The sequence below is a fragment of the Plodia interpunctella genome, chromosome 23 (genome assembly GCF_027563975.2).
Source record: "Plodia interpunctella isolate USDA-ARS_2022_Savannah chromosome 23, ilPloInte3.2, whole genome shotgun sequence".
Lineage (NCBI taxonomy): Eukaryota > Metazoa > Arthropoda > Insecta > Lepidoptera > Pyralidae > Plodia > Plodia interpunctella.
Window position 1 is genome coordinate 3,274,921 of NC_071316.1, and position 121,896 is coordinate 3,396,816.

The 121,896-nt window shown below is 36.1% G+C and overlaps 3 protein-coding genes across 13 annotated transcripts; 1 reads left to right on the forward strand and 2 right to left on the reverse strand.

The window, feature by feature from the left end:
- Positions 1 to 20,062: 20,062 nt before the first annotated feature.
- LOC128680132 (peroxynitrite isomerase THAP4-like) lies at positions 20,063 to 21,281 on the reverse strand. Of its 2 annotated transcripts, none has more exons than XM_053762972.1 (3): positions 21,101 to 21,281; positions 20,736 to 20,876; positions 20,063 to 20,626 (listed from the first exon to the last, which is right to left on the reverse strand). In XM_053762972.1, the coding sequence occupies exons 2-3, from the start codon at positions 20,866 to 20,868 to the stop codon at positions 20,265 to 20,267; spliced, it is 495 nt and encodes a 164-aa protein (XP_053618947.1). In that variant the 5' UTR covers positions 20,869 to 20,876; positions 21,101 to 21,281; the 3' UTR covers positions 20,063 to 20,264. The 2 variants fall into 2 exon arrangements, with proteins under 2 accessions (XP_053618947.1, XP_053618946.1); XM_053762971.2 differs by having other exon boundaries at positions 21,091 to 21,281.
- Positions 21,282 to 60,355: 39,074 nt separating this feature from the next.
- Positions 60,356 to 100,609, reverse strand: LOC128680118 (catenin delta-2). Of its 2 annotated transcripts, XM_053762932.1 has the most exons (20): positions 100,201 to 100,609; positions 94,070 to 94,225; positions 76,184 to 76,304; positions 75,653 to 75,778; positions 75,230 to 75,376; positions 74,731 to 74,816; positions 74,088 to 74,229; positions 72,432 to 72,528; positions 71,824 to 72,042; positions 71,194 to 71,375; positions 70,622 to 70,781; positions 70,044 to 70,233; positions 69,602 to 69,693; positions 68,942 to 69,117; positions 68,703 to 68,844; positions 68,126 to 68,298; positions 67,331 to 67,496; positions 66,885 to 67,013; positions 65,495 to 65,628; positions 60,356 to 63,968 (listed from the first exon to the last, which is right to left on the reverse strand). In XM_053762932.1, the coding sequence occupies exons 2-20, from the start codon at positions 94,108 to 94,110 to the stop codon at positions 63,840 to 63,842; spliced, it is 2,652 nt and encodes an 883-aa protein (XP_053618907.1). In that variant the 5' UTR covers positions 94,111 to 94,225; positions 100,201 to 100,609; the 3' UTR covers positions 60,356 to 63,839. The 2 variants fall into 2 exon arrangements, with proteins under 2 accessions (XP_053618907.1, XP_053618908.1); XM_053762933.1 differs by lacking the exon at positions 65,495 to 65,628 and having other exon boundaries at positions 63,828 to 63,968.
- A 1,566-nt stretch (positions 100,610 to 102,175) lies between these two features.
- LOC128680157 (collagen alpha-1(I) chain-like) lies at positions 102,176 to 121,432 on the forward strand. Of its 9 annotated transcripts, none has more exons than XM_053763016.2 (21): positions 102,176 to 102,270; positions 104,616 to 104,711; positions 106,072 to 106,242; positions 106,657 to 106,787; positions 107,443 to 107,613; positions 108,224 to 108,352; positions 108,725 to 109,099; positions 109,364 to 109,493; positions 109,931 to 110,550; positions 110,967 to 111,075; positions 111,419 to 111,525; positions 112,285 to 112,426; positions 112,894 to 112,992; positions 113,652 to 113,771; positions 114,300 to 114,455; positions 115,036 to 115,150; positions 116,228 to 116,346; positions 116,843 to 117,063; positions 117,185 to 117,506; positions 117,834 to 118,277; positions 118,519 to 121,432. In XM_053763016.2, exons 2-21 carry the CDS (start codon positions 104,642 to 104,644, stop codon positions 118,857 to 118,859), a joined length of 4,092 nt encoding a protein of 1,363 aa, XP_053618991.1. In that variant the 5' UTR covers positions 102,176 to 102,270; positions 104,616 to 104,641; the 3' UTR covers positions 118,860 to 121,432. The 9 variants fall into 9 exon arrangements, with proteins under 9 accessions (XP_053618991.1, XP_053618990.1, XP_053618993.1 ...); XM_053763015.2 differs by having other exon boundaries at positions 102,181 to 102,363; XM_053763018.2 differs by lacking the exon at positions 102,176 to 102,270 and adding an exon at positions 102,394 to 102,768.
- Positions 121,433 to 121,896: the final 464 nt, after the last annotated feature.

Here is a 121,896-nt window from a genome sequence, read left to right on the forward strand (position 1 = left end):
CGTTTTCTTATCTGAGATTTCAGGATTTTTTCATCTGAGCGTTTTCCCGGCTTCTTCTTCTGCCGTTGAGCTTCGGAGCCCAGAGTCTGCTATAACAAAATCATAAAAGATCTGAGATTGCAGGTTAATGAGACGAAAAATCTTACACATTTCAAAACATATTTCAGGTTAACATAATCAATTATTCGTTTTATAATTCAAAAACAGAAACACAATCAATCAAATAGCGTCCTTCTGTCCCTGTCCGACAATAACAAATAATGAGCAAGGCATTTGAATATCGCGTAACAGTGCTTGTTAGACGAAACCAGGCCGCGGCCCTAGTCACAGTGAATTGTAGAACGCAGTGCGTCGCGCACGATAGCTGACTGTGGGAACGGCATTCACACACCCAGTGTCTTGGAGATAGGGTTGCCAAATAGGCTAAATTAATTTTTATTATGGTGATTATTCGAAGACCCATTTATTATTAAAAACACCGCTAAAAATACTGTGATAATGACAAAGCTTTAAAAATATGACAAAAATAAAATCACACATTTTTGGACTCGTCCAAACGCTCCATAGGTGCTAAATGATACTCTAACGACAAGAGATAAAATGTTACGCATCTTAGCGAAAAGAACTATGTTTGTCCGATAACTACCTTATTATATTACTGCGTTAATGATGATGATGAATTCTTAATAAAAGTTATTTCAAGATCTATCAAGTAAATATAATATAATGCGACACAAAACGAGCTGAAAAAATTAAACAGAAATCAGTTAATGCCAACCCTACAAACTATTGCATAAACACGGCGACAGAGGGCGCTTTTTGCTTACAAGACGGACATTGTGTAACTCCCATATCCGGAAGAAGGACCAATCATGTAATTCTTCAAGAAAGTTAATTTAAAGGGAATGTTCCCGAACATTTCGAAGTTTGACTAATTACAACTTCGAAATGATCGCTTTTTTGGGCCGTGATCATGTTGAAAAATTGGTAATTGTCGGTGTAGCACGAACGTGTATCAATGTTGAACACTTATGTTGTGGGTGGGATATTGATAAGCGGTGGTGGTGTAATGGTTAAGACGCCAGGTGAATCGAATGGTTCCAGGTTCGTTTCCTACTTGTGCCTGTTGTGCACCAATTTCAATGCTTGTGAGTTTATCAATCTGACATATGTATAGTACTTTAGTAAATTATTGTCTACACAATTTGGATGTCTGTATATACGGTACTCAATCACGCTAGAACGATTATTTTACAAGTCCTATAGGTATTACCCCTTTTATAGTACATAAATAAATGCACAACACTCAACGGTCCACACTAAGCTTGTATCGTGGGTCTGATGGACAGAAACAGACACAACACACCCAGAACCGCGAACGAATATCTGTAATCACAAGTACAAATCTTTACCCGAGCTGGGAATCTAACCCGGGCCATCAAATAGCAAAAGGGCGGTGGCCACCAGGCCACTAAGCCACGGAGGCCGTAAATTGTATTTTAACCAAATGCGATAATAATAAATCTATACAAAGAAAAATAATTCTTATTTCATTATGTGTACTTTCGTAAATTATATTTACAATCGTGTTATAGGTGTACATCTCTACATATAATAAAATTGTAAGTGGGCTATGTCTGTACATAGGAGAATAAACATAATTATGGGAGTCTTTATGGGACTAATAGAAGTCATTTTTTTAATGTCTATCTTTATGTTTGTTCGCGCATCACGCCTAAACTACTGGATGGAATTTACGGTTGTATATTGTATCATCTAACTTAAAATATGATTTCATCGCGACACATTGCTTATGTCCCGAGATAATAATGAGTTATAAGCGAACGCACGAAACAAACGCGGGCGAAGCCGCGGATAAAAGCTAGAATAAGATTAAGAATAAGATTTTGTATTATAGTTTTCAATTTGCAAAAACGTTCTTTTGCACAATTGAAATATTAGAGCTCGGAAACAAGCAAAAACATGCAAGAAGTCAATAAAAATCACGAAAAAGCAATGATCCAAAAAAATCCCTGAACCGAAATTGATAGTACTTTACAAAAAGTACCTTATTACTTAGTCCATAACATTTATTCTTCATTGTACACATGTAAATGGATATGTTAAACAACGTAAGTATGGAGCGTCAGCAAAAAAGTCTATACATATATTTATATAAATAACAATTATGTTATGAGGTCTGGTCATTATATGTATACGAGGCGTTATTGCGTGAGACAAAACCGTATGCATATTTTACTATATAAAATGATCTATTTAATAGTGAAAAATTAAAACATTAATATCAATTTAAATTATCATTAGTTGAATGCTCTTATACTCGTGTGATTTGTTGCATCTCATTTAACATTTTCACTTTCCTAATTATTCTAAAATAACTAAATTATAATTGAAGTTGTAATAAGTAGCATGATACGAGTTAAATAGGTATTAACCCTACGATCCTATATAAGAACATTTATAATCCTGTTATTGTTTCCTATGATAAAAACAATTGAACAAAAATAGGATCGCGTCCCGATCCGACGCGATCGCGATCGCGATATTGTTCAATTGTTTTCAAAATGCGCGTGAATAAGTGAATTAATAGGATCGCTAGCAAGCATTACTGTCCTTAAGTTCATTTTCGTCTGCAACGACCAAAATCCGCTTATATACAGCATCAATAAATATAATAATCGAATGGGTAATTTTTTATGACATTCATAAAAATTCGTGATTGGCGTGAGAATTTTACAGTTCTTTTTGAAAATTTATGTTACGGAAGTCAGTAACTTGTAGTCAGTCATAGTAAATATTAAAGGGGATGTGCCTACATAGATTAACATACAACTTAATGCCGGCTCCACGCCGTCGCTAAAGTGTTCGCCGAACTTTGGCCGATTCGGTATACATTGCTGATCTTTCATAACGATAAATAAAAGCGCTCATAGCAAACTACGCAATGTTCACGAATTTGCATCGGCATAATCTGAGTTCGGCGACAATTTGCAGCATTACACCACGTATTGCTGTATTATATATACATACATGTCAAATACATTGTATTTTTGAGTGTAATAAAATCATACTTACTATATTTAATAGAAGTATGGGGAAGTGCCGCCAAGACAGGAATAAAGGAATTACAAGGGGCTCAAAATAAAGTAATTAAAGCACTATTCTGTTACCCACACCTAACATCAACTCGTAAAATCTTCAAGGAGACAAATATAATGAGCATTCGACAACTTTATTTATACAGTACTTGCATTTTAATAAAGAAGATCATCAGTAAAACCATTCATAAAAAATATATCTTTTATTAAACGGTCACAAATTTCCAAGCGTAGTTTACGTCGTCCAAGTTTACTTGTCTTGCCGAGAGCACGCACCAAACTTAAACAAAAAAACATTACCTCTGAAGGAGCACTCTTCTACAACAAATTACTTCCACGTATAAAAAATACAGACTCCCTACAATCTTTTAAATCCGAGTTACGTGACTATGTTATTAAAAACTGCTCACTCTATGAGAATTAATTATTAGTATGACATATTCTTATATTTGTTTGTTCTTTGCTTTAATCTTTGTGCTTGTTATCGGCATCATTCAACTTAAGAAATGTTGAGTATACCCTAGATATTACCCTTAATTAAATACGGGGCTGCTGTCTAGTTTTAAGAACCTTTATCTTTTCTGTTCTCATGTAAGTGGATTTATTGTAATCTTTTATGAGAATAAATTCTTTAAACCTAATAAAAATGTAATAAAGCAATTATTTTGCCAACTGTACCTTCGTGCCTTTTCGTGTGAGCTGTCACAAATAAAGTTGCTTAGATAACGCAGATCGTAAATATTGGGCTGCATTTGCATTCCGAAATCATTTCCGATTGATTCTGCTGATTATTCGCCGAAACACATTAGCCGGTAATGTATATCGCTTTTAATTTGCTGATAAGTCGAGGTAAACGCACTTGGTTTATATGGCAACACTGAATTTAATGTCCATGCTACATTTTCATCCTCCCGTCAAAGTACACTGATTAGTTTTAATGTATGTAGTGGCGTAACTTCTCTTTTTAGCATTTTCTGATTAAATATGATATTGTTAATTTACTGCTAGTTGATTGGACATGACTGATGATCGTAGCCATTATGAAATGTAACACACATAATGATTTCCTCTGTCTGTCTGTTACGCTTTCACGCACTAAACTGCAGGCAGGACCGATTTTGATAATAGTATGCATATCGTTAAAGAATTGTTTTGTTCGTTGGCTTATGAATATTTAGGAAATGACAAGCCTCTAGACCTAGCAACCCTAGGTGTGGAGTGACAAATAGATCCGAAATTCTGAATAACATTTTATAGCTCGTGGCATCACTGCTACCGAGTATCACGGTAAGTATCACGTTCTCAGAACAGCGTACAAAAATATGCAAAATAATGGTAAACAAATATAATACGACACTTTAGCAGCTGTCGCCGGCCACTCATTTTATTCGATACCAGATACGTTCGAATTTCAAAAAATAAATATATTAGGACAAATCACACAGATTGAACTAGCTCCAAAGTTCGAAACTTGTGTTATGGGATACTAACTCAACGATACTATATTTTATAACAAATACATATATAGATAAACATCCAAGACCCGGATTAATTCGAAAAAGATCATTTTCCACCATGACCCAACCGGGGATCGAACCCAGGACCTCTCAGTTCAGCGGCAAGAACTTTACCACTGCGCCACCGAGGTCGTCAAAAATGTTTATCTTCATTTGACAATCGTTGAATATTTTTGGATTTATTTAATTTTGTGCCAGTATCGGGCTTGAGTAGTATAATGGGTTTATAAAAATACACAATTAGGATTTTTGTTTCATATAAAAATGACAAGTTTTATTGTCGTCAAATAGACCGTTTAATTAATGATGTAAGCATGGAAGTGGGTGAATTTCACGAGCGTTTGAACGCGTCGTGTAGCGTTTCATTAGTTTCCGTATTTTTTTTTAATAAAGAATTTTTTTTTTAATTAAACACACATATATAATATCTAACTTACTAGGAAGCACACGCCTCAAGAAATCAACCAAAAAAACAAAGCGATTACTTGTACAAAGTAGATAATTACGCTTGAGAAACATTTATTTGACAAGCTAACAACAAAAACAAAATTTTGTACTAAGTCCGGTAGCGCATTGCAAGGATTATTTTTTGATGTAAGTAGTTATAGAAGTATCAAATCAACGTCGATTGGAACCAAGTCATATAATAAAGATTTTAAACATATTTATTATATATAACAAGACATATTTATTATATATAACATATAAAAAAGACAATGATAAAACGATGTCCTTGGTGTGTGTATTAAAATTTACAATTTTTTTGTTCTGAATAAATTACATTAGGCGTCAATTACAACGTACGTACAATTGTGACGTCACTGGATATCATTGTCACACAAGCTCCATTTTCAAACGAAGGTATTTATACATCTACGTAATAAAGATTCTACGTCTATTTATCGTTAAAATGTAAATAAAAAAATAAGATTAATTTAACATATCTCATAAAATAAGTAGAAAATTGCTTATCCAGCCGCCGGTCTACAAAAACGTCGAAACATTTTTAATAAATCACATTTCGTAACACCACTTGTTAAAACGAAACATCTTTGTCTTTGACATGGCGCACTTGATGTCTTGTTGATTTGACATTTGCGGTTGTCTAAATACAACCTGTCGCATTTCAAACCTTAACACAGTGCATTAAGGTCTATTTTTGGTAAGCGTGTAATAATTTTGAGTGTTTAGTAATTTGCAATGTCAGTTTTTAGACAAAGGAAATCGAAAGCGGACATCACAGAACATGTCGATTGCTCATTAAATTTAGAAATCATTCACAGCGAATAATTTTAATGTACATCTGCACAATATGTAAGTATGTAATAGTTTAAAAAATAATAAAACATTATTATTTTACACAATCCATTAAAGATTTATTCGATTTAATTTTTTTTTTTAGATCAATGTTGGCACAAAACAGAAAACAATGGAAAGGTAGGATGTATTCTGAAGCTTAAGTGCCTCCTCAGTATAAAAAAAATGTTTTTTTTCCCACCTGACTACCAAATTATGAAATCATATGTGTAGTGTTATATATACACTCACTAAAACTAAATATAATATAATGAAGAAAACTTATATAATGCAAATTAATTGATGTACCAAATGTCATATCACGTACTAGCTGTCACAAATAGCAAAAAGTTTAATATCTATAGATGATCTATAGTAACAATATCAACGAATACATAATTAGTTGCAACTTATGTAATATTCTAATTAGGACGCAAATAACTCAATTCCGGATATAAAGAGTTGGTGCCAATAATAAGTGGCATTGACAAGTGATAGTTTTTTTTACTTGGTAGTAATTTCAGTGTCTACTCTTGTTACCTCATACATAATATTCCATCGTTTCTTTAGATCAAAATATCAATATCTAATATAATATTATTAGATAATGCCATAGATCCTTGCCATCCATGCCTTATACAAAATCACTGAATTAAAACTAAAAATATAATATACTTACTCAAAAATACTGATCTCTTTATTACACGACAAAACACAGAATTATACGCTTTTGGCGAAATAAAATGAAAACTAACAACTAACTCAATTATTTCATGTACCTTCAAATTCCATTGTTGTAAAGCATTTGATACAAAGCGCTTGCGGTCAAGTGGTCAGCAGGCCCCGGCGCGGTGGGACCGGTCGCGAATTCGTTCCAGGCGCGGGTCCAGCGTCGGGATTGGGTGCAAATAAATAAATATATATCGACAAAATACATATTATATATTAAATATAATCAATTAAAAATTATAGTCCACATCATGCTCCGTCTTTTAGACCAACATATTAGATATATCATATTTTTGTCCCTTTTCAGACTGCAAATCATATTTTCTATAAAATTACCTAATCCAAGAAAAAGTTTGTTGAGCATAGTCGACCGCATGTCTCCGCATGTGTAATAAGGATGTATTTGCAATGGATTTGGGTAGATTGATGTGTTGTTGACTATACTTTCCTCGTTAGCCAGAAATGATAATCTGGGCTAGCCTATTCACATAGGAAATTTAAACCAAATATATATGTACTAATAATTTTGAATTTTATTGATTTTCATCGACTGTGACCTCTGTAAACTATAGCCGGAAAACTATATTTGAACACTGTTTTTTATTTCTATTACTAGTATAATAGAAATAAAGTGTGGTAAACATGTTTGTAAGTGTTTATGGTATTTAAAAAAAAAACTAAAAAAAAACTTTCCAAACCTTAAACCTGGTTTGGAAAGTTTTTTTTTAGTTTTTTTTAACTGTACCAAATAACTGTTGTTGGCAACATCGTTCATCCAGCGCCATCTATCGTGCTGACGTAAGCGGTTGCCCCTACTCGGTGGTGAGGCGTGGCGAAACAAACGGCGCGGGCTCACTTTTGGTCTAACCGTGCAACGGACGACTTGCTCTTGACTCCCAATTATCAAAAATTGTTAAATCATTTAATTTAAATTAACGAATAATTATCTATTTTATTTTAAGTACGTTGTGTGATTTGATTAAAGGTTCGAATTAGATTATCGGTAAAAGGTTGTTCGCATTTTTGTTAATATATTTTGATTAGTTTGTATCGTGTAAAGTAATAACGTGGGAGTATATAGTAAATAAATAATATATATATTAATATACGTGTTGTTTTCATCAGAAGTGGGATTTTTTCTCCACGTCATGGGACGTCACGGACGTCGTCGTAAACGTGCCCGATCATCGTCGAGTAGCAACAGTACGGTGTGCTCGAGCTCTCGAACCCCGTCGCCTCCGCCTAGAAAGAAATCTAAGGTATCACGTCGAAAAGAAGCTAAAACTGTGAGTACCTTGAATAATATTATTCCCGAGTTTGACCCTTTAAACGACGACATTAATGCATGGCTTAGTATTATACAGACGTACGCTATGACTTTCGGTTGGTCCGATGAGACGATACGTTATCAAGCACTGAATAAGTTAAAAGGCTCGGGTAAAGTCTGGTACGACTCGTTGTACTGTGTGTCACTGACTATCCGTACGTAGGATAGTCAGTGGCCCACTTGGAAATGGAGCGAATGGCATCGCCGCTTAGCTGATAGTTTCAAAATTCGACGCAATATGTTCGAGCTATTAAAAGAAATTGTTAATAAAAAACCTTTAGAAAATCAGTCTTTGTACGAGTTCTATTTCGATATTAAATGTAAAATAGACAGACTGTCATTAAACTTTACGGAGCAGGATAAAATTTCTATTATTGTCGGGAGTATTGGAGATAACAATATAGGAGCGTCTATTGAAGCTAGTAATTTTAAATCTTGCCATGATTTAGCTAGTTATCTTCATGGCCGCACTTTCAAATCAAAAAATACGAAAACTAATTTTAATACTACTCGCGACACTCAACAAAAATCTACTGACCTATTGAACAATTCTTCTCAACCTTCGACGAGTATACCCTCAAATAGTACAAATAAGGATGTAAACTCAAACAGTACACCTGAAACTAGCCAAAACGGCCCGGCACAGACTCGGAAAATTATTAAATGTTACTCATGTGGCGGAAATCATAAAAGAAATCAGTGTGATGTTAATAAATGTAATTTTTGTGGAAAAAGGGGACACCTTGAATCTGTCTGCCTTCGTAAAAAAAGTATAGGATTGATTAAACCGGAAGTAGAAGAAACCAAAGTTATTTCGTCTGATAATTCGCGGAATAAATTTGTTAAAGTAATCCATATTGATAATTTCGCTCATGAGGCATTTATTGATACTGGAAGCAGCTGTTCTCTAGTTTCCGAATCTGTGGTGGAAAAATATTCCTTAAAAACGAACACCCTCCCTTCGCCGGTTTTGTTACAAGGATTTTCTAAAGATAATTCGAAATCTGTTAGCCAAAAGGTTACTGTCAGTTTGAAGGTAGACAATGTAATATTGTCAGATGTCGAACTTTATGTTATTGACGAACTCTTAAATTGTGATATCCTTATTGGCCGCAACATAACAGAGCGTAATGATTTAATATACTCCAGGGTCGGCACATCTTTTACATTTGACTATGCAAACACTTTTACTGAGTTTTGTAACACTATCGATGAAACTAAAATTGATACTGACACTAACTTAAGAGAATTAATTTGTTTATTTAAATTATACAGTAAGTGTGTTGCGTCAGATATCAAAGAGTTAGGAAAAGTTAACAACCATGAAATGGTTATTACCGTAACAGATTCTCGTCCAGTTCAATGCAGACCTTTTCGCTCCTCTCACGCAGACAGAAAAATTATTCGAGACATGGTATCAGATTTATTAGAAAATAAAATAATTCGCCAGAGTAATTCTCCTTACGCGAGCCCGGCTCTACTTGTGAACAAAAAGAATGGTGAGAAAAGACTCTGCATTGATTACCGAGCTCTAAATAAAATAACTATTAAGGATAAATACCCAATGCCTAGAATCGAGGATCTTGTTGACAGGTTACAGGGCTATAAATGTTTTACTAGTTTAGATTTAAAAAGTGGGTATTACCAAATACTTATGAGTTCACAGTCAATCGAGAAAACAGCATTTATTACAGAGGACGGTCATTACGAATTTTTGAGGCTTCCTTTTGGTTTGGCAAATGCACCATCCTGTTTTCAGCAGATGATGAACAAAGTGTTAGGTAATTTGAGGTTCGAAAATGTTATAGTCTACTTAGATGACGTTTATCTGCTTACGCAAACTGTCGAGGAAAACTTTATTTTATTGGAAAAAGTTTTAAAAATATTTATAAATAATGGGTTAACTTTGAACCTTAAAAAATGTCATTTCTTTAAGAGCGAGATAGAGTTCCTAGGTTACAAAATAAAGCTAAATTGCGTTATGCCAAATGAAGTCAAGGTGGAAGCAGTTAAGAATTTTCCGGTACCAAAAACGGTGCATCAGTTACGTCAATTCTTAGGACTTATTAATTACTTTCGCAAATTCATTAAAAATTGCGCCATCATTTCGGCACCTCTCACTAAGTTGCTAAAGAAAGATGTTCCCTGGTTATGGGATAGTGTACGCGATCAAGCATTTCAGTTTCTTAAAGCTAAATTAACTTCCAATAGTGTTTTATCGATCTTTGACCCCAACAAGGAAAGCATTTTGTATACAGACGCCAGTCGCGATGGCGTTGCGGGTATACTTGTTCAAGTTACTGACGAAGGAGAAAAACCCGTATATTACTATAGTCGTCAAACAACTGAGGATGAAAAGAAATATCACTCCTTTGAACTGGAGCTTCTAGCAATTGTAACTTCCCTTAAAAAATTTCGCCTTTATTTGTTAGGATCTCCATTTACCATTGTAACCGATTGTAACGCAGTCAGATACGCGTTGACTAAAAAGGATATTATTCCCCGTGTTGCACGGTGGGTCCTCTCGACCCAAGAGTTTGTGTACGAAATCAAACATAGAGAAGGTACACGTATGCAGCATGTTGATGCCTTAAGTCGGAACCCGGTTCCTTCTGGTGAGAGATCGGAAAAAGAAATAATACTATCGATTACGGAAGGAGATTGGTTACTTTCGGTACAAGTACAAGACCTTGATATAGTAAATATAAAAACAATTTTAGAGACAGGTGAAATAGATGATAATAAAAACATTTTTGACTCGTATGAACTTTTGGGCGGTAAAGTGTACAAAAGAACAGAACAGGGTCGTCGCTGGGTTGTACCAAAGAAGTGCATATGGCAAATAATAAAGTGCAACCACGATGATATTGGCCACTTCTCTGTCGATAAAACTCTAGAAAGGATAGGATCAAAGTATTGGTTTTCCCGTATGCGTCACATAGTAAAAATAATACATTAAAAACTGTTTGAACTGTATTTACTATAAAAACAAGGGTGGTCCTAAAGAAGGAGAATTGTACCCGTTGCCAAAATACGCTCAACCTTTTCATACCCTTCATGCGGACCATCTAGGCCCATTTGTTGAGACAGTAAACGGAAATAAATATTTGTTGGTGCAACGCATCAATCGCGGTGGTAACGCATCTACTTGTAGTAGATGCGTTCACAAAATTTGTATTTATCGAGGCAGTAAAGTCTACCAGAACATCTGACCTTTTAGAGCAGCTTGATAATATTACTAAAACGTTCGGTAATCCGAAAAGAATTATTTCGGATTCGGGTACGTGTTTCACTTCCAACGAATATAGGCAATATTGTGCAAATAAGAATATTCGAGCGCATATTGTGGCAACGGGTATGCCTCGTTCAAATGGACAGGTCGAGAGATTTAACAAGACAGTATTAGAATCATTAAAAACTATTGGAGCAAATACAACAGATAATAGATGGGATCAATACGTCAAAATCGTACAGCAGGGCCTAAATAGTACAATCCATAAGACAATAAACGCAATTCCTAGTGAGGTTCTATTAGGCTACCGTCTACGTACAGACAGCGATAGTTTAGAGCCTGAGCTTGATAACGGGTCTTTGGTGGACGTTACTAAGTTACGCGCATGTGTCGATAGTAATATTAAGGCCAGTGCAGTGTCCCAAAAACAAAGGTTTGATAAAACTCGGACAAAGGCAAAAGTATATGAGGAAGGAGATCTGGTTTTAGTCAAAATACAGAGTTTGACCAACGATGGTCAAAGTAGAAAACTTTTGCCAGTTTTTAAGGGTCCATTCAAGGTCAAGAGGGTCCTGGGAAACGATAGATACGAGGTGATGGATTTAAGGGGTTCAGAAAGAAGTTTTAAACCATATAATGGCGTCGCAGCTGCCGAAAACATGAAACGATGGATTCAAATTGATGATTGGAATTTGGAATAAATTAGAAAAGTCCGTGTTGGCAAGTCAAAGGTTGAAGGTATGTGATAATATTACTTTTTCATTATGTTCGGCTAAAATCCTGATAATTTTGTCACACGCAGCATTATTTTGTCAAACGAAGCATTTTACTAACAACTTTTCTGCGAGACTAGGCAAAGCCCTAATATTTTGTCATGTCTACTATGAATTGTAAACATAGTTTCGTGAACGCAACAGTATGTGCAATATGCGAATTCAGGAGACATCTTGGTATATTTAAGTGTAGCGAAATGCTCTTTAAATGCAAGTGATCCTCAGTAGTAATCCTTGGAACATCCTGGTCTCCTAAGTGTGGCATAGTCCCTTTAGGTGCAGGTGACCCTGGTGATACAAGATGTTGCATATGCTGTTGACTAGAAGAACTGTGTCTATTGCACCTTACATTCTAATGTCATATACAAATCTTAATGTTGTCTGATGTTTTTCCTTTTCAGTGCTTTGCCTAGACTCGTGGGGCGCCCGGGACAGTCGCCTGGCAGAATGGCCGTGTTGGCAACATCGTTCATCCAGCGCCATCTATCGTGCTGACGTAAGCGGTTGCCCCTACTCGGTGGTGAGGCGTGGCGAAACAAACGGCGCGGGCTCACTTTTGGTCTAACCGTGCAACGGACGACTTGCTCTTGACTCCCAATTATCAAAAATTGTTAAATCATTTAATTTAAATTAACGAATAATTATCTATTTTATTTTAAGTACGTTGTGTGATTTGATTAAAGGTTCGAATTAGATTATCGGTAAAAGGTTGTTCGCATTTTTGTTAATATATTTTGATTAGTTTGTATCGTGTAAAGTAATAACGTGGGAGTATATAGTAAATAAATAATATATATATTAATATACGTGTTGTTTTCACTGTTACATTAATAATCCCGTAACAGATTTTACTTATACAATTAGATAGGTGGTTTGGGTTGCTATCTCAACCTTTTTTGTGCGCTGGATCTGCGCCCGATTCGTTCCGGAGTGAGCTAATTGCCATGAATCGGACCGCATTCCCCGTGTCCACCACTGGGTCGTCTGGGTCCGATCCGATAGCGAACAATTATCAGCAATCTTTGTTCTTGACGAGGTTCATTGATTAAAATATACTATCCGTAAAGACACCAGAAAAAAATATTAACTTTTACTGCTTTTTAACTACGAAAATGTGCATAGAAACCTTTTTATTCCCTACAAAAAAATAAAAAACGTAATGTTTAAAGAATCACTAGTTTTTTAATAAGATGGGGAAAAAATGTATTCAGTAAAAAAATAATAGTTTTAGCTGTTAATGTAAGAAATTTATAAAGAAGTAGCGCCAGTGGCCAAGTCTAAAGAAAATATTTTTCCATCTTATTTGTCTCAAAAAAATCGCGTCGTGAACACTGGCAAAGCCGTAGAAAACAGTTTAACGATAAATCCCTATGGAGCAAAATCTTTACAAACTTAAGCCGAACTTAAATCGTCTTAAAATTGAAAATGCAAACTAGTTTCTTGACTCCCTGCTTTTGCCGAATATCTTCTTTTGTTTCTTTAAAAGAATCCTCCATACATTTATCCGAACGTTAAGAGTTCGTCGACTTGGAAAGGAAACAATTTCTTTTATAGTCAGTGTTTCTTCAGTTCCTTTTTGCTGTTTATTATCACATAAATGCAGCAGTTTAGTCTAATTTATTTGTTTTTGTTGATGTTTATTTATTTGTAATTGCCTTATTGATTATTTCAAATTACTTAATAAAACAAAATAATTAGCCGATTGCTCTAGTAGTACCTACATTTCTACTTAAGTAGGTTCGACTTCGACATTAATAAAGTAAAAAAAAAAAACAACATAAATATAATTCAAAAAATGTGCTTCTGTCTATGACTCACTTCTTGGCTCTGAGCAAAAGAAAATATTTGAAAATCTTAACAAAATCGATCAAAGGGCACGGCAATTTAAAAATCGAACACGTACATGTTATTACAAGTCCTAAACGGCGTTAACCGTTTAAAAAACTAAACCTGTAAAGAGGTGCGAAAAAGTAAAAAACCAGGCTGGAATAACGCGTTCCCAAGTCGCATAAGAAAAAAAACTATAAGAGCGAGAGGTGTGATTTGTGTACTTTTTCGCACTGTTCGATAACTTGCAAGTTGTCGATCTGTCGAATCGATATCAGTTACGAGGTTTTATTCATGAGTATAAGAAATATGCTACATATCGATTACAATGTTTCAGAAGCTTGGGTCTCATTCGAGGCGACCGAGTGTAGTTGATATATTTTTAGTCGCACTGCATAAAGATATTGAATTAACATTGGATATTCTCCTCTATACCGAGCACCTATCAGACCTACAGTTGTGTTATTGTGTTGTGTGATATTATATTCAGACTTCATCAGACAGTTGTCAGTATATAGATTTGTCTGTGCAATCGTACATTATGTCAAGAAAGTAAATGAGGGCGCTGTCTCCTGTTGGCTGGCAACACTAGGTGTTTATCAACCAATCTTGACCATTCTGTATGGTATTGCAATGGCAAAAAAATGTATTAGTTTGTTAAAAATCTCTTTTCTTGCAATTATAATTGGGCACTATAATTCCATCAATTAAGATTCGCCATCAAATTAAAGTTACAGTTATACATACATTACTCAAATCTGATAAGGCAGGGAGTTATCAAGGCCCGTATTTCTCAATAAAATTACTCGTATCGACTCCACACCTCCGAATCGACAGATTATCTCGCCCAATATGTTTGAGTGAAATGGAATGCTCGATGTAATATCGATGAATTAAACTTTTAAGGCGCTGTACACATCACTAAATAATAAAAAATATGAATAGAAATGGAATTTATTCGTTTATTTTTACAACGTATCAAAAAACATTGATAAAAAAATCTAGAAAACGTCTCAAATTAGACGTAGCTACTTTGAGACGTTTTCTTTTACAATAAAAACCCTTTTTTCTAGCTATATAAGACTCATTGTTGGCTAAAACGCTTCCTAACTCCCACGCATTCTTGTCCTTGGTGTAAAGTTATTTTTAGGCATTTAGTTTTTAATATTAATTAGTATTTTATATCCGGTTAAGCCTGAAGACATCTCTCACTTTGGAATGCTAGATAGCCTTTCTCGTGAATTTGTATAGCTATCGAATACAAATCTGACAGAAATTAGGGGGCGTCCATTGTGATAATTAGCCCCCAGTCGTCTGGTGAGATTTGATTCAACCCCATCTCCTCCCAATCTCATGTAATATGGTAATCAATTTGTCATCGACCATATCAGTCAGTTGGATCTATGTAAGTTATAAATATACAATATTTATTGTATCGCATAGAATACATAGTGATCTTGTAATCTTTTGTCTATTTTTTTGCATGCACATCATTGTTAAAATAAAAGTTTGTATAGGTAACCTATTATTGTTTCTTTTTTTATTATTAGGTAATTTATGTTAATAAACCATATTGTTATGAAAGAGCGGAGCCTTCTGGCACAAGCATTATCTTGCTTAAAAGGAAGTGAACACCTGTATGTTTGTAAAAAATCATTTGCCTAATAAACTATTTATATAAGTATTTATTAAATTTATTTAATAAAATGATTACCAAGCATCAGCATCGGTTGTCTGGAAGAAATAACTGTTAGTTAAAAAATAACGATAATACGGCCAATTATCACTGTATTTAGTTACACAAGTACGTGTATTTTGTATCTCTTAATTATTATGATGTACTGTACAGTCAACAGCACATCAAGTTACCCAGCATGAACCTAAGTACGACACGATAATAGCGGCGAGTTTGCAATGAATTTGGGTAGGTTGATGTGCTGTGGACTGTACAATAAATAGTTCATTATTATTTGAGTGTAGTTACGTACTCAACCCAATGAGCCACAGTTTCACACAACGTTAAGACCAATAACTTTAAGACATACTGACAGAGGAATAATCAAAAATGATTTGTTAATGGAGCAATCAGAAAAAAGCAACACAATACAGCGACGGGCGAACACAAAATGATAAATTTGTACGTACGGGTTAACGGTAATTTTATGCATAAACGTAAAATTTAATTACGGCCCCCAATGACGTGCAATTTGTATCCTGCACTGTATGCAAGTTTTTTTTTTGTTGTTATGGCAGTTCAACAAAAACGTACATATAGTTTTGTATACTCGATTAGCTCTTTGGATCGACCACTCTATTTTTATACAACTGAACAAACAAAGTAAAGCAACACTACGAAAAAATAATGGTAAGCCCTTCTGGCATGATAGGGACCAACACTGTTCAAATGAGTTTCTTTCGGCATTTCTTCTCAGCAGTGGTCGTTCCAAAATGCCAGTAGTTTGTAGCTTGTGAGAAATAACTATAAATATAAAAATTGACGAGAAAAAGTGCCTGTGAAGGTCTAATTTCTGAATAAATGATTTGAATTTGAATTTTGAATTTGAAACGAACGTGCGACCCACCTCATAGAAAATGGTCACCAAGCCTATACGCCTACAACCCCAGGATAAATCTTATCACACCCTTTTTGAAGAGCTCGCTGTTGTAGTCTCTGGGTGAAACAATGACATGGGAGCTCATTGCGGGAAGAATTTCCTTCTAAAGCTCACTGTACGCGACTACTATATAGAAGCCGTGGTGGTGTAATGGATAGGACGCCCGCCTGTGGATCGAAAGGTTCACAAACTAGGTTCGAATCCCACTCGTGCCGAACGAGTTTGTGTACTCGTACCAATCTGACTCATATATAGTAGTTTTCATCAACCACGTCTTGCTTCCGGTGAAGGTAAACTGCACTGAGAATCGTGAGGAAACCTGTACACTGGTTAATTATTAAATGTGTGAAATGGAGAAGGCAATGCCAAACTACTCCATTACGAGTGCCAAGAAAGTTGTTATGTATATTTCATTCCACGTAATGTCCATGACCCTAAGTCATGGAATACGATTCTTTTGTGAAGAAGAAGTACGCGACAATCTCCTATAAAGGTGTAACGACGCCTTTATTGTGGAAGTAATTTTTTTTTATTTTCGCCTTAGCCCAGCAGTGGGACACTAAAGCAGGCTAAAATGTATAATTTAAATAGACAATAAGTGCTTTTTATTGTCTTTTTATATAAATAATATTTTTCAAGTATCTTTGTATATTCATTTATAACATACTCGGTTTATTGGCACGATTGAGTTCCTATTTCATTCCTTACTAGCTAAGTGTAGTAAATAAAGTATTTTAGTAATTTTTTTAAGAAATTCTTTAGTTAAGTACCTACCTACATAGAACAAAAACCCTCGCACAATTCTACAATGCAGTAGCGTAAAAAATTTCATAAGTAAGAGGAGATAATGTTTACTCAAAAAGAGGAATCGCTAAAATTACAAGCATTTTGTTGAGATTCATATCGGGATAATAAATTTGTTTACCATGTTTATGAAAACGCGCGGAGATAGCTCGGCGATGTCAAGTATTTGACGCAAAGTGGCCAAGCGCGAGTCGGACTCCAACGCGAAGGATTCCGTTGTAACAAATCGTTCTAGATTAGTAATATACTTACTTATTAAAAATTAGGTTTTTTATTTCGCATAGTGTTTGTGAGACAAAGTCATTTGCGGTTTTGGAAAATTATACAAACTTTGCTAATTAACCAAATATGTTATTCAAATGTTACCGACCAATAATATATCGTTCGAACCACTTTACGTAGAAAGTGTTCATTGAGATCTATATTATGTAAGTATCAATATGTTTACACTTTTAACTTTAGAATAGTTACGAATTCTTCATTCGGAGAACATACGAGAAATACAAGAAAAAAACTTAAATAATGACGATCAGTCTGTGTGTCGTGGAAGTGACGTCGCGGAGCACGGTTAGTGAGAAATATGTATAAGTACATACCTAGCTAATGAGTATTAGTCACCAATCATTCATGTTATGTGTTTGCAACACTGGTGTCAGATTTTATCCAAGTCGCCTGAAGGCATCTGACATGACTTACCATGCCATCTAGTGGCAATATATAATAGTGTTAATGTTGTTTAAGTACCCTTATACTTTTGCTTAATTAATAGTTAATTAACTAGTTATTCCATTAATGACTCATGGAAAAACAAATTAATTAGTACCTAATTGCCCGGAAAAATCTCCTAAAAATAGAAAATAAGAAGCTAAGTATAAAAATAATATACTTAGATTTGTCTAACTATCCCAAATCAATTCTCTAGTCGTTTTAGGTACCTCTCTCATCTCTGCATGTTGCCGATTGCGTTCAAGGCTGTAAAGCCGCGAAGCCCAGGGTCAGCGTAAAATACCTTATTTTTTAAAGATGCCGTGATTTTACAATCGGCCTGCCTGACGTCAACCAATATTGGGAATGCTATTGTTGCCTATCATCTGCCTAGGCTGCGTGGCCTTTAGTTCCGCCCTAGAATAAGACCACTCCATATTCTTCCGTGGATATCGTACGAGGCGACTAAGGGACACAGGCTTGGCCGGGATGTCATCCATGGATAGATGAGATGCCTAGGCCGTGTGTCCTTTAGTCACCTCGTACGATGTCCACGGTAGGATATGGAGTCGTCCTATTTTAGGGCGGAATCACTAGTAGTAATATTTACTCTCGTAGTTTTATATGTGGTTTTATAGCAAGTGCACGCACATAGTGATCGTAAATATCGATAATTATATGAAATGTCGATAATATCGATATCCTTTCGTAATATTCTGCTAATTGACTGCAGCCTTTAAATGATTTATAGTAATTTGATTTACCATTCCCAAAGCTGTAAATTTCAAAGTTTAGATTGTGTATAAACATTACGTATGGATATCACATTAAGTTATTTAATTAATGTCTTCTTATGAAAAAGTAATGACTTTAATCACATGACATATGAATGACACTGATTTGTGATACATTCATTTTTTTTAATTTAAAATCTGCCCGTCCCGGCTTTGCTCGAATAAAAACAAAAAAAATTATACGCCTAAACCACACTATATATATTACACACTATATGTATTGGTGAAAATTGCATTTTGCAGTTTTCAAAATCATTTATACCCTATATTTTGCTCAGGCTTAATAGCTATATAAAAAAAAAGTTTCATTCAAATCCGTCCAGTAGTTCCGAAGATTAGCGTGTACAGACAAGCAGATATACAGGGTTTTATTTTTTTCAAATTCTTTCTTTTTTTTTTCAAATTCTTTCTCTGTTACTAAAACTCTATCGCCTAATTTTGTTTTTATGTAAATATATTCAATGTACAGGAATTTCTTTTTCTACTGTTTTATTAATGTATATTGATGTTAAACTTTCTGCAACAATGTCCTAGTACTTCTTCGTCCTAAAAATCCTTCAACAATGCCAGCATCAGTATCAATATCACACATGTTTATCTCCCATTCAACTGGTAACATAACAAAGCTTCGCGCCACACACCAATAAAGCTAGAAATTGCATCTATATCGATAAATTCCCGGGCGAGTTCAGCTCGTCAAAGATTTATTGTCTTATCAGAAAGGACATCTTTTATTCATATTCATATTGCTAGTCGGGGAACGAACCTAATTGGCTGGTAGAAGCCAAAATATCATTAAAACGGAATCAGATGTATTAATTGTTAAGGAGAGGTATCGATGAATTATTAAAACACGCGTATGTTCTCATTGTTGTATGTTGATCAGCAATATTGTAGACAGTTTAGTGTAAGGTCACAGAATAATAGTTGCCTTTGGCTGTAAAGTTAGCAAATAAAGATGTTACTTACTTAACTTTTTACCACCCACTATACTGCATGCCTCATGATGAGACCTCGGACTTCCGGCGTGTCAGGCATGTGGTGCCACTCCATATCTTCCCGTGGACGTCGTACGAGGCGACTAAGGGATATATAACTTCACGACAGGCAACAGCATTCCCAATAGGGGGTGATGTTAAGTAGGTGGCCGGCTGTATAATCTTCAATATTTTATGCTTCCAGGTTGTGAATAAAAGATTGAGATTATAGAAAATATGTTCACATTTACAATATTATTATAGAAAAAAAATATCTCAAAGAAATAATATCTACTCAACTTAACTGCAAATGATTTCTTTTGCATTGTGATGGGAAGTAAACAGCATTTTAACATAACAATATTTTAATGTGATACAATAAAAAGCTTCTTTGTGCATTGAGAGATCCAACTTCACCACCTTTACATATTCTTGAGTACATAAGAATTGATAACCTCCATGATACATGCCATATCACCATTCCTAAAGAAACTCAAGTGATTCCCAGACAACCATACAAATTGGTTTAGATATTTTTTTCTTCAATTCTTATCCTTCAACTTTTTTATAAACAGCTTTCAGATGTTCAGACAATGGAGTGTTCTCTGTTTCCATAAACAAAGTCACTTCCAGTGTATCTGGCATCACTAGTTTCATGATTCTTTTGAATTTTTTCACCACTGGCGGTTTGGCGAATGACATTCTGTTGATGGTCACAGTTTCTAAGACTATCTCCTTCTTTTCTACGTCACATGTGCCTTCCTCGTGGGATGTGAGCCCAAAGTTATGGCTAACCATAAAAGCTAACTCGTTCGTGCCGGGCTTGATGCGAAGAAAGCCACGTTCCTGGTGCATTGGGGTCTGCTTCTCAGGGTGTTTCGATAGTGATGAGAAGTTATACATTGGTTGTCCTGAAAATTAAGTAACTTTTAAATTCTACTTGTTAAGTACATAAAAATTATGTTTTTTGTCAATGTTTATTCCACTTTAGAAGATTATAAATAAAAATATTTATCTTACCAATACAAATAAACTCAATGTCTTCATGATATTTAAAATCACTGATATTTGGGTAAGTCCCATGCCCATCCTTAGTGCTCCAACGCCCAGAAAGCCAAGAAATAGGTGTTAGAGCTTCATGTATTCCCTCCATCTTAGCACCTGGTGACATAGATTTGTTAGGACAACACATAAGAAAATTGTGAGGAAAAGCCTACACATGATGTTCATTGAGAGCATACAATATTGTTGTTATCACTAGATGGTGGTTATCATGGATTTGGTCATTACCACCAGTACCACCCAGCCATCTAAAGACATTTTGAATAGACAATATTATGAAATAATAGATAGTGTACAAACTAACAACACGTACTTGTACTAACCTGCTCCCTCTGTATTTCTTGTAGAGTTATTTACTTAGTTCAAAAATTATATTATGAAATAAATTACATACGCACTCAGCACAAGATATTGCTTATTTATTGAATTTATTAATAATTTTAATAAGTTTCGATCGACAAGCAAAAGACCAAATTTTTGCCTAGACGGATGCCGGTAGGTAGCAAAATATTTGCTTGACGTTGACAGCTGTCAAAATGTTGACGTTGACAGCTAATAGAAAAATGTTGTCTCGCCACCAAAGACAGCGAAAATCATAGATCTATAGTAGGTAGTCAATGAATCCATGGATTTAATAAGTACTTCGTACAACAGTACCTACTAATTCCATGAATTTCAATATCACTATCCGGCCCATAAATTTAGAAAGGGGGCGTGCGGGTCCAGTTCCAGCCTAACTTGCGACAACTTAGGCATTGTATAAAAAACCTGGCATATATACCATATGCATATAGTCTTTATCGCAAGTCGCAACTACTCAGTAGGTGAAGCCGAACAAGCCAAAGGTTAGCTACCTTTGGCTTGTTCCTACATGAGAAGAAAAGGAGTCGTAAATAATGTCGCTGTGTTTGGAAATGGCTTGGGACGACCGAGCGCCGATTACGGGGATAAATGGAGCTCTGTAAAACACTGTTCACTGTACCACATTTTATTATGTAATTAAAAATAATAAATTGCACTTAAGAAAATAGCTCCTAAAGCCTTCTACAAAATTCTCTAAGGCGATTTTGTTTTGTGTAGAATTATTCTATATTAGAAGAAATATTCTTAGTGAGATAGGTATATTATAATATCTCCCTTCATTTTAACTGGTTATTTTTATTTAAGCATAACCGCAGTAACCACTTAACAGGCATCAAAACTGCGCTTATGGCACTTGAACTGCTCTCACGTGCCGCGAATCCTGTGCGGTTTGTTTTAAATTAACATCAAACAATAACTAACGTCGAGATCTAGTGACTAGACGATAATCTACAGACAGACAGAGAGACATCTATAAAATAAATACCTACAAATACTTATATTAAGTACCTAATATTTCAACAAAAAAATAGATTATATCAATTATCATATCAGAGGTAAAAAACCTGCGAAAGTACATACCTACTGTAGACTGCAGTATCATATTGTTTATATGTATTGTAGATCTGTTAAATTTATTAGCTACCAGCTATATTAGCTGGTTTTGCATAAACTAGTTCTAATTCAATGGATCATGGATGTCAAATACTATTAAGTTGGTAATGTACCTTGACCTCGGCAAGGTACACTCAGAATTATAGCTAAAATGTGTTTAATTTTAATTAATATTATAGCTAATTAGTACCAATTACATTCATTATATTCTTCTACTAGCGACCTGGCCCGGCTTCGCACGGAGTCATTTATAGGTAGAGGTAGGTAGGTATAATATATGTATAGGTACGGGAATAAATTGTGTTTCAAAAGAGCGGATTTAGAAACACACAGACGTGGGGGACGACTTTGTTTTAAATTATGTAGTGATTAATACTTACCTATATTTATTGGTTACCTAAAGGTATCTAGAATTACAAGATTTATTTGGTAAAAAAAAAACAATTTTTGAAGATAAAACAAGCATTTTTTAAATTTTTTTTTATACAAAAATTCGTGCTTAGTTAGGATTGTGAATAAAATAAGTAGGTAGTTTTAAATATTTGTGTTAGGTATAGTCATACCCAACCTACATTGCCGTAAAACGTTCTTTGGTCTAAATAATATAATTAAGAAAACCGTTAAGCTATTCGTGTAGGCGACTGTACATGACCCAATGACATTGTGTGGAATTCTAATGAGACATCGGCGTCAGCACAGCCATAATACATGACAAATTGCAGAGTTTATGACGTGAGACATGACCCAAAGGCAGTAATACTTTCTCTAATTTGTTCATGTACACTACTTTAGATTTATCTCAGGTATCTGAATTCTATCGAAATTTGCGAAATCTTCTGTAACGCAGACAGATAACGACGTGAACATTACGTAGTTTGTATGAGAACTTTAATGAACCTTAATGAAAAACCAGCAATAAACAGGTATACCGAATCCGCCAAAGTTCGGCACTGTTTCGCGATAATATATAACCGTCTTAGAGTATAGTTATGTGTAGGGATACTACTTCCCAACTCAAATCGTTTCTGAGAAAACTAGGTAGAAACAGACAGAAGCACAAGTAATTTTATAAGGGTTCAGGCGTTTTTCCTTTTGAAGTAATCATGGAACTAGAAATTAAAGTAAACAATATAGGTATTGGGTACTAAATAAATAAATCCTCTTATGGTACAAGTATAAAAATAAAACAAACTCAACAATGCGACGTTCAAACCGACTAGAAACAAAATAAAGCTCAAACAAGGATTTAACTAATAAATTATTTAACTACGGGAGTTAAAACGGTGAAATCAAGCGGGTCGTGAGTTCGCAAAATGGAAAAAATACAGAACTGACTTCTTTAATTCTTCTCTCCCTCTCTCTCAACCTCGTGTTCTTTTTAGGGTTCCGTTGCCATATGGCAAAAATGAAACCCTTATAGTTTCCTCATGCCGTCTCTCCGTATGTCAGTTTTACTTTTATTCGGAGACTATGCACACTATAAGGTTGAAATTTGGCAGGCGTATTCAATGAACCGAAAAAAAATTGTATTGTATCATTTTGAAAATGAAAATTATTAAGAATAGCCTCTATACATATAACTGAGGGATGAAATTTTTTTAAACAACTAGGTCTATAAAAATGATATAGAGGTTCCAAAAACAGTTTTTTGATTATTCCCATATTTTAGGAAATATTTGCTTCTAAAGTTGTAAAAGTCTTCGTCAACTTTATGGCTTAGCCATAAATACTGACCTTTTTATATATTACTAGCTGCGCCCCGGACCTTCGCACCAGCGGGAATTTCGGGATAAAAAGTATCCTATGTGTTATTCCAGGTTATATTCTACTGGTGTACAAAATTTCATAATAATCGATCCAGTAGATTTTGAGTGAAAGAGTAACAAACAATCATACATATAGTAATACACATCCTTACGAACTTTCGCATTTAGAAGAAAGAAGTAGAATAGGACAACTATGATTTTGCACAGTATACTACGTAAATCATTTATGCAATAAAATGTTATTGTATTATGAGAGAGAAAGTGAGGTCCTTCTGTGATCTCTGCATTTGTTATTAAACAGAACTAATTAACTAACAGTGTAAAAACTCGGCTGTCCACTGCGATCCGAACACGGTACAATCCTGTGCATTTTTTATGGCAAACTAAAAACTTGTTTAAATCCATTTAGATAATTGTCATTGAAAATGTTTGTAAACCTGGCTGCTGACGAGGCCAGACGTGATAATGTGATAGAGTATAACCTGGAATAACACATAGGGTACTTTTTATCCCGAAATTTCCGCAGCTAGTATACATAAATACATATAAATAACTCTAAGTAACCCGTGGCTGGGCGAATACACGGCATATATCGTATAAGTCTTCCATATGAATTATATATCTATACTATTATCATAAAGAGTTAAGCGTTTGTGCGTTTGTATGTTTGAGGCGGGTAATCTCCGAAACTACTGAACCGATTTCAAAAATTATTTTACCATTAGATAGGTACATTATCCAAGATTGCTATAGACTATATTTTATCTCAAAATTTCCACGAGAGCGAAGCCCCGGGCAACATCTAGTACATGATAAAAATGTGTTACTCGTAGCAGATTAACAATTAAACTTCTTTTATGTCTCGTCGAGGTTTCAAAAAAGTGTTAAATATTTAATATCTACTTAAAAGTTATGAAAAGCAAAATTAATGGACATTTATTTTTTTACTGACTTTTGCTTACTAAATACGAATTTTCCTTAAAAATATGTAACCACCAAAAAAGGATCAGCAAATTCGTCCCCGTAGAACGGTATCGAGCACCTATCTCCAGATATTGTCAGCGAATTTGGGTATTAATCCTCGTATCTTGTGTGTCGGTTAAAATACGGCTTTCCTTTTGATAGCGACGTCAATTTATTACAGTGGTTTATTGAATTCCGTGACGTCATCGGGTGCCAACGTACTTATTCAGATTTTGGGTTGCGATCGTTGTCAGAAGCGATGGCGATCTTTGTCTGTTCGTTATTAAATTTAGATAAAGAAAATCCCCCATTTCTGGTCTCTGTGCTAATTAAGATTTGAATAAAATAGTCTATGTTTAAATGTTCGGTCTTTAACTAATGCATATTATAGATTTTGTTTTGACCAAAATGGCATTTTCAATAAAAATGTTTAAAAAATTTCTTGCATTTTCATTTAAAATATTAACATTTGAGATTTACTTATTTCCGTCAGGTAGCATAAAGTCATTTCAATTACACTTTAATGGAATTTATTTTTAACTGCAGCAATTAAACTGATCGTCTCGACGAAGAAGAGTGGAAGACTTATTTCAGGCAAAGATCCAATGGTTGTTGTACATAATAATATTTGGTTATAAATACAAATCGAGCATCATTCAATACAGATTAATAAATATTTACAAATACATAAATCAACATCAACTAATAATTTAACAGCGAAAATATGGCAAAATCGCTAGCGCTCCTGAACCAACAACCGGCTTTATAATATTTACGATAAATCAAGGCAAATATATTGTAATAAATACTTATTCAGGTATTCCACGTAAATATGTTGAAGTATTAAAAGTCGGCATAAGTTATTGCCGTTCACAGCTTTGCATAATAATTTATTGGATCTTATGTTCAAATTGAAGAATTCGTATAAATGTTTGCGCGTTTTCCCCTTGTTGTATTCAATATTGTAGTAGTGGAGGGTTGTCATTAGGTGGAACGAAACACACAGAAAAACTATCTTGGTATTTAATTTTCTGTGAGAATGATCATTTAGTGTTTAGGGTCACCAAGCCGGTCCGCATCTTAAGGTCCTGGATTCCCAGCGCGGACAAGTATGTGTTCACAGATATTTGTTTGCGGTTCTGGGTGTGATGTCACCGAACCCACGATACAAGCACATGTGATTGCGACTTTACACTATCGCGGACCAGTTCGCCAAAGTTGGTTTTTCATTGCGGTAAACAAAAACGCTCATACAAATATTCGCGTCCACATTTGTCTGTGTTCCGAACGTAGCCGAAAAAAGTTAATAGATAACTGTGATATTAGATATTTCAACATGGCTACCTGGCCGGATTAATAGTGATGGTAAAATTATGTCGATGAGATAATATTTGATAGATAGGTCAATTTGCATTTAGATCCCTTTACACAATCAATCTAAGTACCAATCTTGGAATGCGAGTGAGCGAGACTGCACTATGTAAACGAGACGCAAATATCACGTTTTGTACTTTATCGAGCGTCGATTTGGAATTATAGTAATGAATATGATATAAATAAGTATTGTAAATGTCTCACAGGACAGTGTTGCCAGACGTCCCGATTTTGGCGATTTTACTGCCCCGCGCGGGACAACTCTGAAAACACGACTTCGGCATACTTTTGCACAAATAGCAAATCTATAAAAGAGACATAATTTAAATTTTCAACAAAAAATTCCGAAACGAAATTGACTTTGGGGGTTTCTTAAACTTTTTAATTTTTATCTCTCAATTTTTTTTGGTATTTCTTGTGTATTTTTATATATTCTGCTTCGTTCACTGTCATGCATTTATGTCACATTTTAGTTACACTGTAATTTATACTTGTACGTATCGAAAGTGTTTTTTTTTTTCACAAATTTCAGAGAGTTTAGGTAGTAGATTTTGTATTGAATTTTGAATACCGATACTTGTGTCCACATCATGTGTATTTCTTGATAAAGACGTAAACGATAATAAGTAATTAGTTACTTATTATAATTGTAGAGTTACTTTTTGAGAGAGGCCTATTCCCAGCAGTGGGATTAAAGGGCGATGATGATGACTACAGAACATTTTGCCTCGAAATTTCCCACAAAGACTAGTTTCAATCTCTTCAGGATATTACTAAAAAATGTCGACTCCACGCCACCCCAATTTACAGCTTGCGCAGGCGCATGTCAGAGAATGCGGTGCGACTTGCGCTACAACTACATGCTCATTCACCTTTGAATCTAACACTAATTCAAAGCTACTTCAAGTACTTAATGTTTGATCGTATAAATCTATCCTTTCACTTTCCTGTTTCAATCTCGGGTGTGACGCCCCGAAACTCAGGTTTGGAGATTCGGCTGTTTTTACGACAGGCCCCTTGCCCTACCTAATGTCAACCGTCTAGGAACTAGGTTGTTGTGTATAATCTGTCAAAACTTTTCTTAAATCTTAAACCTACGACATCCGAAAGAGGATGTCGAATGATCTAATTCTAAGGCGGAAATTACTAAATCAATTACTCTACTAACTCTTCAAACCTATTTTATGGGCTAAAATTATTTGTCTACCATATTACCTATTATAGAAAGCTAAATGAGAATCTATAGTGCGAATATAAAAATTAATTGCCGCTGCAGGATAAATAAAAGGAAATTAAACTAGGCACTTAATTTATATTATTCGATTTCTCATAAAACCCGTCTGTTGGTGTGTTTGTTTAAGCGTTAGAACCTAAGTTCTGATATTAAGCGAATGAGTTTCGCAACCGGTATCGTAAAAGCGAGGAATTACGATTATATTTCGACGTTAAAATTTCAATTAAATGTTTTCTCAGTTATATGAATACTAATTAATACTTAAAGGAAACTGCTTGCTTTTAAATAAACAAGCAACTGCATAGTCTTGCCAGGATATAGATAAACGGAATTTTACTGTTTTGGAATAAGTTTTACGTATATTTACCTATCATATTGGCGTAAATATCTATTCTCTCTCTATTCTAAAATGCTTGCAGTTTATTTTTCTGTGAGTCGATGAAAACCGGTTGTTTTTTGCAATTAGAAAGAAGCCATTGTCGACTTATTTAATCGATTTGAAGTTTGTTACACGAATAATACTTATTACTTATGACCTAAATTCCCACAATGGGTTAATAGTATCCCGAAACTCCCACAGGAAGAAAATTCTGAGGCTCGGCTAGTATTCGTATAAAATGGACGCCCACAATGCTGGCCATGAACAAGTAACAAGTATGCAGGGGTGGATTAATCCTAGGCAGATTATGTAACTGCCCAGGGATCCCGCATCGCCTAGGAGCCCCGACGTGTACAAAAATTGATACACTTTGAGCAAACAGTTCATCAAACTTTGGCGGTTTCGACGTTGCTGGTTTTTCCTTGATGTAAAAAAAGATCTCGTGCACGCCACAAAAAGTAAGTTGATCTGCATCGGAATCTGTCTGAGTTCGCCGATAATCGACGCTGTGATTGACATTAAACATGTTATGTGGCTGTATATGAATCTATCAATAACAGACTGACATTAAAATCCAAATCCAGCGGGACTTCTTCGTTGCCCTGTTTTAAAACTTACAAAAAGTACCCAAATACAATGTTTTTGCTCTTCTTGAAGAGTTAGACTGATGATGACTGATGTTATAATAATCCTTGTATATACTTATATTATAAGGGCTCTGACTTTGAATACTTGAAAAGGGTCCTCGAAAATTGCATGACCCAGGGCTCTAACGTTGTAAACCGGCACTGTAACTATGATTGTTAGAAATTCCTTCTTTAACTAGACAAGGTTTATTCCCCATTGAACCAGGCCGTTACAACAGATTTGATTTATACGATACCATAAACGATGCTTCCATTAACCGCTATCTTCCTCTTAAAGTAACATCAAAATCTGCTTAGCCGCTATTCAGATCCGTTTGAATGTTAACGCGGTACAGTCATTAAAATAAATTTTATTTTAACAATTAAACAAAAAACGTTTCTCTTCAATTGCCTAGTTGGATGAAGTGAGACGCAGAGAACCAATCACATTGCGGTGTGGTTGTCGTTGCGTCAAAATATCGCACTGTAATTAGTTATCTGCGCCTCACTGCAAAGCGACTCAATATTGAGATGTAAATAGCAAAGACGCACTACACACACAGATCCTATGTACTTGACATAGACCGATCACATCCAATCACAACATGGTACTGGAAATTTATATTCTGTGACATGGATTAATTAATGAAATAAATATTTAAATTCCACATTCGAAACATCAGTACCATTCTTACACCCTGTAAATTGAACACTTTAGTGCCTTATTACCCTGCCCTTAAAGGCACAAACGGTAGATGGGTTCCAGATTACCCCCTTATTTGGTAGCTGATAGCTATTCCTACGCGCTGGCCTGCTGATAGCTGCAGACCTACGCGTTTGGGCCAACCAGAGACAATGTGGACACATAGTAAACAGTATGACTGTTACATGGAAAGACTAGCCTATCTAGTGTTCCATCTAGGCATGTAAATAACTAGATATTTGAATGGAAGTGACCGTTGCTTTCTATATAGGTAGAATTGGCTACTTGATTGGGGAAAAAATAAACACACAAAATGTATTTAAATTACCATACAGAATAGTTGAATGTCAGTTTAATTTATCAGTTTTATTAATTACATAGTTTACTATTTTTTGTTCTCATTAAATAATCAGGCATTTTATCTCATCTATGTCGTACGAGACGATTAAGGGACACATACCTACATAGCTGCAGCCGAATCATGGAAATCATTTTTGTAAGAGACCGTAGGGTTTCCCCACGTGACAGAACCACATTATATAAAGACTGCGATGAAGTTTGTTGCGCCGCTTTAGAAGCCGCCATTTGATCTAAAATTTTGACGTCAATAACGGATGTGCCGCCTATATCAATGAACTTTCGACAACACAACAACATCTATCTCAAACCTGTGATTGGTAGACTTCTAATTTAGTATCAAGGCAATATAGGTATACTAATAACATGCAATAGTCTCATCCGAAGTTAAAATTTTGATAAAAAATCTTTTGTTTTTTTTATTTCATTTTGAAATCTGATATTCTCTCGTCATAAACTTCAAACCAGTCCATCCTTAAAACCGGCTTGACAATCCCGATCCAGATAGCAGAGAAAACATTAACGCCTACGAACACTATATTATTGCACTCAATAAATATGTAGGTACTTCCATCTAATAGTGATGGTATTTCGTTAACGGCACCGAAATTACCGGATATCCGAAAATGTATGAATTTGTTTTAGTTTCGTATGAAACTAAATAGACGCAAACTATTGAAATTGTTTTTATTGAACTTAATTACTCTTATTCTTTGTCTATTTCAAGTGATAAGAGGATATTCTGAGATAGGTATAATCTATGTAATTCATACATTTGGGCCTGACCACAGTTATAACAATGTATTGTTGATTTCTAAATAACAAGTAAAAAGAACATTGTTTAGCCACATATTTTTTTAAAATTTAAGTAAAGAAATTATTTTGTATTAAGATATTAAAAGAAATTAAAAATGTTTGTATGACAGAGTTTATTTTTGAAGTGTCTTAGTATTCTTTTTCATTATTCAAAAGCTATACAACACTAAAAAGTTTTATAACATATTTCCCCTTTAATGAAAAAGAATCAAAACGTACAGAAAAAATCTGAAAAATGATACAAAATAACCGATATAGCTATATAAAGAATATAAAGAAATATAAATAGAAATTAAAATCTATTTATCAAACCCATATCCTTTATACACCTGACATGTGCTATTCGCCTCAAAGGCTTAGTCAGAATGTCGGCACTCATTTTATCCGAAGCTAGAAATTTTACATCTATTATTCCTTCAGAAATCTTTTCACGGATAAAATGATACTTTGTATCGATATGTTTTGTCCTGCTATGATGGACGGGATTGTGCACAATCTTTTGAGCGCTCTGACTATCGTTGTACAGTGTCAATGTATCAAACCTACCAGTTATGTCACACACTAACCTGCGTAAGAATACGCCTTCCTTTGCAGCACTACATAAAGCCATGTACTCTGCCTCTGTCGAAGAGAGAGCAACCGTTGGTTGTTTTTTGCATTCCCAACTAATTGGACCCCCTGCAAGTACAAAATAGTATCCAGTGTATGACTTCCGGTCACTTATGCAATTTGCCCAATCTGCATCCGTTAAACCTACCAAATATTTGCCAGTTTTTCTGTAAACAATACAGAAATCCGATGTATCTCTCAAGTACTGTAAAACCCTTTTAGCTGCCAACCAGTGCGATTTATCAAAACAGTTGTTGAACTGGCTAAGATAACTAATTGCATACGCAATATCAGGTCTAGTATTAACCGCGAGGTACATTAAACAACCAATTAAGTTTTGGTAAGGATAAGAAGAATCGCTATTACCTTTACTCTTCTCTAATTTGTTGTTATTCAAAGGTGTTGAAACTGCTTTGCATTGCGTCATGTTAAATCGACTCAACACATTTTCAATATACGTTTTCTGATTTAAATATATTTCCCCTTGAATGGATTTATTTATATTTAAACCTAAACAATAAGATAAAGGGCCTAAGTCTTTCAATGAAAAATACTTCATTAAGTCACTTTTGACTTTGTCTAATGATATATTTTCTTTATAAAAAATAATAATGTCATCAACGTAGACCGCAATAATTATGGTTTCATTACCAACCTTTTTCAAATAAATACAAGGTTCCGAAGAAGTTTGTGTAAAACCTACAGAAGATAAAGTTTGATGCAATTTTATGTTCCAAGCACGAGCCGCCTGCTTCAATCCGTAAATCGATTTTCTGAGCAGACATACTTTCCCTTCTGCCCCTTGTTCAGAAAATCCCTCAGGCTGCTGCATGTATACTTCTTCTTCCAAATCGCCATTTAGAAATGCAGTATCTACATCTAAATGATGCATCTTCAAGTCCATTTCTGCCGCCAATGCTATCAGCGTACGGAGAGATGAATTGCGTACTACTGGCGAAAAAGTTTCATTGTAGTCAATACCACAAACTTGACTGAAACCTTTTGCAACTAGTCTTGCTTTATATTTGACAATTGCTCCATCCGAATCTCTTTTGATCTTGAACACCCACTTGCAAGGCACAACCCTTTTATTTGGTCTTTCTACTAATGTCCAGGTTTTGTTTTTAATCAGTGAGTTGTACTCAGTCTCCATTGCTGATCGCCACTGAAAATTATCTCCAGACTCTATAGCCTCCTTGAAACTCTGGGGTTCATCAATGTCACCTGTATGGCTGACAATATGAGCATCATCACGTCTAGCCAAACGATTTCTGAGTGGATATCGTTCTTCAGGAGAAATTACTGTCTGATTTCCTGAATCATCTTCATCAGAAATATCATCAGCAGTAAAAAATTCTGAAGTATTTGGATCATTTACTTGATGAAGATCCACTTCAGGCTCCTGTCGCGAAGGTATAACACCCACAGAATTTTCTTCTGATGAAATTCGACTTCTTGTGTGACTACTCGGCGTATCTAAAAAAAATACATCAACTGATGTTGAAGGATGGGATTATGTCTCTTGAACTTCCAAGTCTGAGAACACATTTTCAAAGAAAACGATGTCTCTAGCTTTTATTAACTTTCTAGGACAACTTGGTTTCCGAAAATAATAACTTCGTGGATCTTCTGAATATCCAACAAAAATGCATTCCTGCGCCTTAGGATCCAATTTCTTTCTATGAAAATCTGGAACCTTCACCATTGCTCGGCAACCGAATATCTTCAAATGAGATAAATTAGGACTATTACCATACCAAGCCTCAAAAGGCGTTTTGCCGTCCAGCTTTGCATGCGGACAACGATTTTTCAAATAAACCGCAGCCTGTACAGCATCTTGCCAATAACTTTTAGGCAAAGAACTATCTGAAAGCATACAACGTGCCTTTTCTACTATACTTCTATTTGTTCTTTCAGAAACACCGTTTTGTTGTGGGCTGAATACAACCGTAGTTTGGTGTCTAATTCCCTCCTTTTCTAAATAGTCTGATAACTCTTTATTAACGTATTCAGTACCGTTATCAGTTCGTAAAGTTTTGACTTTCATCCCTGTCTCACGTTCTATCATGGCCTTAAAAGCGCAAAATTTATTTTTCACCTCACTTTTCGAAGAAATAAAATAAATAAAAACCATACGTGTAAAATCGTCAATAAAAGTTAGAGTATATTTATTACCCTGAAATGACTCTACCTGGGAAGGTCCCATGAGGTCGGAAAAAATTAATTCTAACTTAGATGTTGCTTTGCGGTATTTTATGGGTTTAAAAGGTTTCCTAGCCTGTTTACCTTGTATACACGCTATGCAGGGCTCTTTATCAACGTTTTTATACTCTACGCCAACATTACTACCTTTTAATGTATGTAATCCTATTCGGCATAAGTGACCAAGTCGTTTGTGCCATAAACGAAAATTTGATACATCACATTGTACTTCGAACGCTGATAACTGTTTGGGAAGACTTACAGTACAATCTAAGGAGTACAATCCACCATTACAGGACCCATGCAACATAGCATCACCTGTGTAAGAAAAAGTAAGAGCATCAAAAAATGTACAACCTTTTTGATTAAAAAGAACAGTAAATCCGTTTTCGACTGCTTTCTTAACGGAAATTAAATTAGTAGCTAAGTTAGGAACTAATACTACATTAGAAATGTTCTTTACTTCTTTAATACCACGTCTTGAGTTAGAATTAGTGGTAATAGGAACATTACCTACTCCGGCACTCAATAAAGTCTCTCCATTTGCAATGGTTATTTCACTTATTGGAAAATCTCTAATATTTTCCATCCAATCTGACCGACCGGACATATGCGCACTCGCTCCAGAATCTACATACCATTTATCTTTGTTGATTTCCCCTACTGTATGTCCATTCAAAGCACAAAGTAAATTCGAAGATCTGCCTTTTTCTTCTCTTTCCCGTTTCTCTTTCAAAATTGGACAGTCTGGTTTCTTATGACCTGGCTTCTTGCAGTTAAAGCAAATTATCTCCTTTTTCTTATTGCGCTTCTTACATTGAACACTCATAGCAGTATCAGGTTCTATCATTTCAGTTACAGATGTCCTTGAAAATTCTGTTAACAATTTCCCTCTGACATATTCGCTCGTAATCTGAATCGTAGTATTCTCGAGTGCCATTACTAGAGGGTCATATCTGGCTGTCAAACCTCCTAGTAGTATCGCTGCTAAAGATGTATCCTCAATCTCTTTGCCTATATCTGCTAAATCCTGACAAGTAGACATCACGGCATTTATGTACATTTCCATACAATCAAAATCACTTAAATTGTACCTGTACAACTTCCGCTCCAATGCTAACCTACGTCCCAAGGATTTATCCTCGTAAGCCGCTGCTAAAGCACTCCATGCTTCTTGAGCACTCTTACATTTCCTGACGTTTGTGATGGCTGGGCCATCCAAAGTCAAGCATATCTTGGCCAAAGTGATCTCATCATCTCTTTCTTTCACATTTATTGGAGTACTGTCACCTTCTGGATAACCCCTTATACAATTCCACAGATTTTCATGTTTTAAATACATGCTCATTCGGAATTTCCAAATCGCATATCCATCTCGCCCTTTTAGTGGAGTGATCCCCGCGAGAGAACGTAGACTTGATCCATTTAACTGATCTCCAGATGACATCTTCGAGTCCTTTTTGTTTAGTCTCGAACTCCGAGTTTATTCGAAAGAAAACCACAAAATCTTTACAAAATACACAGCGATAGTGACAACAAAAATATATCTGCTTAAATTCCTTTAAATTCTAGAGCTCTTCGTGCTGATAACGAATATTAAGATATTAAAAGAAATTAAAAATGTTTGTATGACAGAGTTTATTTTTGAAGTGTCTTAGTATTCTTTTTCATTATTCAAAAGCTATACAACACTAAAAAGTTTTATAACATTTTGACATATTATTCAATTTCTTCTATAGCTAACTGACATACAATAAAAATGCACACCCAAAACTACTGGGTGTCTAAATTTGCGTTGAATTTTGGTTCTTTCAGGAGTGAAGTAACCTAAAAAAATACGTTGCTTTTCGTGCACAAATCGCGAACAAAAGCCAGTACAGCATATTTTTCTTTATCTGGACCATAAATCTAGATTGAAACTAAAATTTCGTATTAAGGATCCGGATCCGAAATGTCATATTCATTATAACCGACAATAACACCACATCTAACGCCACCTTTGATCTCCAGATATTTACTGTAACATTACAATTCCGATCGACCGTTATCTAGCGAATATCTAAGATACATTAATTACTTGTAATGCTCGGTGAGGCAACTGTTAGATATATCATTGTGTGCCAGTGTACACTTCCTTACAGCGCGGTGGAGCATCTTCGTGCATTGCGTATGATACAGCATCCCATTTGAAAACGTGCAGAGATCAGGTTTATTTTCTGTTAATATATAAATCGGTGTCTATTTTGATGGAAGAGGCAACGTGAATCGTTTGATTTTGGCGCCAAGTGGTCTAGACAACTAGTCATTACGATATTTCGAAATAAGAACACATGCTGGCACATAGTTAGAATTCAAGTAATATTTTGATTTTCGAAGTTAGTTGCTCCAATCAACTTTGCGTTCTTAATTTTATGTAATATATATTTATTTTCAACGTACACGATATGTTTTATGTGAGTTTTTTGATTGAAGTTCTTTATTATGTGACATTTTTGAGTGAGCTTTCCTGCGAGGTTGCAAGTGTTATACAAAATGACCTTTACTGTATTTACTGTAAATAACCAACATATTTTGAGATTAATAAGTTAAAAAATGCAAGGCGTCAAATACAGCCAGAGTCAAGTACCTTCCGAAGCACGGAGGAGTTCGAGATTTTTGGTCACCCATACCACGAGCGGCCGTTGAAAAAAGTTGCTTAACAGCCACTGGCGCGCGAATCTCCTCAACGGCGAAAAAACGGCAACTACTTATTTATTTCCATCCGAAGTCGACACCATCTGCACCCTGGGTCACCGCCATTAAGTAACTATATTTATCGCCGCATTAGAAGATAAACCATCTAATAGTTGCGCTTACGCAAAACTGCGCAAACGGGAATCGAGCGTCGAATCTGCTAACGTTCTACCATAATCGTGTTTCAATAGTATTCCAATAGTATACTCGACTAGCTTATGCCCGCGGCTTCGCCCGCGTGGTTTCCCTACGGGAACAGCAGTTTTCCTGGGAAAAATATCCTTTGTCCTTCCCCGTAGTTCAAACTACATGTATGCAAAATTTCAAGAAGATTGGTTGAGCAGATAGTCGTGAAGAGGTAACAAACAAAATCATAAGCTGACTATTGAATAACCATTACGACATAATTCTGACTTCACTTTAGAATGGACACCTCGCGCCTTGGTTGGCAATTTAACATAGTATAAGTACGAGTATGGGATAAATAACGTCTAATTGAGGGATAATTTACGCAACACGTTCAGGTATATAGTTACCTACTTTGAAAATATGTAACAAAACTATGGTTTCCAATTACTTTGAGTCATGTCTTTTCAGTACAATGTCGCCATTACGTTGATCTACAATATGGCTCAGTGGCAATAGACACATGAATAATTATGTTGCTCAAAACATAAAAAAAATAAAATCATGGAGAGAGGTACTATGGCGGGAAATGGGCGGAATAGATACGTTCCACCAACTTCATGAAATTATTATCTGGCTGAAAATAAAAATCTATTCGAAATTCAAAAAACAGACGCTATTTTTTATTTTCTGTAACAAAATGACTACGTATCGTTGCTAGGAATTACTTATTAATTCTAATACATTGATATTTCCAACAATAATCTGTGCTATCGTAAGTACACTTCCTTAAACCCAAACTTATAACTATATATTATAAAGGCCAATGTTTGTATGTTTTTTCCCTTCACGTTCAAACGGCTGGGCCAATTATTATGAAATTTCGTATTTAAGTAGCTGATACCTTGGATTAACACATGCGGCTTTTTATCCCGATAGAACGCGATTCCCGGAATTTGGTCAAAAAGTCGTATTGTCAATGGCGCTTCATAAAGTAGATGACGCTACTGTACATTTACATTATATATTTTAATTTTTACTTCTTATGCAATTGTTATTCTAATAATTACGCACGTAACACCGCAGAGTACACTTGTCTACATATACGATTGAGTCGCGCATCACTGTCTAGCCGCTTATACTACATATTTTACGCTTAGCAGACATGCAAACACAGCCGTGGCACATTAATTAACCTTAGTCTGTTGCTTTACCTTAGTCAAACAACATAGATTACTTTCGTAATAAATATAATATATACGAGCTATAGAGCAAGTGGACCGACATATAACATTGTGCTAACACGACCACACAGATATATACAAGAATGAGATGGAAAATAACCTCATTATTCGGATTTAAATGGCCTCCTTAGCACGTCGCGTCGCTGTGGCAATAAATTGGATTAAAATATATCAGCTGGCCCTTCACTGTTTAGTTTCGATTCATTAAGATTTCTTACCATCTCTGAGTAGATACTATGTTCGGTTTCTTGGGCCACCAACAAATCAGTGTTGGCACAACCGAAAAATGTATTTTTATCACTTTCGCTCATAAGAGGTAGACAGAGGTAGCGAATTTACGGTGGAATTGAAATTAAGTAGGGACAGGTTAGTAGCCCATAGCGTATGAGAAGAATTTATTTGTATTGCGCCAGCACTTCTTGGGTTTGCCCCTTCTGCCAGAGCCAGGCTAGAGCAGCATAGCCAGACATTGGTTCCCTGCGTCATTTGCCGTCTACGCAAAACGTAATTCATCTGTGGTCACCGAGTCTTATTATTTAGATATTCAAGCTACAACTTGATATTGCCGCCAATCTATTTTCAATTAAGTCATATCTTAAAATTACAATGTAAATTATAAAATAACTGAAATTACACCAATATCTAACTAGTTTTAATAGCAACAGAATTTGAAAGTAGGGAAATACCAGTCGCCGTAAAATGAAACATAAATCAGTGTGTCCATTCATTATGTACAGAGACAATGTCTTAATTATTGCATTTCCATCTGTTCCTCGGTACAGTCAGCCATATTTAGTGAATGCAACGACTGGACAGATAAATAATGAAGCGGCAGATCTTGCAGAAATAGTTATACAGTTGTCTAAACTTATCATTATCATAGTCATTATTATAGATCTGTCGGAAAATCTCCATTACGCGCATTGGGTTTTAACACGAGTATATTCCCAAACATCCGATTTCAGGCCATTTCTTCCCAAAAATCTGATTTCAACGCTTTGGAGTTTTACTCATGAGAATATTGATTTGAGAAAAATCATGGAAAAACGAATATATGGTGATATTTAGAAACAGTAATTCGGCTATTTTCATCTAATTTATGATAAGATTTATTCAGTTTCCTTCAATTTATTTGACCATGATTGATCGTAAATTTGATTGATCCTCTAGAAATATTATATACTGAATACGCCTTAAAAATATTTTTTATGATATCACAGAGTAAAAACAAATAACAAAATCACCAAATGAAAACTACATACGTCAGTATGTAGTTTTCATTGGTGGCGCAGTGGTAAACCTTTAAACCGAGAGGTCCCGGGTTCGATCCCCGGTCGGGTCATGATGGAAAATTATCTTTTTCTGATTGGCCCGGGTCTTGGATGTCTATCTATATATGTATATGTTATAAAATATAGTATCTTTGAGTTAGTATCCCATAACACAAGTCTCGAACTTACTTTGGAGCCAGCTCAATCTGCGTGATTTGTCCTAAAATATATTGTCCTAATAATAATAATAATACACCAATAAACTACGATATACCTCTTATATCTTACACAGCGCAAGAAATACCCTATTTTCGTAGTTTATAAGTATACAAAAAATACCTAACTAGATATTAGGTAACAATCACGCCTACTTATGACATTTCCAATAAAATTAGACATAAAACGAAACAAGACAATTTAGAGTGAAGTGCGTGTAACGATACACTTAGGTATTACAGTAATCATAATTTATTCACGATATTACTTACTGTAATCATTAACCGCACCTAGCCTAGGGGTAATATGATATTGCAAATACATTTCACATCCAAATGTGGTTGGTTCAGACCCATTCTCGTATCCAATTACGAAAATCTATCAAAACTAGTGACCTTTGAGATATAAAATTAGTTATCAGCTGTATCCTTCCAGTTGTTTTGTTTCCTTTGTAGTTGCTGATTTGTTTTCTACCGGTTTAAAACTAAATTCATGTTTCAATAGATTGAGTATGAACTCAATCTATTGAAACTGATATCTTTAGGCAGTTGATTTTCAATTACCTCTCTCTTTCTGAACGTCTGTTGCCTTCTTCAGCCGTTAATCGTCGGAGCCAAGGGTCCGATTTCCAACTTAAGTGTGACGTGCGTGTCCTTTGATATTTAAAATTTAATTATCTATCTACATTTTCTTTGGGCACATTTTCTTCGCTGAATATATATTTTTTTTATTTTCACTTTAACACCAGGAGCTGCAGGACTCGGACTTGCTCACGAAGGGTTCCGTAGCATATATTTAGTTACCACAAACCTACCTTAGTGGCCACGCACATAATGCATGCAAAACAAGTTTTTGTTGCTACGGAACTCTTCGTGAGCGAATCCGACTTGCTCTTGTGGCCAGTTTTTTTTTGATAGATATTTAAAAACAGTTTCAAAAGAAGAAACCCTTACCCATGTTTTATCGAGAAACCAAACTAAATTTGATTTGACGCGTGGCGTGGTGACTCCCCAAACTGGCATCGGAGTTTCTATTTATAATTTAATCTGTGTCCATAAGGAACTTAGTTCATAATTATAAAACTTTAATTCAGAGTCAAACAAACTGTCCCAAACAGAATTGGCAGTATCGTGCGTTGACATTTGATAGAACAGAATAGATTTCGCAATATCGCTATCTCGTTCACGCTCAGCTCCCAAATGGATGCAGAATAAGATAATAACAATACATAGTAGGGCTGTCGTGACTTCGTGGTTTGCCATTTACATATTTAGATTAAATTCGACGGGTTATTGGAGTCGTTTATAAAGAAATTGCTTTATCTGGATGAAACTGCATTCTAACTTCATTCAGTAAACAAATAACTTAAGAAATAAACGCCATAAAATGGGATTGGTCATCATGATTATGAACGAAAATAAGATAACAGTAAACACGCGCAAATCTATGATTGATAAAGTGATGAAATGGAGTGGATGGAGGGAATAAGTCTGAAATTCCATCTGGTATCTGAAAACCAGCTCTCTTTGCCGAGCAGAATATGCACTGAGATACTGCCCTTTTATATCGCCGCGGCACATGATTGTATAGTTATGTAGAATGTTTCTTGTGTATTTGTCCTTTATTTTAATGGTTCACTGTATCATAAATGTATATTGTGTGTCCTCGATATAAATAAACAGTTTATCTATCTATCTAAATAAGTAGAAATAAGTGAAAGTCTGGGATAAGGAGCTTGGATTTTACACATCTATAATAAATGTTTTGTTAGAGCACATAGCGGCTTTATAGCTACCTATATCCATAACGCAGTCATTAAAGAATTGAAAACCCACTTCGTCCTCATTCACCCATAAGGAAGGCCGGTGCCCTAACAGTGAGAACATCACAATGATTGACCTATCTAAATAAAAGATTTTGTACAACCCTAGAGTAGAGCGAACGCTGTGTCTATCGCGCAGTTCATCTAAACAGTTGTAATACGAATTGTTTTGCGAATAAACCCGCCATTACTCATTGACAGCATTAATTAAATTGTATCGGCAAATGCTGGGCTATATCCATTTTAATGTGTCGACAAAATTTTGACATTAGTGAAAAATAAATACGGCTAATATCGATTCAACAGTTTAGTCACCATTATAAACAAAACTTAATTGTTTGCCAGCAGAAATGCCGAAATCAGAAAAAATCTTAGAGACAATCACTTCATCAAACAGTAACTAATGTAGAATATCTATTCCTTGATAACTAGATTTCGATTAATCTCTCCAAGACTATCCAACTTATAAATAAAAAGTATAATAAAAAAAATAATGATTCTCGTTACAAAATCAAACACTACGACACTGCCTATATTATGTTCATATATTTTCGAACTTCATTTGCGAACCATTAAAAAGCGTAGCAGTATTCAAAGTAATATCTCGATATATCTCGATGTTGCGAACAAAGAAATAACGTCATATATTTTCCTAAATGTTTATTTATTTAAGCCTGGCTGGAAATAAAATGCGGAATGAGCACGTCCCGAGGAAAATTCAAATTCCGAACAAGATGTGTTCGGATTCCACGGATGGCGGTGGAGAAAACTTCAAATTTGAATGAACGCTAAACTTTAGAACGGGACGACGACGACAGCGAAGACGTCCATTATTCTCGTTAATGTGGCCTATTTTTGAAACTTAATTTCATTTCAAAATAATTTATTCGAATACCAATACCTACCCACATATATAGTTTATAGGTTAATAAGACCTTTGAAAGCTAAATACCATTTACATATTTTACATTAGTATATAATAAGTATATATACTTATAATCAGTATAATATATCATAATTATATAATCACAGTGTTCTAGGTTTACTAACTTAAAGATAAAGAAACAGCATAGCAACATAATATTATTTGGCTTACATGAAGTTTACTGAAATCACAATTTCCATACGAACTCTTTATTAATAACAGCTAACGCTCAATGAAAATCGTAGTGTACAATTTCAGCTCGAACCTCAGCCGATATCGCGACACGAACGCGTTGCACGCCACATCGAAATTACGTAATTAGTATCCACGGGCCCTCGAATTTGCAGCATTTAGATATTTCGATATTCCGTGCATTATCAAGATTCATTGCGATGATGGCACGTTATTCCGCATATTGACAAAGCGTCGCGCTAACAGCAACAATTTAACAAAAGAGCTGGATTTATCGCCACTGACCGTTGCTGGCATCTATGCATAATTTAAAGTAGGCTCGAATGCGCCATCAATAACGGGAGTCGTGGCGGCAACAACAATTTAGCGGGAATTAGGGAACTGGGTCAGTGTTGTATGAATGTTGAAAATTCAGTGCTCAAAATGGTTCTTTTTGGCTGAATTGGGATAGGTAGGTGTTGTGTTACGTCTAATTTGTTACACTCTGAAGATGAACATAACAATTTAATGTGGATTCGAAATGAAAGTAGGTCAACGGCAATCTAATTAAATTTATCTATACTAAACTATCTAAATGTTCAGATTGCATCGATCGATACTCGTAGATATGCAATTACGAACTTTATTTCTAATATACATTTATTTTGAAGTGCTTTAGTTACTTTTAATTTTTCTTTTGAATTGCATTCCATTGACTGCATTATAAACACATTGAATATTGAAGATTATGCGAATTTTGGACTTAACATCTCCAGTTAACATAGACGTTTTAGTCATAAAAATATTTTTAAATACGAAATAACTTAAAAAAATAATGATATAATAATGAGATGAAAAAAATCTGGAATCAAGCTGGAATCGAACCCATGCTGGGTTCCAACTTGACTGACACAGACTCAGCTCTACCGTACCGCTTTGTAGTAGACAGACCAAGTTGTATGGGAAATGTTCGTTTTCTTTTTTCTTTTTTTTTTAATGCACACACACACATTTGAATTTCGTACTTTGCATTTTCTCAGATTTCCCGTTAATTCCCTGTCAACGACACTTGTTTTGGAGTCCGGGCCACAAAGGCAGTGACGTCACGCGTCCAAACCGGTTCGAGTCGGATGGGCCTTGTGCGTTTGATTGGCCTGCATGTTGCAATATCTGAAAATCAATTTTTCAGCTTGTCGAATAACGTCCGAATACCGAATATACAATAGCATATCGAAAATTCTCGAATCGTGTTGAAATACAGCAAAAATGTTCTGTGAATTTCTGCTTCAAATGTTTTCCTTTAAGATAGCTGAAAGGCTCATTAAATAATTGTAAATTTAGTTTTGTATTCGGTAAGTACAAATAAATCATACCTTTCTTCCCATAAGAGATCAAGACATGACTATTTGTCACAAAATCCCACTAAAACATAAATACTTAGCCACCACAAACAGGCGTCAAAAGCCAGCTGTTGCGTGGCCACACTACTGCACTCGGCGTATAATATTACTGGATTATCCTGCGTACTCCCGAAGTGTGCTCACCCTAGCGAACTTATATCGACTTTGTTGTTATATTGGCGGTTTAAAAGTTTGTTTATCTTGGAAGATTGCGCTGTTTATATTGTAATAAGGTGTCTTTAGAGTTATTCTTAACAACAGCTTTAGGTTGGAAGCGACAAAGTTGCTAACCAAATGGTATTCGACCTAAACGTAACTACTAGGTACTAGAATACGATACTTATAAGTATCTCAACTATAACCGCCTTGCTAGTATTATACATATTATTTATAGTTTCGACAGTCTGTCGAAATTCTGCACGAAATTTTGAATGAAATGAAAATGAAAATTTTGATGCAGTTTTCACCAATAAATAGCGTGATTGCTGAGAAAGGATTCGGTGTATAATTTATTGTGTTTATTTACGAACAAAGCCGGGCCGCTAGTAACTATATAAATAGGAAAGAATAGGTGTGTCTGTCTGTAATTAAATCACGCTAAAACGACTAAACTACGTATAATATACAGGTAAAGTAAAGCCTGAAAAAGATGTGCACCTATTTAAACGTCTGTTTGTGTTTGTATATTTTAAAAACCAAATCAGTTCAGACCTGATTTTGTGGAGATTTGGAGATCTAGTTGCATGAATTACAGTAAAACAATACTTAGCTTTTTCGGAAATCCACCATGATCGATGTGTTTGGACGAGGTGAAACACGTGGCCTATTCTGCAATTGCACGAGAAGTATACACACAAAATTTATTTATTTTCACAAAAATTAGCAATAGATTTATGTTTACCGTATCAAAATAGGTCCGTATTTAATATAAAACAGTGTATGATAATGCGTGGCATCGGATTTAAAATTTAAGGCATGCATGCCTTAAATTTTAAATTAGATGGGCAGAGTGGAGCTACACTATGAACCGAATAAAAATATATAAAACTTAAATATGTATTGTACATTTTATGAGTACTATTAACACTCATCATCATCTCTCGTCTTCCCTATTATAAACTGCCTATGATATGCTATATAATGCCTATTGTTTCATGAAACACTTAAAAAGAAAACTATAATTACAGCCTCATCTTGAAAATATTGTAATGTAATCTATTTAAAAAAATAAAGGCTTAATCCGGATTTCGGAGATTCACAGCAGAGTATGTAACCAACAACTCTAATAAAATATAGAATTATATCCATTATAACTGTATTTTTATCATATCGTATAATTAAAATAAACATAGTATATTAGCTTCACTTTTAAATATCTGGATTTAGTGAGTTTCGAATGGTTTTCAAGATAGAGTCCCGTGTATGATCGTCACGCGTCAGGACGTTCGAGATGATTTATACAATTTAGCGGCACCTGGATTACCGTGGGTACACTCCGGGATTTATACCGGATCAGGTCTGTTTTGAAACTACAATAAAGCTTTGGCGGGTTTTGGTTCCCGCCCTAGAAATACACCATATGCTCGCTCTCGTCGGTGTTGCAGGAGACGAATAACTGATACAAGGCCTTGTCTGGAAGTTTTATATATAATCTGTGAACATGTCAACGGCAACAGGCTACAGAATTCCCGTAGAAGATTGACATCAGGCGCGCGGCAGCTCTCATCATTGTGTAACATTTTGGTGCCGCGAAACCTTGTGTAATTGTTAAATTAAACACTAAAATTCTGAAAATTCGGCTGTGATTTTACAACCGTCCACCTACCTGATGTCTACCCACCTTGGGAATACTATTGTACACGGCCATGAAGAAGCCCTATTCTACTTCATATCTAGGCAGTAATCAGCTCCGCTGCTTCAATCAGATCAAATCTCAAAAAGAGTTTTTTGAGATTTTTTACATAGTTTAAATTCACAGTACTTAAAGTTGAGACATTAGCAATAGGAAGTCTTGCTGATTGACACTGCGACCTACCGCGCCTGGCGATACTAGCTGCTGATATCCTGGAGAAGGACGACGGAACACTTTCCTCTAAAAGTGCGACTATGTTTATCGTTAGTCGCTAGATCCAATCGCTAGATTTTGGTTTAGGCTTGTGGGAATCTGTCCCCTTTCAAACTTTACACGATCTTATTCTATATACGAATAGGTACTTTTTCTGTTTTAAGATGGCACCGATTTTTTATTTTTATTTAATTCATTTATTTTATTTGATTTATTCCGAAAACAAGGACATACAAGGCAATAAAAACAACGACTACTTTCCACTAGACGAGGCTTTGATTCTTTCTTTCGAGTATGTTCATTTGCTAGACCGATGTCAGATTTTATTCAAGTCGCCTAAAGGCATATGTGACTTTTCAATCACAGGCGGACGCTTCAAGAATGTTGATAACACAAATCAATGGACATTTTAAAGTGAACTTTTTAAGCGCACAAGTGCAGCCAGACTAAAAGATCAGCACAATGGTACTATCGGCTAAGCTAGACTGCGCAGATCTTACACAACCTAATCGACAATCTATCCAGCACATCTAGACTTATCTAGGCAGGCTGTGTGCCAGGGCTGGCAGGTGACTTGCACCAACCAGTGCATTCAAATGTCTGCACTCTTTCCTCTATTGTCATTGCTATAAATGATAAAGTTTGTGATTGTATTTGGATAAAAAACAAATTTAATAATTTCGACCTAGTTTTGAGAGCAGTCATTTCCTTGTTTAGGCTGTTTTTAGTTATCTGCTAATGTGGCTTATTTATCCTTTTAATTGAATACTACATGTACTCACTTCAGGAGAACATAACTTAGGGTATAATGTCATTTTTAGAAAGAAATTCGGTATTAAATAAATAATAAAAAAAAAATGTTTTTTCGGACAATGTGAATCCATATTTAACAGAAAGTAATAGGGACATTTTAGTTTGAAGTAATGTATTTGTTTTATTACTGACTTATGTACCGTACCGAAAAGTATCTCTTAAGAAACTACGGTCAAGCGAAGCGAAATGAACGCAATAAACTCTTAAATTACCAAAGGGATTGTTGTACGGTTTTCACCATCAGATAGTGTTATTCCTGGGGAAGGTTTTGGTGTATAAAAGTACAAGTAAGCACTCATGGTATGAACTATCTACAGTTTTAATAATTTTGCGTGGATTTCCGTCTCAAAATTAGGTAGCGCCTTATACCTTCTGGCGGGTCAAGCCCTGTACACGTTTCCATTAGAATGAATGTCTTGGCAGCCCTATTTAGGGCCGACCCGAGTGTAGGTCCTACGGGTTAAGATGTTTTAATAAAGACGTTTCATAATGTCGTGAAAGTTGTTTCAAGTTGGGAACCGAGCTTAGTGAAAACTTCTCTCGTGTACCCTTATCTGTTGTTGATGTGTCATCAACAACAGATAAGGTACATCTTTCGCTTTCACAAAACCTGTGGGAGTTATTTCTTATAAGGTAAGCAATTAACAGGAAAATCGAAAATATAAAGCACAAAATTAAAAAAAGAATGTAAAAATCTTAATCGCTCTCGCTTCGCAAGTGACATCGCGCACTACTTGTGTAATATGAACAAAACATTGAGAAATAAGAATATTTGTAAGGGAGAGGAAAGTAATATTTTTTTTCTATAGATTTCTTACCTACATAGTTTGAGAGGACAAGTCTGCAATAGACTTTATTCAATAGTTTATATATATTGTTTAATAACCTCATAATATCTCTAGTATTATGAGGTTATTAAATACAATGAATCACAAAGATTAATGGAATAAGTCGAAACAAATCATAACAATAGCGCCAAACTGTTGGTTAGCTAATTTCCTTTATAATTAGATAGCTGGTTATACTTAGCTATAAATTATTTGGATCTCGAGCAAAAAGGTCGTTGGTAAAACTGAAAATGCAATTTAATGCAACACAAAATTATCTTTGCCGGCACAAAACTGTACAATCACCCTGACGACCATAGAATTAAAAGACAAATTGGTATGTGAATTGATTTTGGAATGGTAAGAATAAGTTTGCGATTGGCTTACGCTTTGTCCCAATAAGTAGGCACATAATTCGTACAGAGATTAGCCATAAATTGGAGGCAATATATCGTTTAACATTCTAAGTACGGACCGCGGGCCGGAGGGCAGCCGCGCAGTTAGATTTTAGCTCGATTACGCACTACTAAGCGCTAGTGATGTGCATCGATCGATTATATCAATTTCGGTTATATGAGCGTAAATTTAAATATGTATATACACGTCATTATATTATAGTAGACAGAGCCAAGAGTCGCGAAACTCAAAGGCCAGTTTTAGTTATTGGTGGAACTGAGAAAGAAAGAAAGAAACACAGAAAGAAATGCTTTATTCGGCAAAAAAAATAAAGTAACAGTTTTTACATTTGTTATACATGGTCAAACTAGGGGTCTATGTCGAAAAGGATCCCAGCTCAGCTTTTCGATTTCCTGTGATGGTTAGTATCTACCTACATCCCTATAGGAAATTATATGACATGGTCATTAAAAGCAATTATATAAGGGCTTCCAGCCTTAGACTGCATACACGGAAATCCATCAGATTTTGTACTAGGCTTGCACGAATGGAATAAGGGTTATATTTCTTTGTGGTATAGTGTACACACTGTATAGTCATTGTTGCGATGTTTTATGGGGACGTTGATGTGCTGTTAGCTGTACAACCAAACTTTCATTTGCATACCTAACTACTAATATTATAAATGTGTAAGTCTGTCTTTCTGTCTGTCACGAGTGTCACGCTTTCATGGCTAATACTCTGGCCTATTATGATGAAATTTGGAATAGATATAGTTAATGACCCGAGGTAAAACATAGGCTACGAACATAGGCAGGCGGAGCAGCGTAACAGTTTTTGTCTTTTGTATTTGGTAGGTAATAAACTCAAAATCTAACAAAACAGTCGATTGAACATGCAACACTGAATAAAAAAGCCATTTCTAACGCCACAATTACGCCGTCCACACTAGGCTACTTTCAGGCAGCATGAGTAATTGTAATGAACCTCCACAAAACTACAGGTTTACGTAATTCATGCATTTCCTTACTTGCAGGGCTGCAATTGCAATAAAATCTTAAATCAAAATTAAATCAAATCATTAGTTCACAAACACTTACTACACGCTTACTACACGTCAAAATTTATATTAGATAGTAATTTTTCAAAAAGCCACAAGCTACTGACATTTCGGAACGACGAGATGAGACGAAATAACGAAAGAAACTCGAGGTGAGTTTCTTCCTGCTAATACAACTAGTAATTCGAAACTTGAGATGTGAAAATATGAATGACTACGAACGCAAAATCTTTTTTTCTCGTGAACATTTTCGGTGTCTTTCGCCGTTTTGTTCACACATCTATTATAGTTCAAGATTTATTCATCATATACACAGAAATATTTTTTCGAATTATATTGATAGGTAGTTCCAGAGATTAGCTTAGCTTAGCTTTCAAACTCTTCATAATTCACTAAATCGAGGAAACCGTGAAATATTATAATTATCTGCAGTTCAATTACCTCGTCGATGAAAATTTAATTTTATCTGTTTTATAATTGTCAAGATTTACATATCAAATAGCTTTAAACGTTGTCATCCTTTTTGCAGCAACATTAATATGCAACAGCTATTCCTGCTCGGATTAGGATGTCATTATAAGTAATCACCATATATTTAAAGCGGCTCCCTTGATCGGCATAACGTGCCTTTATAGCCAACGGTTACTTGCACCGGTATTGCTTGTGTGAACTTACTTGTTGTGAACAGGTTTATAGATAGTTCTAATACACTCAAGTGTATAAGGTCGACTGGAAAAGTAAGGCTGACTTGATGTCGTCAAGAGGATATGGGTGTCAATATTGCATATCGAAGACCATACGAACTGAAAAAGAGAAAGAAGGATAGCGGACCCTCGGCTCCGACTAGGATTTGGGTCTCGGTACGTCTCGTGTCTCGAAATTCCCAGGATTTTAAAATTTTCAGCAAATCCCAAATTCTGTGCCGACGGATTCTGGCTAAAATCGGAAATGCGCTTAAAAAAGAAATATATGTTTGTTCATTTGTTCACTGAGCTAAAAACTTGAGAGCTTGTTCACTGAGAAAAATTGCTTGTGACAGCCCTACTGTGATGAAATGCTGCGTGCAGATAATTAAGACGTCGCGCGGGCGCATAAAATGTCGATTATTCATTTTGTATTCGTTCAATCGCCCACATTGCTCGCAGGCCGTAAATTTATACGAGGCGATTTTCGTCGAATCGGTTTGATCGATTCGATAGGTGGCATGGCTAACTACCAATTTGTAATAATGACATAGTAATTACTAATTAGGTACTTGGATCAAAAATGTTTTTGTCAGAACAATATTTGACCGAGCGAGCGAAGTAAGCGAGTCAAACTCATTAAAATTTATTGTTTACGCGAGGTCTAAGTTTGCGGCTAACAACTAGTTAATTAATTTTCATAAATTAGCACATGTCTATCACTGTAGTGTCAATGTTTTATATTAAGTAGTTGGTGTTTATGCTCGTGTACCTGTATACGTACCTTAATTGAGATTTGTAACGATTACAAAAAGCTTAATTTCTCCGATAATAAACGCTATAAAACTCGTGATATTCTATTATTTAGATTTTGAAAAAAAAACATTATGGTTACATAGACAGATAGAGAAACACAAGGGCTGGCTATTTTTTAAAACTCATCACTCAAAAAACTTGAAAAATTTCACCTGTCAGAAACACCTTCATTGGGAAACCCTTTGCAGGATTTGACAAAGGGTTTCCCAAACCCTTTGTCAAATCCTGCAAAGTAAATCAAATAAATGTTAGCTCGTATCGTACCTTGTAATGTAACGCCACAACCACATGTTTAGCGAAATGAGGTGCAATTTATATGTGAAATTGGCGCCTTTTAATAGCATTTTCTGATTATATCCTAAACGCAAATAGACACTAGATTTATAGAGATATAAATGACGACTGTCGATAAAGTTTCCCACTTACGTATACGCCTTGAACAAACATGCCGAGTAACTTGGCGAGACAGTAAAAGCTACTCGGCCCAGACAGTGAAGCGAGTGAGTTCGCCCGCTATTTGAAACTGGCACAACAATACATTTAGATGTTTAATAACGAAATTAACACAACGATAAAAAAAGACGCTGTAATTCCAAATAAATTTCAGTGCTTGGCCGAGGACCTACTCGCCCGTTCACTCGACACGTGTGACAAAAGTAATAATTTTGCTAATTAGAATGCGTTATCGTCGCTTCATGATCATCTTGATCCGTCATGATCATGATCAGTATACCCAGGAATAAGTATTTATTTATTTATTACTTTCTACATTATTTCCCACCTGTTTTATTACATTTTATGTTAGGTACTCAGTTACAAATTATATACATTTTACGTGCATCAAAATTCACGTTTTATGCAGCCAAAGCTTGATAACTAGGTAATGTTTAATGATAAAACAAAGACCTCTACCGCGTCTGTCTATCGGTTCGCGATAAACTCAATAACTAATGCACGGATTTTCATGCAGTTTTCACCAATAGATAGAGTTATTCCTGAGGAAGGTAAAAACATAATAAATTATACCCCTAAAGGGTATAATTTATTATGTTTTTACCCGAGCAAAGCCGCGACGGACCGCTAGTCTAGTATAAAATTATTTTAAATAAATATTGAAATTAAAAATATCTGGAATCGAGCGGGAATTAAGCCGCCGCCTCTGTCTATACGTATTAATGAGAGGGCGTGAATTCCATTCCGTCCAAATTTTCATGTCATTATTATTTTCACAATGAGTTTCGATGCGATTTTTACTGAAATTGTGATATTTTCCACATAATTTGGAGGTAATACAGACCCATAAAAGCCGGGTCGCGTTGCTAGTATTAAAATGATTTAGAAACAAAACATGACAATAAATTAAGACAAATCGAACATGCTAAAACTGAACATATCATTACGTCATGATATATCACAGGTTATGTAAGTAATGAGGTGAAAGACAAAGAGATACGGAACCACAAAGGGACCTGCGTGAATGTATGCCAGTAGAATTGTATATACTTAGATACTTAGTACATAGAAAGACCTTTTGTACATTACGGCAACACCGAAGAATCTAGTAATCAGTAGACATTGTTAGACAATACAACCATACTCCATACTAGAAACAAAATTACAAATATTTTATCTTTTTAAGAAATGTTATAAATGAATGAGTTAACTCAAAAACTACTAGAACGATTTTGATGAAATTTTGCACAGAGGTAGACGAAACCTTCAGGAGTAACATAGGCTACTTTTTTATTAAGGTTTTACCCCAGCGAAACAGGGACGGGTCGCTGTAATACACATAATATGGTACCACCGTAGGATAGGACTTCATATCATTCCGCGATTGTCATAAAAGGCGACTAAGGTATGTACACAAAGCTTTGGCAGCTGATAGCGTTGTAAGTAATTCATCCAAATTCGAAAGTAATGAATTTAATCAATTTTCCCGTTATAGCTACCTTATACACTAATTAGTCTCCCCTGTACCACAGATGGTAAACTAATTAGTTTCATTTGCACCATCCATATTAATACAAAGTCATATTAAAAATTATCCAGTTTCTTATTAATACACAAATGCAAACTTAAAACATATTACGTAAACAATAATGGATGACGAAAAGCATGAAAGGGGTAGCCGGGGTTCCTGTAAATGTTAATTGCACCCTCTCTATTTCTTATGCAAGGGACTGAGCAGTGCAGCTTGCAGGCAATATTTTCAGGCCAACTGAAGCGGGATTACTGCCGTCTTGCCTCGTTTAAACTGTTTAAAACAGTGGCTCTCAAACTTCGGTGTCTTCCTCATAATTACCTTCTTATTCAGAGGTTTAAACGACCAAAATTGTTAAGTTGTTTGATTGGTCAATCAAACAAAAACGTACGGATTTCGATGGAATTGCAAATACATAAAAAGATGGAATGTTGGGCGTGCATGTACCTAAGAGGGACGACAAAACTTTTCAAAGCGAGACGAATAGCTTTACTTAACTATAGTATTTACCTCTATAGAATGAGTTATAGTAAAACTTAGTAAGGTTCATAAACTATATTTAATAGTTGGTTGCAACTAACTATACACTACAAATGTGGAGGGAATTTCGAAAAGAAGTCTTAATAAGAGGTAAAATTACAATCGACTAAATTCTTCCGATCAGGTAGGTATTTATGTGAAAACTTAACGGTTCTTTATGTTTATTCGTCACCTTCTATGGTTTATTATATCCATGGTTTATAACAAGAAATAAAACCATTACTGTGGCTGAGACATCCTATTATTTACAAGAAACGAATGTTGTGACTGAACGATCTTTACCACTTTTAAAGAAGTTGACGCGAAATGCAGTTTCGCATTGCTGATATCGCATAGATTTGCGTATTTTTTCTGTATTCTGAGGCATAATTACACAATGACAAGGAAGCTTGACCCGAACCAAATTTGATCCTTTCAAGTTGTTTTTTTTAAATGTTTTCTTATTGCCGATACTTTTCGACAGACGTTTTGCGCTAGTTTAATTTGACAACAACTGTTGTCAAATTAAACTGACAACTGTCAGACCGTATCGGATCATAGTGTTAATCATAACTTCTCCGTTATTTCATTTATTTTCATTGCATTACATAATTACGTTATAATAACGTTATAGTCAAATGGACCTTGTACCTAACAAGGGTCTAGGTAAGTAGTCAAATACACATTAACTTACTAGCCCGCCCCAGCTTCGCTCAGGTAAAAACTAAAGACATAATAAATTATACGTACACCTAAACCTTCCTCAGAAATAAACTAAATATTGGTGAAAACCGGATGAGAATCAGTCAGTCGTTTTCGAGTTTATCGCGAACAGACAGACATATGTTTTTAACCCCCGACGCAAAAAGAAGGGTGTTATAGATTAACGTCTGTGGCATCGTAGCTCCCAAACGGATGAACCGGTTTCGTTCAGTTTTTTTTGTGTCATAGATAATTTTATCCTGAGTGTTCTTAGCTATGTTTCATTAAAATCGGTTCAGCCGTTCAAAAGTTGTAGCGAAATGAATAGGTATTGAAAGTCGGCGGTTTTTTAATTTGTCTAACAAATAATTATATAATAAGTAAGGAAGAATTAGCATAAGGATGCAAGGTATTCTGCGACAGTAATTAGCACAACACAAATGAACGCAGGCTGGTATGAAGTTGAGAGGAAATATATTGAAAACAATTGTTTGAGAGCCACTGTCGGAAGAATATCCTTCCTCTACAATAAATTACATCGAACCACTGACGGTTGCTAAGCTGCTAAATTAATTATCCATCACGTCGGATAATTGCGCCATTATATGAAGCGATTCGACTAAATACTACTTGCAATTCAAGAAAAGAATAACTCCAAACTACATTACCTTTTTTATTTAATGTACTTTTTAAGTTAAAAAAAAGCAGAATAAAATTTAATATAGAACAGGCTCATTTACAAATGTTATTTTCGAAAAATGATGTCTGTGGAAGGGTGTACCATCAATATTCTTTTATCTATGGTCCATCAGATGATGCTTATAATAACGCATTGTCATGGAAACTGAAGGGACGTGGAAAATGTTAACATTGTAAGATAAGCGGAAGTAGGTACCTATTTACAAGTTTCAAGATTTAATTATAACCGACAAATATTGGAACATGTAAATAAAAACTTGTAAAAAGAAGTAATAAGGTTTATTTTATGTATTTACTCGTATTTTAGTACACAAAATTAAAGCCATTAGGTATCTATTACTTCCAGCACTAAATATTAAGTCACGGTAATGGAATAACTGTGTATGTTCGTGAATATAGCTCTTATCACTAGGAAAACCTGTCGCTAACCCCACAAAGTTAGTGTGGCTTTCTTAGTAGAAGCACGTAGAAGCTAGGTGTGAGGCTCAACCGCCAAACGCATAACCTGTTTCCGTATTCAATACAAACCCCGAAAAAACAAATAAATAAACGTAGGCAATTCTTGTTAGGTATATAACCAAATTTCTCAAATGATTGTCCAACAGCCACATGACAATATTCGTAATGTCAATGCAATGTGATAAATTAGATGGTTCAAATTATTTCGCCCGAAATAGTTGAAATTCAAAGTTCCCGGGCATTATTAATAACGTTATAATGGCCCATAACATGTATACTGTACACGTACATTACAATAAAAGTGGAAAAGAGACAGAAAATTGGTTAAACTTAAGAGCGGTTGGTATACCTACGCTAGTCAATTTTCTTTTTTTTTTTTCACAAGCACTTTTTCACGTCATAATCTAGGTCAATTTAATAATTATTTCTCAAAACTTATATCTTGCTATGATGTTGTGTTCTACTCATGAATTGTTACTCTAACCGGCCTATCTTGACATTTCTCCAGCTGCTTTTACACCTGATAGGTGCAACTAGTCACCTTTAGATGCGGTTCTAGATAACGAATGGAACTAAGAGTGATGAAACTTTCCCATACTAGGCTATCTATTCCATTTGTCAAATAGTTTGACACAAAAAGGAGACGCTGTTTATTTTCACAATAAATTATTTGTAATACTAAATATCTATTTATCCTGCATTAAAACCATAAAATAATTCATTATTTTACAAATTATTTACGAATTTATTTACTTACCTGATTCACTTTACTAGTTTGAAGCGGTGGTGGTGTAATCAAAATAATAAAGATCCCAGGTTCGAATCAAATCGTTTGAATTATTACTAACTAGCGGCCAGTCCCGGCTTCGCACGTGTAAAAATAAAAATAAATTATACACCTAAACCTTTGGTTTTTAGAGTTTATCGCTAACAGACAGACAGACGCGGCAGTGGACTTTGATTTATTGTAAGGAGCCTGATTTTATATAATATTCAAATCGCCATCTGACATGTCTTTTACTTACCTACCGCCATCTAGTTGTATAAACTATAAACGTCAACCATGATCGAAGCTAATGATGATTTCATGAAAAATATTAACAATACACATTAACAATTTTCACTAGACACTCAAGCGCCTACCAGATGACATGTGCTTATATATTTAATTATGTTTATGTTATTTTGTAAATATAATAATCGTTTATAATCCCTTTTATCCGTTCATTTGATGTCTGCAATCAATATTTAATTTACAATCACGGGGAGCGCCGTAAAGTATGCAATTTATGACAATACAACGCAGAATATTTAGTTATGTAGCAGCTCACTTCTGTTATCAGGCATTCTATATATTTACCTGCACATTTTTTATACAGAGACACTGATGACAGGTAAGCTAATATAAATTTATTATATTAGGTGATTTAGCGTAAATTTATAAAAATAAGATTTGTGGAGTCTTAAGAAAAGACCACGAATTCACAGGACACAGATCTACTTATATCTATAGGAAACAACCTCATTGTCAACAAATAATTACACAGTGTTTATTTATAGGCATTTAGTGAAATATAAGATATGGGTCCCTGCCTGTGACATCGGTCTACAGGGTAATTACAACTAGTTATCATTTTATTACGCTTAGTATTTCACAAGAACTGCGTTGCGTGGAGTAATTGTGGTGTTACTTGGCCAAACAGGACCGGAATCAGTGGGTTATCAAACTATTATATATATTTATTCTACTAAAACTTATTTATTGTTTATTTATCTGTTTGGTACTTATATACCTATAGTGCAATACCATCTCACTGACTAAAACATCGGCAGAGATTGATCCTTGTAGCGCAGAGCTATAACTCCACTTGACCGGAAAAGAAACCTGTGGTTACGAGGATAACGGCTGACGAGGGAACTCCTCAATGGTTTACTGGACGCAAATAATTATTTTATCACGCATTGAATGCAATAAGATCTCTCTAACAACAATAAAAGCTTGTGTAAAAATGTAATTTTTGTAAAAAAAATATTTCTAAACATAACTAGAATGCGGCGCTGACTGAAAATATATTTCAGGCCGTCATAATAGTGACACCATAAAATTATATAGTGGTCGTTCGCAGCAAGATATTGCTATAAAGCTGTCGCTTAAGTTATTTGCAGGCTTGTAAACTTAGCTTATAAACAATTGGAGATTAGAGACCAATGGTTCCGTTATGATTGGATAATAGCGCGCACGACTGTCTCAGCCTTTACGGGATCTGTTGTGTTGAATGTTTGTTTTATTTAACGAATTTACAGCCTAGGGGTGGGGTATGATTGGTTTATGAGATCGGAGAAGTACAGGACAAACGACGACGGTTAAAAAGGCTGGTAGAAGCGTTTATAAACTGCCGCACACTAGCAGCACAATAAAATTAATAGTAAAATCTCCTTTGTTTTTTTTTACTTTTCACTAAATGAAAAAAAAAATTAATAGTGGCGATTGCAGAAAGCGCCCTCTTCATCAACAAATGCTAATAACAGCCAATAAGTAACGTAGAAAAAAATTGACATTTCGTTGCAATTGCGATATTTTCACAGCATTCTTCCATCTCGAAACACTTTCGAGAATCAAGTCCTGCAATAATGACTTATCATCCTATTCAGAATTTGACTTTTGAAGCCTCCACATACAATTGGACCTAACTGTGATGTCGAAACGAAGCAGTTTAGTAATTTCCCGCGTTAGTGACTCCGCAGTTCACCGGCTGAATAGCTGGCATCAACATTTCGATACGGTCTTTACGGCACACCGAGGTGCGACCTTATTACGTGTCGCCGGCCTGCACGCAGTCAGATCAAAAGTCAATCAGATTCCTCTATATCTGCTTGCTTCGTAGGTATTACACTAGATGGCGGTAAGTAGTCGTGAAAGTCATTGTCAGATGCCTTTATGCGACCAGGTGCTAGCAATAACAAACTCGATGAATCCTGCATGGTAAATTGTTCAATGATCCAGCCTCTTTTTAGTTACGAATCAAATTTTGGAAAACAGAAAAATTACCACCTGCGCTCCGGAGAATCCTGGAAGTTTCGAACGCACACCATGTATATTAATACATGGTTTCCGCCCTAAAATAGGACCAGAACTATTCCATGTCTTCCCGTCTTGAGAGCTGATAGACAACAATATCATTCCTAAAGAGAGTTGTTGACGCCGAATCTTCAAAATTCAAAGGTTGATTTTTTTGCCTGTCTTCGACACGTATTTCCATACATGATGCCGACTGAACACAATCGAATTCGGACAGATTCCGACGCGAATGAACAGACATTGCGTTTTGCGTAGTTTGTTTGTATGAGAGTATTTATCTCATACAAACTAAAAAAAAAAACAAAGTTTATTTTATTTATCGCAACAAAAACCTCGCAATACCTATACCGAAGCCGCCGAAGATCGGCAAACTGTTCTGCGACAATGTACCTACAACCGGCATTAGAATGAGCAACATGTATAACTATTAATATGATTTCTAATTAATACACATTCTCGCAGATATACATATCAGACATACATATACAGTTCGTAATAAAGAGCTAACACATTTATCTTTCATTTAGGTAGATAAGATTGTTGCAACAGAATATCATTAGAATAATCTCCTAAGTCTAATATATACGGGAAGGTAGGTACCTATTAGGAATAAATCATTTTCATTATGTTTATTGCTAAACGGTTTATTCTAAATCCCCTAAAGATAGCTATAAATCTCTGATGTCTATCGTATTGATTGTATGCATACTAGCGTGGGCTATTGTACTTAAATACTATTGTGGCGTGTCTAGGTGCGGTGCGCTTACGCATTGATGCTATCAGACCAAAGGTCTTTGAAGGGAAGCCAGTTTGAGATTGATATTTGCAGTTCTAAAGGCCGGTTCACGGTTTCGGTCTAAGCGGTCTGTGAGTCTAAGCGACGCGCGGCGCGACGTTCAAACCAACTGGGCTTAGAGCACGCCACGTACTTTCAGAAGCGACTAGCGTAGCGGAGCGATCGAGGTGGACGTATTCAGAGTTGGAAATTATGTCGTTAACCAAATTATCTCATTATACTTTGTTTAGTAAGTAGCAATTTTTTTTTATTTAGAATAGAATTCTTGATATCTAGGAGTGCACGAATTAAATCAAGATAGATATAATCGCGCGGATAAATCAACAATTCTAGAAAACATTCTTTTATTTCTTTCCACAATATTTTTAAACACTTCTGTATTATGTTTCAACATCTACTATTGATCCCCTGACAATGCTCGCCGCAGCCATTCGCTCGGTGAAACCAGCGAGCGTTTTCGCTGTACGCGAAGTTCGAGACGGCGGCGCGACGGCGGCCAGGCAAATCGCGACACGATCCCGCTCGGAGCGGCAACATCGTAAACCGGTCGTAAGGCCGTGTGCTGCTATATGAGTATTTCATAAGTCGAAATTGCAAATTATGTACCTATTATTGTTGGTTTTAAATCGATATGAGCATTTCTTACGTCAAAATTGATATTAACCGATGTGAACATTGCTATTCTATTCTATTAATATGTTGACTTATATTAGTTAGGTTTTGTTTGGTTTATTTAGAGAAAATACATACTTCAAGGCTTAGCTTCCATTATATCAGGTCGCGTGGAGGCCAGATTTCGCCTCATTTTCGTCAAAAAGGAGATATTAGGACTAAAAAAGTGTGTTTAGGTGCAGAATGTCGAATTTTGTCATCGCTAGACATTTTGAGATTTGTATATTCTATGCACAAACGAAAAAAAATAAGGTGTATCTTATGTTATACGAGCGTACCTGCTCTAGAAAGTTAAAATAGCACTAATATTTGAAATAATCCTTAATTTAACCATGGAGCAAAATGAAACGCTTAATAAATGTAGTTAAGTGTATTTAGCAACGTTGGTACATGATATTACTGAATAATACTGTTGTGGATCGGGCCGCGCGAACGGCCCCGTACGATGTCGAGTAAAAAAAGGACCCCATAACACCACCGAAGAACCGTGCTCCTAACGTTACATATAACCCTCCTCCCTACAAAGTTTTAGATTTAAATTACACCTCTACAACTCAATATTCAAATATGGACCTTAAATCATAAGACCGTAAGTTAATTTTGCGAGGCAGCGATCGAGATGCTACGTCATTTATATCCTATCCATATTTTCAAAATATATTTGAAGTGGTGTGATTTAGATCTTCGACTTTATTACACCTATAAATTCAATAACTGATTAATTTAATATTAAGGACACTACAGATAAATATAAAACGTGAGCATTCATACAGATAGGAAATTTATCATTCGCTTAACAATATTCGAAGTCATCCCGTGAACTATTCCCGCGCGTTTTGTTATAAATAACTTACAAAATCTATTTTGGCAAGTATTCTGTAATGTGTTTAACTTTTTTGCAAATAAAAAAAAAAAGTTTTTCTACTTGCTAAAAAAGTTATATTACATATATAATCCATTCTTCGTTGGAAAATAAAATAAACTCGAATGTTATAGATAATACTTAATATTATATTAATTAAATATAACATTTTGTGTTATCTTAAATAGAACATCTTAGGATGAAATTTAATATATAGATGCATATGAAAAAGGCTATAAAAGGCTGTAATATATTGTTATCATTTACATTATTTAGTTCTTATTTGGATACAGCGCGAATATAGTTCACACTATTGACTTCACCAATACATTAAATTCCCGCCAAAACGCAAGTTCTCAATTCAACGTTGTCTTTTCGTTTCGTGGGCACAACAGATAAAAAAATCATACTTCTAATTAATAATACGTATTACTACAACATTTTTTCTCTAGTACCCAATTATCGTTAGTAAAAATACCATATTTTTGTCTCGCTAAAGAATGGGAAATAAAGCTGGAAGCCAACAACAACTAAACTAAGGTAACTACATAGTTATTGCATCGTGGTAAAAGCGTCAAAAACTCACTTCCGGTTTAAGTCTTTACAGTGTGTATAAATCCTTATATTAGACATGTTCGCCTAACTTATTTAAAAAAATACATCAAAATTACCATGCTCAAGTTCGTAAGAATAAAAAAATGAAAGAAAAGGAAATAAATAAAAAGAAACCAAATAAAAAAAATCATTCATTTAATTCTCTGTGATAATAATATAATAATTTGTTTAATCATAAGTATCTGTAAAAGCGAATAATGTTCTATTAAAATCTACGTACAACAAGACATAAGAGCTATATCATTATACTACGCGGCAACGACAAACGAAGATCCCACTTTGTTAAATAATTTTCAATATAAAATTTTAAATAAAATATAAATAACCGAGTATTACTGTTCCAACAATTCTATAAATCTATGGTTGACCATAGACATTTACTATATATTTTTATATCGTGGTGTAACACTAGATAGGTTCTCCCGGGTAATGTAAGTGACACTACAACTTACAAATAAAGTTTAAGTTCTAGAGATCTGTGAATGGAAGGTATCTTAATAGACAAACAATGTAATCGATTGCATAAATACAATTGCCTATAGAAGCTTTAGTGAGATAGATATAATTTACAGACAGATCGTATTAAAAGACATTATAAAACAACTTTATCTAATAATGCCTACATTTGTCTAAAATCCTCATCTACACGCGATAAATAAAATAAAATGGTGATTAAATAATTTCTTACAACTAACTTATACCAAGCTTAAGGAAAGGTTTGAAGTGAAATAATTATAATATCATTTAAAAAAACTCGCTTCATAGAAGCGACGTCGCCCTGGCAAGCTATTGTTGTCAAAAACTGTTGTACACTCGCTTACATTTTAATAAAATATCATACAAAAACTTACATACACGGGTACTTAAATAATTATAATGCACTGGATGAGATAGCTTGAACCAGTTGATCAGTCATTGGTCACCCCTGACGAGGACGTGTAGAAATGCTTTATTGTGCATAAAAATATCCAAAAAATGTCCTCACAAAACCCCTTAAGATATCGCCTACGAATAAAAATTTAACCTTACAATTTAATGTAAAATAAATAGTTACACTACAACTAAAACCATCGACGGAGGGAAAATAAATTGAAATAATCATTTTAAAGCTGTATTCACAATATTCATGTTCGCGGTTGCGATGCGCTCGCTAAGTCATCTGGCTGTTTTTTAAGCATTTACAAATAAAAACTGTATGATTAGAGTCTTAGAGTTCAATGTTCCATGGCGAATGAGTTCAATTAAATATACTCATTTATAATTGATAGGAAGTATCAATCAATAGGATTGGTTAGCAGCTTTCGTTTCGAGCCGCAGTGAGGGCATTTGTATGCCGCCGCCTAGACAGTGAATGGCTATTTAAAGGACATTAGGAATGTTGTAATACAGCTAACGAGTTTCATATTTAATTGGGGGAGTATTCGCGATCGTAGTAATCCGTTTCTAGTTACATTTTCTGCACAATTAGTATAAATGCAATATGTCCATTCTTTTTATTTTATTTGACAAAAAATGTACATATAGTAGATAAAATTTATTCAATAAAACACATGTTTTGTCGATCACGTATGCAGACTTCATGCCATAAACCTTTGGATTAAACAAAATGTCACACAGCCAAGATTCGCGGTTCACGGCGGCCAATTTTATACGTGTTTTACAGCCAGACGACGTAACAGCGTATGTATATAGAGATCAACGCTGTCTCAATATGAATAAGACATGGTTAGCTGCGCTTTAAGATTCAATCGAACTCAACACGTACTTTTGAAGTTAATAATGCAATCGACAAGTGTTCGACAAAGCTCATTTTCATGTAGAAATCTCAGAATAAAAATATAGGAAAAGTAAAAACTTTCGTTTATATAAAAAAAAAATGACAAGCGACAATATGTTCCCTTGACTTATTTATTTCGTTAATAACTGCATTTTAAACTTATCTACCGAAAATTAATCTCACAATTGGTCTTGTATTGCATTATTAAACTCAAAAATATATATGTAATACGAGAGCGAATGTCCCATAATAAATGCATCTTAACGCTAAATATAAGACGGATATTCCTTATGTATAACAAGAGGACATAGACACCTATATTACATTTACTCGTAAAGGGCCGTGGAATGGAATGGATACAAAATATTACAAAATTCTATATACCATAGGTTCTATTCCGCCGCGAGCTGCGAAATCGAACGAATCTCGAACGCAACTCGTCGGAAACATATGGTAATGCATAATTATTTCGATTTCACAGTGCGGCTTCGTGATTACTACGAAACTAATGTTATATATAAACAATAACAATAATATTCAAATACGAATATTACAATGTAAATATTAGTTACGCAACTTGTTTAGTTATTACATGGGTATATTTAGAGATAAGAATACATGGTGCAATTCAGTTTAATTATACATTGCCACTTGTGAAACCTGAAGTTATAATAACAATATAAATAGGCTCAGTATTACCACGTTTATATTACCTCTCGCGTTCTATCGACGTGAGCCTTGATTGAAAGTTTGATACCGATACACATTACATCTACAGAAAAAACCCTTTAATTATTAAAATACACAAAATACAAATGGCACGACTATATACATTGGGAATTGACATGATCTTTACACAAAATGGCGCTAGGTTATGAAATAAATTAGGCCTTAGGCAAATTAATTGGTCTACACTAGTGTAACTTTGTAATCAGCGTAATTATACTCGATCGTAAATAAACTATAATTTAGTTTTTACACCACCTCTAGCGGTGATGTCGTTGAACTAAAATTCTATAGTTTTATATTTACGATCGGTATTCATAGATTATTTATATTGTTTGTCCTTATCTACAGAACGAGACAATACATGAATAATTAAAATAACAAAACACCCTGAGTAGTATTATAGTACACTTATTTATGAAATTATTTGCGATTTCAACATCCAATCAGATGCCTGCACGAGCCCTAGGTTGACACGACAGCGACCAATCAGCGACACGTATGCGTTTGTTACAACGTAAAAATTGTGCATATTAATTCTTGTCTACATAACTTTACATGGCCATTGCTTTTTAGACTGCCGAATTGAACATAAACCTTAAATTAAGAAAGGAAATAGTATATATGCCCTTCATTATTAAGAAAACATTGATATATAAATAATTAAGGACCAAAACATCTCAATACCTTAATAACTACTTTTTTAATGTGGAAATAAGATGTCCTGTTTAATTTATTAAAACAAGTGAGATAGCATTATGCAAGTCAATTGTTAATGAGGTATTAATTAGTACGACTACATTACTTTGAACTTATTCAACAATCTGAGAGCAAATGCCCCCACCCTATTAAGGATTTTATAGCTACCTAAAGAGCAATACCCCCGCCCCTTTGAACCGAGAGTTAATTTGAACTTATTTAACAATCTACAGGGCAACGCCCCATCCCATTTATGCGAGGATTCGTTTGAACTTATTCGACAATCTGAAATGCAATACTCGCCTTGTATTCTTTAAAGAGCTGTGCTCTCGCCCCTTATTTTTGCTTTTATCACTACCTAAAGAGCAAAACCCCCACCCCATTTAGCCTTCTATCGATACTAACGACTGCTAGGAGGCATGGGCATCTGCGCCTGAACGCCCTGCAAGTTCATTGGCCTGCCGTTTGGGTTGCCCATCCCCAGCCCATCTTGGTAGTTGTTTAGGTCCATCGCTGGCATGTCATCGTTCTGAAAGGAAATTACTAATCAGTACATTTGTTAACAAGATGATTTAACTTTAATATATTGCTTTTATCTATAAAATATATTATAAAGAGGAAAGATTTTTATTTTTGTTTGTAGCGAACAAACTGAAAAACCAGTAATTTTTATGAATTTGGCACAGAGATAGTCTAAACCTTCAGGAGTAACATAGGCTATCTTTTATTGACGTGGTCGATATACGCCAGTGTCAATTAAAATTGTTTCTTTTAATGAAGTTTATTATACTACTACACTCTTTTTTCATAGGTTTTTATTTATTCTACGCAGACACTATTTATAACATATCAAAAATATAATTTTGTTTTTCAACAGAATTTTACAAAAGATACATATTTGAAACTATTACGTACCTTATGTGTGTACGTAAGACTCTACAAGAAAGTAATATGTTAAAAGTTAGATCAGCAATGAGATGTGCTATCGATATAGCGAGATGGTTGAAAGTGACAAGTTACAAAAGCTATAAGCTATAACTTAAGAAGCCCAGATGATTGCATTTAAGGACCGACGTTGATGAATATTTTGATGTCTAGATCTTTCTAGACATCAAACTATTTTTATTATCGCTTTCTCGCTCTAGCGTTCAAGTAGAAAAAAGTCTGACCAGAGCTAGCTGGTTAAAAAAATAAAGCACATTGGATGTGGGGTGGTACGTTACATGGGGGAGTCTTTAAAACACATACAGTACAGTACATACTGACAGTGAGCAGTCCACGTCTTGTTTTTAAGGTCGCTTAGCAGCATTTGCTGTTTTATCAAAACTTCAGCTGGTCGAACTTTTTTACTTTCTTGGTGTATTGAGCGTAGAATCGGCCTGTTACCTTTTAGTAGATGTCACCTACCTTCCGTTTTGCAGACGCCAATCTAATTTATCTCCACCGAATCACCGTCGTCTTTGTTTGCACTTAGCGATTGGGGAGCCACATCACAATAGCATCATAATAGAAGGCCTGTACATTTCTTAATCAGAGTTTCAACGTGTGTTTCTTTTTGAGTTATTATCTATAGTCAAAGCAAGATATTTTTCAGTTAGTTTTTTTAAATCAATTATTTTAAATTGATTTAAAAAAATTTAATTTTTTCATGTTGATTGATTTATATAGATAAATATAATCGGAAATTAGAGCTACTCAGGTACTTATTCACGTCATATATTCTAAATGAAATAAATAAATTCAATAGTGGGGTTTGTGCCGAATTTTTAAGAAAAATCAGAGTCAATCTCTAGTGCCAATGCACATAACCCCTAGGTGTTCTAAACTTTCAAGTTTGCCGGCTTGACAACTGGCTTGATGTTTCAAGAGGCCAGCTCTCTCAAGAGAAACAACAAGTGTACTAGTGACGTACAAAACACTAAGCCGTTATTATTGCTATTGTGATGCGCAGACACTTACCTTGTTATACATAAAAAGTTAAAGCACACTTTAGGCTTAAGTTTTCTTTTTTTGTATGTATGTGCTCATAAAAGACTATTCTATTGTATTGTATACCTCACGATGCCTGCGTATAGTGCGGTCCTCGTACCGGGTGCCGCCGGTGGAGGCCATGGGTCTGCTGAGCGTGCTGTTGGCGTTGCTGGGCGAGTGCGGGGCGCCGGCGGGGGCGGAGGAGGGGGTGCCTTGACCTGCCCCAATTCACACTATGCGATACTTGCTACCAACTCCGCTTTTGTGGATGAACCTAGCGCGGATCCTTGTCATCCAAATCACGTGATATTGTGAAATACAAATTATAATGATCTCTGATTGGGTATAAAAATCCTGATTGAGAGGAGAGATGAGACTGAAAGCGAACGATTCCCATGTTATAGGAGAGTGAGAGTAAGTGATTTTACAATAATTGTTATTTAGAGAGGCATTGTATACATTTTGCAAAAGCATTTGTACATTTGAGCGAGGTCCTCATTTTCGCATGACTAAATGTTTAAACAATTTTTTTTCCTTTAGTTATCAACATGTCCAATTATTTTATATTAATCATAAAAATGTTACCCATAAGATTTCAAATTTAAAGAATGGTTATACAAATGTATTTTTACACGATTACGAAAACAGGTTCACCCACAAAATAGACTGTGCAATATTTAAAACAGCGCAAGATTCTCATAGCGGTTATTGTTATGAGAGTTATGATTAAATACAAAATAGATGACCCAATGACGTAGATCGGTATTTAAATATAGGCATTTTAGGCACGCTTTAAGAAAAAATGCCTTTTATTTTAACAAACAAGTGAGAACTAGCACATGTCCTGGACTTCTATGTGGCGAATTTGCATAAATTAATTAGTGAAGCTAAGTTATTGGGTCATCTACAATCAACATTTTGTACATATGTCACAACATATACACAGTCTGAAGGCATACACGAATGGATTGTATATTTGTATAATGTATATACACAGTATTCGTACACGACATCGTTAGGACGATAGAATTAGTCTTTAATGAAAGTTATTTAATTAATGTGCTGTGGTTTATTAGTGTTCATAAAAACTGTTTTCTTTTTGTTACGTTGCAATTGTTATGTTATTCGGAGTGACAACAAATTCAGTTGTTATTATACTTATCAAGTATTAAATGTCGAAAGTGACGCCGAAATTGAATATTTTTCTTACCACAAACTAGAAACAATACACGATGTCGCTGGCCACACTGGCTTAAAATCTCATTAGCGTAGGTTTTGACATTGTCAATCGCAAAAAATACTTTGAACCAGGTGGACTCTATCGTCCACAGTTCGTGGTCCTTCGAGCCGGATTTGAACCAGCGACTTATGGATTATTATTACCAGTTGGACTCTATGGTCCATAATCATCATCTGTGTGTAATATCATTATGTCGAAACACAATGTTATGCCCTCCACATCCCCCCCACTTACCGCTGCTATTAGAAGACCCTCTAGGCATGGCTGCCCTGGCAGGCGTGAGGAAATCCGCTTCGCGCCAGCCGTGTTTGCGATAGACCTCGCGTAGTTCCGCGTGAGACCACATCGTCATTAGCACTTGACCTGGGGATGAAATCAATATTCACTAGTGGAAACTGTGCACAATAAAAATGTAACGTTTACAAGCTACATCATGCTGTACTGCGTATAAACATTAGTAACGAAAATAAATATATAAATTTCAACACGTATCTTTAATTTTACAAAAGCCCTCCGTTTCCAATCACTTCTACCACACAATAAGTCACAATAAGTTGGTGTCAAAACAAGTATTTTAAATCCTTCCTTATTTTGTATCTTTCCTAGCCTATGACTCCCCTATGTTTCCAACCGATAGCAAGAACATATAGTCAGTCTTTAAAATGTAATATAAGTTTTACCAGCAAATTTGAGTACACGCGGCGTGTGGCGGTGGCGTTGTTTGGTGAGGTTTAGCAGTCGCTCCACTCCGCCCGCCTCCAGCAGCGACCGCGAGAACTCGCCACTCTTCTTTATCACTTCGTTCAAGGTCGCGAGCACCGCCGCTATCGTGTCGTCCGAAGTACCCTGTTCAAATGGTACGTTAGTGAGTCGCGATATTATTGAGCCCAATATAAACAATCCAAACCATTGCTTTTAAGAAATTTGTATGATAATGAAATGATACCAAGTCCTGCACTATGGGTGACCTAAACGAGATCCTACGAAGACCTACCGGTCAAAAACAATAAAATATAAAAATAAGACTTAAAAGATAATAAAATCGAATCGAAAAAGCTACAAATTCCCGGTGTCTTGCAACGTGTGAAAGAATTAAAGCTTGTCAATGTAATTATTTCACTCTAAAAAAATGGTATAAAGATAAATTGTACCAGTTCGTGCTACTTCGTGCCACTGCGTAACTGTACCAGATCCCGCATGGAGTACTTCACTATCAGCCCCTTGTTCCGCTTCCTTGTGCAATTCCATTCGTAGTAGCTCCTTCACTTGAAAACTAACCTTTCGCAACGGCAGCGCCTAGCGTTCACTGGCATTACACCCCATTAATTACTTTCTCTTTTTTGTATCTCTGTATATGATAGTCTTCGATCGCAACTGCTTATGAAAAATAATTTGGACCACGACGGAATGATACATAAACTTTGTATAATAAACTAAATAATTAATGAAAATAAACAAATAAAAAAGTATATTACCTGTTCGTGTTGCTGCGCCCCGCTGGGTAGCTTCTGCACCAGGTCCCGCATGGCGTACTTCCCGATCAGCTCCTTGTTCCGCTGGTCGATGGCCAAGTTCCGCAGCGCCGTCGCCACCGCGCACACCACGCGGTCCACCTCCATTCTCAGTAGCTCCACCAGGATTGGTAAACCTGTATAGATTAATTAATAGGTGCTTAGGCCCGCTCGTAATGTGCACTGGATAAACTCGGAATATATGTTTGTATAACCATGTATATTAATCTCGATTTAGATACAAAGCAATATTTGCTACTCGGTGATCAAAATTGGTAGTCAATTACTAGAGTAATTTTATTCAACAGTAGCGACGCCCACGCCTGACCATGTAAATTTAAATAGTTTTGATATATACTTCACAATTTAGAAAATAATGAGATGAAAAAATTAAGGGCTCGAGCGGCGATTGGCGTGGTCTCGATAACTCGGTGGTTATTATACAAAAATTACAATATATTGTCTAAATTAAACTAACCTTCATAGATTCAAAATTCGAAACAGTAAAAAACAGATTTAAATAATCAAAAATAGAACATACCTTTTTCTTTTCTGACCGCAGCCCTGATGTCGATGGAAGGCTGCCAATAGCAGGCGGCCAAGTTCTGCAGCGCTCCGGCCGCCGCTTCCAGGGTTTCCGGGTTGGAGCAAGTCTGCAGGAGCGCCATGTACAGGGGAACCACCTAAACAGTGACAAGTGTCAAAAAAATCATTCGAAAACGTAGGTAAGTTTTTGATAATAATTTATTTAATCTACAAAATAAATTTACTAATATTTACCTCTGGTGACCACAGCATCTCCGTCCCCTTGGGCACACTGTACCCCAGCTGCGAGGACACGCTGTCCCCCAGCGGCTGGGTGTCCGGCTCACTCTTGCCCAGAGGACTGGTCGAGTTTGACGACGAGGTGCCCTCCTTCTTCTTTTTACTGCCGCCGAAGCAACCGAGGTTTTCTCCTGGGTGAATAAATTGTTATGTCACTATTGAATACGTCACAAAATTAAAAAGTGTCATTGTTTACATTCGTATATTAAAGCTGAGATTTTATTGTAGATTTCAATGCTCTGAGAAATTTATTATACGTATCCTGTTTAATAGTGAAATGGAGAAGGTTTTATTACATCTGATTTTATTTACGGGATTGAAGCAGCGAGACACCGTTAGTTATTTATACTTGGTTATATTCATTACAAACTTTTGATCAAGACCAAAAGTTATTATCTAACTGATTACTGATTTCTTAGTAGCATGCAATTAGTAATTTAAATGTATTTAACCCGTCGATGGCTCAAAATCGAGACACAATAGATAAATTGTTTGACCGGCGCTTTTGCACCTTGAAATTCCATTAACGCGGGCGAAGCCGCGGGCAAAAGCTAGTGAAATATATTTCACTAGCATTAGCTTTTATAAAAGCTAAATAAAATAAATTAGTATTACCTTTAGATGCGCTGGCCTGTATCCTCGCCTGCCCCGACGACTGTGTGGGCGGCGCTCTTGTGTCGTATAAGGGATCTTCTATTTCTTGACATCTGTAAATAAAAGGTTACTTACGACATTATTACCATGAAGCTAACGGTAACAATAAGATTTTTTTGATCTAGGTCTATTTTCTTGCTTTATGTCTATACTACATACTCTTCACAATACATAAGGTTGGGCTATGGATAAAAGAGATAGCAGTATATGAATGTACCTTGTACATCAAAATGCTAGGGGAGGATTATCAGCATTTGGATAATGTCATGTTTTTATATACTTTTTGACTATGTACATTATATATTTAATATTGTTTTTGTGTTGTTCATTATAAATTTTACCACTGCGGCACCGAGGTCCAGTGGGACATCACATTAGGTAGTTACAGCATGCAGTATGTGACCTGTAAGACAAGTTGCGCAGCACGCAGACGCAGTTCTCGACGATCTTGGTGCCGATAGCGTTGGCCTGCAGCGCGGCGCGCACAGCGTGCAGCAGCGCGGCGGCCAGTCCGGCCAGCGCGCGCAGTCGGCGCCGCGCGTACTCGCCTGCGGACGACGCGTTGCGCAGCACGCCCGACGCGTTGCGGAACACTGCGGGGGCAAGGAACCTTTCTAACCTTACACTCTTCACTCTTCCACGACCTAACTCTAAAACTGTTACTACTAAAATAATGTAATTTGATATGGGTACATAAAATCGTGGGTAAATAAAATTATGAAATAAACATTCCCCTACGCGTGAAGTGGGAATGATGGTGTTGTTGGATAGCTTTTTCAAAAATATTAGGTGTTGGGAAGACCGTTTTTAGATTTAATAAATCGTACGTAAATTTTAAACCTTCAAGAGCTAACTTTCATTAGAATCACGAGTTAAGTACACATTGTATGCACAGATCGACATTAACAATTCTATAATTAACTTTACTACAATATATAATCATAGGCTTGTCTATATAGATCAAACAATGCTTCAACGCACCAGTAGACCAATAAGTGTCGCCAGGATTGGTGGGGTGCCATCCGGAGTGTGGAATGATAACTTTGTTGACGATGACTTGCGCTGCGTCGTCTATGATCGACTGCTTCAGGTCCTCGCACGACGACATGTTCCATATTACACCGGTCACCAGTTCTTTCACCTGGAAGATATTATTCAAATTTATTTATTTACACACTTTATTTCTTTGCAATATTACAAATTATCTTCCCATATTAGACAGTCACATGCTGTAAAAGTGCCCTATGTACTCTCCACCTTTCTATCTCCTCGCCAAAAATCACTTCAATGTCCATCTTCACTTCACTTCATCAGCCCTTCTTTCAAGTAAAACGTATGAAATTTGGTACACGGGTAGAATATAACCTGGAATAACACGTAGGGTAATTTTTATACCGAAATTCCCACGAGATCGAAACCCCGGGGCGCAACTTGTATATACCCCGTAATCATAAGAAAAAGGGCGGGCCATAGATGAAACACATAGCAATATCTGTATCACACATAGCTATATCTGTGGCCCCCTCTCCCCGCACCTCATCACTCCATGTTACCTCCATGTCAGTGGCGCGGCACAGCAGCGCCATGAGCGCGGGGATGCCGCCGGCGTCGCGTATGCAGCGCTTGTTCTCGTCGTTCTGGCGGCCGTACGACAGGTTGCGCAGCGCGCCGCACGCGTTGCGGCACACGTCCGCGTTGTCGTGCGACACCAGCCGCACCAGCGGCGGGATGCCGCCTGGGGGAACCATACACCACACCTTTATACTCCTTGTTTACAGTAAGTCTAATGTGGTGGTTTCTCTACTTGCCTTCCACACCTACTACCAATGCCAAATAGTCAATTTGAATATCATCATCCCTACCCTTATCTCGTCTTCTTTCTTTTCGAATGTGTTTTGCTAAAACTGGTGTCAAATTTGATCAAGTTTCCAAAAAACGTCTAACGTGATTTTTGAGACTACTATATAGCTAATAATAGTAGTAAACTAAATAGTCTACCAGGGTGAGACACCTGCGCTAGTTGTCTGCACCTTCATTGAATTGGCCTATGAATGGGACCAACCCTGTTTAAATGAGTTTCTTTCGAAATTCCGTCTCGACAGTGGTCGTTGTTATATTTATTTCAAATGTTCATCAAAATAGAAAGACATAATATTAGTATGGATGTATTTATCGATACTGACCTAAATTCCTAGTCTTCTGTTTGTTAGGGTCGTCCATGTAGGTGAGATGCTGCAGATAGGCCGCAGCGTTAGCCTTGACGACGTCGGAGGGGGAGTTGAGGAAGCCGATGACCTCGGGCAGGTTGGGGTCCCGCCACTGCAGCCCGCCGCCGTCCTCGCGCCCCGCCGCCCCCACCCCCACGCCCACGCCCACGCCCACACCGTGCACACCGTACTGCTCTGGAAGGTACATTATATTACATTATTTTCAGCTCAGCACCCAGGAGCTTCCCTCTCGTGGGAATTTTGGGATAAAAAGTAGTCCAATAGATTTAGCGTGAAAGAGTAACAGACATACATTGTCATAAACTTGCGCATTTATAATATTAGTAGAATTTTGAGCAATAATAAACATTTTGACTAGTTATTAAACAGCATTATATCTGACGAAATGCTATAAACTGATTAAAAGAATATAAAAAAATTAAAAAAGCTCTACGGCACTATTTCTTTCTTTTTAAGTGATTTCATTGTTTAATACTATTATTATTAAAATTTCTTTACAAAAGTTTAATCGATATCAAAATACGACGTAGTGAAATAAATACTTAAATGATAGTCATTCATACCTAGCGCCATGCCGGCCATCTGTTTCTGCAGCTCTTCCTCGTCCCCGTACATGGACTGCGTGCCCGCGCTGCCCAGGCTCAGGCCGTTCTGAGAGTCCTAACGAAGGAGGCACGATAACAATATCTTGTTAAGGGCATGTTACACTGATAAAATAAACGACTATAATACAACGTTAAAATACAATATGCCCTATATTACACTGATACATTTTTTATTTCTGATCGTTTCAAAAATCATGCCCTACTAATGGGAAATAGGTATTTATGTATGTAATTGCGTTTTCTCTTACAAGTCTTATAATGTAAACAATCTATATACAATAAAATAGAACTTTTAGGATATGTTCTCGTGATTAATTAATGTTTTACTTATGAATGTATAGGTTTGTAGTAATATTTGATTAATTCTCAACAAAATTCGATAATAAGTACTGTGTAGATTGTTTACATGTTAGGACTCGTAAGAAAAACGGAGTATGTATGCAAGTGATTTCCGAAATATCATGTCAACATTATCAGCCATTTTAATGACCCTGCTGTGGAGGCAGTGGCCTTCCTTTTGGATGGATAAGGAGTATAGGCCATGACCACCACGTGGGCCCAATGCTCAATGGCGAGATATAGCTTTTAGAAACAAATCAAGGCAGACAGAAAAACATAGCTACCCTAACAAAAAACAATATATTTTTCCATGTTATAGCATACTCTTAACTGATCAACACTTGTTGGCTGTTAGTTAACAATTACCGTAATTAGAGTTGCATCTCGTAACTAGGTCATACTCTTAAAATCGTACGTTGCTTGCATGACTGGCATTGCACATGTTGTCAAAAGCGGACTAGGTTTATTTTGGAACTTTCTGGTTACAACATATGATTCAATCACACAGATTGTGTTAGCCTCAAAATAAGTTCTAGATAAATGTTGTGGGATACTAACTCAATGATGCTATTTTGTAACAATACATAATATGTGATCTCGTACCTATCTGAAGAAGATTAATTATCCATCTTTATCTGACCGAGAATCGAACCTGGGACCTCCAATGTAACCAGCTGGCATGATGACAACAAGACCACAGAAGTCTTATATAACTTATTCGATTGCTGTATCGATGTGTCGTAAATACTCAGGCGGTGACGTCACGCATCAATATTATCTTCCTGCTCCAACCAAGCTGCCTCATATCGATCAATCACCCACTAGCAAAGAAGGCGGCATTGCAAAGATCCGCAAAACCGATTTTGAGATAGGTTCAATCCATTTTATTACATCACTAAACCGTAATAAAATGTAGCTTAAATTTTAAATCTAGCTTAAATTTTTGTTTTGTTTTATGTTGTAGCGTGAGCTAGGTGATTATGCTCGACCGCTACAAAGGGAATATCTTCCCGCCAGACTAGGTGTTGCGCCTGGGGAACCGCACGCGACAGACGGTGTCATGTCTCAGAGGTTGTATACCTATATGCTTCCAAACATAAACGCACAGTATGCGCGGTCTAGGCTTGTTAGCGTCTGGTCCGTAGTGTCGTGAATCTTCTACATGGCTGTAGTAGTCGACTTCTTGCGTCAGCGGCGTAGTGCATATGGCGTGGTAGATGTCGTCACAATGTGAAACCACTTGCAAATAAATTAACATACACACACAAAAAATACCTTGAACTGGTTGGTCTGGCTGGGCTGGTCGTCGTAGGCGGTGGGGTAGTGCTGGTAGCCGTAGGCGGAGCCCGCGTACTCCGCGCGCGGCGACGTCACGCAGTAGTGGCGGCCCAGCTGCTCCAGCGAGGCTGAGTCGTACCTGGTGATTTCAATTTATTTCAAGCTCCACAGTGTAGGCAGAGACTAGGGATTTCCACTTGCTACGATCCTGATAAATCTCATCATCATCTATTATTTCCCTTTTCCCATGGGTAAATATTATCACACCTGTTTGTTTATAAGCTCCAATTGCGAAAGTATAGTGCTAAAAGTATAGTGTCTTTCATACAAGCTTCCTATTCTTTTCTAAAGAAAAATCATTTTATTCGAGACGGAAAAGGAGAGTACAAAATTTGAACACATAAAATTGAAAAAATGGCACCACAAATAGTGGCCGGTGCAGAAGTAATTGCGCTCGCACAGAACAGTAATGGGTAATGGACATTATTTGGATCAGGAACCATCCGGAGCGATAATCAAAACAATTGGCTTCTGGACACCATGGATTTGCTGTTGTAATAGCGTTTTCAATATTTTTTTACAATTACTGTTTCTTGTTCTTCTTACTTCCTCAGCCATGTAAAGCAAAATGTGAATTTACCTCTGTTGTAAATGCAGGTTATGTTGTGGTAAAGCGCCCGGCGAAGCGCTTCTGGGTGACGCACTGCCGCCACCTTCTCCATACTCCTGGAATAAATATTTAAATTGTTATGACAAAATATAGCTCGGTGAGTTATCGCCTTGTTCTTTCTTCAACACTATTCTGAATGTGAAACCAGACTGTAGGATCAACAGGAGTCGAGGAAAGTCTAGTCAGGAAAGCTCTGTTCTATTTGTTTTTAATTTAATAAATTAAGTTCTTATATTTTACTAACAATACATAATTTTCCACGTAACTTGTACATTATAAACATCCCTCAGCAGTGTTCCCTAATAGTTTCTAAATTGGGGACTTCAAGAGAAGAGTCTATCACTTTCTCAAAAAGCCGGCAATGCATCGGTGGTTGCTGGTTTCCTTGGGCTGCGGTGTTTGCTTACCATCAAAAAACCAATATGTATGTAGTATTTGCCTATTATAATATTAAAAAAAAAATTACGACCTGTCCTATGTAGGGCTGCTGCGGCGCGTCCACCAAATAGGGCTGCGGTGGGTAGGCGGCACCGTAGTGCCCGTACGTGCCGTAGTGGCCCGCGCCCCCCGCGCCCGCGTAGCTGCCCCCGCCCGACACTGACACTGAGTCCATCACCTGACAAACAAGGGACTCGATGTTATTATTATTGAAGAGGCCTTTTTGTCCCTTTTTGTGGGACTAAGTGAGATCAAGAGTTATTAAATGATTACTTATGTTCTTCTGGCTGCGACTGAATATGTAGGATTAAATCCAGACTCCTGGTTTCCATATATTCAGATCGGTATCAGTTTTTCATCATAAGCAAAAGGTGATTAAATGTATCAAAAGCCTTACGAAAATTTGTATATTTATAGGTAAGAAAATTATTTAAGTAGGGATGTTTAGACTCACGTGGGGGTATTTCTGCGAGGGCGCCATGGTGAGGTGGCCCATGTGGTTGTAATGCGCTGCTGGCGACGACACGTACCGCTCGTAATCGGGCTCCATGCCGCCGCCCACCACTGGATACTCGCCGGCCTGAAACGTCAAGAAAAGAACTCTGAACAAAATGTTCTGATCTTTCGTTAAAATTATGTATTAGGATCCTAACCTAAAGTGTGCTAAGGTTCCGCCTGACGATGCAGCTAGACGTCACTTCGTAGTAGCGACAGAATAAGTAAAGTAACATTAACGCAATTAAACCCTAATAAAAAATTACAAATCAACTTAAGTTTACAGTCTCGAAAGTGCCGAAAAGACTATTCTAGATGCAGAAAATTTCCAGATAATTTCTAAACAATTTCCAATTTGGAAATCTATATGACATTATAGTTGATAAAATAATCTAACACGAACCATAGTCTAATTCACTCGTTTCTTGTTGTAGTCCATTTAGAGCTAGGGTGTTTTTTGATGAAATATCTATGAGGAATGTGTACAGACCTGCATAGCTAGATGATGCTGGTGAGCGAGCGCGGCGGACAACTCCGCGTCCTCGGTGGAGGCGTCGGACCGCGACACCGGACTGTGTTGCGGACCGTACGCGCCCTCCACCGGACCGTTCCTACAACAAACATAAAACTTTCAACATTTGAAGACAATGTTAATTAAGTATTTTATTTATTTAGAACTAGTAATTTATAATTCTTAACTATAATAAGTAAGCCTTAATAAAAAGAAGATTAAACAGACTTTGCATCTGCAAAGTCTTCATTTGAAGTGTTGTAAATCCTATGCATAATTCACATAATTTCCCATAAGTCCTATAATTTGATTATCGACACGCACTCATTCGTTCACCGTTCTCGATACATAAATGAAAATCGAATCGTCATAAAACTCAGCGGAACGTCCATCACACCCAATAAAAATCCGAAGTACTAAAACACGGTGGCGTATTCGTCCAATAATTGATTCGTTTATTTAAGTGTCGAGTGGTCTCTCACCACCCCCCGAGTTTATTATTCATGCGCTTCGCAGAGTAAACAACGTTTACTTATTTAGACACAAAAATATATGAATTATATCCTTACATATTATAATACAAAGTCCGCGTCTGTCTGCCTGTTCGCGTAAACTACTGCAAGGATTTTCTTGTGGTTTTCACCAACAGATAGTATGATTCCTGAGGAAGGTTTAGGGGTATAATTATTATGACTTTTTACCCGAGCGAAGCAGGGACGTTCCGCTAGTTTTTTTTTTTTATATATCAAGCATTCGTAACGAAAGACGAAAGTAAGATGGTCCGACGAACTGTAGGGGCCTTCGATAAGGGACGACATCAACCGGTGAGGAATAGAAGTGGTTTAAAACGGAGACTTTTAGCCAGCAATGGGACCTGATATGATCAAGCACATCACAGAAATGATCATGGTAGATACAAATTATAAGGCAGTCTATTGTACACCTGTCTAGTTGTCTTCTCAATTTGTATATTGTTTTTGGTGCAATAAAGTGTTTTTACTTACTTACAAATAAAAACATTGATGCATGTGATGTGGTTAGTAACACTCCATATCCTACAATGAATATCAAACAAAGCGACCAAGGATAAGAAGCGACGACAGCTGACAGTCAACAACAGATTATCAAAAAACCTGACGTATGGCGGCTGATCGCAAAATCCCAGCCGCATGTCCAATATTTAAAAGTTTATTTTATACGCGCGATCGCATCGAGACCGCTTAACAGAAAATGCAGACAAGCAACAGGGACAAAGCGGCAGAGTAATTGAAGCAACTTTGCGACATGTGAGATAAAAGACGAAGAAAATATAGATACCCTATTCGTTTGTGGTATTGGTATTTACTTATATTGGATTTTCTCTGAATTCACTACTACTGACACTCCAAGCAGAAACTAGTATAATATCACACGTGTCTTAATTTCGGAATAGGACCCATGCAACAGTCAAATATCGTGAAATATATCCAAGGAACAAGATATGATTTCATTGAGTTCTCACAGGGACGCAGCCCCCGTACCTAAGTCACATTTATTTTTAGTATTTCAAGCCCTTGTTACCTTTTGCGGAAGTCAGCCCTCCACTGAATTCCTGAACGACACCGAAAATGTATTTTGATATTTTTTTTCTTTATCTGCTACAGAATAGTATTATTACACTCATTACTCTTTTACAGTATAGTGTTACAAATTCCAATATCTTTTTTGGTTTGATCAAATGTTGGGCTAAAAGTGTGGAAAGTTGGTGAATTATTTAATAAGTTCAAGGTTGTTATCGTAATCCAAATTCAAAACTGATTTTTGCGATCAACTGTTATTATTTAATTTCTAAGAAGTGAAACTCCATACCAATAATGTGCCATTATTAATCACTTGTGCTCGAATATTATCTAAATAAAACCGCAAGACTAATAATCTAAATAAAACAATAAGACTTATGCTTTAACTCGTACATCGACATAGCTAAACTATATATAAATCAATCTACGTAATAAAAAAAACCTAGTTCTTTCAACTTTAAAATTATTCCCCTCATAGAAATTGGATATCTCAAAAAATATTTAATCTTAATTAGGTAATCCAACTTTTTCGCTTCGCATTTTACAAGCAACATTGTTTTAAAATGATTCTCTTTATTCATCGCGAAAATTGAGCAGGATGAAACGAAACGGTGTACTGCTGCAAAAACAAACTTTCCATTTAATTTTTCTAATTAGAGGAAAATAAAGGAGCACCCAAAAATGGCGCTATAAATGCGAAAAGCGTCGCGTTTCGCGTTAAAACTTGTTGAAATTAATGAAATCGACGGAATTAATGATAATAACTGTAATTAGAACTGTAATGGTACTATTACTGTCAGGTTACGTCACCGTTTCGTCGAGTGAGCTACCGCATCGTATATTGACAGTTAGGGTTGAGACAGCGGCAACTCATTGGATGATTCATAATTTATGCATGATTAGCAACATGTAAACAACAAGGGCTACCACGTCCTGATAAAATATGATCAGTCAGCAAGCAGTGTAAGCCTAAGCCTTGTACTTCTTGATATGGTAAGAATATTCCTAGACTTAATATGAAAAGCCGTAGTACCTCATATATAGGTGGAAATCCATTTTTGTTCATCTGATTTGAACAATAATGACACTTCGACATAAAGATTGCGTGTTACTCTCATAGTACTTTGAACCCAGTAGGTAGTATCTGGTTCTATTTAAAATCTTACCAATCGATAAACTATTGCAGCATTTCCAGTGAACACGATACCATTCATACGTAATGTTATCGACAAGAAGTGCTAAGGAAAATCTGATTGCAGAACTAATACAATATGAACGCGTTACAGGGTGGGAAATTGGTGGAAATTGAGCAACCGATTGTTATTATTCAATATTGCATATTTCTCTAAAATTTCGTTATCACCATTTATACCAAATAAAATATTGCTGCACATAATTGATTACATGACGGCAACGGAATAGGACTCTCGTGCGTTTTGTGTGAAGCGTCTAGCCTTGTCAGCTAGCCAAAACAGATACTTTTTCCTAATAAAAAAAATATATATGAGGCTTATATGACATGGAAACTCAATAAGCATTCCTAATACTTAAAAAAATAGTAAATCGCGTAAATAATAAAACTGATTAATTAAAATAACATTTATTTATCGTGTTTGATTTGATTTAAATACGTTCATTTTATTTTTTACCCAGTCAATTACCCAGCAGTCAGACAGACGAGAACTTGTTATTCACAGGGGCCGGATTCCCGCCAAATATTTTATTTTCCCTCATTGACAACCGTCCGACCGTCATATTGATCGGTGTTCGATTCTAATTTTAAATCAAATCCCGCCAAAATAAAAACATTTTAAACGTTGAACAACAATAATTAACCGAGAATAAAGGGAGCTAAATATAGCCACGGGTATAATCAAGCTAATGGACGGCAATCTTGCAGCTGCTAATTTTATCAAACGATGTAGGAGTGATCAATTCGGCGACTTTACTTACATGCCCGCAATTCATCATGTATGAAAATGTCATTGCAATATGAATATTTTTAATTGATTTTATACTTTTGTCCGTAGTTTCGTTCTCAGCAAAAAGTGGTCTTTCTTTATCGCTCTCCTGCTGTTGAGCAAGTCATTCTCTTGCTGGTGTTGGTGTGGAGATAGTTGTATATCCACACCAAAAATCAACGCTCCGTTTTAATGTGAAAGAAATAAACACGTTTCCACATTAATATGTAAGTACCTAATTACGTTTCTAAGTCGTCATCTTTGATTTAGAATTTCCTCCTTAAATTACAAACAAGCGTGCAGAAAATGTGATTTCTTTAGGCTAATTCCTTAGTATTATAACTAAAATTTAAAATAAATCTTCATGACGAGCCTTAGTGCGTTTCGTATTACCGTATTGGTATGATATGATATTGGTTTATGGAAATCAGATAGACCAGGAAGATTACGCTGAGCACGGTCGATGCATACGTAATTGTTGGGTATAGATTCTGCTAAGGTTCAGTCATCGCGGTGATTTTTCAATAGTAGTTATTTTTGCGTATAAATAAGAACTACTATTGAAAAACCATTAAAATACAAAAAATTGCAAATATATTTTCTAAAACGTTAATTTGCTTTCTTGTTAAATAGGTGTAGTAATATATCCAGCAGAGAAAATAGATTCAAACGGGATAGGGAGGGCAGAAAAACGGAAAAGTTTGGTCATAAGAAGGTCGTGTGACTAGAAGTGGTCAATTAACTCCAAGAACCAGTACGTCCATAACAGAATAATTTCACAACGTCCTTTCAAGCGAGATTCCTGAGACATAGCGCGGTAGTTTAGGATCATATCAGACATATTACATCATATTTTTGGAAAGTCAAAATAGCGATTGATATCTCCATCAAAACAAGACTTGTTTCAATTATAATTTTCCATATTCTAATTACGTGGAAATATTTCCTCGAGCAAATTAATAGAGCGATAATTCCTGAACTATAGGTACCCGGTATATGGTACATGACCACTAGGTCGCCAGATATGTTGCAGAGGCATGTTTTATAAAAATCCATCCTAACAAACTTCTTTACCATTTTGTCACGGCTTCGTCGCTCCTTGTAAAAACTGATAAATCTCCATTTATGTTTCTGTCCAAGTTATTGAGCTACACCGATTCCGATTCCGAAGGAACTGTGTATTAAACATATATACGGGCCAAATTACATACGCATACAAATGGCAATTAGAGTTCGCCACGCATCCAAGCATTCTAATTCGACTGTACGGTGCCTAATGAACGCTTAGCTGTTGCTAACTCGATGGATACTGTCTTGACAGTATTCTAGTGATTATTGGCAACTAAACTTCTTTTTATTTTGCTATGAAGCTTTGCGGTCGGTGTCAACGTGGTGATGTATCGTACCCTCCCATTTGCCTTCCCCTTACTGTCGTATTCCATGTGACTGAGGTTCGTTGTCATGAAACTCACAAACTCACACGATTATAATTGGCAATATTGATTGAGTGCTTTGTCATTGCCTTCTCCATTTCACACACTAAATGATTAATTATTAGAGTGCAATTTCCTTACAATGTTTTCCTGCATCAGGAGCAGGTGTGTAAGGTGGTGGTCAATGAAGACTACTATACTATACAAAACTCAAGTGGCATCAAAATTCGAACTATGTATACCTGATGATAAAACATATGCAGGATATAATGAGCAGCCTCAGCTCTCTATCAAGCTTCTTCTTCTTTGCGTGTGGATGACAAATCTACAAACGCTCTACTGTGGGCGAAGTGCGGGTTAGCATTTCACTTGTCACATTGCGCCATTGTGACGCAACGACACAAATTTTGGTCACTGCGTCTCACTTGTCTCACTGGTGAGAAATAAAAATGCAAACCCGTACTTCGCCCTCTGGATACTAATTTTCTTGCTAGAACCGAGCCACCTCGATGTCCTTTAGCGTGGGACCCTTGTTTCTGCTTAAAAGATACGCTAGATTATCAGTTAATAACCACATAACACAGAATGACGGTGTAATTGAAGTAGATTGCCGACAGACGTCCATTTCAAAGTTAGTGCATTCTGAGTGATAACAGCGAGTTTTAATGGCTTGTTTGTGAAGTTAGACGCGGTCGCGGCAATGCCGCTCGTGTGGGTAAATAATGAATGCACTTTAGCGTTTAGCAATAACAGTTAGTGGCTGCAAAATCAATGAGAGAAGTGCACTGTTGCGTACTTATTTATTTACTGACAGAAGTTATATTTAATAAGTCAGTCTATACCAGCGGCGTAGCTACAAATTCGGGGACAATGTGGCTGGCCGCTAGAAAATTCATCATGATCGCTTGTGACGAATTGCCTTTTAGGATCTGTATAATTGTTTCTTTGTTAAAGAACACATGTTAAAAGTACTGTAATGAAGGAGTATCATTACTCTTTATTGCATTTCGAACAAAGAATAGAAAAACCAACAAGATTTTATTTGATGTATGTTTTGACGCAGTCAGCCCCCGGAGCTGAATAAGATTACCTGTATGTAAGAAAAATGTTAAATGTTATCTGATAATAATATATTTTAATTAATAAGCGATCCCAATCGCTACAGTAAACATACACAACAAGAAGGTAAATATACAATGGCAGACTTATCACATAAAGGGATTTCTTCCAGTCAACCAACAATAGTTCATACGGCTTATAAGGTAGCCTATGTCCCTGGTATATCCCAAAAGGCCAGGATTCTAAACGGAAAAATCTATAAAAACGAATAAAGAAGATAGCGACATCATCCTTAGCAGCATGTCTTAATGACTTCATAAAATCCTTATCCTTCCATATTATAAAACAAAGTGTTCTGCCGCGTCTGTCTGTCTGTTCGCCATAAACTCAAAAATTAATAATTGGTTTAATAATTGGTTAAAAATCCATGAAGTAGCATGGATTTTCACCAATTATTAATTCCTGAGGAAGCTTTAGATTCCGTGGGTTTAGATGTATAATTTATTATGTTTTTACCGGAACGAAGCTTGGACGGGCCGCTAGTTTTAAATACATATGTCTCACATACTTTTGAATAACAAAGTACCGTTTAATTGATCATTGTCTAGCGCTTACTTTCAAATGAAAAGCGTAATGTATTTTCTCAAATACAAATGATAAAGAGTAAATAAAGTTCACATTTTGGAACATATTGTGAGTTTCGTTGTACAGTTAACAAAAGAATACAGGCAACATGTTAAGTCTCCACTGATCATTATGCGGCTGTAATAGCTACTTTAGGTTAGTTGATATGTTGTTCCTGAAGGAGAAAAGTACTTTGGGCTACGAAGCTTACCGGCTGAGGAGAAAATCGGGAAAGCGCTCACAAGAGACAGCTAGCGATGTGCAACAGCACATCTCAAACGTTATTGTGCAAATGAATGCCCAATTAACAACTAGTATATTCCACTACTACAATAAAGTTATTTGTTATTATGTTATTCATTTATGTCCCAGTTTTGGGCCTCTAAAGGCCTCACTCTTCCACGAAGCTGGGTCCAGCGTCATTCTTTACTTTGTTAGTTGATCATTTTGACGTTGTTATATTTTTTCATGTGCGAATATTATGTAGCAGTCAATGAAATAATGCAATGATTATGAATAATCGTAATTGTAGTCATAGTATGTAGAGCTCAAGTCAGCTAGGCACAAGGGGCTAGCTCGAGGCGATGCAAGTTCGGTCTAGATTTAGTTGAGCTGGTTAATGTACAGTCGACCGCATGTCAAGTCACCCTGCATGCAGTTTATGCCCAGGTATAGGGGCGAATTTGAACTTTTGTGTGGTTTCATGTTCTGTTGACAGTACAACATAGTTCATATCAATATGCAATCAGCGACATTCACTGTCGAGATAAGACATTTAATGTTGCAGCTAAGAATATATGTATACTACTAGATGTTGCCCGGGGCTTCGTTCCCGTGGGAATTTTGAGATAAAATATAGCCTATAGCAATCATGGATAATGTACCTTTCTAATTGTGAAATATTTTTTGAAATCGGTTCGGTAGTTTTGGAGATTACCCGCCTCAAACATACAAAACCACAAACGCTTACCTCTTTATAATAATAGTATAGATTACAGTTTTACTAAAGTTCTATGTGAAGGAAATTGATATTCTATCTGTAACTTTTATTATAATAACTTTTAATGAAATAACGAAGTCTTTTCTAAGAATAACATGTCGACGACCGAGACGTCTAGAAAAATCATATAGCAATATCTATCTTTAGCATTACAAAAGAACGACGCTAAAAATATTAGATATATATATTGTCTTTCAATTTCTATCTGTCTATGGTGGACACATAACACTGATGTCACACACATGGTTTAATCCTTGTCTCCGAGTGTGTGTGGTACATTGTAGCAAGTCTCTGATAGGGCACGTATGTACTTCCCTTGCCATAATAACAAACTAAATATAGAGCGCTCAGATGTGAAGCTCTTTCACACCTGTGTACAGTCAAGCACACCAACCTTCCCAAATAGCATCGGCATAAAAACCCGTCAGGGGAAACTTGACATGCGGTCGAATTCGATTGTACAATAAAAACGGCATATTTAGCCTGTTGTTGTGCCCCAATGCCCTACCAAAAAATAGCCAGAGTGCGCAATAGACAAAGAAAATTATTTTTAGTTCTAGCAATACAAGCTAGATTTAAAAGTAATAAACTCCATATGATGAGCAGACCCTAGGCTCCGGTACTTTGTGGTTGAGGAAATTACCGAGAATGCGTTCTGACAAGAGAGGTTGACACTATAGTTGGTTTCTTGATGACAAATACAACAAATAATCAGGCAAATGAGGTATATTTCTGTACTTATTTGTGTCATAATATGGCATTGTAAACTGCTCGTGCAAACATAGTGATTACGAGGTTCTGTTTAATTTAATTAGATTTAAATATAAACATGGCGAGGGTGCTACACTTCAGGGAAGACCGAAAATATAATGTTGGCCGTGCATAACCCGGTTATAGCTTTTAATAGTACTGATTTCACAGGGTTTCAAATTATATGTTTAAAAACCTACGTATAAATCTAAATAAAGCGTAAGATACTCTAGTACCCATAGAGGGTATTTACATACTCATAGACGATAAAACATTTAGGTTTAATTTCTTTCAACACCTACTTAAACTCATTTTTTGCAAATATTTGTTTCTTCTTTCTTACCGATAAGACTCAAAACATTTATATCATCGAATTTTTAGCATAGTTGGCAATCAAGCATGCTTTTATCCAATTTATAAATAAACAGTAACAAATCAAAATAAAATCATGATAACTATGTATGTACTAGTATGAACTTGAATGAACTCTAATAATTACGTAAGGTATCAACAATGCACGGCCAAGGTCCAGTACAGTTGGGGGTAGATAAAAGTAACCCACCACCTAACTAACTTACTCATAGACGGGCCAGGTATCTCTGCCCGCGACTGTACATTTCAGTTTTACTCTAATGAATGAATCATTGGTATCGTAATGAAACGTGGTGATACCGTGTTACGTAATGTATCGACCTTGGTTAGGAAACAAGGGATTTTTATCTATGAGGAAAATCACATCGATGAGTAAAGAATGTGATAATATCGTTCTTTTTTTTTCTAATAGTAAATCGTTGTCTTTGTCACTCAAAAGTAATGTCCGCTATGTAACTAGGTAAGTCTCAAAGTTATGAAAGCTACAACTTTTGAAAATGCAGTAGACGAATATTTTATTATTTAACTGTTTTTTTTAATTAAAAGAAAACAAACGGGTTAAATTAAATAATATGACAGAGAAATATATAAATGGATAATTTCCACAAATTATAAATCATCCACATAAATAAGATGTGTTTATTCAACTCCTGGCATGACTCTCTCTCTCTCTATTATAACTCTTCCTCTCACATTTCAAAACTGAACATTCAATTTACTTCGGAATTCTATGACATCGCGGCTCGATGGCATTTGATTTTCTCTCAATTGCTTAAGGCTCATCTGATCAAAATGCATTAAACGCCTTCCATAACTTCTTTAGTCAAACTCTTATCTCTCAACCTAACTCTATTTATCAACATAACTAAAGTAGGTAGGTAGTAGTAGTGCTTCATTTGTGATTGGTGGATTTTCGTGAGATAATGGTTGCACTACGAGGAATTACATTATCCATATTTGTGATAGAAATTGTTTTTGTTCGGAAAATAATTCAATTCTTAGGTCTGAACCAATAGCAATTTTTACAAATCTCTTCATTTTTTTTTATAGTGATATACGCATTCTTTAGATATAAGGTAAGACTTTTTTTTTTAACAGCCGCCAGAGGTCTCCTTGGTGATCTGTTTGAGCGTATAATTATTATTACGAGTACCACTCGACCTCTGACCTTCCCGAGCTTCCTTTTAACAGCGAAATCGTTTAAAAATCTGTTTCAAGAAGATAATCACATTAACAATGATATAAAAATGTGAAGAGAATTATTTCGGAATGCAAAAGCCTCAATAAATTAACGAAATTAATGAATTGTAGGACAAAAACTAAATTGTATAGTAATTGTAATGATTTTACAATTTCATTAATATTACAATGAAAGCCAACCAAGTACAGGATGGTACGACATGGACTGGCAACATTATCGAAATATTTGACATGGAAAGAATAGACTACAGATGACAGAACATGTATGGAATTAGTATGCGCAGCCGGAGGGACATTGATAATATTCGATCAATTCCATTAATAACAATTCAAAAAGCAATTTAAATCAAGGTGTACCTACAAAACAAACAGAGACATCGGATACTGGCCAAATCCGAATATCTTCATAAATCCCATTGGGACTCTCGCTCGGCGCAAAACCCGATAATGAATTTGACAAAGTTGAATAACTTTCTATATTTTACCAGACGAGAAACGCGGTGGAACCATTTCTCACTACCGCAACTGCAACTCGAGATAGATTTATTGGATTCTGTTGTTTATGCAAATGATCCTTTATTATTTACTGACAATACCTACTCGTTATTGCACCAAATAAAAATACAGAACTGACACTGACCTCTAAATGAGAAAAGATAAAACCGTCTGGGAAAGCATCGCTATAACACTGGCGTAGGATTTTATTCAAGTCGCCAAAAGGCATCTGACATGACTTTTACGATTACCTACGGCGTGTATGGCAAGTGAGGTTTCCTCACGATGTTACACAATTAGATTGGTGTACAATTAAAGCCGGTTTTCGTCCCAAATCGCCCGGCGTAAAGCCATCTATCTGTAAAATCTATCTGTCTGTCTGTTCTTGTCACAAAAAGTTAACTGAAGCTGTAGACGTAAGAAAATACGACTATTTGTTTCTTTCTTCGTTACGCTTTCAATCCTTATCACCAAATCAACATGAAAATTGCGTCCATGTTTCAAGTTGAAATAGAACGTATACCTTTTATCGATAACTTTTATAATAACACAATTTATATCAATACTTCACACATTAGGTACTTACTTTGGTAATAACATACAATATCTTAGGAAAAAACACTTAGAACAAATGTTTATTTGATTACAACAATTAAGACCCGTAATATCCTCAAACAAGACTATATAATTAAATGGGTTGCATTGCTACTTACAAAGCATTTAATGACTATCTTATTCGTATGTGGAATGTGGATTTTTTGTATTTGATAGTAACTAAACTATTGATTAAACTTAACGAGAGGAAAAGACTTTATTAATGAAAAATACGGATCACTCCTTTATCGACGGAAAAGTCGACTGTAGTTTCAGTCTAGTGGTATACCTTTTTCAAGACGAGTACTTTTTACTTTTCCGTCGATACATATATAACTGATTAGTAAGAAATATATACATATACAAACGTAACGTAGACAAAGATGTGCGTGCCAAAAGACTGATAACTAAGAATGCCGGCGACCGTTCGATGTGGAGACGAAAAAGTAGGAAAGCTAACCCTGGTCTCAGACGCTCAACGGGTGGGAAGCAACAGGAGCAACGCAACGGATGTTGATGCGGGTTTTTTTAAATAGATAGTGTGATTCCTGAGGAAGGTTAAGGTTCCTCGGGTTTTTACGGATTTGCCCGAGCAAAGTTGGGACGGGCCGTTAGTTTTGCAATATTTTTGCGATTTTGTAATCGCCTTATCAGCAAGTAACATACTTTATCAATTCGTCATAGGTCACAAAAATAATCAGCGACTTGCTACGTCAATTACTAAAGGGCCACGGGACAGAGGCACCAGTGCTGAATAGAAAAGCACTTTAGTTGCATTTTGTCAGGAAAGGGTTATCGATTGCATTCCGTGGATTCAATTAGCATCAGCAAATGTCATGGTGCAGCTGAGCATTGGTAAGTTATACTATGGTATGGTAAGTTATCTCGGTGTGGCGTTTACACCCTCTGATGAAAATTGGCAATAAGTACGGGCTTACAATACAGATAAACGATAAATCAAAAGAACGGTAAATATTGAAGTGCATACCGAATATATAATTACGGAACCCTCATAGCGCGAGTGTCCTTTGAATTCTCGTAGACATATGACAAAATTTTCCAATGGCTATTGCTTCTTATAATATTATATTGTCGGTAGAATTGAATGCAGCGATTATTCTGTTACGAAGAAAAGAAAATATTTTAATCAAATTGATTCTTCGAATATTTACGTTCTTGATCGAATCTAACACCATTTGTCATTCAAACTGATGAAATTAATAAACTGTACTCGATGAGAAGAGTATTTTAGATTAAATACAACATATGTAACTAAAACTGAAACAGGTTTGTCAACAATAGGCAACCTTGGCGATGCAGCTGACCTACATATTTCTCAGGTTTGTCGCGCAGGTGTAAAGCGGGTTCCGACCAAACGCGTGCATAGTCATCTGCATATCTAGTTACCCTGCAAGGACCCCTATGTCTTGGTAATAGAGGCAAATTTGCAATTTTGGGTAGCTTGATGTGTCGGCCAACTGTACATACGTACACCGCGGCATATAGTGAGTGATGTATCCCGGAATTGCTCTGGTTTCAATCACCACGTTCCATTTTAATGGAAACTGGGTTATTAGGTTTGGCAGAATTTTCACCAAAGTTTAAGCGAGGTAGACACTCACTGAGCGAAAGGAAAGAGCATTGCTTTTTAATTTTATCTAACTGTTACCGGCGGCTCCTCCCAAAAAGTAGTATTTGTCACTCTCCAGCTCTACAAATATCTCCACACCAAAAATCAACTCAATCCAATGGTCCGTTTTGTCGTGAAAGGACAAAAAAACACAATTCACATTTATGATATTATGTAAGGAACTATTAATTAATTTAACTTTATGTTCCAAGAAGAATGGTCGATTTGACGAAGCACAATGGAAGTACGGATCATAAAATAATATAAGCTATCTCATCAACACGCATACCTGGCAGAGTTGGGACACTACTGGAAACAGTAGATTATATCTCGATATTATGTTATTACCTACCCGAGCGAAGCCAGGATAAACCGCTAGTAATAAATAAATAATTTCTTTACGCCATTCACAGTATTACGCAGGCAGAATTGTGTGAAATTCGCTAAAGAATCAACTCATGCGTCAGGCCATCGGGACCGTGATTGCCAGCTATTTTTACTTCGGAAGCTGTTCGCAGAATTTCCCTATAAAAGCAGCGTTCGACGTTCAAATATATTTTTAAAGTTAAGAGGAAATGCCGCAGCTACCTTTGTATTTTACGACGGAAGCGCGTCATGCAAATCATAGTAAGAAATAATATATACCTGACCTAGAAATTATGAGATAATTTTATGGCTCAATTTCGACCAAATGTCAAGAAAATTGAACAGACATTTTAATAATAAAACCGGTAGCAGCGTCAGTCAGATAACAAAAACTAAATGTCTTAAGCAACGTCACTAGCTAAGCCTAAATTTAGATATACATTTATACGTATACGACAATGAAGCCGACCACAATAGTAATAGTCCGTTGTCTATGTGTCTGTGAGTACACATAGCGCAAACAATACTGACCGCTCACCGCAGAGATAGCCTCCATTCACGGAGACCATCCGTTCAGATCGCGAATTGAGAACACCCAACGATTATACACGTGATGCTGGACAGAATACGATCTCAGAATTACTTAATGCTGCACACCATGAGTTTTTGTTTAGACATTAATAAGAATTTAATGAACATGTCCAAAAACAAAAGTTAAATAGATTATTTTACTTTTACATGTCCCATGTTTGAGCATTTTTTTACATCTTTTTAGCGTTTCTAGCGATTTTTGTGACGCCAGTGCTCAGCCTAGCTGAAGCATAAAGCATTCTTCGTGGTTTTTTGTACAAAACTGCTATGCGTGATTTTGTACAGGTCTGACACAGGTCAATCTCGGTAGAACTAAAAGACTACATTGGTGAATATACTTAACTTTTTAATGTCTAATCACATACACTAGTGTGCATAGTATACTTAACCAGCTGCAGTCTATAGTTTTCTACTTCATTCACTAACAAACATCGTCATTCAGACTCATCCAAACGTTAGCATGTAATATTAGTAGGAAGTGGACACAATGGCTTGTCTAGTACATTCACAATGTAGTCGGTGGGAACAACTCACGCCCCGTATCACCACAGTACAGAGGATTGAGGGTCCGACCTTTGTCTGTTATTTTTCTCTGTCTAACACTAAGCTATACATCTGTGCCGGAAACAATAGTTTAACTACGAAGATTGCACGTTGTAACAACTTTAGTTTGAGCAACATTACAAAGTTATATTCATCTTAACAATTTTATTGTTGTTATAAGTTTGAGTGCTACTTTCGCCTATCAGCTGCCATGGCTGTGACCCTTAGTCATCTCATACTACATCCAGATATGGGGTAGTACAATTCTAGGGCGGAACCACACGCCATATAAAATTAAATGTCTCATATGTGATACATCAATAAGGTTTCATAAACTGTCAAATGTACAAAGTGGTCTCCTAATGGGAAAGTAGACATTATGTACCTGATCGAAACAGAAACGGGTAAAACGTAGATTGTATATGAAACCACTATATAAAATAACAAACAACTACGGATATAATGGATAGATTATACCCAGTACTTCCAACACAACGCTCATGACCTGATTAGCTACAAAGACAATGTCCATCTGCAAATAATAAATCATGACTGTCGGATGATAAACCAGAATGGAATGCGAGGATAAGACACAAATATTAAAATGCTTTTCATTTATGATTAAAGCATTTTTGTTATGTAATATAAACAATTTTTTTTCCACCAGATATGTGTTATGCAGCTCTATGCTGATAAAGAGATATGCAACTATGAGTGCTGTGTGTACCACTTTGTTGTTTTCATCATCGGCTCTCATTGACAATTCTACAAGTAGAGTATAGAGTGATCCTATTCTAGGGCAGAGCCACACGCCAATGAACCCTGAAAACAGAACACTACTTTCTCGGAAAGCCATTTAAAAGCTTGAAAGTTTTGTGAATAAATCAAGCCATGGAAGATTTCCCACGAAACTGAATATATTTATTGAAAAACTCCATTAAATCGGAAAATCCTTGACACAACAATGTCCATTTTGTATTTACAGGTTACAATATAGCTATTGTAGAACATTTCATACAAAACGCAGTACTTATGACAATGGACTCGAGGAGTATAGCTCAAAACTGTACTATTTTAAACACACAATAGCCAGCAGTAATATCTCATACAACGTCCTATTTAGGACAGTAATAATGCAGAAGCAAGGGTCAAGACATTTTTTTTAAATACATAACTTCTAGACTTAAGGGAAGTAATTAACTTTAACCTGCGCAGAAAAACGCAAGGTACGCCATTTTGTCTAAACGTCAGAGGCGCACAAGTTAAAGTGAACGACAAAGTTGACTGGTGCAACTTCTTTCTTCCCAAAAAAAACAAATTAGAAGGTTTCGTAGTCCAAGAGATAGTGAACATATTTAAACAATAGCTGTAGTTATAGTCAGTGCAATCCTTGTCACGATGTTCATTACCCGATTCAAACGCCGAAGCTGGCGCGTATTCTAGTTAGAGTTTGGTCTATTGTCTCTTCGACTACACTATGCCATAATAAGACCAAGTTTCTAAAGTTACCGCAACATTATTACGCTTTTGAATTAACAACTTTATATGTGCTAGTTTTGCATATCACTATAACAAAATTTAAAATACTTTAGCACTGTCTGCACTTTCGTATTAAGTAGTTACAGTAAGTATAATTTAGTTTATCATCAGCTAGCGGGAAATGTCAAAACACGATGCTATTGTTTTCTATCAACTGTTATTATGCTACGTTGTCTTTTAGTCGCCTCATACGACATCCACGGGAGGATTTGGGTTGGATAGGGCGGAATCACACCACACTATTATTATGCTAACAATATATATGATTAATGCTCTGGGTTGAACACTAACATTAATTTAGCCAAATTAATAAAATACGTGCCTGGTCGGGAAAGCCACATTAAAATCTCATTAGTAGTTCTCGCAAGATCGCCAATGCAGCCGGTAGGTAAATATAATTTTTAATTGTCGTTAAATTTAAAAAATATCCCCTTTTGATACTGTATTATAACTATAAATCTACAACGTTAAAGCATAATGTGTATTTTTGTTTGGACGGACGGATTGATCCTTAGTCCGAAAGTGGAGTTTCAAGTAGAATATTTAGGTAGCTAACAGCGGAATTTTTTTAATTTTAATTTATTATACTCGCCTCACTGCAGGTGAGGAACAAAATACTGCGTTGATCCTTTGACGGAGTGCAGAGCGACGGAGCAGTGAGTATCAAGATTTTTTTATGTATATATCTCTAGCAAGTGCAGCATGAAGCCATTAACCCAACAGTGAAACACTATAGTAGGAATTAATTAAAAATTACACTAGTTAATGAGGTTTATTTCATCGACTATCACATAGAACAGAGAAAATGTTGAAAACTGCGTGATTTTCACATGGCAACCCTAACATACGAAACACCCGGGGAAGAATACTCAAGACAAGTTATGAATGCGAATTAGGCAAGTGGAAATCTGCAGTCCAAGATTGTCTTGGAAAAATATAACTGGGATGATGAATAAAGCCTTATACGTGTAAACAAGATGTGGGGAACACGAGGCTAAAATAAAAGATTTTAAAAAAGATGGCCGCCGTCGTTCTCTAGTTCCCTTTTTGTCCGACTGCAAGAATGGTTTTTCTAATAATGCGAGCGATTACAGTGGCTACAAGTTTTAATTTTAGAACGTCACTTGAGAGTGATCTCTTTGTACGTGGGTTTTTATGTACAGTAAGCGAAATATACACCTAAGATGAAATCTCTCTAAATTGTTTTAATAATAGCATACGTAGTATTACGAAACGAATTTACTTTTTTTTTGAGTGTTATTGCTAACACTGGTGTCAGATTTTATTCAATTCGTCTAAAGAAATTTAACATGGCTTTTAAGTCTGCCGACCCCAATCTAGTGACATGTAGTTGCAGGTTGCAGGTTTCCTCACAATGTTTTCCCTCATCGGAAACAAGTGGTGGCCTTAGATGATAACTACTATAGCTGAGTTAAATTGGTGTACAAACTCATACAGAAAGAGTAGGATTCGAACCTGGGACCCTTCGGTTCACAGTCTTAACCGCTGAACGAATACAAAATAAAGACCTAACTAGATCTAATCTAAAGCAGTAAATCTTGAAAGTAACTAGAAAATTCTTAAGCACACTTTTACCTGGCGGTAAACGTTATGAAAATGGGTTTATCTGTTCACTTGACGGTCGTAAACGGAAGCGTAACAATTTGAACACCGTGATAATACGATTACTTGCACTTCCACACGGATGTCGTAACACTAAGATGATTGGAGGAGAAATTAGAACATTAGAATCGGTTTTCCAATCTTAATGTTTTAGCATTTTCTATTCTTGAACTAGCCAGACATTACAGGGCGATATAACATTATTACAGCATTTGCCTTCCATATACAGACAATTATTATCACAAATGAACTAATAATAGTGGCTGTCGCACTCTGGGTTCTGGGTACGCTAGGTACATAAAGCCTAAGACCTCTAAATCTTTTATCGAGATGATGACTATCAAATAAATAAATATCAAAGTCAACTTTTCAATGTATTTTGTAAAAAATATATATTATATCACTTACATTAGTTACGTACTCGAACTAATACACCGGTATCAGACTTTATTCAATTCGCTTAAGGTTAAGGTAACATAAGTTCTATAATAATAGACACAACAAAATAGGATCAATAAACACTCACCGATACAGTGTTCCTGAGTGTATTTTCTTCACGCCGTCCATTGCTGCAGTTGTGTGCTGAACATGTCTAACTTCACGGCTAGTTGCTCAATTACAAGTTAGTGGATTAAAAAGTCATTATGCGCCGCTCCTGATACTGGAGGTCGATGTGGGCCACCTGAAACAAATTGAAACAATTTTTTAATTAACGTGTCGGAGAGAAATGATATTATACCCTCTAACTTAGTTATATAGAAGCTCCTATACAATTTTATTAAGCTCATTCATAGGTTGTACAGTTATTAGTGCAATCACTTACTGAGTAAATAAAGCATTTTTATGTAATTGGTTACATAACATGTATGCAATTTGGTGTCAACGGTCCATAACGACATGACGACATTCGTTATAATTAGTAATTAGGACTAAAGCAAATAATCTTCTTCCTGAACCTACAAATATTGTAAATGCGAAGTTTTGGATGTGCATTAGTCTTAGATCATTAGTACGTTTGTAATCACGCAAAATCGAAAGGTCGGATTTATATTAAATTTGGTATACGGATAGAATAAAGTATAACCTGGAATTTAATAAGGGTATTTCACACACAAAATTCCGGCAGGAACGAAAGCACGGAACATAGATAGAAATTCTATTTGATAATTAGAAGTTTAAAATTCCTTCACAAATTTCACACGTTTGGAATCGACCTCCTCAATAACAGAACTGAGTTTTTGAGATATCTACTAGGTACATTAAACAGGTCGTTAAAAGGCGACCTCCAAAAATCAAATAAAACAATTTGGAAGAAAATATCAAAAAAACAATTTGGCGGAACCAACCGGCCGAGATGACCCGAAAACCTCGCTGGTAAGTGTACCTACCTTTTAGAAATTACCAAAGGAAATTACGCTGTGTAAATTCCATTCCGCTTAGTTTATTTGCCTTTGGTGTCTTCTCTCAACCTCTCTTTTTATAAAGCCATCACACTACTGTCTCAACTTTTATTTTTAAACTGCCTAAGGCAACTTTGCGGTATCTTGGACTATCATTGAAAGGGATGGTAAGAAAGAATATATATCTAGATACTTGTGATATAAAACGTTTTTAAACTTCATAGAATAGAATTACAAATCAAAATAATTACATCCTAAAATAAAACAAACTGGAGTTTGATTATATTAATTAATCATTTATTTACTCAACCGAACAAATAGTCGTATGGTTACACAATTCATACAAATAGGCATAACTAACGAATTTTCACCCAGAAAAAAAATCCTACATTTATCTAAGGGAGTTCGCGATCAATAGATACTAAATGAGTCATTTTCATCTGCAGTGTAAAATGATCAAGTCTTATAAATCTTTTTGTTACGCCTCTAATGAATTAGTTTATATTCTTACATATTTACTAATTTATATTTCAGAGCTTAAATAGACGATGGTTGTCATAAAACCACTGAAAAAAATAAGCACCCACGTGCTTGACAACTTGCTCACGTTTTTGACTTTCAAGGGAAATAGACGCCCACGTACATGACAGGTCACCACATTTTTGACTATGACTTTCAGTTTCTACGAAATATGTTAGATCTGCAACTTCTGGAATACTATATAAAAGAAAACAATGAAATTAAGAAGCATGTATTTATTATTTAGAACAATCATTAAACAAAACCTTGTTAGTTTCTACTATAAGTGGTATGTTACTTAGGATAATAATTAGTTGTTGGCATTCATATTTATTACCTAACATTTATTCTATATTCTTACACACCTACTAACACTTTTTTTTTATTTACATGAAATATACTAATTAATGGAACATAAGAAACACTATTTATCTTCTTAATCATATTAACAATTAAGTAATATAAAACATAGCACTAGTGTTCAACTCAAGCAATCAAACATAACATGAGATCTAAAAAAATCATAAACTATATATATATATATATATATATATATATATATATATATATATATATATATATATATATATATATATATATATATATATATATATATATATATATTTCTTGTACATAATTGAATATAATTTCTTGCAAATTTGAAATTAAAGTTAAATACAATTTCACCTCTTTGCGTGGGTGTTGATTCTGGCAGCAAGCTTAAAATATCATTTTCTGCAACAATTAAATGTCCTTAGCCTCCTGCCATGCAAATATTATAATAGCCAACGTCTTAGTCTTATTGTCTTCTTTTTTTTCCTCGTCTTTCTTTTTGCTTTTATTCTGTTCTTCAACCTTTTTTTTCTAGTCATCTAAAAAACAAAAAACAAAGGGACTATCAAATTCTTAAACAAGTGAAAAGTAATTATAAAAATAATGCAAATTCGACCTAGTTTAGGACTAAAAGAATAAATTGCTAGATGGCAATGGCAGTAAAGCAAATCTTAAGCAAAATTAATAAAAAAAAGAAGTCTATGACTAAAACAAATAAAAAAAGTCAGAAACATGGTTACCTGTTAAAACGTTTTTAACAAATGTATATAACCACGTCTTTGACATTATTGAAACGTGCCCGAAAAAAATAACTTCAAAAGTAGGTTTATGCCATTTTGACTACATTTCCCACCAAATACATGAAAATTCACAGTAAAAACATTAATTGAAAAAAAAAAGTTGCTTTGCTTTACATTTTTAACATCAAAAACTTCAAAAAATCTTACCTTGTATTTTGTAGGTTTCTGTCCTCTTGTTCATCCACGATGTAAATGGCCGACTCGTTTCTACCAGTGTTGCTCGCGTATGTTTTTGAAATTCCGAACAAAAGTTATTGGCGACGTATGGCGAAATTATGTGGCTCCACGTTCTTGACAGTTTTTTTATCACAAGACAAAGTGAGTTATAAAATCATAATTAATTCTCGGATTTGCATGAATTAAATAGTAATGTACACTTGAAATGTGTTTTTATTTCATTATACTTAGGGAGAAAACATCAACAGAGCACAAACATTCAAAAAACGGATTTTGCACACACCATGTCTCATGACATTTTATAACGAAATTTTTTATTATAATTATTTTATAACTTATAGATATATAAAAAATGCTTGCCTGCTTACACATCTGTTAATCATCTATTCTGCTGACACATGTGTTAAAAAAATAATAAGATTTTTTTTTCAACGGGAGCCAGGAAAACATCGTGTCACAAAAAAAACTGTAAATGAAAATGACCCAAATAGGTAGTTCCAAAATGAATGCAGGCATTGCAGAAATGGGTTTATGCCGGGAAAAAAATTACAATCGGTCGTAAGCTCATCTCTGAACCAATGTCATCTCGCACACTACCCTCGGGCGGAGCCGGACAAAAAAGCAATTAGACTGACTTTGATTCCATCCGATAGCACGAAATCCTTCGCGATAACATCGCCGGCGACGGGGAAAACCACTTAGCCGATTATAACGATCCTTAATCCAACCTCAAGTATTGTAATCCTTCGCCAAGTCGATTTACTTATTACTAAATGTATCTTTTGAAAAAGGCCTGTACAGACCTAATGCGTAGTAAAGTGCGTTTAAGACCTAATGCGTATACAAAACAGTTTATATAGATATATACCACACAATGCGAGCACGCGTGCAGACGATCAAACTGCACCGTCCTTTATTGTTATAACAAATGCGTTCACGCATACGCAACACAGTAAACTGACTGTGTTGCGTATGCGTGAACCGGTGCCGACCTAACCGTAACTACAATTCTACATAATAAAAACGCGCATTAGTTCTGCACCGGCTTTTTTGTTTTTTAACAGCAGTGACTCCTCTTCATTTTATATCTTTATATAAAACACACGAAAATAGAAGTTCCTTGAATTTAAATTCAGTGTTTATCCCATGACATCAAGATTCTTAATTCCAAATTAATTTATAAATCCTCATTAGTTCGTATGAGATAGATGTTTTTATTTATCACAATGAATAGCCAACAATGTATGTCAAATCCGCCAAAGTACGGCGAACTGTTTCGCTATAATTTATAGCCGGCATTAGATAGAGCTATACTCCTAACAATAAACAAATAAAAATATTTACTAAAATTTACACAATAAAGACAGGCAAAGAAAGCTGAATTGACCATTGTTGTTTGTTTAATGCGTTATCTTCACACCATCCATTGAGGTTAATGTATTCAGCAATTAAAAGAAAATGGAGTTAGTAATTAAAAGAGTTTATCATGTTGAAGGACACTTTTATATAATTGTAAAACCGACAGGATATAGGTTCTTTACCTAATTTGTGTCTACAGATAAAAAAATTAAAAAAACCTCTTAAACTATGCTTAAAAAATTATTCTTGGTTGGATAGAGTATGGATAAAGTTGTCCTCTCCTCATTTCCATTCACTAACCTCTTATTTCGAAAGAAGTAACTACAAATTATATGTGATTGAAGCACATTTAATCATATAAATTATATTGGGGGTGAATGCGAGCTTATTAAAAAGGTATTCCACTGACCTGAGGCTCTCCTCCTATCTCTATAGGAGCTGATAATTATTATTAATAAATGTTGCGACAATAAATCAAAAAACTCATTTGTCAGCTCTGGCTAATATTAATAAAAAACATATTTTGAAATTATGTCTGGAATAGTTATAAATTTTGGCAAGAGAGGGACAAACCATAATGAAGAACTATTCCAAAAGCCTAAATCGGTGAATATTTTTTACAAAAGAGGCTTATTATAAGCCTCTTATGATAATAAACTGACTACAGATGACGAAATAAACATAGCAACATTTTGAGTCATACTTTATGTGAATGAAACCTGAATGTTTGTCATACTTCATTGATGCTAATAAACGAGGAAACATTTCAATTGTTGTAAAGTATTCAACAATGAACTAAATAGGTATGTAGAATTCCAGGCCTGTCAGTGAGTATTGCGGAATATTCTTACTATAAAATAAATAAATACAATATAAATATATATATATGAAAAACGAGCCATTTGGAACAGATTTTATTTTTAATATGTAAACTACTCTATAGTACCATTTAGTAACTAGTCTACACTCTAATCTATATACATATATAAAAGCGAAAAACACTCATGTATCACGAAATCTCGAAAACTACTGAGCCCATGAAGATGAAATTTGGCAGGAAGGTAGATTGTGATTAGTAGACGTCCACTAAGAAAGGATATTTTGGAATTCCATCCCCAAGGGGGTGAAATAGGGGATGCACGTTTGTATGAAACATCATCATTTTTAAAGTAAGACACATGAAATTTTTAATTTAAATTTGTATTTGTATATAATTGGTAATCTATATATATATAGTTAGTAAAATATAACTAGATTTTGAAAATTGCATCTCTAGGGGAATAATGTAGGGGTGGAAATTTATGGATATAATAGTATACATTTATAGGTATTTCCTTTTTACTTTTGTGGGTCTACTAGAAAATAATTCTATAGAAATAAGTAGTACTTAGTTCCCTATTTGTTAGTATTATATTTACGCTGTTATGGTGAACATAAATAAATAAGTAATTATTACCAGCAGTCTGTCCCTGCTTCACTTGCGTAAAGTAATAAATTATACACCTTTACTTTCATCAGGAAATACACTATCTTGTGGTGAAGACAGTACAAAAATTTGTCTTTTTGATATTTGTCATACAGACACGACAGGGAGACTTTTTTATAACAATGTGTAATGTTTTGAGATTGTGGTACAAGCATGCCAACCTTATACTAAATTCTGAAATGATAATAGTATCTAACTCAAGCCACTAAGTAAATGAGTACTGATTAAAGGAATCCAATGGAACAGGTGACTAGATAATTATATTGATTACCTACCTGTCCCACATTTATGCTTTAATTAGCCTTAGCTTATACTCTTTATTTTTATGCAAATATTTGGCCAATGGATTTACCTAAAGTCAAAACATATTTTTATAATCGACCTAATTTTATTTTCTTCCACACAAGCAGACTGCATGGTCATCAAACCCAATGAGAAAAAGGAAGATTTTTTTACAAAGTGATATAAAACTTTAGAAAGCTTTAGAACAAATCCATTCATTGCAATGCTCTCCACATATTCACACACCAAACACTGAGTTGTCGACACGTAAATACGATTGAATGGAAAACTTAGGACTCACCGAAAATGGCTACAATCTTGCAAAACGCACTGTCTCAATGATCACCTCATAACGCTCACAAATTTCTGGAACGTGGGATAGTTTTTTACACTAACAATTTCCCGTACGAATGCACTTTCCAACAGCTTTTACTATCACGGCCCCTACTATAGCAAGTAGTACAAACAGGCATGAAAATACTTGACGACTGACGTGCTATATACGCAGGGAGCGGTCGGAATGTAATTGGTGGCGTTAAACAACCGGCAAGCGAGGCATCAAATTAATCACTTGTACACAATTCGAGCACCAAATTATGGTCACTTATTTCAATCTTTACACAGAATCTCGCCACAATTCACAGAGAAATTAAAAATTCTACGCGACAACGAAGCGAAATCGTCCCTCCTCCCTTCACCGCAAATCACTCATAGACAATTTCTTTGATTTCTATAGTCGATGACTCTGTAGCAAAAGAATTTACGGGTATACAGTCTAAATTCAGACTATCATTATTGAAAAAGAAATTATGACTACAAAATAAAATCTTTTTAATAATAAAATCTTCATTTGGTATGAACCATAGCAAAACATTTGGATTGTAAAATAGCTACTTATGTCTTATGTACAATATGTAATAATTTGCATCGCATGGTACAAATTAGCGAATTGTTATCTTATAATATTATATAATTTTTCGTAATTAAAATAATTAGGTATTAATCATAAAATACACCTCATTAAAACCTAATACCTTTTTTAAGATAAGATTTTACCGTAATATGTATAGTGATGTACCCAATGAAATCAGAAACTAGTCGGTAATCGATCAATGAAACTCGATTTTCAATAAAATTAAAATCAAATGAATAACTTTTTCAATCAAATTTAATTGTTTTTATAATTAGATTCTACCATAATATGTATGTAATGTGCCCAATGAAATAAAAAACTAGTCGGTTATCGTTTGGCAGATTTTGAATAAGGATGATTTAAGCTTTTTGTTACTTGTTGCACAAAATATTTTTTTTGAGCATAAAATATTTTATGCTTCAAATAATTTATTTATATTTCTTCGTATTTTAGTCATATTTTCATATACAAATTATATTTTGAACATAAAAACGTACTTTTGTTTCTCCAAAATTTCTTGAAGATTGAGTTTGAATACCCGATAAGCAGAATATAAAACTGACTACTAAAGATCAAGTGACTTAAGACGACATAATCTAACTACGACAGTTTGAGCGGCTCACTGATTGGTCAACAAACAATACAATATATTAATAGCTTTCTAATGAGATTTTTCTGTAATCAAGCCCATTCAGGACTCTAATATGACAAGAATTTGTATTACCTATTATTAAATGAACAAGTTTGTATTAAGTATTTTTTGGAAGTAAAGAAACATGAAATTAAAACAAATGAAATAACAACTCAAACTAAACTTAAAAAAAACCTAATTTAAAAAACACAAGCCAGCTAGCTAGGGCATCGCCTATGGCAATATGAATAAAAGGCTCTTATCATTGCCACGTCACACATTTTTACCATCATATACGGCGATATATGACGAATTATATAAGTATCACATATAATAGAGTTCTTATATCTGTGGTGAACATGAATATGTACACTAAACTCCGTTTTGCGAGAAAAGTACAAGATATATTGTTTGAGATCTCTATAAGCTCCTTAGTTATTTAATCGATTTAAATTCTTTTTAAATTTTAGCTGTATTAACCATATTTTCATAATTAGTGCATAAGTTGTGCAATTTAGTAAATCTAAAATTACCTAGTTAACTCTCATCTTTCACATTGTTCCTTTATCTTAAATGTTTCTTGGGAACAAATATTTTCTTAGCGGTACATCACTATGCCCAAAGCCATGGCGTGCCATCATTGCTTTTTTTTATTATGGACATATCGAATATTGTATAATCGATAAACAAGTCAAAAATCGACGTCACTTTGAGGTGTCCATGTGTGCACATATTTTATTTTATCTATCTGTATCTGTATGTTGTGTGTTGTGTGCGTGGTGATTTGTGTTAATGCTGATAGAAAGAATAGAAATTAAATAAATCAGGTATATTTTGACGATGAAACTAACATAAATGTGAAAAAACAAAGTGTTTTGTGTTATCAAGTGCAAGTAAATCCGTCGGGAGGCGGTAATCGTGTACGTTTATTCGCTTTATTTGTGGATTCTGGATCTCGTCGATGTACCATAAACAAAAATGTCAGCGATCCCGATTTTTTGTTTCTTGCTGCATACCCATCGTTAAATCTTAATTAGATCACACGAATTATATAAAATAATGCTAGACGCTTTCTCCAAGATTCAAATATCGCGTACAGAACGTTTCAAAGTAATAAATCAGCCTTCGTAAGCGTGCGTTCCGTGTACGCGCGCCTGTCTACACCCGACCTATCTCATTGTTTATGTATGGAGAATAAACCAGGAATTTTTATGGGGTTTCGCAGCATATTCTCATTTTAAGTGAAAATTTTGGATAGGTAAGGGTCTATTCGGAAGACAATTGAGACGGAGACACCGCGCGCCGCCTGCGTCCTAGCCATCAAGGTTTTGGAGATCTCTATTTATAATAATATCTCGATCAGTTGCTGCAGTATAATGACATTCCTGTAATGAAATGCCGTTTGTGGATTAGCGGGACCTGTGCCAATGCCTATGGGCGTGACGAATGCGCGCCGATACGTTTTGTATGTACACAAATGCGTACTATGCAGGTGAACTATCTCTTGCTGTCTTGTATTTATGGCCAGTCACAATAACAACAACCTATTCAATGCCTGTGCCTGTGATCATTTCAGTTAGATGAGGCTACACACATCAACTAATGTTTCCTTGTGGGTTTGTTTGTTACAAGTGTTTACAATAATATTGAAATGGTAGGACAATTTTATTAGCAATCCCATTGGTAAGCTAAATAAATTGAGAGACCTAAGGACCCGATGGTATAACATTGGTCACCTTTTGTTTATATCTTATATAACATGTTTTGGTCATGCGCAGTGAAATAAAAATCTGACAAGATAATTGAACAACTAAATTTTAAAATATGTTATACTGTTAAGTATAACATAATTTAAAATTGATGATGTTGATGTTGATGAACATCAGCTAAACACTAATGCTGGCATACATTTTGTAGGAGGGATTTTTGTTAGTTGTACGTTACATAGTAGGTACCAAGTTAACATTGTGATTGGGAAATATACATGAAACCACATGTAGGGAAATTGATGTCATGATACCCTAATTTCACATAAAGGAAATAGAGAATCTAGTACTATAAAAATAATGTAATATTTTTTTCCAAGACATGTATTGATTTCATTTTAGTTATCCATGTAATGCATATTCTTCCTGGCTATATTTATTTTAAGTAATAATATGTGAAACTTTATAAATCATAGTGTAACGTTTATTTATTATGTGATTGTGACCCTTTTTGTTTATGGTACAATACAGTTATGTAAAAATACAGTTATGCATTAACTGTATTTTAACATCTTCAATTATTCATAATTTAATCTTTATAAAATTTATTTTTATGTTTTTTTTATTAACTAAATATACAATTAAACATTCATGGGGGTGTCACATGTATAGGTTTTGTCATAATCAAAATAAGACTTTGGCACAACTACTTGTGCCTAAGGGAACTGATTCCCCAAGACACTATACCAGTAGTGCCACACAGCTGTATCTGGGATAAGGCAGTCAAGGTATAAATCAACCCTGACAAAATACTTCTAAGTTTTAAGTCTTATAAATGAGAGTAATAAAACTATTTAGGTATTGAGAATTCAAGACAACCTATTTAACACCCTTTACTGGCCTTTTACTGTAATAATACTTGCAAATAAAAGACTCTAAATACAATAAACCTTATATTTTGTCTTCTCCTATATGTCTTTTGGGTCTGAATGTAATGACTTGGTCCTTTGCAAGCTAAACTAAGTTACCTGTATAAGTAAGCTCACACTCTACCACACTGCTCCAGCAAGATGTCATTGAAAAGTTAGTAGTAAATAGTTTTAAGAAAAGATTACATAGAATCTCCATCCTGCAAGACATACACACTTTGAACACATAAACAATATATTAACTACATTAGGAACTACATTAAATAAAATAGGTTTGTGCTAAGTCCCATTTTTTTATTTTTGTAGTTATTCACACATTGGTTTCATAAGCTGCCAGTTTGTGAAATGAAATCATTGATTCAGAAATTAGACCTTCACCGGCACTTTTTCATGTCATGTTCTAAATTACTATATATTTACCAATACTACAACTAACATTTTGGAATGAGAACAGCTGAGAAGAAATGCCGATATGAAATAAAATAAGTGTACTGTTTTTTTGTCGTTTGTTATAACATAAAAACTTTGGTAATGCAGTCAAGTTGGCGAAGGCACGCAGGGGTATGATCAAGGAGAAGGAGAAAGGCGGAGGTGCTCGCCTCAAAGACGAGCCCAATGATCCCACAGAGCCTGGTAAGCATACTTTTTTATTATAAATTTATTTTTAAAATATTAAAAAAAAAAAACTTAAAAATGTAACAAAATATTTATACATGTGTATGAAGTGGTAAGAATAATTTCTTACCACCTGTATGGTAGACCCTTTATGCGAAGTTTTAATACTTTAATAGAGTGCTTTTAAAGGTTTTGTATTTGTTGTAGTGGATAGACTAATTTTGAAGTTTGTATAAACATTTAATCAAACGGTTAACATAAACATTAACTTTAACTTAACTCTACTAAAGTTTTTACCAAGTATACTAACAACTTTTATTTTGGTATTTTGTAACAATTTTAATTTTTTATTAAGAAATCATCACCATAAACACAAAATTTATACAGCTCTATTTATTTTACGTAGCTTTTGAATAAACATACCTTGGACATTTGGACGATTCCAAAAATATGTGATTTTATTTTTGTCATATCTTTGAAAACATTGTAATTATCACAGTATTTTCTTCACTTTGTTTCTACTAATATTTAAAGGCCTTCAAATAGTCGTCAAATTTTGTCAACTAGCCTATTTTTTTAACTACTCATCACAAAAAAATTTCACAAAACTGTGATGAATAAAATTTCCAGTGATTTAAAAACCAAACAAATAGGATAACAGTATATCTGAGAATACTAGAAAGTTTGTGTATAATAAAAAGAAACAAGAAAAAACTGATGTTGAGAAAATAGTAGTAGTGAGAGCTATGCTTACAATCCATGAAATTGATTCATCTCATTTATTTATTAGCCAATCAATTTTGTAAAAACACTGACTTGATGATAATTTTCTGGAAATACATTTAAAAAAAATATATTTACTAAACATTTGTGCTGCAAAAATAGTTTTAAGAGGGTATTTATATAATAGGGACCGCAATGTTGATCAAACTTTTGTAGTTTTATAAGAAAAGGCTTTTTAAGCCAATTTAGCTAAACTATACTTTAAAATTGTTGTGTCTTTTCAAATAAATCACTAATTAATTAATTAAATTTCCATGTTTGATCACATGACCAAAATGTCATGCATTTTCAGTCAATAATAGTGGTCTTGGAGTAATGGTTCCATCGACTAAGGTTCAAAGAAGTCTTGGTGTCTTACCGGTTTGGAGGTTTATTATATCAATTTGATTAAACTTTGATGATGTTAATTTTCCCAAAAAATAGATAAATTCCCAAAGATTTAATCAAATCACATATGTATTTTTGTATAATGAACAATTTGAGGTAATTTCCGAATATCTTTGAAATACCCTATTAGGGAGAACCTTCTATAACGGCGCTGGCTGTGATTCCGCGCCACTTATTTATTGAGCCGTTGGATTTTGTGTCTGTGCAGGGCACGGCTCCCGCCCCCCTTCAGCGTCGCTGCCGACCCCGGCGGCGTTGAAGAAGGAGCCCGAGGAAGGACCTCACCGGGTCAAGATCGAGCCGCACCAGGACGACTCCGCGCCCGAGCTGGCCGTGGACGGCATCAAGACTGAGATCGACACGCTCATGGACAACGATGGTGAGTATGCTGGTGCCAATGATACAGAAAACTGTAGATATTGTTCTGTCTATCGTTTCAATATCAACTATTAAAGTGGATGGTTATTTGGGGCTTGGAAAGCATGGTCGGAGAAAATATGAGTTGACAGCTCCCAATTCACGTAGATCAACCTCCACAGTGTCGCTCTAAGGGTACCTGAGGCGCCTGGCTGGGCTCCTCTCATGCATGTAATTTTCTTCATTTCCAATGTGTTATTGCTAACACTGGTGTCAGATTTTACCAGAAAGAAGTCACCTAAAGCCATCCGGCATGACTTACGACTACCTACCGACATCTAGTGTAAGTAGTCGCATACACAATAGTGAACTTAAACTGTCAACCAGTGTTTACAACCAGTGACGAAAGTAATACAATATCCAGTTGCTCATTCAGGTGACCCCACGAAGTCTCCGCAGTGCGAGCTGGGCGGGCCCGGGTCGCTGAAGTCGGAGCGGCTGTCTTCCGACTCCAACGACATACTGGACCCTCAGACTGGACTCAGAGGCTCCACGGGGAATCTGCAGGTAACAATATATTTTTTATAACTAGAGTGTTTTTTTATGTTGAATTTTTTGTTAAATTATAATTTCGGATAATTTCCTAAACAAATTTACTGAAAATTTCGAAGTGATGCTCCGGGAATTTTAAAAATGGTCACTGAATGCCAGGGATGTCAAGGATTATTTTTTAAAGCTTTTTTTTAACTTGCTATGTATGTATGTATGTATGTTTGTTCGGGTGGAATCTTGCTACACAATTTTGAAGTAGATATCTTCAACCGATTGAGCTAAAATGTTGTATACACGTTTAGTATGGATGACAATACACGATAAGCTGTGTGACGTCATTCTAAATCCAATATGGCGGACCATCCATTGCGAAATAGTAATTTTTAATGCATTTCTACAGTATGGGTATCAAATTAAAGGGCTTGTTAAACATTTGTTGTGGACACCCTACTATTATGCAAGCCCTTGTTATTGTTTAACTGTGCGTTCTAATAATCTCTAGATTTAAATATTTCAACAAAAACTAATAGTCTCTCAAATATATTAATTAACCTTAATTATGAAAAAACTTAATATTTATATTTTACTTTGTGGCAACCCATTGGCGATCCACCCACTGGTTATTTTGTGCCACTTCAGAAAAAACAAAAATTCTTATTTTTTCTTACAGGATGGAAATCAAAATTGCCGGAACCCTAACGTGGGCCCGGAAATGGGGTCGTGTCGCATGGGCGGCGGCGGCGGGCCCATGGGACCCGGTGTGTCTATGGGCCCGATGTCGGCCAGCGAAGCACAGACACTGCCTTCCAACGTCATCAGTAAACAGGCTGGGAGTATGGAGGTAAAGGTTCACAATTTTTATGTTATTACAGCTACCTCACATTACATTGAAATATATATTTCAATGTAATGTGAGGTAGCTAAGGCTACGCTGCGTGTGGTTCGGGCGGGAATAGAACCACTCCATATACGCCCGTGGATGTCGTACGAGGCGAGTAAGGGATAAAAAGCATTGACAGCTGAGTGGCAAAAACTGCATTACCAAAGAGGGTTGATGTCAAGCAGGTTTTAAAATTTTAAGGTTTATTTTATAAGAGGGCTTTGAGGCATCGTAGCCGTGAATACAAACGCGAACACGTTCAGATGAGTGAGATAGAGTAACTAAAGCTAAAATGTCTCTGTAAAGGTAGACCCGATAGATCGAGGCTTTCGAAATTCGTAATTTACTCTATAAAAGTCAAAGTATCTTAGTGCGCTCCCAACTTATACATCTCTGATGTTAGCATGAATATATGTGTGGACATAATCTTATTGTCAAAATTTATATGGAAAATGAATAGTTCAGTTTACATACGACACAAGCGCTGTTCGATTCCCATATAAATTTTGACTTTTTCGATACTAATGGCAGCCCCACAGTTCTTGTACTAAAATGGTCCGTGTTCCGCCAGCAGCAGAGCCAGATCTTCGTGTTCTCGACCATGCTCGCCAACAAGGGGGCGGAGGCCGTGTTGTCTGGTCAGCACCACTCCATCATCTCCTACCACTGCGCACAGCCAGGCACCAAGAAGTATTTGGAGGTAGGCCTTCTCTATAGTCTCTTAGCTCAGTGGTTCTCAAAGTGTGCTCCCCGAAGCATCCGTTGGGGCTCCTATCAAAATACCATAAAAACTAAATACGTGTTGGAGAAAAGATTTTAATACGAATTAATTAATTTTGCAAAGTCATTATATGTACAGTTTGTCATAAAAGAGGAGAAAACTTGACTATGACTTTGAGAATACCTCTTTTACAATAGATGTCCTTAATTAAACCGACTACCAACTACGAACTACCGTGTAATGTGCTTGTATATTTTTTTATCTAATACTATACAATTTTACTGTGATTTCAGTACTATAAGAAAAAGAAGGACTTATCTGCTAAGTTCATGATTTGTCTCATTGTTACAGAAACATCCCTTGAAAATGGGCCAGTTCAACAAACAGAGCCCCGCCCAGTGGCTCAACAACCTCGCCATGGCCAAGACCAGGGGCGGCATGAGGGGCGGACCCAACATGATGGGCGGGCCCAACCAAATGGGCGGTCCCATGGGCCCGAACATGGGTCCGATGGGCCACGGCGGCATGGGACACATGGGGCCTAACATGATGGGTCCGAATAGAATGGGCGGGCCTGGCAATCAAGTGATGATGATGAAGGGCGGCCCCGGCCCCATGGGGCAGATGGGCCCTGGCATGGGGCCCATGGATGGGTTTCCAGGGGGCACCCCGTCCTGCGGTGTCATGGACGGCCTCGGTGCTGATGGTGAAATGCCCTGGGACACCGTAAGCTAACATTTTGATGTATTCCTGCAAATGTAGTAATATTTAAAATTAAATAATATTTAAAATATTTGCATTAAAAAAATATTGTTTAGGGCATGCGCTACGTTAAATGGGCGTACGCGTTTCTAGTAGCCTTTTCACTAATCTTGCGACAGAAATAGACTGGTACATAAAAAAAATTACATGTCTAGCAAAAAACATAGTAAAAAAAAGTAATCGAATTGATTTTTATTGAATTTCCTGACCATAATATTCTTTGAACAGAAAAACCCCTCAGTGATGTCGAATGGCATGGCGAATGGCGGCGGCAACATGCCGCCGTGTTCTGAATCTAACGCCAACGACACGCCGACCTCTGGCGCTGATTCCTCCGACTGCCAACAAGGGCCTAAAGGTAACAGTCTTTCTTAAAATAATTAATAACTAGCAATTTCCCGCAGTTGTACAGTCAATAGCACATCCGTGTATGCGGACGACTGTAAATAATTACATTTGTAGACTCAAAATATTCGATTATATGTACGAAAATTATGTACAACTGCGGGCAACTGCCAAAGTCCGTTTTTTCTTGCGGACCCTAACGTGTAAACAAACTTCACAGTATTGATTGTTGAAAATACATTAAATATTCGTTCAAACCTATACATTCAAGTTCAGTTACCGTTCCATTTGAACCACGAGAGTAATTTCCCAAAAAATGATTTTAATTTCATTGTATAATCTATAAAAAAACATGGTAATATTGTATACATAATAAGAGTTGTGTGGAATTCACAGTTTTATTCTGAATCAGGATGTCATTGTAAATAAAATTTGTGATTTTTATCCAAGTAGGTGTCAAAATCCCAGATGAGAACCTGACGCCGCAGCAGCGGGCGCACCGCGAGGAACAACTGGCCACGATCCGCAAGATGCAGCAAATGTTGTTCCCCGAGAGCGGGAACAACCCCAACCAGCCCGGCGACGGCAACCAGCAGAGCCAGGACCTCAACCCCCCTAACTCCGCCGGAAACATGAACATGCCTTTCCCACCCATGTCCGGAATGGGCCCTAATGGACCCATGGGCTCCGGACCTAACGGCCCTATGGTCTCAATGTCTAACAGCATGAACTCCGGCCCTAGCTGCACTATGGCCGGTCCCATGGGGCCAAACGGACCCATGGGACCCGGACCTATGGGCCCAGGCGGGCCGATGGGGCCTAACGGACCTATGGGCGGGCCGATGGGGATGGGCGGGCCGGGTATGGGAATGGGGCACGGATCGATGGGGCCTAATGGCATGATGGGGCCTAATGGGCCGATGATGCCGGGGATGGGGCCTAACGGACCTATGGGGCCAATGGGGCCGTGTGGGATGAAGGGGATCAGAGGGGCGTGTGGGGGAATGGATATGGCTGGAGGAATGTGCTCAGATGTTCTTATGGGGAGAGGGTGCGGCGGCCCTATGGGGGTAAATGTCTTGTGTATTCATTCTAATGCTGAGTCTATAACTACTTATGATACGATTAATTGGCTCTGTGCCTGGTTAAAAAATAAAATGCACAATTATTTAAATTACCAAACACGATAATTAAAATGTCAATTTAATAAACTCTATGCGATTTGCTACTTTTTTGCTGAATAAAGTATATTAGGAAAATTATTTGACTCTAAAATTGTGATGTCGCACGATATCACTGTCATACAAGTCTTTGTTTTAGACATTATTAAAAAATATGGTTTGATTAATTAGTAAAAACTGCTTATTGCAAAGATCAAGTGGTCTTACTACTACTTGCCAACCTTAGTTAATAATTTATAATATATTTTTTTATTGTTATTAAAAAATGATGCAATAATTTATTAATTGTATAATTTTATCTCCAGCGAATGCCCAATCCTATGGGTGGTATGGGCGGGCCTAAACCGTGCATGAGGGGCGGACCCCACATGGGGCCTAGGATGATGCCGGGGCCTAACATTAATGCTATGAACGGTATGTATTCTTACATTATCTTATTCTATGTATTTTTACTAGCGTCCCGTCCCTACTTCGCTTGGGTAAAACTATAATAAATTATACCCCTAAACCTTCCCAGGAATCACTTTATGTATTAGTGAAAACCGTACAGAAATCAGTTCGATAGTTTTTGAGTTTGTCGCCTTCAAGTAAACAGACGCGCCAGGGGAACTTATTTTTATAATATGTAAGGATTGCCTATTAAATGGCCCTATATTAAGGTCCCGCTGCGTTGGAGGGACGAACTTCCCTCAAGAATTATTTTCTGCAGTTAGGCCTCTTGTCAAATTGACACTTGATAATATACATTTTGTTCCAGGCGGTATGATGATGGACAGCGGCATGATGGGTATGCACGGCGAGTGTGGAGACCACCATCCAATGCCAAACGGACCAATGTGCGATGACTATGGTCGCGGGAGAAACGTGAGTATAGTTTCAGTCCAAAGGTCCAAATGGTCTTTGGAAAAATCATTCATTCTCTCCCTAGAACCCCAACTGTTCAAGATGAACACTGATGACTATGGGTAGTGGTCATATTTTTTTTACGTTCAGTATTTTACAATTTTATTCGCAAAAATCCCATATTTGTGTGCATTAAAATACCTATATACATACCAAGTGTGATATGGTACTTTTGGTAGATTCTTTATGAAAAGTTTCAAGTTAATAGTTTGTACTTATGTTATTACTTGAAATAAAATGATTTATTTATTAATAAATGTTATACAACCTTTGAGTTTGTAACATACAATCTGTCAAGAAAGTGAAGAAAACTGTTTTTGAACGAACAAAATTTTTTTTTTCATTGCAATATCAAATAGAATGGTCAAGTTTAGTTTATAAACACCTAGTGTTGCCAGTCAACAGGAGACAGCGCCCTCATTTACTTTCATCACTTGATAGACTATAATTGGATTTCCAACTAGTCAAATCAGATATTTTTTTTTCTAATGGGAACTTGTGTGCCAGTTATATTCTGTGCCGTTACAATTTTGTAGTCAAAAAGCAAACGAAATTATAATACTTTTATAATAAGAACAAACAAAAATAATAAATCACTGAATAATTCCAGACATTTATGCAATATGATATTTTATAATTTGGATATTCAAATACCTATTAAATTTATTTTTTGCCCAGTCAAGCAGTAAATTCTAGAGCAATAAGGAACGTTAATTTCAGATGGGCCCCGGCGACCCCGGCGGGCTGGGCCCGGGCGCGGGTCGCGGGCTCCGCAGCCCCAAGAGCCCCGCCAACGACATCGACTGGCATAAGATACACCACCAGTTCTTCGACGACCCCAAATCTATGGACAACGAGCTCAGTGAGTCTAATCATTTTTTTATTATATCACTAACTGTTACCTATCTTCGATCTCGAGTCGTTAACTATATAGTCCAAATGTCATCATAATCGCCCCAGCGGTTTAGCCGTGAAAGCGTGACAGACAGACTGAGACAGACAGCTAAAGTTTGTTTTGTCTCGTTCTGTCAATGCCAAAATTTGTAATGCTGGCTCCAAACTATCGTGGACCAGTTCACCCAACTTGGCGGATTCGGCATACATTGCTTGGTTTTCATTGCGGTAAATAAAAGCACTCATACAAATTACCCAATGTTCATGGATTCGCATCGACATCTGTCCCAGTTTGGCTAGTGGGTAGCCGGCATGAAGCGCGATAGTGACTAAACATACTTTAGCTTTAAATAAACTATATCTTTTTTATGAATAACGTTCAGTATTAGTATGGATATTCCTAGCTCTGTTTTGCTAACGATAGTGTCTGTGCAGGTACACAAGTGAAATCCCCGTGCTCAGAGAGGGGCGGCTGCCTCCCCCCGCCCCCCTACGGAGCCTCCCCTCTACACAGATCCGCCTCAGTACCTATTGGTAAGCATCACCATCATCAGATATATATTGTTACGATTATTAGTAAATAACATAATTTGCTGCGATTTTTGTACGTCGCACAATCAAGTTAAATATGTCAACATTCAACAAATTCGTCTACACGAAAATATTGTTTTACTACACATTTTTGCTTGCATCAGTAATGTAGTAACAATATACCCGACAGGGTTCATATTATATATAAACATGTAATGTATATAAACATGTAATAGGTATCTATTTAGAACTGGGGGCTTACCATCATCTCTTAACGCGATCCACTTAACGACCTAAACTGAACTGCATCGAAAATTCGTACTATCGACTTAATTTTTAGTATGAATGCGATTCATTTTAGGTTCCTAAATTGAACTGCATTTGAATCGTTCCAAGTTTATTCGTTAAAAGTTGATAGTAGGTTTGCTGGTGTACAATATTAATGGCAATAAACACTTTGAATTTAGTCTTGCTTTGCCACAGCGTTTATAAAGAAACGTTAAAGTTTTGTGTATGTGATTTGGTTGGATATTTTCTAAAAAACTTTCTCCGGTGGTTTTCGCACCCGTACTATTACGACCTACTAATATTTTTTATTTCACAACTTTTAAGAAACAAAAAAGTTGAGACAGAGATAGTGATATAAATGTGTCCTCCTTTAGCAACACAATCGCCGAGCCACGGCTCGGTACAGATGCCGATGTCGGCCGAAGTCTCCCGATCGGGTTCGGGGCTCAACAGCCCCGCGCACTGCAAACAGGGGCCTAAGCAAGACGCACCAGGTTGGTTTTGCCATTTTCTAGATATATTTGTACTGAGTACTTTTGGAATGATTGTGTAGCATTCATGTGGAATTTTCACTTGATATGTAATGTTTTAAAGTGGGTGAAAAATAATTGTTATTTATTAATTACATAAACGGAAAATAAAATTTTTGTCAATAAAATGTCGTAAATAAAATTACTGTCCTTCCAAAAGTACGACTCCAAATGAAGTTTCAAGAGTTTTGCATGATCGATTAAAGTTTTAACTTAGCAAGTTAGAAGCCATAGACGTAGAGCATGCCGTTTCCGTGTTAGACATTTTCCCAACCACGAATGTTTTTTTTTTTTAATTTTAGACCCGACAGAAAACTGACGTGCATTTTTTTAATTTAATTTTGTTTTTCTGTAGTTGTAATGCGTATTTTTTGTTTTCCCCCCTCCTCCCCGCAAAACGCTTGACGCTTGAAATCCCAACGTGTGACGAAATAACAACGAAATAAAAATTAAAATTGGAACCAATATTGGACGAAACATTGGCCACATAAGAGATCCTAGAGAAGTTGGACGATGGCGTGTTTGTTCGAACGCTCCAATGTTTGGCGGCGCAACAACAGAAGAACCAGGGCGCGTCGCATGGCAAGGAGCCTAGTTTGATGCCCGTGCCCTCCCCACAGCAAATATCTTACCTCAACCAGTTCGAAGGTAAATTGGCTTAAATAAACGAACGCAGAAATAATTCCGAAGTTGGGGCTACGCTTGTCTACGTCAATCGTGCACTTTTTTAAAAGGTATCGGTTTAAATTCTTTGAGGTGAATTATTCGTGGAAAAATCTGCGACATTAGGTGATATTAGAAAACATTACTCTGTTGAAGTGAAAATAGTATATTTGTTATTTCGTGGGAATAAATGTACATCATATTTAGTACGTTAACTTGTAATTTTATTTTTTATATAGGTAGACCCAATTAGAAATCAATTATTTCTGTTTCATTATGTTTTAAGTCACAGCTTTATTTTTGTAACAACCTTTCAAATGTTATATGTCTCGTTTTTAAATTATTGTGATTGTGAAAATTATTGCATGCTTATGTGTTGTTCTTCGCAAAAAAGGGAGAATATCGCCTACTTTTTGTCTTTGCGTTGTGTGTGATTTCTTACTGTTTTCATTTTGGTGGTGGTTGGTGAAAATGTGCTAACATCGTACCTTCATTACTCTATGGCTAATTCGTCTATCATCCTCTGTCTTGTCTGTGGTGTGCCATAAACAATCGTCTGTCTCAGGGCAAGAGCTGACGATACAGAAGCAACCGAACACATCGCTCAAAGACAACGGACCTCCGTCTAATAGCGGGGGGCAGACGCCACAATCTAGCTCCAATCAGAAGTCACCAGCTGGGTAAGTTTCATTTTAATATACAACACTAATTATTAAGAAAAAAACTTTTTTATGCACAGTAGCGCCGTCTACTTTATAAGCGTTTATGAGTCTTTTTGACCAAATTCTGCGAGAATCGCTTATTTTCGGTATAAAAATGTATCTATCCAAAGTATCAGCTACTTCAAAACCAAATTTCCACAAAATTGGCCCAGATGGAGTGTGAAGAAATAACAAACATACTTAACAAACTTTCGCCTTTATAATAAAGTATATTTTGTTAAGTTGTGTTTCACATCGATATATATATGTATATATTTTTTTATCAGCACTCGGATCACAATCATAACATGTTTTAATATACTTTTTGACTACCTATGTACATTATGCACTTTTATATATTATTAGAAAAAAATTGAAAGTAACAATAATGGAATGGAAATGCCAGTAGTTTGTAGTTTGTGAGAAATGACTATTTAATATAAAAATTGACCTGAAAAAATGCCTGTGAAGGTCTAATTTATGAATAAATAATTGGAATTTAATATCAGCGGGATTTAGCAAAGAATGGAGAGAAAATATTGAGTGAAAGAGAGAGTGGAAGAAACATAACCTCTTCGGCCGTTTTCGTAACTGCGATTCACTGCCAGTTGCGAATTAGGAATTTCTATTCCTTGTTCCGAACGATTCGCGAATGAAGAGAACTTTTTCCTGAACTACAACTAGGCATCCTGATAATAAAGTTTAGCAACTGGGGCTCGATTTTCATGCAATTACATTCAAGTACATTCCACCAATTTTCTCCAATTTTTTTAGAAGGTTTAACACGGTTTCTTGACTTACGAAAAATCACAATTGAAAGAGTTCAATTCAATGCAACTATCGAATCGATCGATTTTCCCATTGTAAACCTTCGAAAAAAATTGAGAAAATTGCCGATATGAACTTCGATTGCGTGAGAATCGGGCAACAATTCACAACAGGATACAAATCGCAGTTCGATAAAGACAGATAGATAAAATAAACAACGAAATCGCCGTGGAGCATCTATCATTGTCAAAAATGTAATTTATTTTTGTATGTCTGGTGTGTGTGCAGCATGATGCCTCGCACCCCGGAGCCGCTGGGAGCGCTGGAGCGCGCGGGGCGCTTCTCGCTCGAGCGCAGCCCCGGCGCGGGCTTCAACCCGCAGACGCCCGGCAACAAGTGCTCTCAGGGTACCTCTGTCTTTACACTACTTCCACTTTTATAACTTACACCTGCGATGTACCTGCATTTGGACGCGCGAACAAAACCGTCCGCTATTTGCTAATGCGTACGCGCCATGTCTGGAGTTGGCCCTCAAGTGTAATATTTTACAATATTATGAGCGAGATAGCACGACTCCTGTTCTTATGTAGTAGCAATAAGTTCGTTATTTCAGTAATGTTTTCATTCGGCCAGAGTCGGCGGTCGGTAGTACTATTCTACGCCGTCGAACAATGCCGAGGTAACTTATAAACCTGGTACTACTGTACTTACTTGTTTCGTCTGCAATATTCAAATTGAAAAAATAATTGTAGATTCGGCTGTGATTCCATAACTACTTGACTATAGTTGCCTGTCTAGGCTATGTCCGTCTGTCATAAAATATTCGGTTCTACAGTCTCTTTTTGCTGTAAAAAAATAAAATTTCTTAATTTATCCACAATTGACACATTTCACTTGCAACAGACGAAAAATCGCGACCTAGTCCATCTTCAAATCGGTCGAGTCAGGACAGCGCATCGAAAACGCCACAACGCGACAGCCTCAGCCAGGGGCCGTATGCGCCGGCGTCGTCCGCGTCCTCCTGCGCCGGCGCCGGCGCCGGCGGCGGCGGCGGCAAGCCCAGCTGTAGCGTTGCCAGCACTGCGCCCTCTGCCGGATTGGACGACAACATGACCAGTACTGAGGTGAGATTTCATTTTTTAAAATATATGAAAATAATAATGGTAAACCCTTCGGGTATTATAGGGTTTGAATACTTTAAAAACGTTGATTACAATTAGGCATATCCATTATTTTTGTCCGCAGACGACGTTATCAGGCGGGCCCAACAGCACGACCTTACCGGGGCCCTTCCCCGGCTCGTGCAGCATGAACAGGCCCGACAACATCCCCATCAACCCCAACCAGGGCCCTGGAGGCCCCATGGGCCCTAACGCAGCATCGTTCGACCCCATCTCCTCACTAGCACAGATGTCGCAGCAATTGACGTCCGGGGCCCCGGGCCCGGGTCCGCCGGGGCCCGGCGGCTCGGGGCCCATGGGGCCCTTCGCGCCCGCGCCTCACCACATGCAACACCACCACTCAATGCATCCGCATTCACATCCGCACATGATGATGAATGATTTAGGTGAGTTTTTAAATATTGGTCTACTTTTGGATAAAAAACTTGAATCTATCTACTGTACTGTCCCAATAAGATTATTAATTGGATTGCTATTTACTAAAAACCACTTACAAAACCTGACTATTATAGCAAAAACCACCCATAACGAAATCTAGAAATAAAATTGTTCAGATTTAAATATTTAAAAAATCATTTTAACAACGAGCTACTATAATATTGTTTAATATAATAATAATGTATGGAGGATCCCATGTTATAGTGAAGAATTTTAAACCATTTTATTGTTGTAAAGAAAAATAGTAGTTACACATACCAATATAATTTTTCAAGGTTGCCACATGGACAACATGGGGGGCCCCGGCATGGGCGGGCCCATGGAAGGCATGATGGGCGGCGGGGACTTCCCTCCGGACATCAACCTGAGCCCCAAGATGGGCGGCAACATGCCGGGCATGCCCTCCGACGGCATGATGGGCGCGAGAATGCCGGGCGCCGGCAAAATGCCGCCTTTCAACGGCGCCAACGTTCAAGTCAAAGCCAGCGCCCCCAACACCATACAATACCTACCTACAAGACCGCAAATGCCATGCAATTCTGGCCCTAGAGGACCTCCCAGCTTAGACTTCTTGCAAAGAGTGACGAGTCCGATGCAGATGGAGGGCGGGAAGGGGGTGCAGTACTTCCCGCCGGGGGCGAGGGGCATGGACATGGAGGGGGGCATGAGGGGCGTCATGAGGGGGCCTGGGATGCTCAGGATGTCGCCCTACCCTGCAGGTAAAGTATTTATGTTATGAATTTTTGTTATTGTGTTGTAATTAAGTTGACTTTCAGTTGAGTCTGTAAAGAGACATACATATATAGTGTTGCCAGCTCTTGGTTCTTTTTGAATTTTATTTCCTTTTGCGCCGGCTTTGTTTTGATAGAATGATGAAAATTTTAAAAAATAATCTCCTATTTCAAAAGGTTTCTTATACGGTACTTATGTGATTACGTGAAATAAAATTATTTACTTCAGGTTTCAATTCTCCACCCAAAATGGGCGGCGACCCGTTCGGAGGCCCCGGAGGCCCCGGGGGCCCCGGGCCCGCCCCGGGCGGCATGTGCGGGCCCGGGTTCCGCGGCGTGAAGGGCGCCATGGGGCCCGGCGTGCGGATGGGGGCCGCACAGCCGCTCCCACCATCCATGGCAGGCCCGGGCCCAGGGTTCAAAGGCCAGGGCTTCGCGGTGCCATCCACGGCTGATCCCAACTACGCAGCGCAGTTCCACAACTTCCAGCAGCAGCTGTACGCGACCGGCAGCCGCGCCGGCGCCCCCCACGCCGGCTACGCGCACCCCAGCTACCCCCCGCCCAAGTGACGAGTGTCCCTCCACGGCTGATGCGCCACGTTATGTACTTAATTCTTCACAAGGTCTAAATGTCCGCGGTATCTTTTGATTGTGTTTGTGACTAGCCGAAGTCTCCGCCTATATAGTGCACTCGACTGACAGTTTTTTGATTGACAACAGTAAATGTTTCGGTGCTGACATCTAACGGAATTGTCTCTCGATTTTGATACTAAAATCGTTTGACTGATATCAAATATATTTGTGATCGATAACGTTAGCTGTTCGAAAATTTTACACATTAATTCATTATGCTTAATTAATTGATAGATTATTATTAAATTATTTAAAATTTCTCAAGTTATGATGTTCCATCACATAAAATAAGCTACTGTTAGAAATATAATCAAAAGATAGTACGGTGGAATTAGGAAACGGCTGATCCGCGGCACTACAAATTCTCTCAATTCGGACGCCGTGAGATCTCTCGATGCAACTCCGTGTCGTGACGAACTGATCCTTCTTTAGTAGTTATCTGTAGGTGTCGACTGAGCGACGATTGTACCCGCGCGCATAATGACAGGTGCGCGAAATGTCAACCCGCAAAATGCCATTTGTTACTCGACGTTTACTACTCGCATCTGATATAAACACAGTTTTATGTAAATAAATAATTACAATTATAGCAGTAGATGTCTTTTTTAAATGTTTCTATATCGGCATTATGCGCTTCTGGCATTTTACTATAGGTATCCAGAAGATAAGACATTTCTCGTATCTGATATTATAGCGGCGGATCGTGTATGTTAGTGAATGCGGTTGCGTTTTGTACAAATTGTACAAAATTAGACGTGTTATTGTGTACTCTACATAATTTAAAGTACAGTCTAGAGGTAATTCGTTCGCTTATGGCAATAAATTAGTTTAAGATATTTTTTCTACAGAGACATGCCAGAATTCAGTGTATTCGGTTCCTTTACTTAGCTATTTTATGATTCCTATGCACACAGATATCTAGTCAATTTTGAAATTAATGTCCCTGTGTTGACAGCCAGCACCGACCAGCTCCGGCTATAATGACTACATTTTAAACAATTCGTCCATTCTTAGTTTTATTTTTAATTATTAATCTTGTTAGTAAAATTGATATATCTTAATTTTTGGCATACAGCCAGTATCTCTCGGAATTAATTTACCAGTCTCTTAATTATTTGAATATTTTAATTTGATCTGATAGCAATGTTTTTCTGTCTTCCAATACCTTAAATAGACTCTTAACTTAATTATACAGTAAGTGGAGTATACATTATTTGTACTCTCTGACTTTTCAAACTTAAAACACGGTTAGTGTAGTTCTACTTTTAATTTTTTTTTTAATTAAAAGTACTTAAAATCTGATGCCATATTATTTGCCACATGATTTTACTTTCGTGATATGTTGTATCTTAATTTATCGCTTTCTATGGAGTTTTAATGCCAACGTTTTTCGCACGGTTTTAACGGCATAGTATTAACATGCTAGGCTAGTAGTCGCACATTGTGGATTCACAGTGGCCTTTGATTCGTGTCGCATTGTTTGTAAGCAATGAACGCGGCCTTGGCCTCCGACCACGCTGAAGTGAGCGGCGGATTGCGGCAGAATTCTGCCTATAACGTCGTGTCAAAAGCAACATTTTAATCAGTTAAAAACTTAATTTTATTTTACTAATGATTTTAAAGAACACTAACGCACGGCAATACATCCCTGCTAGCGATACGTTGCTCACTTCGCGCCGCAGATTAATAAGGCCTAAGCGAACCGAACAGCCAGGAGCCTTGCCTGAAATTGCATAGGATAACATTTTTTTCATTGGAAGACTGATTTTTTCGTCTAATATTTTTTTTGTGTAAATTTGGTTTTGACATATTGCATATTGATTGTAACAAGCAACAGTAACATAAGTTCTTGTTTGCGTGTCGATGACAAATTTACAAACGCTCTATTGAATACAAAATATTTTTAGAGATTTTATTATACTATGTTTGGGGTTAAGTTCAAATCAGATTCATAGTAATAAAAAGTACTCATACTACTAAGTATAGTGTATTTCACTCAATATATTTTGGCTGTAACGAGCGGAGCTCCTGGCCGTCGAGTTCGGGCCTAAGGGTATGGAAATGAATGGAAAAAGCACAACAAAGTCCAGAAAACACACGTTCGCGATTAGATAGTGTTAATTTAACTGTAATTATTAATATAAGGTAAAGAATGGTTCTTGTTTTAGGATAAGCGAAGAGCAATGATATAAAATAGTTTGTGTAATATTGATAAGGAATGAAATTAAGATGCAAACTATTGGTTGTGATTATGACACAATTTGTTAAGTTGTTCGTAGATTTGTGACCCAGAATTGTGAACTTACAGATTCACGATAAGACCTTTTTTATTTTTTATTTCCTTGTTTTTTGGATATTTTTACTTGTCTTTCTCGTTTGTACATCGCTAACAATAATTGTACAGAGTACTTTTGGACTTAATTTAAGGCAATAAATGTATTTATTTTATAACTCGTGATGTAAGAATTTATTCTTAATTATTATAAAAAAATATATGATATGCTTGTAAATACGTGTTTTATTATAAGTATATGATTATTATCTTACTTGAAAGGAGCAACCGTAATATACACTAAGTGCGCGCGCAGCACTTACTTCGTGGGGTTGTCATATGCGTGTGTACACGTTCGTTAAGATTCCCCATACAATCGTGCTGCATTAGCGCTGCGCACGCATTAGTGTGTACGGCGAAAATATGGCGGCCATAGGCTTGCATGAAAGAGCACTGTGACTATAAATGAACAGATAAAACTCCTATTCCTATCCTAATCGTAACAAATATTATAAATGCGGAAATAAGTTTGTTACCTCTGCACGTTTTGTCTACGGAGAATGACATAGGTACCTTAAGAAAAGTAACTTTCATCCCCAAAAAATAAATGCTTCCGTGGGAAATTCACGCGGGCAAAAACTAGTCCTAACTAATATTATAAATTCGAAATTAAGTTTGTTACCTCTTTAAGCTTTATCTATT

Bases quoted from the DNA above. Each gene is read 5' to 3' on its own strand.
- LOC128680118 (XM_053762932.1), bottom strand. From the start codon at position 94,110: ATGGACGGCGTGAAGAAAATACACTCAGGAACACTGTATCG. The intron at 72,529-74,087 runs GTATTTTTTGTG...CTCCTTCGTTAG, and splicing joins GCCAGACCAACCAGTTCAAG to GACTCTCAGAACGGCCTGAG. The intron at 68,845-68,941 runs GTAAATATTAGT...GTCACTGTTTAG, and splicing joins AGATGCTGTGGTCACCAGAG to GTGGTTCCCCTGTACATGGC.
- LOC128680157 (XM_053763011.1), top strand. From the start codon at position 102,890: ATGCGCGCCGATACGTTTTGTATGTACACAAATGCGTACTATGCAG. The intron at 115,151-116,227 runs GTAAGTTTCATT...GTGTGTGTGCAG, and splicing joins AATCAGAAGTCACCAGCTGG to CATGATGCCTCGCACCCCGG. The intron at 117,507-117,833 runs GTGAGTTTTTAA...TAATTTTTCAAG, and splicing joins CATGATGATGAATGATTTAG to GTTGCCACATGGACAACATG.
- LOC128680132 (XM_053762972.1), bottom strand. From the start codon at position 20,868: ATGGAGGGAATACATGAAGCTCTAACACCTATTTCTTGGCTTTCTGGG. The intron at 20,627-20,735 runs GTAAGATAAATA...CTTAATTTTCAG, and splicing joins CATTGAGTTTATTTGTATTG to GACAACCAATGTATAACTTC.